The sequence below is a fragment of the Mauremys reevesii genome, linkage group 1 (genome assembly GCF_016161935.1).
Source record: "Mauremys reevesii isolate NIE-2019 linkage group 1, ASM1616193v1, whole genome shotgun sequence".
In the NCBI taxonomy this organism is placed as follows: Eukaryota; Metazoa; Chordata; order Testudines; family Geoemydidae; genus Mauremys; species Mauremys reevesii.
In genome coordinates, this window is record NC_052623.1 from 87,337,774 (window position 1) to 87,481,952 (window position 144,179).

Consider the following 144,179-nt stretch of genomic DNA (forward strand, 5'->3'; position numbering starts at 1 on the left):
ATTTCTGGAATTTTAATGGATGAGAAAATAAAGCTTTTGCTTCCTACATAAAGCCAAGGAGACATCAGCTTTGGACATTGCCCCTAAACTACCACCTTCTGCAACATGCTCCAAGATAAATAAATAACGTGTGTTACTGAGCTTGATTTGCATCGAGGTTCCGGTTGAGGTCAAAGGACATTTTGAAATCTTTGGAAATAGGATAATTGCAAATTGGTTCAGGCCCTTCAATTATTAATCCTTTACAATGGGACTTTGTTTTTGTTTGAATATGGGGGGAGAGATAGCTTGGTGGTTTGAGCATTGGCTTGCTAAACCCAGGTTTGTGAATTCAATCCTCAAGGGGGCGATTTGGGGATTGGTCCTGCTTTGAGCAGGGGGTTGGACTAAATGATCTCTTGAGGTCCCTTCCAACCCTAATAATCTATGATTCTATGAAAATCTACCCACTGTATCTGATTTACTGATTATGCATATAACAGGCCCTCAGAAAATTTAGTAATAACAATACAGTACATTTATATACCAGTTACTTTTAAGGATCCCAAACTGCTTTACAAGCTATATCCAACAAAGAATTATGTCATGACTGAAATGCAAATCTGCCAGGAGGAAAGTGCAGCCAGGTCAACAGCCAGAAAGCAGCTCAGGATGGTGCATGCTAATATGTGAAGGAGGCATTTTGGTCACAGCTAACAGAGCAAATCTCACCCCTTACTAAAAGTTTCATAGGATCTTCATTGTCCATGCAGATGTATCTGTTCTTGCTCCAACTTTTTTCACCATATTTACAAATTACTTGCCTCCAAAAATTTCAAGACCATTCAAGTATGTAGATGGCATCTACCTAGCTTCAAGATACAGACTTCAAAAAGGTTGAGGATAACCTGAACCAAAACGTGGCAGTCATCAGGGACTATTTAAAAAAGTGAAGACATATATGCCTACTGTGTCAAAGACAGTGTGTCATCATGCTTCCATCTCAATCATATAAAATGCTTAGTGAGTGATCAACATATTCTTGAATGACTGCCACATGACCCAAAACCAGTATATCTCAGAGAACTCTAGCTCGCATATTTACCTACATAGACCACTTCACCAAGGTAGCTTGGAAGATTAAATAAACCTGCAGGCTCAACTTGGGCAAACACTGCACAGCTCAGTGTTAGCTCTCTGCTACTCAGTTGAAGAATACTGTACAGCTGTGTGGTTAGACTCTTCTCACACAAAGTTAGCTGATATATAACTGACTCAAATGATGACAGTAATAACAGGGGCTATCAAACCAACAAACATCAAGTGGCTACTTCACTCTAATATCCCACCTCCTAACATCAGGCATTATATTGCAGCAAAGAACCTCCTGGACAAAATCCAGGAGATACCACAATGGCCACTTTTCAAAGATATTTGGAAAGCGCCTCACTACCGACTCATCAGCAGAAGACCAATCTGGACTATGGAACAATGATCTCTATGGTGGACATTGCCACTTTGTGGCAAGCAGAATGGGAATGAGGAATGAAGAAACTCCTTCCTCATCACGTAGTCTGATGAGAGACAGCCTGACTTTGAGCTGTCATGCTATCTCTGGTGCAAGCTCAAACATTTCAGATATGGGGTGGTGATGTGTGTGGCAAAGGGCCACACACTAGGGATTCAGGATCAGTCTAGGGTTGTGGTGCAGTTGAGAACATCACACACCTATTGAATGGCTGCTCCTCTCATGCTAGTCTATCAGGAAGACTTTCCAGACTCCACTCTGCTGACCCCGAAGCTATTGAATGGCTAAAACATGCGATGCCCCTTTGATGTTTTTCTTTTATTATCTTTTGTTTTTTACTTATATGCATTTGTTTTATCTTCCTACTTTATATTTTGTATTTTCAACTCTTTTCCATTTTTATTGTGCCATTTGTGCATTTGCTAATAAAAATTGTACATGCAAGCAGATGCAGACATCAACTGAAAGACATTTCATGGCACTCTTGTTTGTGTTCCCCAAAAGAACACAGCCAACCCTGTCAGCATTCTAATGTATGCTCCAAGAATCTAGAGGATTCCACCCCATACATTTTTACCACTAACCCACCCTTTCTGGCATAGCATAAGAATTCAAATTAGTTTATAGCAGAATCTATTCAAAGGAACACAAAAAGACTGCATCTTGGTCACTGAGAAGCTTTATCCCAAAAATTAATGGTAAAGTATTTTTATTAGATGAGAACATCCAAACAGTTAATCCAGAAGAATGCATGGCTATGTGAGGAGTCCTCCAATAGTCAGGTAAAATTGACCTCAGGTACGAGGGGTGGGTGAGTGGGAGGTTTCGGGTGTTTGCAAATGTGAATCAAGGAAAGGATGTACACATATGATTTTAGAAAGTACTGTATGTGTATCAAATTAGATAAAAGCAACACAAATTGAATACTCAAGAGTTCAATAGATCTCGTATAAATATTTTTGACAAACAAGTTGCTTTAAAGATTTGGTACAAAATGCAGGTGGACAGACAGTTCCTTGACACCAGGCAAACAATAATACTTCATCACAAAATTCAGTTATTATGGGATTTTGAAAACACTCTTTTAAAAAAAAATCCTTAATACTTGTTTACCAGAATACTCATGCCTTATTTGTTCTTCACAATAATGATGTTTCTTGAAAAACTGTTCATAGAGCTGGTCAGAATTAATAAACATTTTCCTTGAAAATTTTTGAACCAAAATGAAAAATATTAGGATTTAAAAAAAATTGCATTATTTTTACATTTTTCAGTTAAAATGTTATAACTGTTTCTGGGTTTTCATCAAACAACCAGAAAGTTAATTACCCTGACCATTAATTTTTTTTTTTTGCCATATACTGTATTTTGCAGATGTTGTATGTTTTTATGTATTCCTAGAAAATCTCAGGAATGAGCAATATCCTTGCATGTAAAATACAGAACTGGGATTAAGGAGATTAGAGTTCATTCTCAGCTCTACCACAGACTTCCTCTGTGACCTTGGGCATGTCACTTAGGTCTTCAAGGCCTCACATTCTCCTGTTGCATGGAGAAATGAAGCCCATCTTCTTCTGGGATCCATCCATAGTTGCCAAAATTAAGTATGTTTTGCAAGGGACAATTGTTAAATTAAGGTGGGGATCTGTAGACTATTAGATCCCCAGCCATTGGACAGTTTTGTGTGCATTGTAGTGCATGTTATAACTTCACAAACATTAACCATTTAGTAGAGCACTTTATAATTAATTTACTGTCAACCTTCCCCCCACTCCAGCGCACACACCTACAAATGACAGGCAGAATTATTAACTCTGTTTCACAGATGTGGACACTAAAGCAAAAAGGTTCCCAAGATCACAGGGGGAATCAATCTCAGACCCAAGATTTAAAAGCTGGGAGAACAGTAACTCCTCACTTAATACTGTAGTTATGTTCCTTAAAAATGTGACTTTAAGCGACACGATGTTAAGCTAATCCAATTTCCCCATAAGAATTTAAAAACTATATATTATACAGATATACAGATATACACACAGTATATGTTTTAAACAAACAATTTAATATTGTTCACAGCTATGATGATTGTGAAGCTTTGTTGAGGTGGTGAAGTCAGAGAGTAGAAGAGGGAGGGATATTTCCCAGAGAATGCCTTGCTGCTAAATGATGAACTAGCACTCGGCTGAACCCTCAAGAGTTAACCCATTGTTGTTAATGTAGCCTCCCACACAAGGCATCACGAACACGAGGGAGGGGAGACAGTATAGCAGACAGAGACAGACACACACCTTGTGTGTGGGAGAGAGAGAGAGATGCACACTGCCCCTTTAAGTAAACTGACCCACTCTTAAGTGCATTGGTTTTTTAAGTGGATCAGGAAGTTGAAACAGCAGCTGCTGCCTCAAGCTCTCTCTGTCTCTCTCCGTCCGTCTGCTCTATATGGAGAAGGGATAAGTGGGGTCCAGGAGCAGGGGTGTGGGGGACACGCTGGGGGAGCTGATAGGGGGGCTGCCAGTCCACCCTGGTTCCAAGCCCCCACCAGCTAGCTGCAACAGGCTGCTCTTCCTGCAGGCAGTGGACAAAGCAGGCGGCTGCCAAATGACGTTAGAAGGGAGCATTGCACAACTTTAAATGAGCATGTTCCCTAATTGATCAGCAATGTAACAACGAAACAACGTTAACAGGGACAACTTTAAGTGAGGAGTTACTGTACTTTGCTCTCGGTCCTGTAGTTAGATCACTAGCTGTTCTGCCGATAGCCCAGCTGATCAGAAGGCTGTGAGAGCACTTGTTGCAGTCCTTGTGCCATTAACAGTTTGGGGAGCATTATCCCCCCAGCTGTGAATTGATCTTGGTTCCTATGGAATAAAAAACAAAAGGACCTGTAGTGATGGGCTTCACAGATTCCCCCAAATCCAGTGTTGGATAGCCTATGACAGACTGTCAACCAAACTTGCAATCAGTTAACATTGTGTTTGAATATCAAGGATATCTTCATATGGAAAAGAGCTAGACCCTTACTTTAAAAATAGAGAAAAATAAAGATGAAATTAGCTCTGAAATGTCTATGTAACCCAAAGCAGGAACTGGGCCCTGCAGGCCCCAAAGGCTGGTTCAGGAGGGTGTCTAGTGATGAGAAGATAGTTGCTGCCAGCTTCTTTCAATCCTCCTGTCTACAAGGAATGCCAATCAGGGCACTACTTAGTGCCATTTATGTCTGTATCTTTATGATAGGGACACCAGCCCACTTAGAGGTGGACTGAGACCACCAATTCATTTCACGCAGGCCACCAAATAGTCACCTATTGTCATGATAGTTATTATCCAGTTCTGGCTGAACTTTTATCTAGCAACTGTGTGGCGAAAGGCTCTTTATCCCATTCTCAAAACTGATCCCTGGAGCCATGTAGTCCTCTGGTATGCTTGATTTAAGTGTTCATGTAGCACTCACAAGGGAAAGCCAGGGGTATAACCGTACAAATGATTTCCACTAACTAATATGAAGAAACACTTAGTATGGTGAAAGCCCAGCTGGGGAGCTATGCCTTTTATAGGAGTTGAACTCTGTGTTATTACTAGCATCCTGAAAGTAATTTGTGACAATAAGGCAAGAAATAGGGGCTATCAATCAGACTGTCAGTTCCTGTTTTAACCAGAACACGTTCAGGCAACATATTGTAAAGCCAGATCTTTCAATGTGCAAGTTCAAGAAGCCTTTTTCTGCTGATTTGCAGCCGGTGGAGGAAGAACACTTACTGGATGCTGGTAATGCTCCCTTTTTAATTCCGTGTAAGTTCATAAAATAAATTGCCCAGATAATTGGATGTGTCTTCAGTCCATGTACATGCTGGCTGTATTTTTTCCGTAGATGCAAACCAGATTTGCAGCTTAAAAGTAACTACGGCGATAAATGAATATTGCTAGTAATAGGCTTGTGCCAAGTTTGATGTCAAACTAAAATAAAGAATGAGAGTGGCCACTTTGAGTAATTGAATCTGTCAGTTCCTGCTCACTGTTCCCTAGGCCCTGACAGGAAACTCAAGAACTGCATAAACAAAATGCATTTGTTTCTTCTGCTCCAAATGGAATTTATAAAGTGGTCCTAAGAACAGTACTTTTAAAAAAAATCTTACTAAGGCTGAAATAAAAACCATTGGTCTCCAGATAGATTTATTCTTGTATTTTCTTCAGTGTTCTTCATAAATTAGTGGTCCACTTGGACCTGGGTTTTTTTTTATTTTGTAATTGCAAACTCTTCAGATGTGCCAGGGCTTAAAGCTGTACTATTAACTTAGTTTAGACCTTTTCAATCAGATATTGGGCATGCTGTAGAAATATGACTGTAATAAGAAATAGGCATTAATAAAATTTGGATCTAGTTAAAAAACAAACTTCTGTTGGATTACTATACAAAGGTATCTTGAAATGCATTGTGCATTTTTGCTACACAATTTTTACTACACACAATGAAAAAAATTGATTTTTTAAAAGTCATTGCATATTTTTAAGATACAGTGAAATCTGTACTAAGTACCCTCTGAATATATGTTGCTAAATGGAGGTAGTTTACTTGTAGCTGGCAAAGAACTGCACTCTATGAGGATAGAATGTTTCCCAGTGTCTTCAGAGCCATGCTGCTATGCACTGCTTTTTACTCTGGGCTGTGCATGCAATACACAACTGAGCCCTGGCTTTTCATACTGAACTGGGGCCTGCAACTTCAATAGGAGTCTTGAATGAATAAGATTCATTAATTACTGTGTAAGTTCATTGTGGCAGGGGACTGATGGGGAGCTGATAACAGGCTTCAAATATGTTAAGGGCTGTTATAAATAGAATGGTGATAAATTGTTTTCCACGTCCGCTGAAGGTAGGACAAGAAGTAATTGGCTTAATCTGCATCAAGAGAGATTTATGTTAGATATTAGGCAAAACTTTCTAAATATAAGAGTAGAAAAAGCTCTGGAATAGGCTTCCAAGGGAAGTTGTGGAATTCAAGTCACTGCAGGTTTTTAAGAACAGGTTAGAAGATGAGGGATGATCTAGGTTTATTTGGTCCTGCCCCAGTTCCGGGGGCTGGACATTATGCTCTCTCAAGGTGTCTTCCAGCCCTACATTTCTATTATACTGGGACTGTGTATGTTTGAACAGCATGAAACAAAATGGGTTTCAATTCTGATTGTGGTCTCTAGGCACTACTGTAATACAAATAACACTAATTAGTGCGAACTGGAGAAATAGGACCTATTTTTTATTTCAGGTTTAAATTGTGTGTATATGTATATAAATAAACTAAAATGATATTAAAGTGAAGGCAGTACCCCCCCAGGTAATATGGGATGGGAGCAGAATTTTTCTGGAGGGAATGTTTTCAAAGCTCGAGGTAAGGTGTCTGGAGTGGAGGGGGAAAAGGGACTTTTAGGTCTGTCTTTGGCATTCTGTATGTTTGTATGCAATTATTTTCTACTTTGCAGCCTGAGCAGCGAATACCATATTGAGACCCATCCTGACTGCTGTATCATATCTCAGCAATAGTCACATCAAATTACATTCCAGTTTTCTACATTTATTTTGCTAATTTGGCTGCAGTCTGACAGAAGTTATCATGTTTGGCAGGATTTGTTTTGACATTGAATGACTCTGCAAGTCTTTGCTTGCAAAATATGACAGTCCACATGCTCATTTTAACTCTCACTCCATTTATTAGTTTAGTCATAAATGGTTTCATGTGCCGCATATGAATTTTATACATTTTAATAAATTTACAGATGGCCATTTGTGTGACCTTTGACTCGTGATTTATGAATATTTCTTGTTAATGAGGTTTTGTACACAGGGATATTTGGAGAATGTTCTTTATATGAATATGTATATTCAGAGGCAAACTGACTGAAACAGGATAATCCATCATTTGCTATTCTTCCATTTGAAAAGTTTTTATCTAATCAGGAAGCAAATGCAATATCATGTTACTTAGGCACCCAGTCCATATCATGGAGAGGCAAAGTGAATGATTGGCAAACAACACCTAGAGTGAAATTTATTAACAAATTGTACATAATGTCTGTCCGTGTAACCCTGACTTATGTTGGTGAGTACTTAATGGGATTTCTCACATGAGTAAGTGCTTTCCAACATGAGCAAGGGTTGCTAAACTTGACCCAAAATAATGGGAAACTCTAACAAAAACAGTTTGAGAAAAGAAAAAGAAAAGAATTTGTTGGAAAACTTATTCATAGCAAATAATTTGACCAGCACTAGTAACTAGTCTGCATATATTCCTTTGTTTGCTTTTGTTGGTCACATTTATACTTTGCTTTTGTGTTGGACGTCGCTTTCTGAGCAGGGTATATGTGGAAAATTTGAAATGAAATTTGAAGATCTCCAAGTTTGCAAAGCTGGTTTTACTTACACACACACACACACACACACACACACACACACACACACACACACACACACACACACACGAAATTTCAGTTTCCAGCTCAAAAATGATCCTATTTTCAAGCAAAAACCTCATTTTCAAAATTAGAAATATAAAATTTCATTTTGACTAAGATCAGTTTTTAAACAGAAACATACAAACTTTGAAATCCAGCAGCACTTATAGATCAAAATAGTAACTGATAGCTCATAAGATGGTGGGGGTCCTGGTTGAGGAGGCGTGTTACGTAGACTACCAACTCAGACGAGGGAACAAAATGAATTGTTCCTTAAACATCTATCTATAATGTGTAGAAAGAATAATTGCATCATCATGAGGGATTTCAGTCTGGGCAACATATACTGGAAATTTCATGCTGCCACTAGTACAGGGGTCGGCAAGCTCTGGCATGAGGCTCGCCAGGGTAAGCACCCTGGTGGGCCGGGCCAGTTTGTTTACCTGCCATGTCAGCAGGTTCGGCCGATCGTAGCTCCCACCGTCCCAGGCCAATGGAGGCAGTGGGAAGCCACGGCCAGCACATCCCTCACCCGCGCCGCTTCCTGCCACCCCCGTTGGCCTGGGATGGCCAACTGTGGCCAGTTGGAGCCGCGATCGGCCAAATCTGTGGACGCGGCAGGTAAACAAACTGGCCCGGCCCGCCAGGATGCTTACCCTGGCGAGTCGCGTGCCAGAGCTTGACGACCCCTGCACTAGTAAAACATTACTGGAGTTCCTAAAAAATATTGATGATACTATTCTTACACAAAAAGTGTTGCAACCAGCTAAGGGTATCTTTGTATTAGACACCATTCTGATGGATAAATATGAATTGATCACGGAACTAAAAATTGATGGTTGCCTAGGTGCAAGTAATCATGATCTGATTTAATTTGTTATGTACAAAGAAATACAGTCCTCCTGACCAGTAATGTATATACATGGTGCTTTAAAAAGGTCAGTTTCTTGAAGCTGAAAGCAAGCAACACAATTGTGAAAAAATTTAACATAAAAATGTGAACAATTGGAAATTGTTTAAGAATGTTTTATGTGTACATTTTTAAAAGTAATGGTAATTTAACCATTGTGGAAAATTGCTAATGGATGTGGTAGATTTTCTTACTGTCTTAAAATCAAGTCTGGGGTATCTTTCTAAAAGATATTCTGTAGCTCAAACAGCAATAAAGGACTTGCTACAGAGATTACTGTGAGGTTTTTTGGCTTGTGTTATGCAGAAGATTAGACCAGATGATCGTAATGGTCCCTTCTGGCCTTAAAAGTCTTAATCATTTTTGGGGAAAAATGACACTCACAGGTGGCAGAATGACCCAGGAAAAACTTTCCCACAAAATACTGTGGAAAACTATTTGCTATTTTCATACAGCCCTTCTGATGGCTTTTGCAGTGTTAGGAGGCTTTTCCTGGTGCTCTGGTTCATTGGACATTATATGCAAGATTTATATCTGTAACCTAGTTGTGCTCCCACCACTTCACTGAAGGCAGAGTTGGACAAAAGTCACTGGGAAAGCCCTGCTGGAGATGCACAAAAGGAGGAGCAGTCACTAAGGTTCAGACTCCCCACTTCCTAGCAGGCACACCCTAGAGATGCAGCTCATAGGTCAGGAGGGCAGGCTGAGCTCCCTGAAGCATGGTCCCATGGTGATCTGAATCCCTGAGAAATAAGAGTCCACCCATACCTGCTAGCTCCTCATTGAGGAGTAGGCTTGGAAACTCAGGAGGAGATGGCCAGTGGCAGCATGTTGCTCCAAAGAGAGGGTCTGGCTCCTTGTATTGATGTGCCTAGATTCACAAGGATGGAGCCTAGTTTCCCTGTAGCCCCTAAAGCTTTGCTGGGTTTCTAGTCCACACCTTTCTCTCACTGATGTGACATAAGGAACCTCTCCCTCTGGAAGTGGGGAGGCACAGGAAACTTCATGAAGAAAAACATGTGGAGGTTCCACTGGACCGTCTCTCTTTTCTGTTTTGGGGTTTTGTTTGTTTGTTTGTTTGTTTCATAGAAGGGGGACAATAAATCTAACGATAAAAAAGCAAAAATGCTTTTTACAAATCTCAAATGTGGGTGATTACATAATAGAGAATCCACTGGAAACCTGAGGGAAGAGCGGTACTTAGCAGCGTCAACACCAGGGGCTGAGGGCCGCACACACCTACCCCACAGTTTGGCTGGCCTTTCTTTGCCCCTTCAATTTTTTTCCCTATGTAGCAGAGTCTGGAAAGAAAATATGAAATTGTGTAGCTGTTCCAATAGCAGCTGCATGCACTGGCTGTGGAGAGAACTCTGGGAGTTCATGGCAATTCCTGACATGTGAAAGGCTGTTTAATACTCAAGTTTTAATCTGATCCCCTGGCTTCTTCCCACTCGGACTACTCCCCCGTAATACTGTGTGCAAAACTCTGCGAACAGAATGAGAGAAGAGAGAAGGGGAAAGTGGCTCTTTGCATTAATTATTTGCATTCTACAACTCTGGACAGCTGCTGTTCTGCACATGATGGATTTTCTCCTTTGCTTCCTGTTTCATGTCTCCTTCCTCACTTTTCCTTCTCTTATTCTCTCTTTCCCTCTCCTTTCTCTTTCCTCTATGTCCCACCTTGTGCCTCTTCCCATCCCCCTTACTTCCCTTCTTTCTCACTCCATCACTCCCACCCATTCCTTTCTGTCCTCATCCTACCTCCTCAATTAAATCATTTACATTCCTACTTTCCAAACTTCTTCTCCCCTTATTCCCTTTCTTCCTCTTCCCCATCCTATTCCATTCCCTCACTTTTTGTCCCAATTTCCTCTCTAGATCAGTTGGCTTTGCTCCCAATCTGATTTCCCCCTTCCTGACCTGTTCCATTTCTCCCCCTTGCTCTCTGGCCCTCTCTCCTGTATCACAGTTTCTGCAGCTGCAGGAATCTGAGACACTCACAGCCTGGGTGGAAACTGCCCACCGCAAGTACAGGAGGGTGTTGCAGGTGCAGGCCTGGGGACAATGGTTCTTGACAACAGGATATGGGAATTTATATTTAAATGTGGGAATGTCCCATGAAAATTGGGACATCTGGCACATTCCATCCCTACCATTCCATACCTTTCCGTACAGCAGCTATTATGAGTGTCATAAATGTGGGTAATTTCACATACCATGGTAGTTAGAATGCACAATAGATTCTGTTACAGATGGAATGGCAGCCCTAAAGGGGTTGATTCTATCAAGTTATACAGACTCCCAGTTTAGCATACCTTAGAAAGAGAGAAGTAAAGCTGTGAATGCCAAATTCACCAATGCCTGCCACTTGCAAGCACAGTTAAAATTATCATAGTCACCTCAAGGGGAGCAGACAGATTTCAAATATTTTGTTTTAAATTCAACCCTGTTATTTAGATCTAATAAAAACAACACAACCCCTCCCCTAATACCCTGTGTTAATATAGGACATGTAGTACATGGCCAAATTTTTAGAAGGAGATGACTGAGGTGCACATACCATGCACTTGCATACATGCCTACACTTTCATGAATACAGTATTTAACATGTGCATATAAGTGTTTACTGTAGAGGTCTAAAGTTCTGATCCAGTACCTTCCAGGACTAGGCTCTTGTATCCAGTTGTGACAATTATGCACTCAGTCATTGTAATGATGCATGCAAATTTCAGTGTGCTAGCAAGTGTGTGTTTTTTACACATACAAGTGTGCTTCTACCTAGCTAAAATTTGGCCCTGCTGTTTTGCAATCTGCAGCCAGCAGAGGGAGCACAAGTTAACAATCTCTCCTCCTAGTGTTCCTGGTGCCTAGTCAAAGCAATGCCTGAAACAGAAATAGGAAGTCATGTTCATTTCAGCACCATTGATAACACAATAGACAAAATAATTGCCAGATGGAGGAGGATGAGAATAACTAAGGAGAGGAATGTTTACTTTAAGCTTCCGAGAAGATCATATGTACAGTGTAGGTTAAAAAATAAACTTGCAAAAATGCAATTATGGTATCTGTTTAACCCAGAAATTGTATTTTGTGGATTTAAATTAGATCCTTTAACAAAGGTTCTTTTTAACAAATAAACCCTTTGTTTCTTTGAAGGCCAATGTATTCTTTCTCTCACAGAATGATACCAGGGTAGTGGAACTGCATTCTACTTTATGCTGATCTCCCTTTTCCTATGTGGGATTGAGGCCAGCTGCCTCTGAGGAACCCATCCCTCTTATGCTTATGCCCCTGGAAATCCCTCCACAGGCCTAGGACTTGGTATGAGTGGGTGGGGGAATGGAAAGTCTAGAACCTGGGCAAGATGTATCATTTATCCTTGGTGAGAATTAGCAAATCTACTACCAAGTTTATGCAGCTTGAGGCTGAATGCATGTTTTGGTGGATCCCTAGAGTAGCAATGGTTTGGGGACGCCCTGGCAGCACAGGTCTTTTTGAGCCATGCTGGCCGTGGATCAGTGGGGCACTGGGCTCTGGGGCTGATGAGGAAGCCATCTGCAGAGATGTCCCTATGTTTTCTAGCAGATTAACATGTGTCTGTGTGGAGCTAAGAGTAACCAGGAAATTTGGGGATTTAACATTTGTTCCCCTGGAGGGGGACTCCAGAAAGATTTCCTTCCCCAAGTCCTACAGTCCCCCTTGCTTCTACAGTCCCTGCTGCTATTCTATAGGATAAGCAGGTGGCAAATGGGTTTTGGAACAATATTACTATGCATTGCTACTGCTTTAAATATGCCAGTTGAATTCAATGGTGCAGTCCCAGTCCCATCCCAGTCATTTCAATGAGATGTTTAGTAATGAAGGAGGACTGTGAAGGAGCTAATCAAACCATTCATGCAAGACAATGCTCCATCCATACCACACAGAGCACCAGTGCAAACACCTTATTCAGACTATGAAATATTATTCTAAGCTACTGTTTTTCACACTACAGTCCATGGAGAGCTGGCTCGTTACACTATGCTAACTCTCCTTGCTTTCAGCTGCTAAATCGCATTAAGGGATATTAAATACTTTCCCAATATTAATTTTCCATGTAAGTGATTGCTGTAGATGCCACATGGATTTAATGTGATTGCAAATTGGACAACAGGTGTCCACAAGCTGTAGTCTGCACTGCAAGAAAGTTTCAGAACCGTTAAGGATTCTAAAGAACACTTTTCAGAACCTGTGCAATACATTGTTCGAATTACAAAATGCAATCAAATTCTGAGCACTCTCTCTTCAATAATATTAATAACCCATTCGTTTTAACGAGACTTTGCTATCTAGCTATCTATCTGGACTAAGGTTTTGTGGAATGGAGCTAAGTGTAAGAGCAATGGAAACAGTCTGACAAAAGAGTTTGGGGTGCACAAGTTAAGCAGGACGGAGCTCTGCTACTTTAGGAGTAGATTATCTTTATAACTGTATCACTGCTTGGCTTTGGGGTCTCCCTAGGGCCAGGGTACTTTTTCAGATATGGAAAAACTGATTCTGTAGGGACGATGCCACTGAATAAAGAGTACTGAATCTGAAACATAGACCATTCACTTTTGTAGCAATGTTCAGCACTAGAGCCTGCTTCTATCCAGGGAAATAACAAACTCTTCTTTTCAAGGATCACAGATTTTATTTTATCCTAATTGCACATCACCCTGTTAAGCGAAAGAGAAAGAATCTATTCAGCAACACTTGAGGCTATGTCAGAGAGGACACTGCTAGATAGTCACATCCCGAGAAGACTCAAATGGCCTTATTAATTCCCATGCTGCATACATTGAGATGGAACTAATTGTTGTTAATTAAGGCTGTGAGTCTTTCATGGAGGTCACGGAAGTCACGGATTCTGTGACTTTCCGGGACCTCCAGGACTTCCACAACTGCAGCGGCTAGTGTGGCTGACGGCAGGCAGCTGGTCCTGGGCGATGCCCTGGAGCAGCAGTCCGGGAGCAGCAGTGGCGCCCCAGGCTGTCCCCACCCCAGCAGCAGTGGCGGAACCAGGGGGTTCCCCTCCCGGAGGAGCAGCAGCAGGCCTCAGGCCACCTCTCCATGAGCAGCAGTGACCACTGCAGCACCCCACCACCACCGCCAGAGCAGCAGCATCTGCTGGAGTGCCTCCCTCCCAGCACCTAAGATTTAGTTAGGGGTAATTTTAGTAAAAGTCATGGACAGGTCACTGGCAGTGACTATTTATTGCCCGTGACTTGTCCATAACTTTTACTAAAAATACCAGTGACTAAATCATAGCCTTATTGTTAATGCATAGCCCATCAGCTCAGAGATAGAGATAACTTTAGCTCCCCAACCAAGAATTAGAAGAGTACTTCAGTTTGTGTCATGTTGTGTATTCCATCTTCCTTATTTCATTCAAATTACCAGAAGCTGGGAGTGGGAGACAGGGGTGGCTCGCCCTATAATTTCCTTGCTCTGTACACTCCCACTGAAGCTTTGGTATGGGCTACTGTCGGAGATAAGATACGTGGCAAGATGGACTATGGTCTGACCCAGTATGGCAGCTCTTATGTTCTTATGTAAATTCCTCTTAACACTCACCATTGAGGAGTGACTGGACAGGAAAGGTTAAACCAAACAACCCAAATTAATGTCATTAGCAGAATGTGTACATACCTTAGGAAGTAAGTATGCAATCCTGTTATTGTTACTCTGTCCTTTCTCATTGTTCTCTTGCGCTCTCTCTCTCTCTCTCTCTTTTTAAAATATCTAATTGTAACGCTCAAGTATTGCCATGTTGTATCTCTTTGGGGCAGGGATGCTCTTTCCTTGTTTTTGTGAGGTACCTGCTGCATTTCTGAGTGCTTGAAAATTAATTATGAATAATATTCCATGGCTATTCTCTACCCTTTATGATATAGTATTGGTTTTACAAACATCCTACCAAGATATAGTAGAATGTGAGGTTGGCGCTATTCACCCTTGAAAGAATGAGGGGTAGTAAGGTTGACCAGTATCTCCTATGGACAAGTGGTGTGAAGGTGGACATAAAAGCATCTCTCTTTCCATAAGAAAATGTAGTGGGTACATCTGGGCCCTTGGCCTAACTTGCTGAGATTGGTGATCTCAATGAGGTTCTTGCTATCTTTGAAACACAAAACTAGTCAAATTTCTCTGAAGTTTTGTAGTTATCACTTGTGTGAAAGTACACTGGGTGAAAGCTATGAACAGGTGTGTCTATCTGGATTAACAGATTATTTTTATACAAAGAACTGTATAAAACAGGGGTCGGCAACCTCTGGCACATGGCTGGCCAGGGTAAGCACCCTGGCAGGCCGGGCCAGTTTGTTTATCTGCTGCGTCGGCAGGTTCGGCCAATTGCGGCTCCCACTGGCTGTGGTTCGCCATCCCAGGCCAATGGGGGCAGTGGGAAGTGGCGCGGGCTGAGGGATGTGCTGGCCGCGGCTTCCCGCAGCCCCCATTGGCCTGGAGCGGCAAACTGCGGCCAGTGGGAGCCGCAGTCGGCCAAACCTGCTGATGCGGCAGGTAAGCAAACTGGCCCGTCCCGTCAGGGTGCTTACCCTGGCGAGCCACGTGCAAGAGGTTGCCAACCCCTGGTATAAAATATTTATACAAACAATTGCCAAAATAGGGACAAAACAGATTAAAGAATATTTAGATACATTTGATGCATTCAAGTCGGCAGGGTCTGATGAAATTCATCCTAGGGTACTTAGGAGTCTAGCATTCTCAGAACTGTTAGCAATTACCTTCAAGAGCTCATAGAGGCTGGGTGAGGTCCCAAAGGACTGGAGAAGGGCAAACATAACACCTATCTTTAAAAAGGGGAACAAAGAGGACATGGTAAATTATAGACCAGTCTGCCTAACTTTGATACCTGCAAAGATACTGGAACAAATTATTAAATAATCAGTTTGTAAGCACCTATAGGATAATAGGGTTATAAGAAATAGCCAGCAAGGATTAGTCAAGAACAAATCATGCCAAACCAACCTAATGTTCTTCCTTGGCAGGGTTATTGGCCTAGTGAACGGGGAGAAGCAGTAGATGTGATATGCCTTGAGTTTAGTGAGGCTTATGACACAGTGCCACATGACATTCTCTAAAGTAAGCTAAGGAAATTCGATCTAGACGAAATTATTATAATGTAGGCATGCAACTGCTTGAAAGACTGCTCAAAGAGTAGTTATGGTTCACTGTAAAACTGGAAGAATGTATTTATTGGGGTCACGCTGGCATCAGTCTTGGGATTGGTACTACTCAGTACTGTCATGAATGACTTGGATAATGGAGTGGAGAGTATGCTTATAAAATTTGCAGATGACACCAAGCAGAGTGGGGTAGCAAGCTCTTTGGAGGACAGGATTAGAATTCAAAACAATTTTGAGAAGTTGGAGAGTTGTTCTGAAATAAACAAGATGAAATTCAAATAAGACAAGTGCAAAGTATTGCACTTAGGAAGGAAAAATTAAATACACAGCTACAAAATGTGGAATAATTGGCTAGATGAGGGGTGGGCAAACTACGGCCCGTGGGCCACATCTGGCCTGCGGGAGCATCCTGACTGGCCCCCGAGTTCCTGGCCCGGGAGGCTCGCCCCCGGCCCCTCTCCTGCTGTTCCCCTTTGCCTGCAGCCTCAGCTTGCTCGCTCCGCTGCCGGGGCAATGCTCTGGGAGGTGGGGCTGTGAGCTGCTGGGGCAGCACAGCTGCAGAGCCCGGCCTGACCTAGTGCTCTGTGCTGTGTGGTGGCAGTGTGGCCCAGCTCCAGCCGGGCGGCACAGCTATAGTGCTGCAAGCCACCGGTGCTTCAGGCAGCACAGTAAGGGAGCAGGGTGTTGGATAGAGGGCAGGAGAGTTTGGGGTGGTGGTCAGGGGGTGGAGGTGTGGATGGTGGTTGGGGGGAAACAGGGGGTTGAATGAGGGCAAAGGTCCTGGGGGGCAGTCCGGAAGGAGGGGGGGTTGGATGGGGTGGCAGGAGGCAGTCAGGGGCAGGAGTTCCGGGGGCAGTCAGGGGACATGGGGGGTTGGATGGGGCAGGAATCCGGAGGGGGGGCAAATAGGAGGTGGAGGCTGGGCCCCCTCCCCTAATGGGCCCTCCATACAATTTATGAAACCCGATGCGGCCCTCAGGCTAAAAAGTTTACCTGCCCCTGGGCTAGATGATAGGACTGCTGAAAAGGGTCTGGGAGTTATAGTGGATCACAAATTGAGTATGAGTCAACAATGGGATGCAGTTGCAGTTACACTCAAGAATGACTGCATTAAAGGAATATCATATGTAGGACACAAGAAGTAATTGTCCCACCCTGCCTGGCACTGATGAGACCTCAGATTGTGTACTGCATCCAATTCTAGGTGCCACACTTAAAGAAAGATGTGGGTAAATAGGAGAGAGTGCAGGGGAGAGCAATAAAAATGACAAAAGGTCTAGAAAACCTGACCTGTGCAGAAAGGTTAAAAAAACTGAGCATGTTTAGTCTTGAGAAAAGAAAATTGGGTGGGGACCTGATAAGTCTTTAAATGTATTAAGGGATGTTATAAAGAGGATGGTGGTCAACTGTTTTCCATGACCACTGGAGGTAGGACAAGAAGTAATGGACTTACTCTGCCACAGGGGAAATTTAGGTTAGATATTGGGAAAAAACTTTCTAACTCTAAGAGTAGTTAAACTGTGGAATAGGCTTCTGAAGTAGTTTGCTGAATCCCCATCTTGGAGATTTTTAAGAACAGGTTGGACTAACACCTGTCAGGGATGGTCTAGGTTTACTGGGTCCTGCCTCAATACAGGGGTGACCTCTTAAGGTCCCTTCCAGCCCTTCAGCTCTATGATTCTATGCTCATGAAAGCAGATGTTACAGTGAAAGTTATTGTACTGTACTCTTTCTATAACTCCATTCACACGTGCTCAAAATGTTCTTGTTTTTGACAGTTTTTTTCCTTGCGTGGTAACAAACAGCATTAGTAACATATGCTAACATATTAGTACATGGCTTATATTTTCTCTCCCTTGAATGCTGGATTCACTTTTCCGGGAGCAAATGACCTATCTGCACCATGACAGTGTGTGTAGTACAGCTACAGCAACTGAATTAACTCCTCTTTCCTATTTCCCATTCATGCCTGAGGCTGTTTATATTTTATTCTATCATGACAAAAGCAATAGCACAGTGGTACAGCAGGTTATCTTCAATAAGGCAATAGGAGTGCCCTCTGTGAAGGGGTACTCCAGTCCTACTATCTCTACTACGGCATTGACATCAGATGCTAAAATGTTGAGTAGGCACTGTCATTTCTGAATATCTTCTGTGTGTATTAGTTTTTGATCTGTGATCATTGCAGTTTGCAAATAGTTCAGTCTGCTAAACTAGATATTAAAAATTGACATTCAGATACATTAAAAAAATCCCTCTCCCTTTATGTTTTTGCTTGTAGCAAGCAGGAGATACATGCAGTTTTTGTATCTGCCTTTTGAAAAAAGGCCTTCAGATTTATTAGTTTTGTATTTTGTAACTCCTGTGCTATCAATTTCTGGTAGAGATCAGGTTTGCTGATGCCTTAATCTCAACAATATTCTCCTATAAAGTTTAGGTAACAGTATAGAGGTTACAGATGCAGGCATACTTCTCACTGAATCAATGATATGATTAAATGTAGCCCAAAAATGTGCTAGAAGTTTAGCAATGTGCAGCTGCAGAAGTAGTTAGTATGATTTCCTCTCTCACTTTCTCTGGTGTTATTAAAAATATTGGCCTAAACTACTGAATAAAGAGGTAGAAAGCAAACCCATTTTGATTGTGTGGAAGCCCGTCAAATCTCTTACATTTCTAGGGGATGAGACCATTTTCACTGACTAAGGATAGTATTAAATTGTTGGCAGGTTTTGTATTTTAACATTTATAAATCTGCTTCATTAAAATATATCAGGATCCATGGACTATAGGGTACTCAATGAGGAAAATGATCCCATAATTTGAGTAGGACCTATAAATGAGAACAATGAATCAAGTAGAGCCACCAGAGTGGAAAAGGAAGGCCACTACAGGGATAAAGTACGAATAGGAGAAAGCCATGAAGAGGTAGGAACAGTGGGTGCTTGAGGATAGGGGAAAAGGACTAGTGAGAGGCAGGTAGGAAATGGAAGGACTCATAAAAATAGTGCAGTAATGGCTCAAAACACTGTAGCCTTTCATTTGGTTTATTTGCGCTTTATGGTGCTTAGATATTTCATACTGTATATCTGTGCACATGGGTACCTTGCTCCTGCAACATGGAGGGCTAAAAATGAGAAGACATGAAGATGTAGTGTGGGGGGGGGGAGGGGGGCGCGGGGTGGTTAAAAAAAATTAAGACAGATCAAGAAGACTGAATGAATGAAGGTATGTGAGAAAGTTGAGCATGTGACGGTCATGGAACACTTCCACATTACTCCCCCATTATTCATGACTCGATTTTACTTCTGATTGCTGTTACAGAAGTTTCCTTATGACCAACCCAGTGGGCAAAGGTTTAGAGAAGCATTAATGCCAGTCCATGGATGGGCAGGGAGCTGATGCCGACTTTGATACTGAAAGTCCTTCACATGAACAACTCCCATTGACTTTAGCAGACTGATGTCATGCAGGTTGGGGCTCATTATGTGAGCAGAGAAGCCAGTATAGATTTACTAGAGGTAGAATATTTTACCTCCACAACAGTAAGCTAAATGTTCCCCTGTGCATGGCACCCCACAACACTTACTGTGCTGTCTCAGCCTGCCTAGCCATCTACATTTATCACTTTCACAAACCTTACTGAATAAGTATAGGTTCCCCTCACCGTTCCCCTCTCCCTCCTCCCCCCGCCACTCGCACTCGTGGCTTTTAAACAGGAAGGAAGTATCATTTTCTTCTCCTAGCACAAAGAGAGCTCTAAGCATCTAATTACAGTTGAATGGAACAAATGGAACCAGAAAAGCACTTCCCTGTAGCTAAAATGCACATGCAGGGCTCTCTCTGACTTTTCCCAGACTAAGATTGAAATATCTGCTCTCTATATTATTCCATTGCTTTAGAGAGGAAGTATTAATTACATGACTGCAAATGTAGATCAGGGTAGGATGTAATTACAGGGCAGGCTTTGTGTCTGTTGTCCAACAGCATTAGACAGGAAGTGTTCCTGATGCCAGCAGTTTCAGGTGTTTTGCAACCCATTATATTCCACAGTTCTCACCGGGTCTTAAAGGTGGATCAGGTGACTCTTTCTGATGCCCTATTGTCTGGAAAATCCACAAAGCTGCTCTTACCACAGGGACATGATTTTTACAAGTCTGGAGGTTTTAGATTTTATAGAAAAAAATGTGAACTAAAATCCACTCTGGGTTTCCTCTCCTCACCACCTCTACCCCCTTCAAATAGACCTTTCTTTCAGCTTTGCTCCCAGGTTTTCTTTATTTTAACCCTGTGTTTGCTCTGGCTGCCTCTGTGTATGTGTACTGCATTCATTTGACAAATACATTGGCATATTACACTAGTCCAAGAGTTAATGGGCCGTACAAGGTAGATCATGTTGTGTATTGACAGAGAACCGTTTGAAGATAATTTTCAGGTTTTTTTCCATATAAAACTTTACCAACTCCCTGCATCCCCTCATAAGGCACCAGTAATATGGAGAAGTAATTAGACTGACTTAGGATCTATGTAAAATGATTTTCAGGGAGCAAGACAGCACTGGGCTGGCACAGGGTGATATGACAAAGAAGTCATCTGCACACCTGCACCATGGTGAACATGAATGGAAAGGCCATAAGGAACTTTTCCCCTCATGTGTACACAGTCCAGCATGCAGGATAGGGTTGCTAACTGTCTAACTGCACAAACCCAAACACCCTTCCCCTGCCCTGCCCATTCCCCGAGGCCCCGCCCCTGCCTCATTCCTTCTTCAAGGCTCTGGCCCCCACTCACTCTGTCCCCCTCCATCTGTCGCTCGCTCTCCCCCACCCTTATTCACTTACACCGGGCTGGGGCAGGGGTTGGGGTGTGGGAGGGTGTGTGGGCTCTGGGCTGGGTGTTGGGGCTGAGGGGTTCAGAGTGTGGGAGGGGGCTCTGGGCTGAGCCTGGGGCAGGGGATTGGGGTTCAGGAGGGGGTTTGGGGTACAAGCTCTGGGAGGGAGTTTGGGTGTGGGAGGGGACTCAGGGCTGGGGCAGGGGTTGGGGTGCGTGAGGGGGTATGGGCTTCAGCTGGGCGACGTTTCCCTTGGACGGCTCCCAGAAGTGGCCGTCATGTCCGGTTCCTAGGTGCAGAGGCAGCTACGGGGTCTCTGCATGCTGCCCTTGCCACGAGTGCCGGCTCTTCAGCTCCCATTGGCCGGGAACCACAGCCAATGGGAGCTATGGAGGGTGGTGCCTGCAGGCTGGGGCAGCATGCACAGCTGCCTGGCCACCCCTGAGCCTAGGAGCCGGACATGCAGGCCGCTTCCGTGAGCCAGGGCAGATAGGTGGCCTGCCTTATCCCCACTGTGCTGCTGGAGTTAGTTGTCAAATACTGTGAATTTTCATTTCTTTCTCACTCCTTTGGTCTTTCTCAAGCTGCCCACCTAACTATTCCTTTCGGATTATTCTATCTCTTGTCCTTGTACCCAGAGGAACTGACTTTTCTTTTTCCCAGTAGGTGCTCCACCCTGCCTCCACCCAAGGCCCTGCCCCCACCCCACCCCTTCCTGCAAGGCTCTGACATCGCTCTGTCTCTTCCAGCCCCAACCTCACACCCTCCCCCATCCCTCTGCCCTTCGCTCACTTCTTTCTGCCCCATTCCCTAAGAACCCCCCCCATTCCACTGCTGGCTCCTTTCCTCCCTCCAGTCCTTACCACCAGTTGCCAAACAGCTGATCAGCGGCCAGTCCCAGCTCACCCAACAGCTGTGGCTGAGGAGTGCTGAGCACCCCCTATTTTTTTTCTATTGGTGCTTGAGTTCCGGAGCACTCATGGAATTGGCACCTATGCTTGTGCCTTCTATCTAGGCATTTCCCTACTATCTGGGTATTGCTGAGATGAATAAGCACCATCTTTCGTGCTGCGTCTCAGGTTGGAATAGACTCCCGCTTCCTTCGTGCCAACTGACCAACATTTCTAAAATACACGTTTTTAAGCCTTTCAGTGAGAATACACCAAAGCATTATAATTTTTTTTAAATCTGCACTATTTTGAGATTGGACTGCCTGGTCTTTGTTTGTATTGAATAAAATATAATTTTATTGATTGCTAAGCACCACCAATGTGTTCAGCATTGTACCGATCAAAGAAAGAGTCATTCCTGGCCCTGGAAAGCTCTAACATCGCTATGTTGCAAACAGATAAGCCAATGAAGACCCTTGCTCTGGCATGGAGTCACAGTGAAGACAATGGAACTGTGTGCAGTCATAAGAGTTTTCAACTGTGCTTTTATTAGTAGGATTGGGCTTAAACCAGCACGGAAAATAGTAATATGGCACACTATCTCTGCAGTGCATTTATTGTCCCATTTGGTAAGATCCTTGGAGCAGCGATCGTACCTCCCCATTACACTGGGTCTTCAGACAAAAGTAAGGTTGATGTGTGCTCTTGAAGTCCTGCATTCTGTGATTCCCTTTTTAGTCATCTAAACATTGAGAACTAGCCATCATCTAACTTTTGTATCAATTCCTGGTATTCATTTTATGTTTTCTACTAGAATCTAACACCTTTATATTGCATTTACAAATAAAGAGAATGAGTAGTAACTGGGTTTCTTTTATTTATTTAAAATTACATAAACAGTATTGGTGCTTAGATACCATAGTGACATGTGCCATAGAAATTCCTAAAATAGATAGGATAACTATTACGTATACACAGACTCCATGAATACAAGCATTTAATATATACACAGTGTATATAGTATAATGAGATGTGGAAAATGTTTACATTCATTCTTGAAGGAGTGACCTTAATAATTCATTCTGGGTTCTACCTCTCATGAATTATAGTTGGCTCACTTGTGGGATATTTTCCATATCTTGAAAGGCTCCTATAAATTCTGATATTTTCCCAAGTGTGGAAATAATTAGTAGGAGTAGTAATCATGATGTCACGAATTTGCAAGTTATTTTCATAGTTGTGACTGCTAGAAACATGCATTTCCTGTCTGTTCCCAGATGCATAGTCCAGTCTGAGTCTACATTTATTTCAGTAAGAACTGGAATTTGGTGGTGGTGTTTTTTTAAAAGAGAATTTTCCTTTCTCTCAAATATTCTTTTAATTACCTAGACACTGTGCATCAGTTAAGCATCATATCTCTTTCAAATATTCTTAAGAATAATAGAGACAGGCACACATTGATTTTTTAGGTGTTGTTATATTGCATTTTTAGGTATTATGGTAGCCAAAGGCTTTCATCCTTTAAGTGGGAGAGTCATTGTTTTGTATTAAGATAGCATTTAGAAGCTCCACTCATGGATCAGGGCCTCATTATGATAGGCACTACAAACAGACATACTAAAAAGATGCTCCCTGCCCAAAAGAGCTTACAATGCAATTGGAACAGGTTAAAATACATCTGTTCACACACATGTGCCCTCCCACTGTTTATTGGGTAGGTATGAAAATACAGGGACTAATACTAGAGGGAGGCTCAAATCCAAATCCCACGTCTGAAAATCCCTGAAGCTTTGATCATGATCCATATCCTACCTTTATGAGTGATTCCTGGCAGATCTGAACACTCCTGAAATAAACAGGGTGGCTACCACTCTGAAACCTATCCTATATTTGGGACCCTCTTTCCAGATGATGTCATGGCACCCTCTTGCACTGAGGATACCCCTCCAGGGGAGGGAACCTCAGTTACTAGGAAGGAGCAGGTAATAGTAATAGGGGTTTTGAATATTAGAAATATAGATGTGGGGTTGGTGATGACCTGGAGAACCTCCTGGTTAACTGTGTGCTGGGTGCGAAGGTTGCAGACCTCCCAGGCCTCTAGACCAGGGGTCAGCAACCTCTGGCAAGCGGCTCACCAGAGTAAGCACCAGGCCAGTTTGTTTACCTGCCGTGTCGGCAGGTTCGGCCAATTGTGGCTCCCACTAGCTGCGGTTTGTTGTCCCAGGCCAATGGGGGTGGGAGGAAGCCGTGGCCAGCACATCCCTCGCCCGCAGCACTCCCTGCCGACCCCTGCTCTAGACAGATGTGTGTGTGGTGCTGGGGAGGAACTAGTGATCGTGACACATATAGATACCAATGACATAGGGAAAGGCAGGAGTGAGTCGTGAAGGCCAAATTTCGGCTACTAGCTAAGAGATTGAAATCCAGGATCTCCACAGTAGCATTCTCTGAAATGCTTCCAGTTCCACATGCAGGGCAGGGAAGACAGACAGAACTGCTGTGTCTTAATGCATAGATTAGATGATGGGTATAGAGAGGAGAGTTTTAGGTTTATTAGGAACTGGGGAAACTATTGGGAAAGGAAGAGCCTATAAAGGAAGGATGGACTCCACCTAAACTAAAATGGAAATGGACTGCTGGCACATAAAATTAAAAAGGCTGTAGGGGCTGGGGGACACCCAACAGGTGTGAAGGAGCATGCAGTTCAAGCAGAGACATCCCTTAGGTATGAATTTATTAAAGGGGGAAATCTATATCCTAGTAAAGATGGTAGAAAGTAGTTGGTAAAGTACAGGTAAAAGCTAATAGGGAACAGTCAAGTGTAAAAGAGTCCTTCTTAAATATAACACATGAAGGCAAGCAACTGAATAGTGACCAAATGCTTATATACAAATGCTAGAAGGCTAAGTACTAAACTGGGTCAACTCAAGTGTCTGGCATTAAAGGATATTGATATAATAGGCATTACAGAAACTTGGTGGAATGAGAATAATCACTGGGACATGGTAATACCAGGGTACAAAATATGTAGGTGTAAGCACGATCTGAATGAATTCTCCATTAGGAGTCTTTTGTTATGTTAAGTGTTTACTAGAGCTGAATACACTTGTGGTGGGGCATCATTTCTGCCCAGCCTACATCACTAAGAGATGAAATTCACTAAGAGCTGACAATCACTAACAGTTGGGTGGACTTTAAAGAGACTGACCTGCACAGGTCACAGCAGAGAGGCAGGTGGCAGAAGGTGACCAGCAAGCAGAATGGTGGCTAACGAGGGAGCGAGCAGAGCAGAATCAGTGGCTGGTGAGGCAGTCAGCTGAGAGGAACAGCAGCTGCCAGGGCGGCCAGCAGAGAGGAACTGTGGCTAGCAGGGTGGCCAGCCAGAGCAAATGCTCAGATGGCAGAACAAGCAAGGTGCCTTCTTCCCGGGGTGGGAAGTGAACTTACACAGATGCACCCTGAACCCTGGATCCTCTCTGACCAAGGGCAAGCACTGTGAGTGGGGTATGGTGGGGGAGCAGAGAGGGGCACAGAAAAGGAACTGTTGGTTGTGGAACTCAAGAACATGGGGTGGGTGTCCTGCTCACAGTTTTACGATTATGAATCCTGCTTGTGGCATTTTCCCTAATTAGTATCGGTGACTTCCCTCCTTTCATTAAAAGTTTATTTTCTTCACTCAGACTCTGTGCTTGCGAGTGAGGAAGTATTGCCTCTCAGAGGCACCCAAGGGTCATGTTTAATTTTCCCAGGTTACTGGGTGGGGGCTCAAGCCAGTTCAGTGTTGTATTGTTGAAATGGAACCCCTAGATATTGAACCCAGTCTTGGTTGTTGCCAGCTCCACCTGGCAGGAGGGTTACATAGGAATGACAGAGTAGGTCGTGCTGGCACTATATGTGAAAAAAAGAATAGAGTCAAATATAGTAAAAAATCTTAAATAAATCAAGAACTACCTTAGAATCTCTATGGATAGAAATTCTATGCTTGAATAATAAGAGAATAGCAGTAGGAATATTCTACTTACTACCTGACCAAGATGGTGATGGTGATTGTGAAATGCTCAGGGAGATTAGAGAAAAACAGAAAACTCAATAATAATGGGGGATTTCAACTCTCCCCATATTAACTGGGAACAGGTCACCTCAGGACAGGATGCAGAGATAAAACTTCTAGACTCCATAAATGACTGCTTCTTAATCAGGTAGTCTTGGAACTCACAAGGGAAGAGACAATTCTTGATTTAGTCCTGAGTGGCACACAGGATCTGGTCCAAGAGGTGAATATAGCTGAACTGCTTGGTAATACCTACCATAATGTAATTAAATTTAACATCCTTCTGGGGGAAAATACCAAAGAAACCCATCTCATTAGCCTTTAATGTCAAAACGGGGAATGACACGAAGATGAGGAAGCTAGTTAAATGGAAATTAAAAGAAACAATCACAAGGGTGAAATACATGCAAACTGCATAGAGACTATTTAAAAACACCATAATAGAGGCTTGAACTAAATATATACCCCCAAATAAATTAAAAAGAAACCACAGTAAGAGAGCCAAAAAATGCCACCATGAGTAAATAACAGAGTAAAAGAGGTGGTTACAGGCAACTTTGAAGAGCAACTAGCTAAAGATACATTTTTAAGTATGTCAGAAGCTGGGAGTCAGCCAAACAATCAGTAGGGCCATTGGATGATTGAAGAGTTAAAGGAGCACTCAAGGAATGCAAAGACTTTCCTGAGAAGCTAAATTAATACTTTGCATCAGTCTTCACTGCAGCAGATACAGGTGAGATTCCCACACCTGAGCCATTCTATTTAGGTGACAAATCTGAAGAACTGTTCCAAACTCAGGTGTCAGTTGAGGAGGTATTGTAACAATTGATACATTAAACACTAATAAGTCACCAGGACCAGAGGGTATTCACCCAAGAGTTCTGAAGGAACTCAAATAAAAAATTGCAGAACTGCTAACTGTGGTATGTAACCTATCACTTAAATCAGCCTCTGTATCAGATGAGTGGAGGATTACTAATGTAATGCTGATTTTTAAAAAGGCTCCAGAGGTGAGATCCTGGCAATTACAATCTGGTAAACCTATCTTGAGTACCAGGCAAATTGATTGAAACTATAGTAAAAAATAAAATCAGAAATATAGATAAACATGAAACGTTGGAGAAGAGTTAACATGGCTTTTGAAGAGGGAAATCCTGCCTCACCAATTATTAGAATTCTTTGAGGGTATCAACAAGCATGTGGACAGGAGTGATTTGTTGATATAGTGTACTTGGACTTTCAGAAAGCCTTTGACAAATTCCCTCATCAAAGGTTCTTAAGCAAACTAAGTAGTTATGGGATAAGAGGGAAGGTCCTCTTATAGATCAATAACTCATTAAAAGATAGGAAACAAAGAATAGGACTAAATGGTCAATTTTCACAATGGAGAGAGATAAATAGCGGGATCTCTCAAGGATCTGTACTGGGACCAGTCCTGTTCAACATATTCATAAATGATCTGGAAAAGGGGGTGAGCAGTGAGGTGGCAAAGTTTGCATATGCTACAAAACTACTCAGGAGGAGGGATAGCTCAGTGGTTTGAGCATTGGCCTGCTAAACCCAGAGTTGTGAGTTCAAATCTTGAGGGGGGCCATTTAGGGATTGGGGCAAAAATCTGTCTGGGGATTGGTCCCGCTTTGAGCGGGGGGTTGGACTAGATGACCTCCTGAGGTCCCTTCCAACTCTGAGATTCTATGATACTCAAAATAGATAAGCCCAAAGCTGACTATGGAAGATTTACAAAGGCATCTCCCAAAACTGGGTGACTGGACAACAAAATAGCAGATGACATTCAATGTTGATAGGTCCAAAGTATTGCCCTTTAGAATAAATAATCCTAACTGTACATACAAAACGATGGGGTCTAAATTAGCTGTTAACACTCAAGAAAGAGATCTTGGAGTCATTGTGGATAGTTCTCTGAAAACATATGCTCAGTGTGCAGCAACAGTCAAAAATAACAGGATGTTAGGAACCATTAGGAAAGGGATAAAACAGAAAATATCATAATCCCACTATATAAATCCATGGCACACCCACACCTTGAATATTGCATGCAGTTCTGGTCACCCCTTCTCTGAAAAGATTCATTAGAGTTGGAAAAGGGGCAGAGAATTTTTCCACATAGTTCAAATATTGTAAATATGTTTTGTCTTACAGATGAGATATGGGTCAAAGGTCAAACCTTCATACTGTCACATTCATTAGTTCTTGTTGGGATATCACTATAAGATTTAATGATAGGCTAGGACCACAGCCTATCATGCCAACTGATATTGTCTCATTGTTTCCTTTGACTTCCCTGATGGCCTTTCTGCAGCCATCTGTTCTCTCTAGTTTTACATTTTGATTGTAAGATCTTTGGTGCAGGGACTGTGTTTGTACAGCACCTAGGACAATGGGATCCAATTCCATGACTGGGGTTCCTAGGCACTATGTTAAAAATATAAATGTGTTAAGAGGCATTTGAATTTGAAGTGAAGTCTATAAAAATACAGGACGAGACTTCCATCAGAGAGGGCAGTGTGAAGATAAGGTACAACGTCTAGAATAAGAGGAGGAGAAGACTAAAGGGTAGTCAGGCAAACAATTTTGAGTTTGAAGAGCAGAAGGGTGTGCAAGAGGAAATGAGAACAGAGGTAAGATAGGAGCAGAGTTGGGTGGAGCTTTAAAGGTGAGAACAAGGAGATACAACATGATGTGGAATATGAGGGAGGACAGTGAAAGTTGTGCTTTCAGCTCTATACATGCTAACTAATTGGTAGATGGTGCATTTTTGATACTTCACTTTTAATGATGGAAAAAAAAGAGATGCTACTGCTAAAAAAGAAGGCAATTTGCTCTGGAATACTGTTTTCCAGAAGGGCTGTTTCTGGCTAAGACATTACTGCAGTCTGTCAGGTGGGATACCAAGGACTGGCTATTTAAACTGTTTTCTACATCCTAAATTTGTGAATTACAATTGGTGCTGAGAACTACTGAGTTAGGCAAAAAAGTAAAGAACGGCCGTAAATCTGTCAGTTGGGTGACTTAAAAAACAAGCAAACCACCCTATATAAAGGCTCTTTTCAGCACATGGAGTGAGTAGCAAATCGGGCCTGAAGAAATGTGTTGCAGAGTTTGATAGTTGCCAACACACTTTCAAGGCACCCTCTTTTATGTCTTTCATCCCTCAGTACGAGCCTAAAATCACATACATTCAAAACAGCTGGTAAATGAGCCGTAAACAACTTTGGCTGATAAACATGAGCTGACTCTGAAAAAAGCAGCCACGTGAGCAGTGACTGGAGTGCACAGATGAAGAGATCATGACAATGGACATGATTATAAGGACCTGAAGAGGTTAGAACAGGGACTCAGAGCCTTCTATCTAGTATGTACTGCAGAGGTACTTCTGTGTGCCTGCTTGCTCATTGTTTCTAGCATTTATTTTCCATCAAATAGATGCATCACTCTTTCTCTCTATTGAACAGGGCATGCAGCCTTCCTTTCCTTCCCTCTCTCTGCCCCGTATTCTATGTGCTCTCTATCCACTATCTTTGAGGCCTGGCTACCATGGTTGGACTCCAGGGCTTCTGTAACCTCCCTGCCACTTTCTGCTGCTTTCTGGCCCACTTGTGCTGGGTCTGTACCCTAATGAACCTCTTTTTCTTGACTGCTTTCCTATTGTCTTTGCTATGCTACTTCACAATGGATTATGCCATGGGTTCTGTATTTGGGAATTATGGCCACCCTGTGACTATATTGCTAAATGAGATGAAGGTCTTGGATAGATCCTCGTTATGGAGTGGGGTCCTGATAAGGAAAAGGTTGAGAGCCACTGGATAATGGAATCCCAGATTACATCCTATAACACAGAAACCAGCCCAATTAATCGAGAAAGAATATTCAGTCCAACCGCAGACAGAGATGGGCCCAATAACTTCATAGAGTAAGAGGGCAGAGGGTATGCAGATTGCTGGAAGACTGAGAGTTGTGGTAAAAATGGACAAAAATCTAAGGTTCACTAGAAGTGGCAGTAACACTAAGACTGTCCCTCTATATATAAGGCACATGACTGAATCTAAATTGAGCACTAATTAGCTGGAATGCTCTCAAGAGCCTCGGAAATCTCAAAGCAACCCCTCATATTTTGTTGCCATATATTTCGAATAGTTGATCAGACATAGTTGCTATGTTGAATATAGCCAATATTCACAATAATTGGCAATGTTATTGATTGATTTGTCCATCATTAGGATCAACTTTGTTCAGTGAGCAAAATAGAGACCCGGACATGCATACACAGGTAGAATCTAAGGCTGTGTCTCCACTGCGCACCTTTTAGTGACACAGCTGTTTGTCAGCCGAAGAGAGCTCTCCTGCCAACAAAAAACTTCCATCCCCAACAAGCGGCGGCAGCTATGTCAGCAGGAGAGCTCTCCTGCCGACAAAGCGCTGTACACTCTGGCGCTTTTCATCAACAAAAGTTTTGTCATTCAGGGGGCTGTTTCTTTCACACCTCTGAATGATAAAAGTTTTGTCGTTCAGGTTCCAGTGTAGACAAAGCCTAAATCACTTCAGATGAGAAGAGCTGGAGAAAGACTGTGATAGCGGAAAAGTCTGAAATCTACCACTTGAGAGATTTATTTTTAAACAACGAAACATCTGGGGAGTTGGCATGAGTAAGGCAATTAATGCTAAGGACACAATCATAAATGAGCTATCTCTACAAGCCCATTAAAAGGTATTTTTTAAAAAAATGTGGATATTAAACTTTAGAGGTTGAAATACTTAATTGGGTATAATTAAGCCTGAAAGTGGTTTAATTAACTTTCCTACAGAATGTATTTTAAGGGATGAATCAATCATCTCCTTATTATTGTTTAAATGAATGTAATTGCCATTTGCCAAAGTGTAGGACTAGCAGCATGATAATGAAGTGAAATTACCTTCTGGAATAGAGATTCATGTTAAAAATGTATGTTTCCCAATATCACACCTACACAGAATACAGACCTTTGGTGAAACCCCTTAAAAACATTCTTATTATTTTCAAACAAGTTTTCAGAGTCCGATGTACAGGTTTCCCACAATGAGTCATCCAACTACCTTCACTTGTCTTACAGCATTAACGATGCTAAAAGATCATTTAGACAGGGTACCACAAGTCTTTGGGTGTTGGTGTATTATTTGAGAAGGACCATGGGGTAAAATCCCACATTTTAAGCACTCTGGAGATCAGTGTTCAGAACAGGTCCTTGGAGAATTTATCATGTATTGGGCTATGTTTTCTTCAAAATATCTCAAACTTCAGAAGGAGAATGGAGGGCAGGAGATTTCTGCCTCTGTCAATCGAATGGCAAACCTGCATGGAATGCCACGAGACTCAAGTCGTCCTGATTTATTTAGACTGTAAAATCGCTGAGTGCACAGACTGTCCCTTATGTGACTATATAGTGCCAAACATAATGGGTGGGATCTCTAGGTATTACTATAATACACATAACAATAGAGCAGGAGCGTAATGGATAAGAAGATAGTGAAGTTGTACTATAGCTTCCTGAAAAGACTGAGTGCAGTAAAAATGTTCCTCTATTTAAAAAAGAGCAAAAGAAGCGCAACCATTTACAATGATACTTTTCATGCCTTTGTAGTGCATTAGTTCGTGGTATTCATACTTGGAATATAATGCTCTCAGATAAGATTTAACTGTAAGTGTCAGTGGATCCATACTTGGGCAAACTCCTATTGAATTTAATAGGAGTTTGCCTGAGTGAGGACTTCAGATCCTTACTGTGAACACTAGTAAGCACTTTTTGCACAATCTTTTGTTGAAGGGCAGGATTAACTTCTGGCCTAAGTGAATGCAACTCCATTGAAGTTAATAGAGTTGTACCTATGTGTGCGAGTAGTTAATCTGGCTGTATGAGTACACTGGCCAGCATGATTCTCTACCTCCCTTACTGCAAACTTTAATGTTCTCCCTTTTAGCCTCTCTCTTTTATGATAACAGCCACTTTTAAAGGCCAAAATCTTATAAATCCTTCATTCATAGCCCAGCACGAGGCTTGATTTGTCATAAAATAAATCAGTGTGCTCCCCTCAGGAGGGTACAAACTTATGCTAAAATGATTCTTCCAGCCCCAGCTACGAAGAGCCAAATACTATATTTTTAAAAAATAAGTTACATTTAGTGCTCATTATAATGGACTTTCTCATTTCTTCAGACATTTTTTTCAGTTGTCTATGGTAATAATGAGCCACCTGATATTAAATAGTCTTAGCTTGATATTCGTTGCTTTACCAGAGTTGACTTAGGGTTGATTTTTATACCATAGAAACTAAGTTTTACAGAAAAAGAAATATCAATTCTGCTTCCTAATAAGGGAAAAACAGATTAGTGATGTGGAAACAATATCATATATGCTAAATATCGCAAATGATCATCCAGTGGGATCATGCCAGCCAGACCAGCATGTGGATGGGACCCTTTGCATGGGGGCTCACTGCTCCTACACAGAGGGGAGGCTCAGCTTCCTCAGCGGCACTGCCTTCTACCCCATTCCTCTCCTCTGACTCCTGGGGACACTTTCTCTACTGGTCCAGAGTTTGTGCGAGGGAGAGAGCAGAGTCTAGACATGCCAGGAGAGGAGTGGGGCACTTGCCTGGAGAAATATACAAGTGACTCTCTGGAACTGCAGAGATTCTCAGGAAAAGATAATACAGCATAGATGTTAGAGGTGTATTATCTTTGTCACAAGGCCCTCTTCATGGGGCTGCAGAGGGAGCTTTGCCTGTGACTCCTTTGTACTGGTGCTCCAATGGAGCTGTGTTCAGGGACAGGGGCCACAAGGGACTTCTCTGGGGATTCACAGAGTTCTACATGGTCTGTTCTGTGGAGTGGGAGCAAACCAGACTCTCTTCTCTTATCCTCCATGCATCCCCACAGGACTGATGTGGGGAAGCTGAGAGAAAGTCCTTATAAAACGAATCCCTGTTGCAGAGGGGTGGGGGTTGTTGCATGGGTTTTCCAGCATAATGTTCACTACTCTTTTTGTTTCCTATTGTTAACATATGTATAACATATACCCATAGATCTCTAAATTCTATGATTTTTTAAAAATAAAATCAAGGATTATAACTCTCAAACATCCCTTGTTTCAAAGGACATCACTGAAAATTACCTCCATTCCACAGCAATTTGCATTCTCAGTTTTATTTTGGAAAATGTTTTACATCAGAAATAAAGAACCATTACACTGAGATTATAGAAAGAGTTGTTTACCTTAAAGGTTGAATGACATCTTACATCCAACTATAAACTAAACCCTCTTGTATTCCCTTAGGTACATTCAGACCTGCTTTACCATTGTGTATGGGTTATAGGAGGGTACAACTTACAAACCAAGGAATTGGAAGTTAAAGTAGAGTGGGGGTTATGGCCACTTAAACTCCATTACACATTGTAGAGTGAGTCTAAATAAGTCAGAGTACGTAAAAGTGAATGCAACAGTGTTTCATTTTTACCAACTTATTCATCTCTTTTAAATTTGGTCTGCTGTGTAAACTACCATGAAAACATAATATGACATATGCCAAAATAATCAGTTTCCCATCAGTTCTTAACTTCAAAAAGTTACTAATTATGGCTTTCAGAAAGTGTCAGGGATATAAATGAAAATCAAAGCTACTATCTAATGTTAGAGATCATGAAATGAAATTTAAGAAGAATCCAGTCTTTACAATTCTTTTACCTGCAGCTTCAAGGATTGAGTTTAATGATCCATAGACGAGGTCAGAACTAATTTTAGATGTGTTACACAGATTTGATACAACTCTTCTGAACCCTAGAAAGAATGACCTGCTCAACTTTCCTCCAAAGAGGGCTTCAGCTGGTATTAGCAGAGTTTTCCTGCAGCTTCAGATGTAATTACAACACCACACAAGTAACATTCAGTCACTCTTTAATTTAATAAAACAAAAATACTTCAGATTGCCCTAGGACTGTGAAAAAAATTTCTCGGTAGCAAAACTGTTGGAGAAAAACAATCATTTTCCTACTTTTGAAGAAAATGTTAAATTTCATGGGTTTGCCTTAAATATTTGCTTGTTCTCTTTCTAAAAAAAAAAAAATTACACACAAAGATACCTGCTGTTTTACCAAGAGAAACTGTTTTGCCGTAAATCTGGAATATCTCTACATGCTTGTGCTCCATATGATCCACTTCCTTGCCTTCATGTCCCACCCTGACACCAACTGGCAAGACCTGCTGTCACCAGTGGATGACAAGGAGACCTGATGGGCCAGCATCCATGATTATGACTCCACAGAGGAGCCACCAATTGGAGTGTGCTTTGCATGCATCACAGGTCGCCTGACACATGCTCCTTTTGCAGTGAGAGAGACCCTCACATAGAGCTATTTAGAGTTGTCAGGATACAGCCTCTTTTCTGGCTCCTCCGAAATCTCCTGCTGAGGTTCTGGCTGCACGTTTCTCCACACCTCTTTGTATTTGCACATCCTATCTGTGGCCCCACAAAGTTGTGAGACCTCCTTGTCAGCCTGCTCCTAGCTTTGACCACCATCACCATCTGCCAAACCAGGAGGAGGAACATAAGAACATAAGAATGGTAATCTAGCCCAGTTTCCTGTCTTCTGACAGTGGCCAGTGCCAGGTGCTTTGGGGGGAATGAACAGAGCAGGTAATCATCACATGATCCATTCCCTGCTGCCCATTCCCAGATTCTGGCAGACAGAGGCTAGGGACACTGTCCCTGTCCATCCTGGCTCTCCATGCATTTATCAAGTTCTTTTTTGAACCCCGTTATAGTTTAGGCCTTCACAACATCTTCTGGCAAAGAGTTCCACACATTGACTGTGTGTTGTGTGAAGAAATACTTCCTTTTGTTTGTTTTAAACCTGCTGCTTATTAATTTCATTGGATCACCCCTAGTTCTTGTGTTATGAGGAGTAAATAACACTTCCTTATTTACTTTCTCCACACCAGTCATGATTTTATAACACTTTATCATATTCCCCCTTGGTCATCTCTTTTCCAAGCTAAAAAGTCCCAGTCTTATTAATCTCTCCTCATATGGAAGCTGTTCCACACCCCTAATCATTTTTATTGCTCTTTTCTGTACCTTTTCCAATTCCAATATATATGTTTTTTGAGATGGAGCGATCAGATCTGCACGCATTGTTCAAGATGTGGGCGTACCATGGATTTATATAGAGGCAATATGATACTTTCTGTCTTATTATTTATCCCTTTCCTAATGATTCCCAACATTCTGTTCACTTTTTTGACTGCCGCTGCACATTGAGGGGATGTTTTCAGAGAACTATCCACAATGACTCCAAGATCTCTTTCTTGAGTGGTAATAGCTAATTTATACCCCATCATTTATATGTATGGTTGAGATTATGTTTCCCAATGTGCATTACTTTGCTTTTATCAACATTGAATTTCATCTGCCATTTTGTTGCCCAGTCACCCAGTTTTGTGAGATCCCTTTGTAACTCTTCACAGTCTGTTTTGGACTTAACTATCTTGAGTAGTTTTGTATAATCTGTAAATTTTGCCACCTCACTGTTTACCCCTTTTTTTCAGATCATTTATGAATATATTGAATAGAACTGGTCCCAGTACTATTTACCTCTCTCCATTCTGAAAATGGACCATTTGTTCCTACCCTTTTTTCCCTATCTTTTAACTAGTTACTGATCCATAAGAGGACCTTCCCTCTTATCCCATCACAGTTTACTTTGTTCAGGAGCCTTTGATGAGACACCTTGTCAAAGGCTTTCTCAAAGTCTAATTACACTATATCCACTGGATCCCCCTTGTCCACATGCTTGTTGACCCCCTCAAAGCTCTCTGCTCTGTGACTGTAAGGCCTGTTTCTGCTTCCTCATTGTCTCACAGCTCTGGGTAACATTCCTCTGGGCGGTGTCCACTGGCTCCTGAGACTCCTTTGAGGAGTAGTGTGCACTGTCTGGGGTTCTCTGCTTGGTGTCTCCCTCTGAATTCTTTGTTTTGGCCCTATGTCTTTCACTTCTGCCTGTTTTCTCTTTTTTTTTGTCCCCCATAATCAGTTGCTGACTGGGCTTTGTGGCCCTCCCTGCCTGGTTTAGGAAATGGCCCTTTAGTTTCAAGCAGGCCTAGGCTCACCCATCCCAGTACCCACAATACGTACAGACAGTATCAGCTTCCACCTTAGTTGTAGTATAGGATGGTCTTGGGGCAAAAATACAGCCCAGAGAGTCAGGCAATCTGAAGTCAATTCCCATTTTTGCTGCAGTCTAGCTGTGTGACTTTGGTCAAGTCACTTAACCTGCAAGCTGGAATCCTGGGGTGGAAACTTAGACTAACATGTGGGCATCAGTCATACCAAAAGAAGCATGATGTCCTGGACAGCTGAGGGTGGATAACCTTAAATTCAGTGTTCTCTCAAACCATGTTGTGTGAAGCTTTTCCAGGAAACATGAAAACAAATCTAAAAGGGACTGTGAAGCTGGGAGGGAACCCTATGAGAGAGCCTCTCTTTCAAAGTGGTCTGAATAATGGGCAGGTTGGAGAATCACTATATATAACTAAAGCCATTGACAAAACCGAGGCCCAGTCCTCAGCACTCTGTTTGGCATTACTGAGGAAAAGCATGACAAAGTTAGCTTTAAGTCACCTTTGTGATGACCCTGGTATAATTTATGGTGTCCTCAAGGCTGTTATAAATTACACCTGTTTCTAAGGGCCATTACACCACCTGAGGATTGCAAGAGCACAGTACGCTCTGGTCACCCTTTGGTACACACCCTAAGTATGTCTGGGGATGTGTGCAGCAAGAGGATATGGTATAGAGCCACCTATTTCAGCTCTATAGCGGCCAAAGATTTCTCCTTCTGAGGGAATCCTCAGCTGCTTACGTAGGGCAGTTTTGAGGAACATTTGTGTTGCCCGAGTCTGTACTTTACAAATGCTGGAGCTGTACACAACTGAAAAAGTCAACTCTTCCTTCTTCTGTGGAATGAAAAGTTGGAAGCCTGCAGTGCCAAACAGTTCTCTGAATTTGAAGGCATCTTCCCACCTATAAGTCAACTGCACATTTAAATTGCTTCCTTTTCTAATCTATTAAAATGTTGCAGGTGAACTGTGTTCTATGCAATGTTCACTACATAACTTCATTTCAGCTTCTGGTTACGATTCATTGTAAATCTCAAATATTATCCAAATAGAGGAGGCCTCTAATTCTCTGAATTTTATAAATGGGCCAAGCAAAATAGCTAATATTTTTTTAACTTTCTAAATTGGGAGGATTATCTTGGTCATTTTCGTGCTCAAAGTCTGCCAACCATCCTGATATGTCTGGTACAGGACTGTTTTTACAATAAACTAATGAGTTTTTTGATGGCCTGTAAGCAAGAAAATGGCATGAAATTTCACTGATCATTATTCCCAACCATGTGGACCGGTTTTTCATCAGGAAATGTTGACATTTAGTACATCACAGTTGGAGCATCATTTCTGAATATGTATAAGGTGCTAGAGGCAATCAAAAATCATTAAAACTTCTGTTCCCAGTTTAAAGAGAAGCTGTACAAACAGAGGTGGAAGTTGTAAAACAGAGGAAAAAACTGTTAAATTCTGTATGTGGAAGGAAGAAAACTATTTGTAAAACCCATAATTTGGCCAAGGTATCTATTATATATTAAATGAAGCTAATGAGGTGGCCTAAAAAGCATAGACCACTAAAATATCAGTTTGCTTTTCTTTATCCTTTAGTGAGCATTATGAACAGGAGCTGTCCTTTCCCCTTACCATTAGAGAAGCTAAAGAAAGCTATTTAGAGCAAAAGCACTGCCTAAGACACAGTTTTTATATCTAGAATATTACCAAAAGAACTGGTACAGTTATTTCGGTACTCTGTAGGCCTAACTTAGTGTAACTACTAAATGCCCCAAAACTTCATTACCGCAGAGTTAAGGTTGCAGTGGTGTTTTGTGCCCTTCTAGAATTTCAAGTTCAGCTACACTGAAACTCTGAAAACCAGAAAATTAAGGTAACACAAATATAAACTTCAGAGAGACCCAGGAAATGCACAGTTAAAGTACATGCCACCCTTGCAACTCAGACTTAACTCTAGAGCTGGCAATAGCCACCGTGAATCGTTGAGTGATGGGGGTCTCGGGGGTGGGGGGGCACTAGGGGTAGAATGTGCCAGTGTGTGTGTTGTCCTGAGTTCCACAGATTAGAGTTGCAGCATTAACTGCATGCTGTCCGGCTGCGTTCGCTGTGTTAGGTTTAGTTTTATTGAATGGTGGGGGTTTAGTTGGAACAGGTTGGGAGAACTGTCACCATGGTCTGAGGAGAGGGGCATGTGTACTTTGAAGGATGAAGGATGCTTCATTTCAGCAGGTTTCAGAGTAGCAGCCATGTTAGTCTGTATCCGCAAAAAGAACAGGTACACTAATTGAATCTATTTCCCTATGTTAAGTTCTCCTCACACCTTCTATGGGTCATCTTAATTATCACTTCAAAAGTTTTTTTTCTCCTCCTGATGATATCTCATCTCAATTGATTAGACTCTTCCAGTTGGTATGCATACTTCCACCTTTTCATATTCTCTGTATGTATAAATATCTCATGTCTGTGTGTTCCATTCTATGCATCCGAAGAAGTGAGCTGTTGCTCACGAAAGCTCATGCTGAAATAAATTTGTTAGTCTCTAAGGTGCCATAAGTACTCCTGTTCATTTCAGCACTGAGTTCTGAACATTGCGTCAGTAGCAGTGCATGGGGTGGTCTTGTCATGAGGATTGTCAGCAGTGGTGTTAAACATGACAGTGGTCTCTGGGAATTAGTGAAGGGTAAGTGAAAGCAATGTCTCGGAAGGAATCCTCAGGGCAAAGGTGAAGGAGTGGTAGCATGTAGCGCAGGGGTTGGCCACGGGAAGCGGCGTGGGCTGAGGGATGTGTTGGCTGCGGATTCCTGCCATCCCCATTGGCCTGGAGCAGCAAGCTGCGGCCAGTGGGAGCCACAATTGGCTGAACCTGCAGACGCGGCAGGTAAACAAACTGACCCGGCCTGCCAAGATGCTTACCCTGGCGAGCCGTGTGCCAGAGGTTGCTGACTCCTGATCTAGCAAGTCTCGGGTGGTTTGTGTGGAGTAGGTTTGAGTGCCTGCCAGATATAGATAGCTCCTGTTTGCTATGGCTGATATAAATCTGAGTTTTGCCTTAGTAAAGAGGCGGTGTTAGATTTTGTCCTACAGTGTTCATGTGCTCTGTACCCTGAGAGTTCTGTAGCATCTTCAAGGATAGAGCAGGGGTCGGCAACCTCTGGCACGCAGCTCACCAGGGTAAGCACCCCGGCGGGCCGAGCCAATTTGTTTACCTGCTGTGTTGGCAGATTCAGCCGATTGTGGCTCCCACTGGCCGTGGTTCGCTGTCCCAGGCCAATGGGGAGGGCGAGAAGCCACGGCCAGCACATCCCTCAGCCTACGCCACTTTCCGCTGCCCTCATTGGCCTGGGACAGTAAACCGTGGCCAGTGCGAGCCACAATCAGCTGAATCTGCCAACGCGGCAGGTAGGCAAACTGGCCTGGCCCTCCAGGGTACTTACCCTGGTGAGCCGCGTGCCAGAGGTTGCCGACCCCTGGGATAGAGTGATAGTGTGTGTTATTGGTGTGTTGGGGTATCAAAAAGGGCAGAGTTGATTGAGGGGGGGATATGATAGACATCTATAAAATCCTGAATGGTGCAGAGAAAGTGACTAAGGAAGTGTTATTTACCCCTTCACATAACACAAGAATTGGGGGTCACCCAATGAAATGAGTAGACAACAGGTTTAAAACAAACATAAGAGAGTACTTTTTCACACAATGCACCATGAACCCGTGGAACTCATTGCCAGGGCATATTGTGAAGGCCAAAAGTACAACTGGATTAAAAAAAACAATTTAAAAGTTCTTGGGGGATAGGTCCATCAATGGCTATTAGCCAAGATGGTTAGAGACATAACCCCGTGCTCTAAGTGTCCATAAACCTCTGATTGCCAGAAGATCGTCCTGGGCAGAAGGGGATGGATCACTTGATAAATTGGCCTGTTCTGTTCATTCCCACTGAAGCATCTGGCACCGGTCACTGTTGGAAGACAGAAGACTAGATGGACCATTGGTCTGATCCAGTGTAGCTGTTCTTTTGAGAAACCACCACTCCAGGAATAACAATAGGAGAATATTTTGTTGTTAACAGAAGAAAGCTAGAAATAGGGAAAAAATAATTAATTTTCTTTTTTCCTCTATCTACCTAGTTAACAGAGAACTAAGGTAGCCCCAATCACTGACCTTTGGTTTTATAAAGTGAAAATATATTTGGGTTACAGGTAGATATGTGCATAACAACCAGTGAAACATGAACATGTTTTGCCAATGAGAACCTCATCTTATTGAGTTATTTGAAAGAGAATGATGAGTAGCAAATAAATGAGATGAAGCAGCTAATAAAATATGAAGCTCATAGCAAGTAACAATATTCTGCACCATCCCTAGCTGTATCACCACTACGACTGGCTGGGAAACAAATTTTCCCTCCTGTAAAAACTGTTTTATATTTGGTCAAAGAAGTGGATTTTTTCCCCTGGGGTTTTGGTTGAAAATCAAACTTCTGATTAAAACTTTTAACTAAAACTTTAAATTCAGGAACTTTAGACCAGATGTAGTTCTGACCCCAAAATGAACATCTTTTTAGATTTTCTTTATGCCAGGAAATATTCAAATACATTGTATGAGGCCTTGTTAAATTAGAGTGGAGTCTTCTTACTACTGATCTTTTGTTGTGATCAGGCATGCATCTTGCATTTAGCACCCATGTCTTGGATCATGAACACCTTTACAGACAAATCCTATAGATTGTAACAGAATGTGATAACCTTTCTATCATATATTCTTAACTAGCCTGTATAATTTAATAGAGAATGATCTCTTATGGAATTTTGTTTTCCTGTACCTTTGATTTTTTTGGGCTTTTCCATGAGGTCGTGGGCCAGGCCAATCAAGAACAAAAATGACTGTTAAAAATCTGTTACTTACTTAATTATATCACTGACTTCATTTGTACTTGCAACCTGAGGTCCCACCTGATAAGGGATACTAAAAAAAGCACATGACATGAGTTTGCATATGTTTTGAGATCTTGCACCAGTTCCTCAGCTGGTGTAAATCAACATACTTCCAAGGACTTCAGTGGAATTCATGATTTCAATGGAGTTGTACTAATGTACCCTAGCTGGTGAGATCTGCCCCCCTTATCCCACCTTAGTTGTGTAATGCAGCATAAAGCTAATGAAAGACTGAAGCATGCCAACTGTTCCAATATCTCCCAACATACCCATACCCTGAGTGTGTTTCACTTCCGAAGACCAAATGCTGCTGTACCAAGTGTATATGCAAATACCAGAAAAGAGTGCATGAAGCCATGGTGTTGCAAGAGTACACAGCAGGAGATACGTAGAAAATCTGCTTTCAGGGTTTCCATTACAGGAGACACAAGACCAGGGGCGGCTCTAGGCACCAGCGGGCCAAGCGCCCGCTTGGGGCGGCATCCTGGGGAGGGCGTCATTTGGCTCCGGTGGAGCTCCCGCCGGCATGCCTGCGGCAGGTCCACCGGAGCCCGGGACGAGCGGACCTGCCGCAGTCATGCCTGCGGCGGGTCCCGTCTTCCGCGGCTCGGTTGAGCTCCCGCAGGCATGACCGCGGCTGCGGCAGGTCCGCTCGTCCGGGCTCCGGTGGACCTGCCGCAGGCATGCCGGCGGAGCTCCACCGAGCAAATGCCGCCCTCCCCAGGATGCCGGAGCCGCGGGAAGAGGGGACCCGCCGCGGGACTGGGGAAGGGCGGCGCAGCGCTCCGCGCTGCTTGGGGCAGCCTACTTTGTAGAGCCGCCCCTGCACAAGACGCATAATGGGGCAAGAAGTCAAGGGGCATAATATGCCTGTTTGTGCATGTACTTATATCTGGCTACACTGACCAAGCCCTTGGTTATAACTCCTATGCATGACCCTCCATTCAGTTTACTATATTCCTGTTCTGAGAAGGAATGGGTTATACGGGGGAGCTTTCTTCAAGGTGTTCACTGCCAGAATATAGATGCATGTTAGCATGCTGTTGCAGTGTGTATATGTACCCATTTATGGGAGGAAAGGGAGAGAGAATTATATCTTATTTCAGTGGCTCACCAGAATTTGGCCAAATAAATGGAGATTTTTAATATAAAAAAACCCCTTAAATATCTCTAAGAGCCTAGAATCCCCAGTGGCAATTGAAAAAGCACATTTTTTATTTTAGATTCAATCCCAGTCCACAGGCCTCTGGCTTTGAAGTTCTGGTATTTGGGGACAAAGCCATTTTCTGCCAAAGAAACTGATGCAGTACAAAAATAGATGCTAATATATTTACAGTCAAGCAAGAAATATTTTAAAGGCTTATGATTTTTCAAATAGGCAATTTCCCTTGGCTGAAAGCACATCTAGTCCCAGCTGTGGGTGACTTCAAAAACAAAGATCTATGGCTGGAGCTGAACCTACAATCCAAACTGCCAGTTTTGGCTCACTCAGGGAGGTTTTAAGATCCTCAGAGCCTCATTCTAAATTAACTAACATTAATAAAAGAATAAATACAGATTATAAGGAAAAACAGTAATGACTGTTTCCTTTTGTATCTGTGGCTGTATTGCTCCCCAGAGTCTCATATGACTAACACATGCTGACTGGAAATGGGTTTGAGCTGCAAAGTTTGGATCTGAATCTTGATCTTGAACCTACTGAGTTCAGAGGTGTTCTGGTCCAGCCCATTATGGAGACAGACACAAGCAGTAAAAACTGGATCCAGAGTTGTGACTCACTTCTCTCCAACAAAGCCATGTTCAAATCAGGGGCCTTCATTTGGGCCTTTCTATATTTTTGGCTTGTGTGACTGTTGCCTCATATCATTTTATAGTGGGTGCCATCAAAAACTGGACAATTAGCAATAGTGAAATTAGCCATATGGAAAAGTATGTCCATAGGAGCTAAAAATATGCATGCTCTATCAACACAGCAGACTTTTTTTTATTTAGAGTTGGGCAAATGATCCTCATTGGAAACCTGATTAAGAGATATGCTTAGTCATGAAATGGAAACATGCTACATGCCCAAACAAAAATAGCCAGTGCAGTTCAAATTTTGAATGCTTGCAGCACAGTCTATACACCCAAGACTATTTGTAGAAACCACATGGCAAGTATTTTCAAACAAAAAATGAACTCAAGAAAATTATAAGCTGCATTCTTTATATTGATCTTCACTGCAGAGAATGTGCGGGATATTCCCACACCTGAGCCATTCTTTTTAGGTGACAAATCTGAGGAACTGTCCCAGACTGAGGTGTCAGTAGGGGAGGTTTGGGAACAAATTGATAAATTCAAAGCAATAATTCCCCAGGATGAGATGGGATTCACTCAAGAGTGCTGAAGGAGCTGATATATGAAATTGCAGAACTACTATTTGTAGTATGTAACCTGTCACTTAAATCACCTTCTGTACCAGATGAGTAGAGGACAGCTAATGTGACACCAATTTTTAAAAAAGGCTTCAGAGACAATCCAGACAATTATTGACTAGTAAATCTAACTTCAGTATCAGGGAAATTGGGTGAAACTATAGTAAAGAATGAAATGATCAGACATATAGATAATTACGATTTGTTAGGGAAGAGTCAACAAGACTTTTGAAAAGGGAAATCATGCCTCACCAATCTATTAGAATTCTTTGAGGGGGGTCAACAAACATGGACAAGTGTGATCCAGTGGATATAGTGTACTTTGGCTTTCAGAAAGCCTTTCACAAGGTCCCTCACCAAAGGCTCTTAAGCAAACTAAGCAGTCATGGGCTAGAGGGAAGGTTCTATCATGGATCAGTAACTGGTTAAAAGACAGGAAACAAAAGATAGGAATAAATGGAAGAAGGTAAATAGTGGTGTCCCCCAGGGATCTGTATTGGGCCCGGTACTGTTCAACATATTCATAAATTATCTGAAAAAGGGTAAACAGTAAGGTGGCAAAGTCTGCAGACAACAAAAAATTACTCAAGATAATTAAGCCCAAAAGAGACTGAGAAGAATTACAAAGGGATCTCTCATAATTGGGCAACAAAATGGCAGATGGAATAAATACTGGAAAGCATAATCCTAAATATACATACAAAATGATGGGGTCTAAATTAGCTGTTACCACTCAAGAAAGAGGTCTTGGATTCATTGTGGATAGTTTTCTGAAAACATATGCTCAATGTTCAGTGCCAGTCAAAAAAACGAACAGAATGTTGGGTATCATTAAAAAAGGGATAGATAACAAGACAGTAAACATCATAATGTCACTATATAAATTCATGGTACACCTACACCTTGAATAGTGCCTGCAGTTTTGGTTGCCCCTTCTCAAAAAAGATATATTAGAAATGGAAAAGGTACAGAAAAGGGCAACAAAAATTATTAGGGGTATGGAACGGCTTCCGTATGAGGAGAGATTAAAAAGACTGGGACTTTTTAGCCTGGAAAAGAGATGACTAAGGGGAGATATGATGGAGATATATAAAATCATGAATGGTGTGGAGACAGTGAATAAGGAATTGTTGTTTACCCCTTCACATAACACAAAAACCAGGGGTCACTCAATGAAATTAATAGGCAGCAGGTTTAAAACAAACAAAAGGAAGTACTACTTCATACATAGCACAGTCAAGCTGTGGAACTCATTGCCAGGGAATGTTGTGAAGGCCACAATTGTAACTGGGTTAAAAAAAGAATTAGATAAGTTCCTGGAGGATAGGTCCATGAATGGCTATTAGCCAAGATGCTCACAAATACAACCCTGTGTTCTGGGTGGCTCTAAGGGCAGGTCTTCACTACCTGTCGGATTGGCGGATAGTGATCGATCTATGGGGGATCGATTTATTGCATCTCATCTAGATGCGGATAAATCGATCACCGAACATGCTCCCCGTCGACTCTGGAACTCCAGCTCATGAGAGGCGGAAGCGGAGTCGACAGGGGAGCGGCAGCTGTTGACTTGCTACCATTCTCACGACCAGGTAAGTCGACCTAAGATACGCCAACTTCCGCTACGCTATTCTCCCCCTCCCCCCAGTGTAGACCAGGGCTAAGCCTCTGTCTGCTAGGTGCTGGGATGGGACGGCCAGAGGATGGATCACTAGATTGCCCTGGAAGCATCTGGGATTGGCCACTGTTAGAATTCAGGATACTGGGCTGGATGGACTATTGGTCTGACTCAGTATGGCCATTCTTATGTTTATGTTCTTATGCTTGTGGATAATTCAGGAACAGTATTCAGTAATATTTGCTGAATAAATTATTCATTGTGATTTATTTGTCCAGCTCTAATATTTCTAGTTGGGGTTGAGTCAAAATCCATCACAACTCATTGTGACTTTGATGATTAACACAACACTAAAAAAATACCATGAAATTAATTTCCTCGTTGTTTAGATAAAGCACCATATACCAGACTATTACAATGCTTGTTAGTTTATTGATAACTGCCATTGTGAGGTTTTCAAAAAAAATATTTGCTCTTAAGGAAGAAATTTACAGGCACTTGATAAATTAATGTTGCAGCTAAAGTGGGGCATCTGTCACACAAATTATCACTAAGTGAAGCCCGGAACGCTGAATGCATTCAGCACGACAGCAGTAATTTATATAATGATTTAACACACTTCACATCCTACCTTGATACAATTATAATAGAAAAAGCTTTCCTGCCGACAGTAACAGATGTTACTCTAGATAGTTTTGCTGCAATCAGACCGGAGGCAATCAGCAATGAATGAAGTTGTTTCCCCAGCAGGCAAAAATTTACTCTGCCAATCAAGGTCTGGAAAAAAAATGTGAAAAGGGCTTTGCTGTAAACAGCAAGATTCATTTAAAAGCCTCTATTATTCTCATTTTGCTCATTTTTTCGGGTCTGTTTCTAACCACCTCCTTTCCCCAACTAACTTCCCCCCGCTAGAAACCTTTCCCTACTTTCTTTCATTAGACAAATGTCTTTATTAAACATAGACCCAAACCTAAACCTCAGAGATCTGAACTTCTCTTAATTTCAGTGTGAGATTTTAAACCCAATTCTATAAAGAGATGAACCAAAACATCAGATGTAAACACCCTGAAACTTGTCAGCTAGAGGATTTGGAATCTAGATCTGAATTTTGTAGTTGATGCTTATATCTGCTTCTAACACTGCTTCTAGGAACTGTAAAACCAAACTAAGCTGTCAGCTTGACAGTACCAGGTAATGGGTCATGTGTACAAGCACTAGAAGATAAGAAATGTAGCTACAATAACTCATTTGATAGGGAGTGTTTGATCAATGAGTGGAACTAATGGGTTCCATGATGGAGTTTCTCAGTAAAGCTTCCTCCCTGTAAAGTTTTAAATTATATCAGAGATGTGTTGACATTGTCTTGAAATTAATTTAGACACTGGAGGAAAAAAACACCCAGAGATGAATTAGCAAAGGAATCCTTTGCACAGATGATTAAATGACTTTTGGTCTAGCATCAGAAGACACTATAAGCCAAAGGCACCTGTATATAGCCAACAGACTTTTGAATTATTACCGTGTGTGAATGTGGTGCTATTGAATGTTGCTGAATTGACAGCCTTGGGGACTGAAGATTTTTATTCACATTATGGCAGTATCCTGGGAAGTTGCTGTGCAAGCTACATAATCTTGCCTATCAATATTCTTCAGTCCTTACCAGGCTTTTGCTACTCTTGGAAAAGACTTGTTTTGGAAAACATGTTATCTAATGCATTTGACCATGACCATCCAACCCATTTTTAAACACTAAAGTTTTATAACAATCTGCTAATTAAAATGTTTTACATTTTCTAACTCATTTTCCCAGTGTAGACAAAGCTGTACAAGGACCAACTTTGCAAAGTTTAGTGGCCATTGTCAGAAGACAGGATACTGGGCTAGATAGGCCATTGGTTTGACCCAGTATAGTCATTCTGATGGTCTTGTTTCACACAGGTTGTTGAGGAGGCAACAGATGACAGCCACCTTGTCATCACTGTTTAGGGCTTGTCTGCAAGGGGAAGTAACAGCTGTTCCTGGTTAACTCAATGTGTGGGTGCTATTCCAAAGTGGATTAAGTTAATTTAAAATAAGGCATTGTTATTCCAGAAAAAGAATATCTACATAGGAATTTAATCAGGAATAACCATTCCACTTTAAATACATACTCTCTCTTAATCCAAATTAATTTCCCTGCATAGACAATGTATACGAGCTATCTACAAGTGAAAGGGACATATGTGTGTGTGTGTCATTGTCTATCACCTGAGCCAGAGTGGAAAGGTTGAGCCAATTTGTTTATTTATATTCTGCCCTTTATTGTGCCAAGCAACCTCAGTCTTCTCCATCCAGTCCTCTTTCTGCCACTGCCAATGCTATCCTGTACTCACTTCTCTTCTTAGAGGGCTTGATCCTGTGACATTGAAGTCAACAAGAACTTTGCCATGGGCCCAGATCCACAAAGGTACATAGGTGCCTAAACCCCAGACTGAGTATGGAAGTCTCAGTTTTGGCTCCACTGCAATCCACAAAACTCCTGCTGAACCCTATAGGTTCCTAAACTCACTAGGCACTTAAGTTTTCAGAGTAAATGTTCCCTAGACATGTACGTTTCTGCCTCTGAGCATGCATCCAGGCATCTGTCTCCAGCTTAGGCCCCAGAGTGATTCACAAACTTGAGGAAAATAAGCATTTGATGCTTAAATCATGGGTGGGGCCTGATCTAGTAGGCATGCTCAAAGGCCACTTAGCAGATTGTGTCTCATTCAAAATCTGGGGGTGCCCACTTTATAACTTTTAGCCTAGTGGTTAGAGTGCCTGCCTGTCTCTAAGAGGGGCAGGGAATAGCACACACCCCTGTCATCAGCATCTTCCATTGGCTGGCTTTAGTTAGCTCCCCCACTAGCATGCTAGCTTTTATGGATCATATTGGAAGGTGCCTATCTCTCCCTGTTATATAGGGAGCCTAGGCACTTAAATTAGTTTTGTGGATTGCAGTGTTGTCCCTGTGATTTTTTTAGGCTCCTAAAAGTTAGGTGCAATAACGCTCAGCGCTACAATGTCTGAGGCCAGGTCTACACTCAACAGTTAAATTAACCCAGCTGTGTCACTCAGGGGTGTGAAAAATCCACACCCCGGAGCAGTGCAGTTAAACCAATTTAACCCTCAGTGTAGACAGCACAACATCCACGGAAGAGTTCTTTCATCGACCTAGCTACTGCCTCTTGGGGAGGTGGATTACCTATGCCAATGGGAGAACCCCTCCAGTCATTGTAATTAGTGTCTACACTGAGTGTCTACTCTATGGATGCGAGACCTGGGTAACCTATCAATAGCACGTCAAGAGTTTGGAGAGGTATCACCAATGATGCCTCAGGAAGAACCTTCACGTCAAGTGGCAAGATCGCCGCACTAATGCCAGCATCCTTGCTGAAGCCAATGTCAGCAACATTGAAGCAATGATCCTCATGCACCAACTTCACTAGGCTGGACATTGTGTGCGGATGCCAGACTCTCGCTTCCCAAAACAAGTCCTCTGCTCTCAGCTCACCCATGGTCAGAGATCCCGTGGTGGTCAGAGGAAATGCTACAAAGAGACACTAAAAGCATATCTTAAGAAAACTGATGTGGACATCACAAGCTGGGAAGAGCAATCCACCAACCAACGCCAATGGCGCCATGTCCTCCATCAGGCAGTGGTCCGCTTCAAAGAGAAGTGCCTTGCCCTTGAAGCTGAAAAGAGAGAGAGGAGGAAGGAAAAAGATAACTTCCTCCTAGCAAGCTGCTGGCCTGCCACAAAATGTCTGTACCTACTGTGGGCAGATTTGTGGTTCCAGGATCGGACTCCTGAGTCGCCTCAGGACCCATATGTAAATCCATGGTAGAGATCATCCTCAAATCGAGGGATCGCCAATCAATCAATCAATCTACACTGAAGCACTGCAGCGCCACAGCTGCAGCTGTGCCACTGTAGTATTTCAAGTGTGGGCAAGCCCTAAGTCCATTTGTGGATCCCACTTATAATATCTTGCTTAGTTGACATTATATTATCCTTATTTTTTTTATCAAAACTATGGGACAGATTCTATCATCCTTACAAAGTGGTTTTTGCTTGTCTATTCTTTGTTATCATCATGTAAAATTCTGTGTCCTTTTAAAGTTAATAAAGATATAATTAAAAAATAATTACACACACTAAAATTACAGGCCCTGAAACATTCATGCATATCTGATAATAGAATTGGGCCCAGTATGAACTTATGCCCAGTGGTTGCATACGGTAATATAACTAAGCTGTTTTCTGTGGCCCAGCTTCAGATACTAAATCAATGCGGCAGGTCAAGGTCTGTGTTCCATATTTTATCAAATGTATGATTATTTTCCAGTATATACATTTCCCCTTCATCCCCCAGCCCAAGGTGTTATTTAAGAATTCCTTGTCAGATGGCATAAAGGCCTCTCTTCAACAAATTCGCTTTATGACAACCATTAGACATTTTCTCTATTTATAAGCTCTAAAATATAGCACTGGTTGAAAAGAGGGAATTTTTTTCTGAATATTTTTTTGAAATTATTTTGCATTATTTCTATCTGAAATTTGAAGAAAAAAAAGATTTTTTCTTGTTTTTTTTTATTTTACTGAAATTAAAAAAAATTATACTCACTCTATTAAAAAAAACACCACTTACTGTCATCGCTGGACTTTTGACTTGAAATACTAAAAATTAAGATAAGGTCATAACCCATTTATATAGGACATCAATTTCAGCAAAATAGAAACAGGATCTGGAACTAACACTAGCTGGTAGTCTTGTTGATGATGTATTAAGGTCAAATCGATTACAATACAGCAGGGTAAGCCTTCTGGCGGGCCGGGCTGGTTTGTTTACTTGCCACGCCCACAGGTTCGGCCGATCGCAGCTCCCACTGGCCGCGGTTCACCACTCCAGGCCAATAGGGTTGGCAGGAACCAGGAGCCAGCACATCCCTCGGCCTGCGCCGCTTCCTGCAGCCCCCATTGGCCTGGAGCAGTGAATCGCGGCAAGTGGGAGCTGCGATCAGCCGAACCTGCAGATGTGGCAGGTGCTTACCCTGGCGAGCTGCATGTCAAAGGTTGCCGATCCCTGCAATACAGCATGCACATTCAGAGTCTGATTCCGCAGTGCATAACTACCTAGACAGTCAACAAAGATAGATTTGAATCAGAATTCTCATAAAGAATGAATGAGTTTAGTAGCCAGGGATCTGGATTTCTGCTGCCTTGCACTTTGTATATCCAGTTATACCCATGCATAGTGAGTGCAAAGTGGGTTTGAAACATTAGCAAACTCAAAGTAACCGACTCACTTAAAACAGAGGCAGGTGTCAATGATCATACTGGGTGTGGTTGGTGTTTTTGTAGAGACACTTCATATAACATTCTTCACTTTAACAACTGAGCATTTTCTATTATCCTTATGTTGTGTTTGCAGGAAGTCAGTGACGCTTTAATTTACAGGGCAGGTCTACACTTACAATGTGGTTTAAGGTGCTGCTGGAGCGCTTAAGTGAAGATCGGGGCGGCTCCAGGCACCAGCACGCCAAGCACGTGCCTGGGGTGGCAAGCCACGGGGGGCGCTCTGCCGGTCGCCGTGAGGGCGGCAGGCAGGCTGCCTTTGGCGGCATGCCTGTGGAGAATCCGCTGGTCCCATGGCTTCGGCGGACCTCCCACAGGCGTGCTGCCGAATCCACGGGACCGGGGACCTCTCGCAGGCAAGCCGCCGAAGGCAGCTTGGGGCGGCAAAATACCTAGAGCCGCCCCTGGTGAAGATGTTCCTAAGGTGACAGGAAAGAGTATTTCCTGTTGGCATAGTTAATTCACCTCCTTGAGAGGTGGTAGCTATGTTGGTGGGAGAAGCTCTCCCATTGACATAGTGCTGTCTGCATGGTGGGGGGGGGTAGGTTGGTATAACTATGTCTCTTTGAGGTGTGGATTTTTGACCCCCTCCCCCCTGAACAATGTAGTTATACCAATATAGGTTTGTAGTGTAGACCTGGTCACAGGAAGATACATTATAGATGTAACAAAGCTGTTTTGTTTCAGGGAAAATTTGTTTGTTAGGAAATGAATTGATTTTGACAAAATAAAGATGTCCCTTTGGGATAATGGCCAATCAAAATACTGCCAAACCCCATCTCCCCCCCCCCCCAGCTCTTCCTGCTTTTTTAAATAAAATGTTTTCCTCTCAAGATGCACAGAAATTGGCTCACAAAGGCTTGCTGCAAAAAGGTTGAGCTCTCATTTAGATTCCAATTTCAAATCTGCTGTGGAAAAACAAGATGCTACATAATGAAGACAGTGCTTTTTTTTTTTTTCCCCTACAGACTGACTGCTTACCCATTCTGAACATCTGGTTTTTAATATAAGGCCTGGAAAAAAAATTACAATATTGATATGAGATTACACCTCTGGGGGAATTAAAGACTCACAATGAAATATAAAATATGCAATCCTACTGACTGGGCCCAATGGCTTTGAAAGGGAAAGGATTCTGCCATATTACACGGACATTGAAATTAGTCAAGGTTTCTCTATTCTAATACATAACAGGTACAAGATAGTAAGACTTAATAAGGCTTAGTATTTGCATAGCAGCATACATGTTCAAAATTACATTGAGTTAATCTATTTAAAACTTAAGCAGCCTGTATCTAATGTCACTTACACACTGGTTTTGTGTCACTGTAATTCTACTAGCTCCGCTGGAGTTATTCCTAGTTGGCATGAGATCTGAATTAGGCCAAAGGAATTCTGTGGCATCTGCCCATTATTTGCATTGACATTATACAGGCTGTTTACTTACTAAACTCCTATAATCTAAATATTTATTAAATGTCTACAAATAAAAAGAGATTCATTTTCTTTTCTAGAAGTACTCTGACTGGTTTAACCCTAGTGCTCATTACTGAAGAACTGAAGAAGAGTAAACTTGTTTCCACTCCCTGTCCTCCACTCAGCTGCCCCAACTGTAGGTGCCTGAGTCGTACTACACTCCCTGCTTTCTCTTTCAGCAACATAAGACCTCTGCTATTTGCCTAGCCTTGCCACAGCATCCTGTTCCCTCATACTGAGTGGTGGAAGTTGGCTTCCTGCTCTTTAAGGCTTGGTCTACACTTAAAAGTTGTGTCAATTTAGCTATGGTGTTCAGTGGTGTGAAAAAAACACACCCAGCTTTCTTTTGTCTTTTATTCCCATCTGTCATCTCAACAGTGATGATGAGGGCTGAATGAAATCTTTCCACCACTTTCTATCTTGTACCAGCTTCATGACTTTGTTCATCTTTAAACCTTTTTGTTCCATGTCATTCTTCATTGTATCTATTCAACTCATGGTTGCTTGCACTCTGGTATGTATCACCATGTATGGGATCATTTCTGGATCCTTTCTTTGACACATTACAGTCATCTTTCTTGTATCTTCTCTAACAGCATTTTTTTTGTCCTGGCAGTTTTCTTATCTCTTCACCTTTTTATTTTCTGCAGTCTTGAAACTCTTGCTATTCTCCTACCCAGTTCATTTCTGCAATCAAAATCTTTCATTCATCAGCTTTCTTCATGCTCCGGCATTCCAACCTGTACAGTAGCATTGCTGTGACAGTCGTCTCATATACACTGATCTTTTGTTTTTATTGAAGTATTGTTAACCGTCCAGATCTTGCAAGGTTTTCTGAATGCAGTAGTCTTCATTTTAGGTCATGTTCACGATTCCCATCCTTCAATACTAGTCCTCCAAGGTAAACAGTTTTTTTCCACTTGTTTGAGTTCTTTTCCTGAATTTGATCTTAACCTCTTTCTCTTGTCTTCTGATTGCCATAATTTCTGTCTTTTATCTATGATGATCTTCAATTCAAATTTTCTGCTTTCCCTGTCTACCTTGTCAATTATTCTCTGTAAATCCTACTTGGTCAATGATATGAGGTCAATATCATGGAAATCTAAGGTTAGGCATTGTCCTACCTCCTCCTCCCATTTCACCTCAATGCTATAGCCATTACTGCTTCCAGTACCAAGAGGAACAAATCTGGTGATAGCGTGCATCCTTGTGTCATTCCCTAAGGTTGTCCTGAACCATTCTGTCATCTTCCTGTGTGTTCTCACTGCACTCATCAACTTGCTGCAGATGTTTTCTAACAATTTGGTAAATTTTTAGAGATGTCATAGAGTTTCATAACTTTCCCTAATCCTTCCTCCCAAATGCTATCAAAAGCTGGTTTGAAGTCCATAAAGTTGTTATAACAGGCTGAGTTGTGTTCTATATACTTCTGTGTATCTCTCCAATATCTCTCTTATCACAAGTAACTGGCCTATTGTACTTTGTCCTGGTCTAAAACTGGTTTGTTCCTCTGCAAATGCTGCTTTCACTTACTTCTTCATTTTCCTATGTAACATCTTGGTGAATGCTTTTCCCAGCACACTCAATAAGCTAATAACTCTGTGGTTTTGCACTCACTCTTATCCCCCTTATTTATAGATTGTACTATTATTACTTTCCCACATTCACTCGGCACTTGCTCTAGTTTATAAATCTTGTTGAATAGCTTATGCATCACCTTTACCGTGTGTTCCCCATATCTGTTTTTTAGTAGCTCTTCAGTTATGTCATCACTTCCTGGTGCCTTTTCTTTTTCAAATTTTAAAACTTCAGAAACCAAGGTGAGGCCGAAAAGTATGCAACTGGAACAAACACAATCAAAACATGCAAAACAGAGAATTATGTGATGAACTTGAAGGATAAGATGTTTATTGGAACATGGAACCTAAGAGCATTATACCAGGCTGGAGCACTTGTAGTAATGATGCACAAATTGAAAATATATGAGTGGATGGAGTTGCATTGTGCTAAAGCTGAAGGCAAGTCAAGATTTTATAGCATTTAACCTAATATCTCCTAGTATGTTGAAGGTGAGATTCAGAATCAAATCCAGTTCAGTAAAATAGTACAAATATATGCAATGACCGCAGCACTGCCCAAGGAAGAAATTGCCAAATTTTAAAATGATCTATAGAAAACAATATGAGAAGTTTTAAGACAAAACGTGTTATTGGTAGTGGGAGATTTTAATACAAAAGTAGCATAGGACTGGAATTCCTGGGCTGAAACAATAGGCAGTTTTGGACTAGGTGAAGAAAATGAGAGGAGAAAGGCTTCTAAATTTCTGCCTAACAACCTGGTGATAATGAACAAGCTATTTCAACAAAGAAAAGCACAGAGGATGTGGATTTTGCTATCACCTGTTGGGCAAATAAAAAACATGGTAGTCTTTGAACTTCTGTATTGCAGATGGAAATCAAGTGTTGTTTTGCAGATCATTTGCAGCTGATATCAGATCAGCTCCTAAGTTAGTGCTGCCATCAATGGTAAGGCTGAGAGCAGTTGAAAAGTGCCAAGAATTAAGATCTGTGATGAGGAAAATTGAAAGTGCCAGATATTAGGAAATAAAACTAGAAGCTGTGAAGAGAAACATCAAGTCTATATAAAAGAAGAAATTAACACTGAAGAGACATGGAACATTGTAAAAAATGGGCCGCTGAACAAGTATTGGGATAGAAGGACAAAATGAAAAAACTGAAGTGAATAACGGATGAAGTGCTTCAGTTGAGTGACAAGCACAGGAAGCTGAAGGAGAATACAAAGGACAAAAGTCTAAGAGCTGAGTACAATAGGCTGATCAGAAAGATAAAAGAGAAAGCGAAGAGAGACAGACACAACTGGATAAGTGAACTATGTTCATAAGTTTAAGAATACACAAAGAGGAATGTGACACAGGGGTGTATCACAAGATAAGAGAACTGAGAGAGACATACAAGCTGAAGATGCCAGCAGTGAAAGAAAAACATTGAAAAATAGTTGAGGATGAACAAGCAAAGAATAAGCAATGAGAAGAATATTTTAAAGAGCTGTATGACGTGTATGGTGCAGTAGTTGAAACAGTCTTGGAGAAGCACAAACGAGGAAGAGCAGATGCTGGAATTCTTAGTAGTAGTAAAGATCTCGACAGAAAGTTTGAAAAAGAAAAAGGTGCTAGGAAGTGACTAGCATAGCTATGTTGACATAACCACCAGGGTAGATGCAGATATGTCAATGGAAAAATGCTTTCATCCACATAACTAAATTCATTTGGAGAGGTGGTGCTTCTACACCAACAGAAAATCCCCTTCCGTCAGTGTAGGCTGAGTCTGCTGGCAGAGCTATGCTAGTATAGCAGTGTTTCCCAAACTGGGGTTGCCGCTTGTGTAGGGAAACCTTTGGCGGGCTGGGCCGGTTTGTTTACCTGTCCTGTCTGCAGGTCTGGCCAATCGCGGCTCCCACTGGCCACGGTTTGCTACTCCAGGCCAATGGGAGCTGCTGGAAGTGGCGGCCAGTAAGTCCCTCGGCCGGCGCTGCTTCCAGTAGCTCCCATTGGCCTGGAGCAGCGAACCGTGGCCAGTGGGAGCCACGATCAGCCGGACCTGCCCGTCCCGCCAGAGACTTTCCCTACACAAGTGGCGAGCCCAGTTTGAGAAACACTGCAGTATAGCTATGTTAGTATAGTCTCCATAGTGTAGACAGAACCTAAGGGCCCTAAACAATTCCCAGAATGCCCAGCCTATACAGCTGAGCCAAGTGCTGAGGACATGTGTGGAGAAAGTGAGGGATTCCTCCCCTCTGAAAGCCATGGGATAAGCATGTAGGCACTTCACCCAGACTATCACAGCCTAATAGCTGAAGCAACCTGCCTGGTGCCCAGTGGACACTTCCCACATGGGACAGACTGAAGGACAGAGGTAAATATTCCTCCCATCCTTCCCATAGCTCCTTTTTGAAAGATGGTGAAATACTATAGATCAGTACAAGTTCACATGAAATTAGGTCAGGGTTGCTTGAAAGGTTCATAAACACTTTGACAAACCAGGTCTGAGTTTCAATTTTGTGTTTAAACAAATCAACCAAACCAAACCAAAAAAATAACACTCAAACCAGGTGGCTTTGTATTTTGTGGCAAACTGTACGCATAACTTTAAATGCTTATACTTCTAGTCCCAGATGTTTGCTCTTTGATTACATTGCCCATAACCATGAGCCTCTTCTTTCCATTTTTTTGACATAACATTTATTATTTCATGGCATTTTACTGAAATTCACAAAATGAACACTTCGTCCAATGAAGGTAAAGAAAGGGAAAGGAAACCAAGCAGCAGTTTGCATGCTGTTTTTTATACGTAGAGAGATATGGAACTTTGCAAATATCTGTGGCTTTCTCACAAACATAGAATGTTGCAAATCCTAGATGTTTTGACCGGTATTCTTACCAAATACAGATATTCTGCATCAGCAGCTCTCTCTAAGCCTTGTGCTGGCTTTGGTGGCATGGAAGCTATCTGAAAATTTATTTATTTATTTTTCTGACTCAGGCCAATCATGGGGGTGAGCAGAGGGGGAAGATGAAACAGAGAATATGGAAACCTTTTAAACAGGAAGAGGAAGTGATCAGCATACAAAACATGAAATGTGGATTAAGTGTCCCAGCATGTTTGCTCCATAATGAGGTGTGAAATAAATATATGTGCAGCAAAGCCAGGAATTATAAAAAGATCTTAGCTCTTGTACGAGGACATATCTGTTTTTCAAAACCACATTTTTATGGATCTTGCTTAAGCATGCTTGTTTATTGTTTCAATTTTTTTGCTCTGAGGCCTCTATGCAGTTGAATAAGGAAGACACACAAAAATGATAGCAAAATATAGAGCTGTATTTTTGCAGCTATTAGTTATTTAAAATCTACATTGATTCCTTGTTGCTAACAATTATAGACAATTAACATTATTGCTGCACACCCAAAGCCATTTAAGAATAGGAATATAAGTGTCTCTCTGCCTCTTTTTACAAAATGTAATGGGAAAAGTACAATTGAAAAATAGGTTGTTTAATACACATCATATGTGTTCAGGGTCAAATTTTGGCTGCTGAGTGTTGGAGTAAATTGAAGTTTGCAAATATCTAAGGGTGAAGCATTGTCCTAAAAGTTTATATTTTGAATATCTACAATTAATCTTATTGAATAAGTTCTGATTATTGTATTGTTCTTGATTGTGTTTGGAGGTTTAGAACATTGATCTTTAACCTCACACATGTTCTGTTTGTTTCATCAGCATAGTCAAGACAATGGTCTATGTTGCTGGGATGTTATTCTCTTCTGAGCCAGTGGTTTGTTCTCTTCATGTCTTTATTATAGGGAAATAGATTATACTGAATTCTCATTTGGACTAGAGAATTCTCTGTAGTGTAGCATCTCCCTTCTTTGGCTTTCCTTCCTTTCTCTCTGGAATGCTGGCAGTTGCCCAGTGGGAGCTGCAAGACATAAGACTCCTTTTTTCCTGAAGATCTGGGATACTCCATAAATACAAACTGCAACTATACAACAGAAGAGATATATGAATAATGCAGGAGTTTAACAGGGAACTTAGAAAAATGTTATTTGTGTAAGGGCTGCATTATGTTTCTCTCTTGCTCTTGTTCCCTCTGGATGGTTTCTATGGCTTCCTGGTCCCTAGGGACATTCCTTTTTCCTCTCCTTTGATGCTCAAGCTATTTTATGTAAGTTCAGAGACAATCAAGTTGGCTGTCTCCACCTTATTTTTTGGAGGCAATTTCCTCTTGATTTTAAATTTGTCACTGGGGAAAGCTTTTTCTTCCCCATAGCCAAACAGCTGTTTTTTATTTTATTTTTTATTTTTTTTTCTGCTTTTTTCACTAAAGAGGTGAAGTTTGTCTTTGGAAAAGTACAGTTCTGTGTGTTCTTTCCCTTCATATCAAAATAATAAAACACAAATTACTAGTTGAATTGCTTTGGTTAGATTCAGTTCTGTTGCTTCAGCCATCTTTTGTGCTTCTGAGATGGTGGTGGTGTTTTTCTTGTGATGCATCATTGAATCTAGTTGGTTTGTGAATGCTTTGTGGAGTCTTTACTTATCTATTTAGATGGCTCCCATTGTAGTATCACTACAGTATTCTTAGATGAATTGTCTTTTTTAATTTAAGATTTTAAAGTGAATATGTTGCTTGTGAAAGGTTCTTAATTGTCTGGATTGGTCTCTGAAGTCATCTGTGCATGGAACAGACATGATATGTCATCATGTTTCTCATGCTATGTACCTCAACCCTGACCACTTCTTGTGTCTAGCTGAAACTGGGCTAGCAATAGCTGTATAAATGTCAGTCTGTTATAAAGTGTACAGTGTGCCATGGTACCAAACTTTGTCTGACAAGCTCAATGACAGGTGAATCATTGTTGAGGCCAGTGCTCTAGGCACTTCACCTTCTAAGCTGCTCTGACACCTAGTAGATTCCACTCACCAATTACCTTCAAATGCCACACCCCTCCCAGGGCACCAGATACCCTGCCTTTGTGACCCACGCTTTCCAAATACCATGCTATCATGACCTATCTTCTCCCCAGTTGGAAGAAAAGAGCCGCAGCAGTAGCTGAACCATTACTGCTCTTCTGATTCATTGCATTACCCCCTCCTCCAAAAAGGATATATCCTCTTATCACAAGTAATCTATTATGGATTCTTGACCCAAAAGGTTCCTTTTGACCCTCAGATCAAAGCCTGGGTCTGCATATGACCTCCTACCCAATGTGGATGTAAAATGGGTATTGTTCAAACTGAGCCAACAGCTTTACAGGGGTCACTGGCAGAGCAGGACTTGGTCAAGATCTTTACAGACTTGTGACATCTTGGCCATTAGTAGCATCTCTGTACTGGCTCAGTAGCATCTCTGTACTGGCTCAGCACTTTTTCTCTGTATTCTCTAATTGTGGTACCCGACTACATCCCCATCCATCCCTAATCTCTCAGCCCAAAGTCCTTGTTCAAGGTGTAGAATAGTCTCAAACAAAGAAGTCAGAGAAAATCCATCCTTTTCCAATGTCTCAGCAGGTTTAGGAGTTCTGCTTTCCAATCCCTTATCTAGACATATTCCCAATTACTAAGGTCCTTGTGCTTGAGTCATCCCTGCTCCAGTCCCTGAAGTGCTTGTCTCCTGAGAACTCTCTAAGAGCTCCTTGGTCCTTCTCCCTGTCATTCTGGTAGTTCTGTTGATTGTTCAATGGCTGGTTTCTCTAATGTGGATTGTATGTATGGTGCTCAGGCACTGCACATATGTACTTCCATGTACCAATGTCTTAACAGGTCCTCAAAAACAATGAGGAGTCGGGGGCATCTTAATGCCCAAATAAGTCTGTTAGTCTTTAAGGTGCAACCAGACTCCTCATTGTTTTTGTGAATACAGACTAACACGGCTACCCCTTTGATACTTCGTAGATCCTGCGACAATCAAAGCTGCTGCACCCTTCTAGCACATCAAACTCCACAGTATGTCCATCTTACACATGGCACCAGCATTTTCGTGTGTTATTTTATTCCAGTGCACAAACATATCTTCTCTGGTGTAATTCCTTTTGATTAAGTAATATCCGCTTCTCAGATTGTTGTGCAGTGATTCATCTGAGACTGTTGTTGCAATGATTCTCCTCTTCTGTATGGTGGCTGCTGATCTGAGAGGTCAGGAACGGGTTTCCTTTCATAAACAATCTGGTCATCTCTCTCTGGCATTCTTAGTTCAAATGTCAAGATTTTCATTCTTGACTAGAGCTGGTTGGAAATTTTTTCAACAAAACATTTTTTGGAAAATGCCAGTTCATTGAAACTGAAAATACTAGACAATAGTCTGGTGGGTGGGGTGCTCACTGGAATGTGGGAGACCTGGTTTCAAGACTCTTCTCTGCCTGATGTGGTTTAGGAACTTGAACCTGAGATTCCTGTATCTCAGGTGAGTGCCCTAACTACTCGGCTATAGCATCAGTCTCCCTGCTTCCCCCGTGGGTATTTAATTATGTATACAAAATGGGAGACTGAGACAGAGCCCTGTCCTAGCTTAGCCAGTGGTCTGATAGTTAGAGCTCTGGCCAGGAATGTGTGAGACCCATGGACAAGTTCCAGTTCCATAGGAGGCAGTTAACCCTCGGTCTCCACATCCTAGGGGAGCACCCTAGCTATCAGGCTATTGGCAATTCTTTCACAATGTTTTGTAGTGGGGAAATTTTCAAAATCTCAAAAGTTTCATGGGACAGGAAAAGTGTTTCCTTCCCAGCTCTATTCTTGATCCCCTCTTTGGGCTTGTCTTTAAGAGAACATGTCCATGATGCAGTGGCCTGGGCTGCCACAGCTCCAACATAGTCAGTCTCTTTGACTCCTTGGCTGTTTTCTAAGTTATTTCCAATGTCTCTGTCTTCTCCTCACCTATCTTTGTTGAGCTGTGGGGCTCATGACCTTGGATCATCTCTGCTTTAAACTGGTTAATGTCACATTAATGTGCTCTCATAATCACTGTCAGTTCTTGAGTGTCTGAATCTCATGTCCTTACTTTAGGAAAAACTTGTCTCCAGGTTGATGTCACAAGCCTATGTACAGGCACCTGAGCCCCCTTCCTCTGTATCATCTCTGGCTAGCTCCAGCGTGCAGCAATTGTGATGTCTTTTTCCAGTCCCTTAGGTTTCTTTTTTTGAAGCACTATTCACATCTCCCTTTCAGATACATGGGTCACCAACTGGCCCCTGGTCAATCGATCTCACTTTTTGTCCACACAGTCTGGAAATGCTCCGATGGCAGGACACCAGAAGCCAAAGCCAAAAATTGTTATCAGAGCTCCACCACCTCTTTTTTCTTTAGTCTGTTGAAGGCTGTTCAACCTTGTGTTCTGTGGTTCAGTCACGTAGGGTATCTTTATAGATGCTTGTTCCACTGATTGTCATTAGAGTAGTGGGCCCAGTATATACAGTTTTATGACACCCCCTACCAGCCATTTATTCTTGTAGCCTGCTCAAAATACTGATCCAGTTGTCCAGGCCTCTGCCATCCCCCATATACTTTCTGGACATGAAAATGGGCTTCAACATCACCCCCATCGAACTGCTGCGTTAGCGCCCCTCCTCAGTACTCAAGAGAATACTTGGATTGTCAGGGCTACACATTTGTGTTAATTGCATAGCACTCTGTCATCTTGCTCACCAGAAGTCTACCATCTGAATTCCCCAACTGGGGTCTTCCTCACACCATTGGGGATGTTTACAGGATCCCACTCCTATCATCAGTGTAAATGTCAGTCTTTTGTGGGGTTTCCAGTATGGCGTTTTACCAGCTCTTGTCTCACACAGTCCCTGGTACTGTGACAGGAATACATTAGTTGCCTCAGCTATCAAGGGTCTATGGATCTAGCTTGTAGTGGGTTGCAATATGTTCTCCCAACTGCCCTTAAATATCTTATTCCTTCCAGAGCTCCAGGAGCTCTCTACAACACACTCTTCCCTCATTGTCCCCTGACCTGCCAGGTAATCTTCATGAACAGAGATTCACCACACTGATCTTTGCTAGCTCATTACTGCGCATCTGATTCATCACAACTCTTCTGGGTTACCACGTGGTTTTCTTGACCATTGTGACCAGGAATTTTTGTGAGAACTGTATTAACTAACCCAAGATATAGACTGCCCACTCTGGCCTTTTCTGCATTAAACTTTTTTTTCTTAAATTCCCTACTTTTGCTAACACAACAGTGAAGCGCCATCTCTAATTGCCCCTTGGTCCTGCCTCAGCACGGTTCTAGACTAGATGATCTCTCGAGGTCCTTTCCAGCCCTAGATTTCTATGATTCTATGATTCTAATATAGACATGTAATCTAAGCGGGGCTGGATGACGTGATTAGAATAATGCCAGCTGCTGTTCTACACTAGTGCCCTCACCATTGCTAGTATTGGTGGTAACAAAAGTAGACAATTTTAAGAAAAAAAATTAGCTACACATAGCCTTAGGTAATTTTATAAGATAACTAAAATGTGGTTTTCCATACTATCCATAGTGTTCAGTGAAACTATGCTAGTGTGTTTTCAGCCATACTAAGGTTAGGGCCTGGAGTAAACAGAAAGTGGTCTTCATTCTCATTTAGTCCTTTGGCTAAAAAGAAATGGACTCTGTTTCAGCAACACTTGCAAATGTGAGAACTTTAGTGGCATGCATCTATGTTTGAAGGATTTGGGCCCATATTATAGTAATAGAGTAATTGCCATATTGGATCATACCAGTGTTCAAGGTCAGTGGTTCTCAACCAACAGTATGCATACCAATGGGGGTACGCCATGGTCCTTCCGGGGGTACATAAACTCATCTAGATATTGCCTAGTTTTACAACAGGCTAGTGAAGTCAGTACAAACAAACTAAAATTTCATACAGACAACGACTTGTTTATACTGCTCTATATACTATACCGTGGATGGGCAAACTATGGCCTGGGGGCCGCATCTGGCCCTTCAGACATTTTAATCTGGCCCTTGAGGTCCCATCAGGGAGCAGGGGCCAGGGCTTGCCCTGCTCTGTGCATACCGTGGCTCCGCGTAGCTCCTGGAAGCAGTGGCATGTCCCCTCTCCGGGTTCTTCTATGCATAGTTGCAGCCAAGGGGCTCGGCACATTGCCCCCACCCCAAGTGCTGCCCCTGCAGCTTCCATTGGCTGGGAACCGTGGCCAATGGGAGCTGCAGAGGCGGCACCTGTGGATGGGGCAGCGTGCAGAGCTGCCTGGCTCTGCCTCCATGTAGGAGGTGGAGGAGGGACATGCTGCTGCTTCTGGGAGCTGCTTGAGGTAAGCACCACCTGGAGCCTGCACCCCTGCCCCTCTCCCATGCCCCAACCCTCTGCCCCAGCTCTGATTCCCCTCCTACCCTCCGAAGTCCTTGGTCCCAGCCCGGGCGAGGGACGTGCTGGCCGTGGCTTCCTGCCACCCCCATTGGCCTGGGACGGCAAACCGTGGATAGTAGGAGCCGCGATCGGCCGAACCTGCCAACACAGCAGGTAAACAAAGTGGCCCGGCCCACTAGGATGCTCACCCTGGCGAGCCGTGTGACGGAGGTTGCCAACCCCTGGCCTATTGTTTCTTGATTAAAACACATATGATGAACACCTAAGTCTATTTTATTTGTCCTTCTACATAAGCATACCATATAAAAGACAGGGACTTAAAATTAGAAAAGCATGTCAGAGTTTGAAACTGACCTTTTAAATAATAAGCTGACTTTTAGCTTTTTATTTTTATGCTTTATGTTTTAAAGGGAGTCTCTGTTTTTTTTCCTTTTGCCTCTGATTTATTGCATATCCAAGTGTTTTTTGAAACTGAGGCCTTGCAGAATTAAGTGTCCTCTTCTGGGAAAAGATTGTTGCCCTGCAGAGAAACTTAGGTTACCAGGAATTAATAAATATGGGGATCAGATATATCACTCTGCAAACTTATTTTTCTATCTAGGCAGAACTGCACTGTTCAAGTCACTTGCATGCATCTTTTGGTAGCTCAGTTTTTAGCCCTTTATCTTACAGCAGTCATGATCCGCATTTCCCTTTACTTATTATAGTCTGATCATTATACAGTGCTTGTGCCAGTGTTTTACTACTGCCATTTAAGGGATCCTAAGTTGTTGCACAAACTATAGTGTGGGTAATATAGACCAAGTGTGTGCAGTCTTCTTGAAGGGTTTCAGTTTGAATGGACACTGGGTTAGGTATGAGGTGGACTCAGCCCTAAGAGACAGCCACCTGGAGAGCCAGGTTCTGTTTTGGATCCATTATATAGACAGGCCAAAGCTGTGAAACTTGATTCTGGATGTGAAGCCAAACCTTCCCAAAAGTCAGAAGAGAATGACAGTTTGGATTCATCATAGAGTTACAGCCCTAGGCTGTGAAGTTTGAATCCAGATTCAGATATATTCTTTTCCTGTATAAAGGATGTTGTAAGATGAGTTCTCACCTGGACCTATAGGAGGTTGTCAGCTCTCATGATATAAGGAGTTTTCCTTAAAACTCATCTTGTGGAATCATTTGATTACATGAGGATCTTAGCTTTTTTTTTTTTTAAAAAGAAAATAAGTTTTGACCCCTCGTGGTTGTGGAAAAAAGCTTAAAAACATGAATGAACCCTACAGGCTCAGAAACTGGAAAGCAGGAAAAAATAGAATTTAACACTTTTTTAAATCCCAGGATTTTTAAGCCAATCTCATGATTTTTGTGGCCTGACACATGAAGTTTGAATGATTAGGGTTGGGTTTTGTTGGTAATACTATAGAAAATAGCTCAAGATGAGAAGCTGAGATCTAAATCTTCACTGCTCTGAATTGTAGGGTCTTTCAGATCTGGGCGTCCAGTTTAGGTCCATCTTAAAATTGAAGTTATAAAGTTAGTGATGGACATTTAATTCCAACAAAGCCTCATGATCAGATGTTTCAGACTGATTCTAAAATAATGGACAAGGAAAAAATGACGGAGCTCAGCATCCTTTTATGATGTGACCTGAGTCTAGGGAATGTTGTAGCATAGGATCCTTTCAGTCTCTCCAATGACTATCCAAATTACTGTACCTCCCCGAATCCCATTCTCATTGGAAATGCTTATTTTGTCATGAAAAAGATGAAAAAGAGGGGAAAACTTGAGGTTCTACAGCCAAGTTTAACAAGTTTAGGAGTAAATCTTAACACATCAGAGCTCCTGTGAGGCAGAGGCATTACTTGATGATCTGTCTAATGGACTGAAAATCCTATTAAAAGTGAGCTCAGATTACAGGTGCTGAAAGAAAATGTTTAAAATGTCAGCTTAAAAAAATGACCCTGGTTATTTCTGTGTCTTTCCTAATCAAGGGATTAGAGATGTAGATTAGGATGCTGAAGATGGATAATTTTTTTCTGTGGGTAAAGTGGCTTCATGTTCACTTATTGCATCCTTTACTAAATTAGAAGGCCTACAAGCTGAATTTACTTAAAGGGATATAGTCGATTTATAAATTAAACTTCTGTCTGAAATTTTTGTACCTGATAGCTGTAGAAGCAATGAAAGAGATGAGAGAGAAGGGTTCCTCTTTTTTTACTTGGTTTCTTTGTGGCTTTGGCAGCACATAGTCAGTTTCACTGCATTTCTCTATATATTTAGGCCCTACTCCTGCATCTGAAGCCATGCAGGCAGATTGACTTAAATGGGCTGCATACGAACACCAGTCTGTGCACACAGATGCAGTGGCAGGACGGGGTTCTGGTTTAGTCCCATTGGAGTTAATGGGACTCTGGGTGGGTGCAAGAGTCCACCTGCTGGGATCGCTGTGCAGGATTGAGGCCTTGGAGTGAAATCCTGGCCCCCATTAAGTTAATTGGAATATTATTATTGTCGTTAATTGAGCCAGGATCTCATCCCATTGTTTGTTTGGTTTGGGTCATCCATGCAGCAACAAATGAAGAGAGAACATTTTAAAAATAAGAAAACGTGATTGTAAAAACATGAAAAGGAGGAATTTGGAGGCAAGATGCATCACTGATTTAATTAAACTGATTAGATTTCAAATTGACGGTGTTCTTTAACATTCTGTTTTGAAATGGACTATCTGTAGTAAAATGGATATTAAGGGGTTAACTGATTGACTCAGAGTATTATGGGCTGGGGCCATACTTCACCCTTAGACTTTACTTAGACTACCTGTTTGTTGGTGGGGATTGTACCGTCATTTTGAGTATGTAATTCCTACAATAAAGCAGCATGTTCTTTAGTCTGCAGTAATTGTAAGTAGACAGTGAGTTACTATAGGCTCTGGGAGTCCCTATACAAAATTGGCTGTGACACAGAGGCCCACAACTCATTACTTTGTGTCAGCAACTCTTCTTTATACCTTGACTTTAGCAAAGCTTTTGATACGGTCTCCCACAGTATTCTTGCCAGCAAGTTAAAGAAGTATGGATTGGATGAATGGACTGTAAGGTGGATAGAAAGCTGGCTAGATCATCGGGCTCAATGAGTAGTGATCAATGGCTTGATTTCTAGTTAGCAGCTGGTATCAAGCGGAGTGCCCCAGGGGTCGGTCCTGGGGCTGGTTTTGTTCAACATCTTCATTAATGGTTTGGACAATAGGATGGATTGCACCATCAGCAAGTTCATGGATGACACTTAGCTGGCGGGCAGAGGTAGATTACAGTGGACGAGAATCTGGATATAAGTCAACAGAGTACTCTTGTTGCCAAGAAGGCTAATGGCATATTGGGCTGCATTAGTAGGAGCATTGCCAGCAGATCGAGGGAAGTGATTATTCCCCTCTATTCGGCACTGGTGAGGACACATCTGGATTATTGCATCTAGTTTTGGGCCCCACCTACAGAAAAGATGTGGACAAATTGGAGAGAATCCAGCAGAGGACAATGAAAATTATTAGGGGGCTGGGGCACATGACTTATGAGGAAAGACTGAGGGAGAAGAATGAGGGGGGATTTGATAGCAGCCTTTAACTACTTGAAAAGGGGTTCCAAAGAGGATGGAGCTAGGCTGTTCTCAGTGGTGGCAGATGATAGAACAAGGAACAATGGCCTCATGTAGCAGTGGTGGAGGTCTAAGTTGAATATTAGGAAACACTATTTCACTAGGAGGGTGCTGAAGCACTGGAATGAGTTACCTATGGAGGTGGTAGAATCTCCATCCTTAGAGGTTTTTAAGGCCTGGCTTGACAAAGCCTTGGCTGGGATGATTTAGTTGGGGTTGGTCCTGCTTTGAGCAGGAGGTTGGAGTAGATGACCTCTTGAGGTCTTTTCTAATCCTAATCTTCTATGATTCTCGGGCCTGCTACACTCACTACACCTAACATACTGTTGTCATGGTATATACCCAAAAGGTGGCATGTCATTGTATATATCATTGTAAAATTTATAACTCACTGATCACTAATATTATTGTGTGGTTTACATATGGGTAACATACGCAAAATTACAAACATATGCTGAAATTATATTGTTAATATGTGTGCCTGGTAGGACATAAAATACCCCACCCTAGACAAAGGAATGTGGTTCCACCTGCTTGAATGTGTCTCCAGTGTAAATTAGACACGTGACCAAAGACAAAGAAAAGCACATTTACATGTAAAGTAAACAAAGCCATCAGCAGAGCAAGTGGGGAAGGATTAATAATCTCGATGGAGACTGAACCAAGAGAGAGCCTTTCTGCCTCTTGAAGCAGGGTGAATGAACTTTAGGAAGACAACATGGTGTCTACACCCCAGAGGGAGACACAAGCTTACTTTTAAAAGAATACATTTAAAAGGCTTACTGGACTATAAAAAGAAATGGTAGAAGACCCCATAGTTATCCTGCACTTGGGGGACTAAAGGGCCAGAGCTTCTGATATCACAGAACATTGGGTCCTTTGACCAGGGCATTGAATTTTCTGTGAACTGAGGTTAGGTAAGAAATCTGCTTAGGCAAAGATTGTAACTTGCTGAAATTAAGTTTTAGTCTTAAAATGTATTTTTACTTTTGTTTGCATGTAATCCTGTCTATCTTTATTCTTTATACTTGGTAACACTTAAGTCTATGTCTCTTTGTTAAATAAACTCATTTTACTGTAAACCAGTTCAGTTCTGCAACTGAAATTAGAGTGTTTATCAAACCTCAATTAAATGAACTGAAGTAGAGTAATGAACTTAACAATTTCCATGTGTATTCCAGGAGAGGAATGGACACTCCAGGAAAATGCCTCTTTAGAACTTGCGAGTTGGAGTACATTGGTTGTGCCCTGCAAGTCAAGGATTGGACTGGCAGAGTTCTTAAGAGTTTGCTGGCAAGGCAGACAAGCTGGTGCGTCATGGAATATTAATATTATTAATATTGGCATGCAGCGGCAAACCGCGGCCAGTGGGAGCCGAGATCAGCCGGACCTGCGGACGGGGCAGGTAAACAAACCGGCCCGGCCCGCCAGGGGCTTTCCCTACACAAGCGGTGACCCCAGTTTGAGAAACACTGTATAAAAGGGAAGAAAGTAGAACCTTATTAAGTAAGAGTGGAGTTAAACAATCGGTTAGTACACATGGAAGTAGAAACAGGGGCTTCAGCTGTGGTGATTAATGAATATACTTATCAGTGGGGCTAAGCAGGACCGAATCCACCAGCAAAGGCAAGAATGACACTGTGTACCTACACTGGGATTAAACATATTCAGGCCTCTCCATACCATCCAGCTTCAAATGGTCTAGTTGAAAGTGCTGTTCAAACCTTCAAAGAGGAAATGAAGAAGAAAATGATGAATGGAAGCTTGGAAATGAAGCGGGCTTGATTTCTTTTGATATATTGAACCAATCCTCAAACTACAATGGGGTGATTTTGGTCCAGCTGTTGATGGGAGGAAGGATAAGAACTCATTTGGACTTAGCACAGAGGGGAAAGTTTTAAGGAAATAGGCTGATCAAACAAACAACCATGATTATCATGCCACAGATAGAAAGTTGGGTTTGAAGGACTGAATGTATAGCAAAGTTTTAATACACACCAGCCAACATGGATTCCGGGTGCTATCCTAGAACAAACATGATCTTTATCTTTTAAAATTGGTATAAGTGATGGTCGAGTGGCAAAATAACATCGTGATCAGATCCGCTTATGGCAGGAATTGGCAACCTTTGGCATGTGGCTCACCAGGGTAAGCACCCTGGCGGGCCGGGCCGGTTTGTTTACCAGCCGCATCCGCAGGTTCGGCCAATCACAGCTCCCACTGGCCAAGGTTCGCCGTCCCAGGCCAATGGGGGCGGCGGGAAATGGCACGGGCCGAGAGATGTGCTGGACACCGCTTCCCGCCACCCCCATTGGCCTAGAGTGGTGAACCATGGCCAGTGGGAGCTGCGATTGGCCGAACCTGTGGACGCAGGTAAACAAACCGGCGCGGCACACCAGGGGGCTTACCCTAGTGAGCCACATGCCAAAGGTTGCCAATCCCTGGCTTATGGAGTGACATACAAGTGCATGAGCTTCTGGGTGAGGTCTACTGTAAGAAGCAAAGACCTGGAGAGGATGAAGAGTTTCCTGGAATGACCAAATTGGGCATATCTACAGTTTTGCTGAACCCAGAGACTGGGGGGTGTAGTTTCCAAAACCTGAGGTTTCACTGCCAGCTGAGGAGGGCCATTATCCAGTAAGAGAAAGAGCCCTGGGTTATTTAACGGTCTATAGCTGGGCTGTAAATTAAAAAGGGAAGTGATGTAGTAACGTACTAAGGGGTTGACTGAGTGACTCAGAATTTTATGGGCTAGAGCCATGCTTTGCCCTTTGCCCTTGTTGTAGCACCATTTTAAGTATGTAGCTCCAACAATAAAGCAGTATATTCTTTAGTTGGCAGTAACTGTAAGTACACCCTTATTTCCAGTCTTAATCCAGATAATATTTACAACCTCCTTTCGTCCCAAGGCCTTTCCTCCTTATTTCTTCCCCTCCTTCCTTCTGACCAACATCTTTTTTGTTACACCTGGGTTCACATAGGAGATAACAATGTGTTGTTGTATCCTCTGGCTGTCCCTATAGAACGCTATCTTTAAGACCTGTACATGTTAGATTACAAAAAAAACCTTAATTAATAAACAACTTTGACTCCTTAGCAAGCAACAAATAGTCCTGTGGCACCTTATAGACTAACAGATGTATTGGAGCATAAGCTTTCGTGGGCAAATACCTACATCTATTAGTCTATAACAGGGGTCGACACCTCTGGCATGTGGCTCGCCAGGGTAAACACCCTGGTGGGTCGGGCCACTTTGTTTACCTGCCATGTTGGCAGGTTCGGCGGACCGCAGCTCCCACTGGCCGTGGTTCACCGTCCCAGGCCAATGGGGGCAGCGGGAAGCGGCGCGGGAGAGAGATGGGCTGGCCACAGCTTCCCACCCACCCCATTGGCCTGGGACAGCAAACCGCAGCCAGTGGGAGCCACGGTCCACCAAACCTGCTGACACAGGAGGTAAACAATCTGGCCCGGTCCACCAGGGTGCTTACCCTGGTGAGCCACGTGCCAGAGGTTGCCCCTGGTCTACAAGGTGCCATAGGACTTTTTGTTGCTTTTTACAGATCCAGACTAACACGGCTACCCCTCTGATCCTTGACTCCTTAGGTTCTCAAATCAATCTTCTGGCTGTACTGGAATAATTTATTTGTTTTATTATGCATTTAATAAATAAGATTAATAGTTAACTGTATTGATGTAAATGGCTATGTAATTCTGCTGAACTTTCGAGGAAAATATGTGTACAATCCACAAAGACTACTGAGTTAAAACATTTTATTAGCCTGATATGTCTAAGCCTTTGTTTTTCAAAAGTGGAAAAAGAGTTCCACACTTGAAACCTGTTCTACAATCCTTTACATTTAAATTGCCAAGAACCACTCAAAATGGGTTCTTTGTAAATAACTTACAGCTAACCACATAAGATTCAGCAGGATTAAGCTAAACCTTCTTTTGATACCTAACACTTCGAAAGCAATTTGGTGGCAAAGACAAATAGTTAAAGTGCAGGAAATTCATATGCATCCCCAGTGGCAAAAGATCTTCAGGGTAGTGAGCATGGGAAATAGAGAATTCCTATTTGTGTTTCTTCCAATTTCTTGCCATGTTTCCTCATCCAAGCCAGTACTGCATTGCTAAAGATTCCACAGTGGCCAATGAAAGGATGAATGGAATTTAGTTCTCTTTTGTGAGCTCTGTGAGGAAAGAGAAAGGACACAGTAAAGCTTTTATTGACCCAACTCCAAATCCAGTGTGTCTAACTAGGAAATTGTTCATTCAGATGGAAGCCAAAAAAGCATCTATGCCTCAATGTGGCTGAGACAGCAAAATCAATTCAAAAAAACAACAGCTCTGTTTAGTAAGTATTCAGGGGAAGAAAATGTAGGTCTAACTAAATCAATAAATAATATAGAGAAGAAGGTATTTATTGCACAATATCTAATGAAAACAAAAGTGCTATGTGTTGAGAAATATTAAATCCATCAGCCTTTAGTAAATACTGATTTTTCATAGGTCAGAAGTCCTAAATCATCATTTTAAAAAAAATGAAATTATCTTCAGGGACAGAAATGTATTTTATTTTTTCTGTTCTTTCCATGTGGAAATGATTTTGCCTTATATATTGTATTGTATTCATTGTAAAAGCACTTGTAAGATCATAAAAGTTAGACTTTAAGACCGTTTATGTAATCTTTTTTAGCCAATTTCCTGCCCCAGAACTTTTGTTGCCTACAGATTTATAGCAGAAGAGCACAGTGCATCAGTAACCAGTGCCTGTTGTGTAGTGTGGTTGTGCAGTCTCATACACAGCTGCATAATTGATCTTTTAAAAATAAAGATGTTACACAAACATGCCCTTAAATCTAAGTTTTCCAATAAGAAAAATAAATAAGGTCAATATTTTCAAATATAGGAGCCTTTAACTGGACCCCTAAATAGATGTTTAATCAACTAAATAAACACAGCCTACCTCCAATGGAGTCTATGATTGCTCAGTACTCTGAGAATCAGGCCACTTCTATGTAAATGGTGAATTGTGAATGTAGAGTTCTAACTGTAGGTACCCAAATTCAATTTTTTTAAAGTTTCTCTAGTCCTTTTTATTGTGGAAATATCATCATCATCATGTCTGTTGAGGACCATTGTGCCAGCTAGAGTGTCCAAGGTTTATAGCATCATATCAAGCATTGTAGAGTGAAGTTCCTAGATGTAGCTCAATCCTGCAAATCCAGGAATCTCTGTGATGGTCCAGTGGGCAATGCCAGGTAGGGTCAAGTCATGCAACCCTTCACGTCTCCATGGAGAGTTATTGCCTGGAGTGGTACATGTAACACTGTATCACAAGCCCCTGCTGAAACAATTGGCTTCCGATGGGGTAGCACGAGAAACCTTGGCTTTCTGAAGAGGTCTTTGATATATTAGCAAAAAAGGCAGAAGCACATAAGCAGGGAGATGTGGAGATAGCCTTCAAGGATTAACCAGGTGTAAAGCAGTACAAAATTGGTATTGTCTATCTGAGCCTGCAGGAAGCCTGAAATACTATATACACACCGTAAGTTATGAACTGCCCTATTCTTCACATTTGGGTTTGAATTCTGAAACCTAATGAGAAAAAGTTAGATGTAAATATCATCAACTTTTTCAGGGCTGATCAATTTTGCAGAAACATCAAGCTAGCATATTTATCTATTATCTTGATGTGTATTTGCAAATAATGGGGCTGAATTCAGTGTGAGGAAGTAAGTTGTGACTAAGGGTTGGTTAGGTGGGGAAAAAGAAATTCAGGCCCTCGCATCCAAACAGTTACATCTGTTCCTGGGGAAAGGAAAGAATAGATGACCTTAACACAGGGCTAGGGGTTGTGTGGGGAGCAGAGGTACAAGGGGAAAAATGGCAAACTACAATGGGGTCATAGGTGCAACAAGAGAGAAAATAGTGGGGGAATCTGTTCAAAATCTTAGATGTCTATACAGAAATGCAAAGGGTATGGGAAATAGGAAGAACTAGAATGTGCATAAGCTAAATCCTCTGGCATAATTTGCATCACATTAACACGTGGCGGGGGTGGCATAATTCTAATGACTGGAATATTGGTATCGAGCGCTATAACTTGTTCAGGAAGGACAGGCAGGGAAAGAAAGAGGAGGTGTTCCATTAAACATGAAGAATATATGCACTTGTTCTGAGGTTCAGAAGGAGGTGAGAGGCAGACCAGCTGAAGTCCTTAAGTGAAAATAAAAAGGGAGAAAAGAGGGATGATGTCATGGCAGGGGTCTGTTGTAGACCACAAAATAAGGAGAAGGAGGGGGATGAGGCATTTCTAGAACAAATAATAGAAATAGTCAAAACACACCAGATCTGGTTGTAGTGAGAGACTTTAACCAACCAGACATCTGTTGGAAAAGTAATATGGTAAACACAAAATGTCCAATAAATTCTTGGAATATACTGGGGGTAAATTCTTGTTTCAGAAGACGGAGGAAGTACGCAGGAGGACAGCAGTTAGACTTGATTCTGACTAACAGGTATGAATTAGTTGTGGATCTGAAGGTTGGGTGAAAGTAATAATGAAATGAGAGATTTCATTATTTTAAGGAAAGGAAGGAGTGAGAGCAACAGAATAAAGACAATTGACTTCAAAAAAGCAGACTTTAACAAACTCAGAGTCCCATGGGAAAAAAGGCAATAAGGAGTTCAGGAGAGCTGGCAGTTTCTCAAAGACATAATATTAAAGGCACAACAGCAAACTATCCCAATGTGAGGGAAGGATGGAAAGAGTAGTCAGAGGTCAACATGCCTCCATCAGGAGCTCTTAATGACAGAAAAACCAAAAAGGAATCCTACAAAAAGTGGAAACATGGACAAATTGCTAAGCATGGGTCCAAAAGTCCAGAACAAGCATGTTGGGACAATCAGAAAGGCTAAGGAACAAAATGAATTGCACATAGCAAGTGACATAAAAGGCAATAAGAAGAGGTTCTGTAAATACATTAGGAGCAAGAGAAAGACAAAGGAAAGAGTTAGGTCCTCCTCTTAGTGAAGAAAGACAGCTAACTACGGATGACATCAAGAAGGCTGAAGTGTTTAATGCCCTGTTCAGTCTTCAATAAAAAGATCAATGGTGATCAGATACTTATCACAATTAATATTAATATCAAAGGGGAAGGAATACAATCCAGAATATGAAAAGAACATGTTTAAAAGTATTTAGATGCATTCAAATTGGTAGGGCCTGATGAAATTCATTCTAGGGTAGTTAAGGCGCTGCCTGGAGCTATCTCGGAACCATTAGTGATTATCTTCAAGAACTCATGGAGGATGGGCGAGATCACAGAAGGTTGGAGAAAGGCAAACATAGTATTTATCTTGTAAAAGGGGAACAAAGGAGACCTGGGAAATTACAGACCAGTCATCTTAACTTCAATACCTGGAAAGATACTGGAACAAATGAACAATCAATTTCTAATAAATTACATGATAAGTAATTATATGACTTTTGTCATGGAGGTCCCTTGCTAAACTCATCCTCCCTCCATTTTCCCAAAAAGTCTCTTCTCGGTTATCTTCTATCCTCCACATTCTCTGATCACTCCTCAGCTTCTCTCCTGTGTCTCCCCTTAATCTGCCTGCTGTGCACTCCTCATACTCCTTCTGTACCCAACATTCCCTGGCACCCTCCTTAGTCTCCATTTGTACACCCTCAGTCAGCCTTTGGTTTTCATTCCCCTGCATCTTCAGTTTCCTGTTCCATAATCACAGAGCAGAAGTCGATGGACAGCTTCCTGCAGGTCAGCATGGCTTAATTTAAGAAACAATGGCAGATGGTGGCTGTGTTTACTAAGGGTAGCTTCCCTTCCATGTGCACATGATGTAGGGAAATGGAAGCTATCTTGACTGAGGTGAGACTGTGCCTTCAATCCTATTGAAAGTAATGGGAGATGCTGGCTATTTTGCCTAAGGGCTTTATTTTTAAGGTGCTTTGTAGTGGAGAACCACTTGAGAGACTAGGCTTGGCAGGAAGCACCAAAGAAAAGTCCTATTCCTACACCTATTAGCAGCTTCCTGTGGAAAATGTATTCACTTGAAGTAGCAGTGAAAGAGAGGTGCAGAGCCAGGGCTTCTGACCAGCCACAGTTCTACGTTTCCTCTAACTTCCTCCCACTTCCCGTCATCTAAGGTACAGGCAGGACTTAAGCTCTCTAGCGAGCCCCTGGTTTTTATGGGCCTAAAGTACAGAAAGGAAGGGGGACAGTGACCTGGGAGGTACAATGAGGGGTAGATGTCTGGTTGGCAGTGCCACATAACTCTGCATCCTGGTCACTTAGCATGTTGGCAAAAGGACCTAGGGTCTGGGAAAGATGGCTCCCAAGGGAAGGAAATATAACAGCCAAACCTGTGGAGAGGACTTAAGCTGCAGAAAAGAGCCATAGGAGCACCGAAGCCTGTGATAAAGAGCCTTAGACTGTTAACTTATTTAAATTATAAATGTAGAATAAAGCAGCAGCAAAATACATATGGTGAATATTAATTCTGATGCCCAGTACCTCTCAAGGATGTTGCTGGGCTTTAAAAATATTGGTATGGCACTTTGAGCTACCTAGATGAAAAGTGCTGCACATGTACCAGGGCATAGTAAAGAATAATTATTTATTATGAATGAAATCAGACAAGATTGTATGTTTGACAGTTATTGAAGTAGCAGAAGAGCATTCCCCATATATTCTTTGCTGCATTTTTTCATTCTTTCCTCTGTTAAAATTTTTAGTATATGTATTTTTTATTTCTCCTTTTATTCCTATGTGGTGAGTTCAGAAGAAGCAGTAGAATCTGTTTGGAGATTGGAGTAGCTCAGAACAGTCTTTGGAGCATGAGAAGAGGTGAGTAGGAACAGAAGACAGGGAAAATGGAAGAGGCACTGATCAGCAGAAGACATTTCAAGATCTTTTCTAGGTCATTTGTGTGACAAGCTGCAGAAGTAAAATCTAGTTTTTTATGTGCTGATTCATATAAAATCTAATTTGATTTAATGAAAATGGCTGATCCTAGTTAGGAAGTAATGTGTTTTGTGTTGGAAAGTCTGAATGAAGCACACTTCCCTTCCCAACCCACAGCATCCTACCCAACAAAAGAAAACAAACCAACCAACCAACCCCCACTTCGATCTGGAGTTGGATGTGGATGTTCAGTCACTGTTTACCAAATATCACTGACTGTGTGTGTCAGATCTGCAGTAAACTACTTCTACAGTCTTCTGAAACTACATCTGCTCAGCAAAACTCATTTTTCCTAGAGAACACATTTTGGTATAATTTCCCCAGTGTGACTGTGCAGAGATGTGACTCTCCCCTGTCCCCATGTACTCTTTTCAATGAGTGCAGAATTTGACCATGTTAAAACTCCTTGAAGTAAAGCTTACACTCACAAGATTGTATACTTTAAATATTAGTGACTAGGTAGTATGCACCCTCATATTGAGGGATACATACGCACCTCAATTTAAAGTAACTCAGATCTTTCTTCTCTTCCCATTCCAATTCCACTCAACTACTCCTTTTCTAAACCATTTGACTCTAGCCAAATTTTGTTTGTATGGTTGCCCTGTATTTCTCATTCAGGTCTTGTTCAATGTTCTTTCTGGGAATCTATGCTTCAGCTTAAAACTTAATTCTGTTATTCCTATGTTCAGCCTTCTGAGGTTAGATTTTTACTATCACTTTCTTTTATGGTGGTGTTCCAAGTTAGGGTTGCCTTCCTTCTAAAGATCACTTGAAGAGACAGATATACCATAATAACTTTCACTGAAATCACATGAAGGAAATCTATTGATACAGAAAGTTTAAATCAGTATCATAAAGGACAGTATCAGTATCAGTGTGAATATATTCAGGGCCTCAGATTTAACTTCACTGATTACAGTAGTTATTCCTGAATGAGATCACTTCACCAGCTTTGATATGCATCTGCCTCTGGGGAGGAACAATGTGAAAAAAAACTATATAATTGCTTTGGATGAAAAATGGAGAAGAATATGTATCCAATTTAAACTTTCTATGTGTGAGGGAGAGGGCAGGGTGTTAGTAAAGTTTGTGTGTGTGAGCCGGAGGGAGAGGTTTGATAGTCACTTTGTAATACTCAAGTTAGAATTTAGCCAGGAAAGTAAGGTTATCATGTTTCCTACAAAAACTGCCATTCAAACTTTAATGATCAAATCTTGTTAGGCCTCAATTTTAGATTAAATAAAGTAGAATTTGCATAATGCCTAGGATGCTTTGGGCATATGTTCAGATTTGAAATGCTGTTAAAGATCTCTAAAGTGTGAACAATATAAACATGCTGGACTTCAACTAAGCCGATTTAGAAGAAATGCAAAGTTGTACAGAAAATTTGTTAGAATTAAATAACTGATAAATCTACTCAGAACAGCAAGAGATATATAAGGTCTAGGTGGGATGGCTATCATAATGTGTTTTAATAAAACAAACAAACAAACAAAAACAAAGAAAAAAGACAACAGAAAGCAATTATTATAGCTGGACAGGAATTTTTCTAATAAATGTTTTTTGTTGGAAAATGCAGCTGAAACTTTTTATGGAAATGTATTGGTTTTGACAAAACTTTTGTTGGGGGGAAGGTGTTTCCCCAACTCCATGAATGAATGGAGAGGGAGAGAGACCCCAGGATAGCCTAGAGTCCAATAGTCAGGACATTCACTTGAGATGTTGGAGATGCAGATTAAAATCCCTTCCCAAATCAGGCAGAATGGAGACTTGAACCTCAGTGTCCCATATCCTAGGTGAATGACCTAACACCGAGCTATTGGCTTTTCTTGGGTAAGAGCTGTTTCTCATTTTTTGCAAAACATTTCTAAAGGTCTTGATTTTGACATGGTGTGTAACAAAACCAGATTCTGAAACCTCAAAATTTTTCACAAAACAGAATTATTGTTTTCTGGCCACCTCTATTTATCACTGCCATGAAAGTTCAAGGACATTTTGAACATATTGGGAGCATAGGAATTGCCAAACTGGATCAGATCCTTGGTCCAGGTAGTGCATGATCCTGTCTTCAACAGTGGCCAGCACCATATGCTTCAGAGAGACCTAGATTTTCAAAAAAGCAGTTGACTACATATCACACCAATTATTAATAAATATTAAATAGGCTGCTGGATGGAAAACTGGTTAAAAAGTGAGGCAACAGAGAGCAATTAATATGGAAAGGTGATGTAATGAGTAATGGACTTCAGGTATTAAGACTCTGTTATTCATAACACACATGAATTAACTGGATGAGAATATTGAAGACAATGTTGCAGATGTTATTAATGTTGGAAACAGACCAAATAATGGGGAATAGAATAACTCTTATTCTAAAAGATATAGATTATTTACTGATTGAGCTAGCAGATGGCAAATAGCAATATATTAAGTTTATAAAGTGCCTTTCTAAAAGATCTCAAGTGCAGTTCGGCAAAACACAAAATAATAGACTGAAAACAAGGAACAAATGTAGGGCAATAAAGATATGGGAACAATAATCCAATACCCTGAGTAGTTTTGGAGTACCCAGAATGGCTTTGGTGTTAAAGTGGAAACATTTTACAAAACTATAAACCCAGATCAGAGCAGGAGTAAAATGTAAAGCGGGAATGTTAATTCTTATGTACTGTACCTCATGATGATGTGGGTCTTATTTAATATGGCTCTAGTGCTTTGAGATCCTTGGTAGAAAGGTGGTATGCAAGTGCAAAAGAATATTAATTTATTATGACTGAAGCCAAAGGGCAGTACATTTGAGGCTCCATGTCTCCCAGGCTCCATGCTCCTTTTCCAAGTAACAGCAACTCCCCTGCTCAGGGTACGTCTACACTATGGGACTATTCCAAATTTGCATAAACCGGTTTTGTAAAACAGATTTTATAAAATCGAGTGCGCGCGGCCACACTAAGCACATTAATTCGGTGGTGTGCGTCCGCGGTCCGAGGCTAGCGTCGATTTCTGGAGCGTTGCACTGTGGGTAGCTATTCCCTAGCTATCCCATAGTTCCCGCAGCCTCCCCCGCCCCTTGCAATTTCCGGGTTGAGATCCCAGTGCCTGATGGGGCAAAAATCATTGTCGCGGGTGGTTCTGGGTAAATGTCGTCAGTCACTCCTTCCTCCGGGAAAGCAACGGCAGACAAGCATTTCGTGGCTTTTTTCCCTGGATTGCCCTGGCAGATGCCATAGCATGGCAATCATGGAGCCTGTTTTGCCTTTTGTGACTGTCACCGTATGTGTGCTAGATGCCGCTGACAGAGGCGATTCAGCAGCGCTACACAGCAGCATGCTTTTGCTTTTGCATGACAGCAGAGATGGTTACCAACCATACTGTACCATCTACCAATCCATAAATTGGTAAAAAGATGAGCATGGCTACCAGTCCTTTTGCACTGCGCCATCTGTTGCTGTCATAAGTGCCCCTGGCTGCTCTTAGCCAGGGGCACAAAAGCCAAAATTGGGAATGACTCCCTGAGTCAATCCCTCCTTTATGGTATCAAAAAACAGAATCAGTCCTGCCTAGAATATGGGCAAGTGTATTAGAGAACCACTGTATCATAGAACCAGAGAGCACAGCTGCTCTGTGTCAGATCCTGCAGGAATGATGAGCTGTATGCTATTCACAGGGGGTGCTCCTGCAACAACCCCACCTGTTGATTCCGTTCTTCCCACAGCCTTCCTGGGCTACCATAGCAGTGTCCCCCCACTTGTGTGATGAAGTAATAAAGAATGCAGGAATAAGACACAGTGACTTGTTAGTGATAAATGAGTGGAAGGCAGCCTCCAGCTGCTATGATAGTCCAGACAGGACATTAAGGACTGTGGAGGAGAGGAGCCCAGCATCCCTCTGCTAGTCCAGGGGCAATTGAATCTTTTCTTTACACATGAAGGGTGGGGGCTGATGAAGCTCAGCCCCCTGTTGCTGTGATGAAGACGGTTATCAACCATACTGCACTATCTACCATGAAAAATTAGGTGCACATGGCATTGGGGGACCTGACAGATGCTAGTCTGCATGGTTACCAGTCCTTTTGCACTGCACCACGTGCCAAAAAGCTCATGATGATGAGGACGGATACCAGTCATATTGCACCATCAGCCACCCATAGCGGGGGAGGTGGGAGCAAGGATGTTGGTGTTGACTGCTGCAGCATTGCGTCTATCTGCAGCATTCAGTAAAGATAGGGTGACATGTTAAATAGTCACAAGAGGATTTTTTCCCTTTTACTTCTGGGGTGGGTGGGGGGGTGTACATTGCCAAGCTATGCCCTGAACCACCATGGACAGTGTTTGTTTGACCCTAGAGGCACTTGGAGCTCAGCCAAGAATGCAAATGCTTTTCGGAGACTGCAGGAACTGTGGGATAGCTTGAGTCCTCCAGTCCATGAGCGTCCATTTGATTCTTTGGCTTTCCGTTACGCTTGTCACGCTGCAGTGCGCTGAGTCCCTGCTATGGCATCTGTCTGGAGAATTTTTAAAAATGATTCTGAATTTCGTCTTCTATAACGGAGCACTGATAGAACGGATTTGCCTGCCCTTACTGCGATCACATCCGCATGGTCCATGCTGGAGCTCTTTTTTTATTTTGATTTCGGACTGCATTGCCACCCGTGCTGATCGGAGCTCCACGCTGGGCAAACAGGAAATATTCAAAAGTTCGCGGGGCTTTTCCTGTCTACCTGACCACTGCATCCGAGTTCAGATTGCGGTCCAGAGCGGTCAGTGGTGCACTGTGGGATACCACCCGGAGGCCAATACCGTCGATCTGCGGCCACACTAACCCTAATCCGATACTAGCGCTACTCCTCTCGTTAGGGAGGAGTACAGAAACCGGTTTAAAGAGCCCTTTATATCGATATAAAGGGCCTCTTGGTGTGGACGGGTGCAGCGTTAAATCGGTTTTATGCTCCTAAAACCGGTTTAAACGCGTAGTGTAGACCAGGCCTCAGTCAGCCCCACCTCCCCATAAAGGGTGCAGACCCAGCTGCTCCTGCTAAACCAATGCTGTGATTCCTTTCCCCTCTTTCTAATCTGCTAGCACTCTTTGCATTGGATTCCTCCAACAAATGTGGCTGGAAGGAGGTGTGGGGTGGGAGGTGTCTCACAGAAGGACAGTGGAGGAGCTGAGAGCAGGGAGGGCACAGATTAGTGGCAGAAGTCTCTGCCACATGCTGAGTGGCAGAAGTCTCACCCACCCTGACAGTCTGACAGAAAAGTCAGAGCCTCAGCAGGGGAGGCCAAAGAGCAAATCTGATAGCTGGATCACCTGGCTAAAAGCCAGGGGTTAGAAAAGTCTCTGTGAACATCTTTAGTTTATGGTAACAAAAACCATGATGTTGAGAATAAAACAGCTGCAGGTTGGTTGCAGCTCACATTATGGAAATAATTGTTAGACTCCCCACACTGAAGATCAACTAGTTTTCTGAGATATGTTAAAGTCTGAGTCCTCCTTCTACTCCTAAATTCATCAGAATTAAACCAATCTGCCTGAAATTTTACAAAGGTAATCCTATTAGAGAGAAGATTTTTCTTTGGGAAGTTTGAGGCAAATCAGAGAAGATAGTTGGGAGAAATGAAGTTTAAAAAAAAAGAAGGGGTTTTACTTCTTGAAAATGTAATTGTTTTGTGTCACATCAGAACTTCATAGAAGTAAGACCCAGAAACTCTACATTTATTTTATTTGCTTGGTTTATGTGAGAACTGGTACTTTTGGATACATTTTAAGGGGGTTATGGTTCCAGGTGTAAGTATTTGGGGAGAGTGTCATACAGCACATAATTTATCCCAACCAGAGATGGTTGAGAAATGGTAAAACAATTTCATGAAAAAAATTCAGAATGTTGAAATTTGATTTCATTTTGCAGAATGATTTCATCCATGTTTTCTAAGTGTCCATGCCAGGGATCGGCAACCTTTAGCATGCGGCCTGCCAAGGTAAGCACCATGGTGGGATGGGATGGTTTGTTTACCTGCCACATCTGCATGTTTGGCTGATTGCAGCTCCCACTGGAGCAAATTGAAGTTGTTTTCAAAATCTTTCATTTACTTAACAGTAAGAAAATTTTTTTTAAATGAAAAATTGTAGTAAAAATGATTAAAAATATCAGAAAATTTCACAAAAAAGTGGAAAACGGTGGTAATGTCAACAAATGTTTTGTGAAAATATTTTTGATTTTGGAAAAAGATGATTTGCCAATGAAAAAAATGTTTCATGCCAAAAATTTCATCCAGGTTTAATCCCCACAGCAGTTCGGTTTTAGACTTCTAAAATATGTACTTTAAACTTCATGGGGATAATGCACGTATATATGGAAGTAGGAACACATTACTCATTCTCTGTCTCCATTACTCCATGTCTGCTGGTATTCTAATCTGAAATTGCTCTCTGGCTTTTCTAAGTTTTTATTATTGCGAGCAGTTCCTACCACCATAGTATCTGAGTGATTTTTACAGATATTTCAAGTAAATCTAGAATGACCCATGAAGAAAGCAGAGCTTTCCTCCACTTTCCTCCTTGACCAGAGTCTCTTATGTGAAGTTGCCCAGGGGTCCACCTCCATCACCCCTCTCAACAACTTCCATCTTCTTTTTTGTAGTCTATAGGTATTTGCTAGGTAAGGCAGAGGTATAAATTAAGGCAGTAATGTAATGAGCCTACAAGGCCTGTAAGACAATAGCTTAGCTCAGTGGGTCCCAAACTTATTCCGCCACTTGTGCAGGGAAAGCCCCTGGTGGGCCGGGCTGGTTAGTTTACCTGCCATGTTTGCAGGTTCGGCCGATCACGGCTCCCACTGGCCGCGGTTCGCTGCTCCAGGCCAATGGGAGCTGCTGGAAGTGGCACAGGCCGATGGACGTACTGGCTGAACCTGCGAAGGCAGCAGGTAAACAAACGGGCCCGGCCCACCAGGGGCTTTCCCTGCACAAGCGGCGGAACAAGTTTGGGAACCACTGGCTTAGCTAAACAAGGCATAAGGCCCCAAAAGCCTTAGCATAAGCAATTAACCAGGAGTAACCCTAGCTCATATGATATCACAAAATAGAATGCTGTAATGACTAAACTACTGACAGAAAACCACAAGATACCAGCTTGTGATATTTTAAGTAAGGACCATCAGCAGATGTCTGACCATAAGAGTTCCATGGTAACTAATTGACATATATACTAAAAAACTTGAGGTAAACAGATTAATAACCTATGGCAGAAGGGCTCCCTGAAAATTAGTATGGTGAGAAGGGGAGAAACCCCTCCTAAATATGCATTAGGCACAGTGGCATCAGCAGGGCACTGGAACAGGAGGGTCCAAGAAGCCAGGGCCCTTCCACTTTTGAAAGTGAGGCCCCACCAGCCAGTGAGGCCAGAAGCTGTAGCCTGGCCTGGGGAGCCCGGGCAGCTGTGAACTCTCCATCTGCCCGGTGGGGCGGGGTGGAGGGAGGCAAGAGCACCCAGGGCAGATGGAAGGTCCACGGCTCCCCACAGCTACCCGGGAGGCTGTTATCATGACCTGCCTGCAGCTCTTCGTCCCCAGAAGCAGAGCCAGGTTGGGGTAACAGCCATATGGACAGCTGTGGGGAGCCATGAACCCTCTATCTGCCCTAGACAGGGAACTCTGGGGGGCAGGGACACAGGCCAGGGGCTGCTCTAGGACCTCCCAACCCTGGGCAGGTGGAGGGGTCCGGGCTCCCCAGCCTGGCTCTGGCTTCCAGCTTGGCTGGTGGGCAGGCCCTCAGGGCAAGAGGAGGGACAGGCTCCCTCCCCCCTCCCCACCACCACTTTTAGGAAGAATCCAGTGCCCCGGTCAGCATAACACATTATGAAAGTTGTATCCTGGACTATGTGCCTTGGGAGATCTAATCTTTGGGAGGTGCCAGGATGATGACCACTGTGATAGTGATGAGGAAGAGGAGGTGGAGGAGGAAGATCATGACTAACACTTCAGGTTGTTCTGCAGGGGGTGGGGTGAGACTATGGATGCTCAGATGCAGATTCTGTATTATCTCTAACAACCCTACTGTACTGGAGTGTTTATAACTTTGCTAACTATGTTAATAAAACAATTTCAAATGCGGAAGGTTTTTCCTAAGGATGAGAGTTGCAACTATGCATGTCATGGGTTCCCAACTAAACTTTAATTTTAATAATACTGGGCCTGATCTTAGGACAAAAACCTACAAACTTCAGAGTGCTAATTGGGAATTCTTAAGTAATCAATATAATGAATGTACACTCGGTATATCATGCAACATCTTTCTTAGCTAGATTGTCTCTGGCATTTTGGCTCCGATTGTCATGAGCATATTGTGGGGTTTGGCATGCCACCTTCCTGCCATGACAAGACCAAATGTAACATAGACAGCTGGCATGAGTTAGAGCAGCCCCTAGGCTACTCACATACTCTAATACAAGACAATACAAATTTGGCTCTCTGATATCATCCTGCTTTGCTCAGCAGTGCATAAGCAAAGCAGAGAAAATGGACCTCCAACTTCATAAACGCCTAGTCCTATTCCTCACTCACTCCTCTGTATTTTCAGAGGCCTTTCTCTTCCTTTCTATAAACTCTTCATAACTCATTTGTGCTGTCTCCTCTCTCTGTCTACGTCACTCTGTTTCTCTCCTTCTGAGCCATATGACCGATTGTCTCTGTGTAATACATTCATGATAACATGACCAAGGGTGAGCCATAGAAACTAATTGTACTGTGTTTTTAAAAAGAGGCTAAGATGTAATCTCATTATGTAGAGAGATTCAGGCACTGCTATATTTATAATTTTGCTTTTTCCATTAATAACAGTGTGTTTCATCTTACGTAAGCATGAACAATCCTTTTTTAATCAACTTCACTGAGCTTCATCTTTGAGATGCATTAAGTGCGAGTTCATAAGGTCATGTTCATGGGATTAAAGAAAGCACTGAGGTTTTGAGCATTAAATTCCAGTTTTCTTACTATGTGTGCCATTATTTCCACTGTGGTTTTAAAGAGGGTCTTTTTTAGTTTCTGGTTAAAGAAATAAACAAAATCTTTGTCAATTCATTGTGTAATAATATGAGCTTTAGCTAAATGGAATAACTGTTTTGGAATACATGAATTCAGCTGAATGTTATCTTCAGACAGAATTTGGTGTAATTATTTAATTAATGGAAATGAAGTATTGCAGCACTGGATGATTTGAATAAGTGTTGAAGGACACTGTGGATAAGACCCATGGCTTGGCTGCAGCTCAGGGTAATTCATATATTCAAATAATGAAATGGTGAATTTTCATTGCTTGTCTCGCTTTTCCTTCTTTCAGCTTTGCATCATGATTGAATCAAAGAAATCTATCTTCTGCCTCAAAGTAGAAACCTTGGTTGCTGGAGCAACGTGTTGACTGGGGGGGGGGCACCCCAAAACGAAAGCAAAAAATCTTAAGTAAAGATGGCTCATTTCCAACTCACTATTTATGTTTTGATCTTCATAGAAAAGACACATACTGGCAAGAAAGCACTGCTGGTGGCTTTTTAATAAATAAATCTCTTGTTTGCTGAGGGATTATGACTCATAACTTGGATGTTCAGCTGGTGAGAAAAGAACACTAGTATTTCAAAATTTTAAAAATATGAAACACTGTATTAAAAATCTTTAGAGGTTTATAACCTTAGTAGGAAAAGTTCTTAAAGGCCCTAGTTGGAAAGCATCTGCTTAACCATGAACTGGTTGCTAGGTTTTAAAAGGATTTGTTGCTTGTAGCTAATACAGAGTTGTTCCAAAATGCACTCTGTTTCACTTAATGAACATGTCTTTAATGTTCAAGTAGTTGCATAAGATTTAGCCACACAGCTCCCACTGAATTGAATGGGAGCTCTGTATTTAAATCTAGTGCAACCCATTGAAAATGTGTCACAATTTAATTTGCACTCCAAACTTTTTTGTTATGAGGGGAAAAAAAACCTTGTGAGTTAACTTGTCAAAAGAAACCAGCACAGTTAAAAATGTTTGCTGAAACTTTCTTTAATTTTTTTTCCATATAGACATTGGGCTAATGTAAATCCACATAAATTAATTGAAATATATGGAGCTGTGATGAGTAATGCTAGTTGAGGCTCTGCCCATTTTGCCAAGGTATTCAACCTCTTTCAGTTTTCATATTATATGGTATGTATTGTAATATCTAGATACAAGATTAGGATTGCTTGAAAGCTTGTGTCTTACACGAATAGAGGTTGGTCCAATGAAAGATATTATATCACCTTCCTTGTCTATCTAATATCCTGGGACCAACATGGCTACAATATTAAATACAAGATGTCATCTTAAAAATTGCAACCCAGTATAATCCCATTGACTTCCACTAAGTTTTAATGGGGCTAAATCATGGTAGAAAGTAATCCTAAAGACAGAGAACATCCAATCTAAGACACTTCTGAAAAATGCCCTCCCTCTCCTGTTTTCTGGTCAAACTGAAACTGAACTTTTTGGGGAATTTTCTGCAAATCAAAAGTCAAATTTTCTGCAAATCAAAAGTCAATGAAAGTCAGTTTCAGATCAAACAAAATGGGTGGAGGAAGTGGTGCCACTGGTGTCCCCCTTATAACCTTTGCTCATCTGGGGTGACAGGGACACTCATCTGGGGTGACAGGGCTTGAGTCATTGCCCTAGAACAGGCATTGGAAACCCCTCTCAGATGTGTGCCCTCACCACCTGGTTATAGGATAGGCTGGAGTGAGGCTTTCTCAATCTCTCCTGTTGATGCTGTTCCACTTTGTATACATAATCATTGGATCAGGAACTTGAATGTAGCTCACTGCTTCTGAGGTGAGCATTTAAGCATTTTATACAAAGTGGAACCACTTTAACAGGAAAGACTAAAAGCCACCCACTTCAAAATATCCTGTGGTTAGGTTACTTGGGGATGAAAGAGGAAGGCCAAGTTCATGTCCCTGCTCCAATGACTAATTACTTAGCCAAAGTGGAACAACTTCAATAGGAGAGACTGAGAGATCCCTTACCCCCACTTCAGAGTAGTCTATAGTTTGGTGGTTAGGGACATCACCTGGGAAGATGATGCTGGGATCAAATCCCTGTTCCTGAGTGAGGGTTCCAACCTAGGTCTCCCCCACATAACAGGTGAGCTAACCACTGGGCAAAAGGTTATAAGGGGTGCACCACAACTACATCCTCCTCTGGCTGTCTTGTGAATGGCAGCCCCTTGTGAATCTAACCTGAAATTATTTGACAAATCCATGTCAAATTTACAAACAGTTTTGGGTCAGCTGAAATTGCATTTTTCAGTGAATAAACTATTAATCTGAAAAATTTTGCCCAGACCTACACTTTTTTCCAACCAGGTCTAGTTTTTAGATTTCCTATTGCATGAACCTCTTTCCTGCTCTACTTTTAGTTTATTATTTTACCCACAAATGATAATGTGTGTGTGTCAGGGGCTGAGGAGGGGGATTGCAGGTAAATATTTCAGGCTGGTGTTTTGAATGCCTTTGAAAAACAGCTGCCCTGGAGCATAACCTACAGGAGGGAGGGAGCCTCAGGACCTGGAGTGATGTTACTCCCTACAGGGTTCTGCAGAAGAGCAATGGTTCATTGAAATACCTGGAGGATAAGAAGACTCTTAGGCTTGAAGTAACTGCCTCTGTTCCCACTCATCTGTGATGAGATGAAGAAGATCAAACTAAGCAGTTGGATTCTCCCAAATGCTGCTAGGTGATTGGTGTTGCAGGTGGGTCAGTGGCCCTTCAGTCCCTGTGTTCCGTGAGTTGCTTTAGTGACTATATGAAATTGTGACATGTTTGCACTGGAGCTAGGCAGGTGGATAGTTGAAACACTTGCCTGGTCCAGTATGGCAAGTAGTGACCGGTTTGTTAAAGGAGTTTTCATTACTTGCTCATCAGGAGTTTGGGGATGAATCTTCTCTCAAAGGTAATGAACAGGAGCCATTGCACCATTCCTTGCACTTGGAGCTTTGTCTGCCTCACCTGACTGACTGTCTGTGACCTGTTCGCCCATACTATCACTTCACCTATCACTTCTAGTGAGTGAACTGAGGACCTGGATAAACAGCTGAAACTGAATTTGGGGATGGGGGAGCTGGAGGAATGGATGCAAGGAAGGCTGAGACAGGCCTGGTTTACACTACAGAGTTAGGTCGATGCAAGGCATCTTATGTTGACCTAACTCTGTAAGTGTCTACACCAAAATGTAGCTCCCACTGGTGCAGCTTGCCCACTACACTGAATTCATAACTCAACCGCCGCTAGACTAGCGCTAAATTGATATAGTTAGGTTGATGCAGTGACAGTGTACAAAATGCATTGCTTATATCGACTGTTGCTGCCTTTCAGAAACCATCCCACAATGCCTCACAGTGGCAGTTAAATCAGCACAAGTGCTCCTGGTGAGGATGAACACAGCCAACACAGGAAGCGTAGTGTGGATGTGTAAAACCAATTCAATTACTGCAATGGCTGTATGTCAACATAACTTAGGTTGACTTAATTTTGTAGTGTAGACTTGCCCACAGTGGAGAGCATAGGAAGGGATTGAACCTTGGTACTGCTAAACACAAACCTTCACAAATCATGGATCAGGCCCCACAAATCATGAAATGAGATTAAAAGCCATGAGATTTTTAATAATGGATTCTTTTCATTTGTTTTCTGGTTTTTGAGCTTTTAGTTTTCACATTTTCTGCTTTTCTTTTCAACCACAAATGTAGAAACTTATTTACAAAAATAAAAAGCTGAGATTCTGATGTAATCACATAAGCCTAAGAGCTAAGGCCTTAAGTAAATACCAAGTATTGGGAGACTAGTAATTAAAATCATGAGAGTTGGGAACAGTGAAATCTGTAGACTAAAAATGCCAGAGCACCAGGTGGAGGGAAGAGCAAGTATTTGAATTTGGGGTGGGGAGGAGGTGAGGGTTGTTGAGTGGGAGAGTGGGTATTGGGGGTCAGAGTTGGAGGGAGAGAAGGATTCTGGGATTCAGAAAACCTGTGGCACAGGTGTGGGGAGCACCACTACAATTGAAGAAATTGATTTGAGGACCAGGGGAACCAAGAGAGCAGAAGCAGGGGGAGGGGAAGGCTGATGGAATGAAAAGGGAGGAAGCATCTCCGAGGGAACCAGTTGAGGGATATTTAAGCACTGGGAATCAAAAGGCAATAGGAGGGAATCAGTCTGGGAGCTGAGATACTCAAGATGGTGGGAGCAGGGAATATTCGGCCAGGTGGAGTGAGAGGAAGTCTTTCTGGAGACCAGATGCAGAATGAACTGATGAAGAGAGGTGTGTAGAGGCTGTGGAGATCAGTCCTATCCTTATTTCAGAGCTTAGACCTCCACAGGGACTTTTGAAGAATGGAGTGTAAAGGTGACTGAGGAGTGAGCTCTGACTGTGTGAGGGTAGCAGAACTCAAAGGTGAGTAAAGTTTATGTATATTTAACAATCAATATTTTGTTTCCTTTCTTCAAATGTTCTGAAGAAACCATTTATATTGACTGACTGTCCTTAGATGGTTGACTTTGTTCAGATTAAAAACTTTGCCTTCTCTTTAGGCATCTAAATATCAATACTTGATGCGAAATTACTTGAAACATAATTTCTCTGATTATACAAATTCTATGAACATGCAAACTTCCCAGGCTGATGTTTTGAGGAGCCCTGTAGCTGACAGCATGCATGTTCATGTGGTGTGGGGAACGCCAGACCTGGATATCTCCAGGACATTATCAAGATGACAAGAGGAGTAAGAAGACCTGAATGAAGCAACTCCTGTTGGTCTCCCTGGGGATGAGGAAAAGAAGAGCTAAGCCAGCAGTCTTAGAATCTGAGGCCTGGATTGCACTGGGGGGTGGGAGTGGGGGTTATGCAACTTCAGCTATATGAATAATGTAGCTGAAGTCGACATACTTAGATCTACTTACCATGGTGTCTTCACTGTGGTAAGTCGACAGCTGATGCTCTCCCGTTGACTCCACCTGTGCCTCTCACCTTGGTGGAGTCGATGGGAGAGTGCTCGGCGGTCAATTTATCACGTCTAGACTAGAGGCGATAAATCGACCCCTGCTGGTTTGATTGTTGCCCGTTGATCCAGCGGGTAATGTAGACAAGTCCTGAGTGTGGTGAGAAGTGAAGCTTCAGAGTAAGCAGTTGGATCAATTCCCCATAAATGCTGCTGTATGTCAGGTGAGGGGTGGGGCCCAAATGTTGCTGCAAGTCAGAGATCTCAGGGGCAGGGATGTGAGCTGGGCATGGAATATCTACTGATGGATTTAGTGATGGGAGAGATCCAATGGCGTTTTGTGTAAAGGAAAGTGCTGGTTGGTTAAAGAGCAGAGTTGGCGATGTGCAGTGTATAGAATGTGGTGCAAACAGGAAAAAACAAATGTTGTGGAAAATATTTAACAGTGATATATAATCATACGGCTTCCCTGTGTCCCAGGAAATTCTTTCAGGACCTGAAATATCCTGTTTTTCCATTTCATCAATCAAAATATGTGGTGTTGTTGTTTTTTTAAATAATTACACAATGTGTGTTAAAGACTTTTTGCTCTACAAAGTAAAATTTGCCTGTATCTACCAGAAACAAAAGTTCAGTGGAACAAGTGTAATGGAGTGTTTGGAGTGAAGTGAAAAGTCAAACGAGTTTGTACACTATAAAGGTGAGTATTTTGTCCAAAATGTATATTAACAACATGATAAGTTCAGAGCACAAAGTTTAATGGATTTTTTTTGGTCCATGCTGAGACATGAGCATGTGTTGCTGTGCTGAGTCAGAAACTGACAGAAGACTTTTGTCTGACCATTTTCTAATCCTAAGTAATGATGCCACAGAAGAGTTTTGGCTTTTGATTTGAAAAACGTTATAGCCTCACTATATGTGTATATTGTCCTTTGAACCATGATTTTAAAATAATTAGCAAAAGTACTGCATCCTAGCATCTTTTACAACAGGTCTGCGAAAGTCAATGTCACAATAGGCACTTTCTGATTAACTTCAAGATGCACTTCTCTTTTAAAGCAATTCACAATATCAGCTCATTCAAAAGTTTTTGTACACCTCATCATTCTTACACTTTGAACTGGCACGAAAGGGAAGGGAAATCATTTCTATCACAAGTGATGATGAGCATGTTGATTATTAGAATAAACTGTGGGGAAAAAACTAAGTCCTAGTTGCACTTTGGACCTAGAGAGTTGATTCTGTACTGTATAGTGAGTGCTATCTCTTAGGTAAAAATCTGTGTTGCTTGGTTTCAGCACCAGAAGGGGAGTGTTGATGTACATTTTAGTTTTCCATCAATGATAATATACTTACTTGTATCTGTCCTTTAGAAGATGTTATCACAGTGCTCTTGCAGGATAGGCAATGAGTACATGTAGCAGCAGGATTTGGGTGCAATTAAAATTCCAACTTATACTGTTACATAGCACCAGGAACAAAAAGCAGTAACATAATGCACCCGCAATGTGACATTGCAATTCAAAACCAGAGAGCAGAAAAATATACCTTGTTCTTGTTGTGGTCCTAGGGCACAGTCCTTATAATATTATCTTCACAGTGATATCACTGTAGTTGTCACGCTAAATATTTGTTTCCTCTGGGATGGGTGGGAGAGTATGCATTCTGAGGCACAGAAATGGCAACAGATAATCATCAGTGAATGGTGAACTAAAAAAAGCAACATTTCCTCCAGCATTACAGGAAGAAATACAATATATGTGATGTAGTATTGTGGGAGGGTGAAGAGTTGATAGAAACATGTTACTTCACAGCAGATCAGTGTCAGTACTGCTTGGTATGATCAGAGCAGAATACAATTTAAAAGTCTGTTCAGATCTTCATGTCAAGTTTATACATTTGATGAAAGATGTACCTGATACCTTTCATGCAAGTGTATTTTGAGTTCAATTTCCATACAATTATGGGGTTTGCATTTTAACCATCTGTAATCTGTGGTGTGGTTGTAATCATTTGTGTAAAAGGTAGCTACTGAAAATATTTGTTCAGCACTCAAAATAGGAGAGAAATTTAAATGAAAGAAATCATTTATTTTTACTATTGGTACTGGACTCAAATGTGTGTTAAAAATTCCAAAAGAAATAGGTGGCATAGCTTGGCATTCTGGACACTGAAACAGGTTATATGTGACAATTTAATGCTCTCGTTCCAGACAAATGAGTAGTTAATATGAAATAGAGCGAACAACAAAATCAAATGAGGGATTCTACTAACAATTACTCTTAAGGAAAGTCTTCTCTCTAGTTCTTCCAATGCTGTTGTTTAGATTGTGTTCTCTATAGGACAGGGACTGCCTTATGTTAGTCATGTAAAGACCCCAACACATGGTTGGCATTTAATCAATAATTAATATAGCTACAGTGAAGAATATGTTACTCCATAGATACAGAGCACTAAAGAAAGAGACAGCAAAGAGTCCTGTGGCACCTTATAGACTAACAGATGTATTGGAGCATGAACTTTCGGGCATGCATCCGACGAAGTGGATATTCACCCACGAAAGCTCATGCTCCAATACGTCTGTTAGTCTATAAGGTGCGACAGGACTCTTTGCTGCTTTTACAGATCCAGACTAACACGGCTACCCCTCTGAAGAAAGAAACAGACTCGTAAATATAAACAGTCTTAGGAGCCAATTTTATTTTCCCAGTTTTCTTAACAACTTTGTCCTTAAATATTCTCATTTCCCATTCATAGTCCTCATTATAAGTAAAACAAATAAAGAAACCATTAAATAAAATACAAAAGAATCGTGTTCTGATGCCACTGTTCTTAATTTTGTTCCAAACTGATGTTTTGTTACTCTCAGGAGAATGAAGAGCAGAGATCGGGGAAGACATATTCCACTGTCAACATGCAGTCAGCCCTTTTATGGGCAAAAGTGTCATTCCCAATGTCCACAATAGAGTTTTCTCATGAAATCAGGGCAACTAAAATCCTTTCCTTATAGTATATTGGGTTGCTTAATACCTGCCTAGATGTCCTCTGTTTGTTTCCCTTATCACATGGATGGACTTAATACATCCCAGCATGGGCGTAACACCCTCACAAGTACTTTTTTATATTTTAGGAATTGGGCCCATATTCTCAATCACTACACAATAAAGGGATTATATATTAAAGAGGACTGTATGCAATCAAGAAGAAATTTTAATTAATCATAAATAGACCTGGTCCTGTGGAACTAATGTGACCTGACAGTTCAAGGTTTGATCAGCACATCACAGAGATTAAGAACACTTTTGACTTGAACAGACAGAGTCCCAGAGAGTCAGTTCAGGACAGTCTGAAATACTTTAGAAAAGCTAGTGTGTACAGATCACACAATGTCATTGTTTCTCTTAATGCTTCCATTCCATTAGGAACCAATGTGGGACTCTTTTAACTTCCGAGAAACCTTCCAACATCATGCTGTCCTGGTCAACACTGAAGCAACAGAGATTACAAGACATCAGACTACAATCTTTTATCCCATGTTCTGTGTGTATAAAACAAGGAGTCAGCTTCCCTTTGAAGTACTAATTGACTGTCTGTATCAATCAGTGCCTAATCCCTTTCCTGCATGCATTTAGGTCTCCACAGTAACTGAGCTGGCCTTCTCTCTGGTCCAATGCTGTAAAACACTTAAACTAAATGTGCACAATGTAAAAGGCATAATTGATCTGAAAACCTAGCTAAAAGCACCGGACTTCCCAATTCTTGCTTTAGTTTAAAAGCAAATGTGATACATTATGGTGGGGAGGGGGAAGCTTTTGGGGGAAAAAAGTAAATTGAACAATTAGCATTGAATACATTAGGCCAACGACCACATAATAATTATTATAAAATAGAAATCCTACAGTCTTTTTGTGCAAAGCTTAGCTTAAAGCATGGCAACGCTAGGGATTTAGTGATTTGTTTTGGCTCCTTATATTTAAGGTGGCAGACGGGATAGCAAAGAATCTTCTTGAGGTGCCAGATACAACTCCAATCACCCCTTTGCCTATATACAAAAATTGTTAGTACAAGGCCCTAAGATGCTTTTACCATTCAGTGGAATCACAAGCAAAACACAAATGATCTTTTAGTGATCAGAAGCTAACCAGGGACTGAAAGAGAGCTGTTTTGATTGGGTCCCAGTCTCTGCTCCTCCCACAAAACAGAAATCAGGAGGAAGATTGTGGGGCATACTCAGAGAGCCTCTTGTGTTTGGAAAGGGGGAACCTGTTTGGATTAGCAGGACAACAAGTACTGCCTCCATGAATGATGCTGAAAAACCCTATAGCAGCCCATGGTAGGCAATATAAGCATTTAGGTCTTCATGGCTGAGGATGTTAGGGAGATTCCCAAACCTGAGCTGGCTTTTGTAGGTGACAAATCTGAGGAATTGTCACAGTTTGAAGTGTCACTAGAGGAGATTTGGAATTAATTGATAAATTTAACAGTAACAAGTCACCAGGATCAGATGACATTCACCAAAGTGTTCTGAAAGAACTCAAACGTGAAATTGCAGAATGATAACTATGGTTCGTAACCTGTCCTTTAAATCAGATTCTGTATCCAATGACTGGAAGATAGTTAATGTAACGCCAATATTTTAAAAGGGCTCGAGAGGTGATCCCAGCAATTACAGACTGGTAAGTCTAATGTCAGTACCGGGCAAATTAGTTGAAACAATAGTAAAGAATAAAATTGTCAGACACATAACATAAATTGTTGGGCAAAAGTCAACATTGATTCTGTAAAGGGAAATCATGTCTTACTAATATATTAGAGTTCTTTGAAGGGATCAACAAACATGTAGGCAAGGGGGACCCAGTGGACATAGTGTACTTAGATTTCCAGAAAGCCTTTGACAAGTTCCCTCACCAAAGGCTCTTACGTATATTAAGTTGTCATGGGATAAAGGGAAGAGCCTTTCTTGGATTGAGAACTGCTTAAAAGACAAGGAACAAAGGGTAGGAATAAATGGCACATTCTCAGAATGGAGAGAGGTAACTAGTGGTGTTCCCCAAGGGTCAGTCCTAGGACCAATCCTATTCAACTTATTCATAAATGATCTGGAGAAAGGGATAAACAGTGAGGTGGCAAAGTTTGCAGATGATACTAAACTGCTCAAGATAGTTAAGACTAAAGCAGACTGTGAAGAATTTCAAAAAGATCTCACAAAACTAAGTGATTGGGCAACAAAATGGCAATTGAAATGTAATGTGGATAAATGTCAAGTAATGCACATTGAAAAAAAATAACCCCAACTATACATACAATATGATGGGGCTAATTTAGCTACAACTAATCAGGAAAGAGATCTTGGAGTCATCATGGATAGTTCTCTGAAGACACGCAGTCAGACCCTAATGCACAGTCAAAAAAGCAAACAGGATGTTAGGAATAATTCAAAAAACGATAAAGAATAAGACAGAGAATATCTTATTGCCCTTATATAAACCGATGGTACGCCCACATCTTGAATACTGTGTACAGATGTGGTCTCCTCATCTCAAAAAAGATATACTGGCATTAGTAAAGGTTCAGAGAAGGGCAACTAAAATGATTAGGGGCTTGGAACAGGTCCCATCTGAGGAGATATTAAAGAGGCTAGAAATTGTCAGCTTGGAAAAGAGGAGACTAAGGGGGGGATAGAGATATACAAAAGCATGAGTGGTGTGGAGAAAGTGAATAAGAAAAAGTTATTTACTTGTTCCCATAATATAAGAACTAGGGGTCACCACATGAAATTAATGGGCAGCAGGTTTAAAACAAATAAAAGGAAGTTCTTCACACAGCGCACAGTCAACCTGTGGAACTCCTTGCCTGAGGAGGTTGTGAAGGCTAGGACTATAATAGGGTTTAAAAGAGAACTAGATAAATTCATGACAGTTAAGTCCATAAATGGCTATTAGCCAGGATTAGTAAGGAATGGTGTCCATAGCCTCTGTTTGTCAGAGGTTGGAGATGGGTGTCAGGAGAGAGATCACTTGATCGTTGTCTGTTAGGTTCACTCCCTCTGGGGCACCTGGCATTGGCCACTGGCGGCAGAAAAGATGCTGGTCTGGATGGACCCTTGATCTGACCCAGTATGGCCATTCTTATGTTCCTATGTTAGGTATACAACAAGCAAAGAAATATGCAGTTGGCAGGTAGCGCCATGATTAGAAGTAACAAGAGCTGCTTCTGATAGTTCAAATCCCCACAAATCATTAACAGTGACTTCACCTATTCAAAGAAATGTGTGGTTCTTCATTGTGGGGCAGGTGGGATCATTTTCCTGTTGAACATTGCAAACAACAGAAGTATAATAAAATGAATGTTTCCTAAAAAGCATTAAATAGTAAAGCCTTAAATATTAAATCTTTAACTGTACTCTCTTTTGCCCTCTTTTTTACCTGCTAAAGTAACACAATCCTCTGCATCACTGTTATTTTTGTACTGTATTTTTAAATAATTACCTTTTCAGATCCAAGGATTCAAGACAGGGAAGCCAGATTCTCAGCTGCTGTAAATTGATAGAGCTCCATTGATTTCAGTGCAGCTATCTCAGGGGTCGGCAACCTCTGGCACACAGCTCGCCAGGGTAAGTCCCTTGTCGTGCCGGGCCAGTTTGTTTACCTGCCGTGTCGGCAGGTTCAGCTGATCGCAGCTCCCACTGGCCATGGTTCGCCGTCCCAGGCCAATGGGGGTGGTGGGAAGCCACGGCCAGCACATTCCTCGCCCGCCCCGCTTCCCGCAGCCCCCATTGGCCTGGGACGGTGAACTGCAGCCAGTTTGAGCCGCAATCGGCCAAATCTGCTGACGCGGCAGGTAAACAAACTGGCCAGGCCTGCCAGGGTGCTCACCCTGGCGAGCCGTGTGCCAGAGGTTGCCGACCCCTGATCTATACCATGGCCTTACCCACACAAAGAGCCATCTGTTGGCCTGGGGGGGAAGGGGAGGTCATAACTGATCCTTTCTGGGCAGGCTTGGGTCTGTCTAAAGGAGGAAGGACTCGGCCCACGTGACACTGACAGAGAACTCTGTGTCCAAGACCCTGCTGACACCACCCCAGTAGAGCCATGATTTATTGGAGGGTGTGAGGCAAAGTGGTGGGTTTCAGAGTTAACCCACTGAGATGAATGGGAGAGATCACACTGCTCAGAGCTATTGTTTCATGTCCAGGCAGGCTTCACTGTATTGGTTTATACTTAAATAAAGCAGTCAGGGTTACCTTTCTAACCTTAAGAGTGAGACACTTTGTTTAAAAAAAACAAGTTGAGACTCTGACAGTGACATAGGAACAGCAGAACTATATACCCATGGTTCTGACATTGTAATTTAGCCCTGCACAAAGTGACTGCAAGTGTGTGTCCTGAGTGGGAGCAGCAGCATGTCCCTGTGTGTGTGCATTGGATGAAAGGCTAGCCCCCAAAGTTAAAAAATAATGAGTCAACCTCAGAAACTGAGGTGGTTGCCCCCAAACCATGAGATTTTTAAGAAAGATCATATGTTTTCTGGTCTGGCTCTTGATTTTTTGAACTTTCCCTGACTACCCCTTCATAATGTAATGAGTATAGTGATTATTGGCCCCTGCTACAGGAGCTCTTGCTGGCTACCTGATGGGGCAGAGCCTCATGCTTCTCCACAAATTCAAGTTATTCTTTGTGTGTCCCCAGCCCCACATCACACCCTTCTGCCTCTCCCCAGGCCTGGTGTTGCAGAGATGGAGAGAAGCAGAGAGCAGACTAAGCAATTGTTCACAGGGGGGAGGAGGAAACAGAGCCACCCTGAGCTATTGAGCTTTTTCTGCTTTTTCCTCCCCTTCCCTTCTTGTTAAAATGGTGTCAGCTGCCCCCCCTATGTCCCTTCCCATGCTCAAAAACTCCTCTCAGCCCCTGGTTGTGGGGGCAGGAAAGAGCTCTGCCTACCTCTCTCTTCTCTTGCCAAAATTGCATCACTAGCTGTGAGAGTTGGCAACACTGGAACTTTGTCCTTGGCGTCTTTGTCCCTGACATTGGTGTCTTTGTCCCTGTCTTGCTGGGGAAAAGGAACGTGTTTTTCAATCATGTTACCTCAAAAGTCCTCGTAATGCTTGTAATGCAGACTGACACAGACTCATAGAAATGTATGGCTGAAAGTGACATCAAGAAGGCATCAACTCCAGCCCCCCTGTTAGGCAGATCCAAATAAATTTAGACCATCCCTGACGGGTGTTTGCCCAGTCTGTTCTTAGAAACCTCTAACGATGGGCATGTCACAGCCTTCCTTGGAAGCCTATTTCAGAGTTTAACTACCCTTATAGTTACAATGGTTTTTCTAATATCTAACCTAAATGTCCCTTGATGCCAATTAAGACCATTACTTCTTGTTCTGCCTCCAGTGCACATGGAGAGCAATTGATCACAGTCCTCTTTGTAACAGACTTTAACATATTTGAAGACTGTTATCAGGTCCCCCCTCCCCGAGTCTTCTCTTCTCAAGACTAAACAGGCCACGTTTTTTTACCCTTTCCTCATAGGTCAGGTTTTTCTAAACCTTTATAATTTTTGTTGTTCTCCTCTGGACTCTCGCCAACATGTCCATGTCTTTCCTAAAGTGTGATGCCCAGAACTGAACACAGTATTCCAGATGAGGCCTTACCAGTGTTAAGTAGAGTGGGACAATTACCTCCCATGTCTTACATACAACATTCCTGTTAATATTCCCCAAAATAATATTAGCATTTTTCACAACTGCATCACACTGTTGACTCATATTCAATTTGTTATTCACTATAACCCCCATACCCTTTTCAGCAGTACTGTCACATATCCAGTGAGTCCCCATTTTGTAGTTGTGTAGACTTTTTCCTTCCCAAGTGAAGTACTTTGCACTTGTCTCAATTGAATATTATCTTATTGATTTCAGCTTAAATCTCCAATTTGTCAAGATTGTTTTGAATTCTAATAGTATCCTCCAAAGTACTTGCAACCCTTCAATTTATCATCCACACATTTTCTAAGCATACTCTCCGCTCCATTATCCAAGTCACTGTGAAAATATTGAATAGTATCAGCCCCAGGACTGGCTCCTGTGGCCCTCCCACTTTGTCCAACCTGTTCTTAAAAACTCCCATTGATGGTGATTCCACAACTTCTTTTGGAAGCCTATTCCAGAACTTAACTACCCTTATAGTTAGAATTTTTTTTCCTAATATCTAACCTAAATCTTCCTTGCTGCAGATTAAACCCATTACTTTAATCCAGATGATTGGAAAAAGGCAAATATAGTGCCCCATTTTTAAAAAAAGGGAAGAAGGAGAACCCGGAGAATTATAGACCAGTCAGCCTCACCTCAGTCCCTGGAAAAATCTTGGAGCAGATCCTCAAGGAAACCATTTTGAAGCACTTGCAGGAGAGGATGGTGATCAGGAATAGTCAGACCAAGGGCAAGTCATGCTTGACCAACCAGATTGCCTTCTATGATGAGATAACTGGCTCTGTGGATATGGGGAAAGCAGTGGATGTGATTTATCTTGACTTTAGTAAAGCTTTTGATACGGTCTCCCACAGTATTCTTCCAGCAAGTTAAAAGGTATGGCTTGGATAAATTGACTATAACATGGATAGAAAGTTGGCTAGATTGTCGGGCTAAGTGGGTAGTGATCAATGGGTTGATGTCTAGTTGGCAGCCGGTCTCAAGCGGAGTGCCCCAGGGGTCAGTCCTGTTCAACATCTTTATTAATGATCTGGATGATGTGATGGATTGCACCCTCCACAAGTTTGCAGATGACACTAAGCTGGGAGGAGAGGTAGATATGCTGGAGGGTAGGGACAGGGTCCAGTGTGACCTAGACAAATTGGAGGATTGGGCCAAAAGAAATCTGATGAGGTTCAACAAGGACAAGTGCAGAGTCCTGCACTTAGGAAGGAAGAATCCCATGCACTGCTACAGACTAGGAACCAACTGGCTAAGCAGAAGTTCTGCAGAAAAGGACCTGGGCATTACAGTGGAAGAGAAGATGGATATGAGTCAGCAGTGTGCCCTTGTTGCCAAGAAGGCTAATGGCATATTGGGCTGCATTAGTAGGAGCATTGCCAGCAGATCAAGGGAAACGATTATTCCTCTCTATTCAGCACTGGCAAGGCCACATCTGGAGTATTGCATCCAGTTTTGGGCCCCCCATTACAGAAATTGGAGAGAGTCCAATGGAGGGCAATGGAAATGATCAGGGGGCTGGGACACATGACTTACGAGGAGAGGCTGAGGGAACTGGGCTTGTTTAGTCAGCAGAAGAGAAGAGTGTGTGTGTGTGTGTGTGGGGGAGGATTTGATAGCAGCCTTCAACTACCTGAAGGGGGGTTCCAAAGAGGATGGAGCTAGGCTGTTCTCAAGGTATGTCTACACTATGGGATTATTCTGATTTTACAGAAACCGGTTTTGTAAAACAGATTGTATAAAGTCGAGTGCATGCGGCCACACTAAGCACATTAATTCGGCGGTGTGCGTCCATGTACCGAGGCTAGCGTAGATTTCCGGAGTGTTGCACTGTGGGTAGCTATCCCGTAGCTAGCCCATAGTTCCCGCAGTCTCCCCTGCCCATTGGAATTCTGGGTTGAGATCCCAATGCAAAAACAGTGTCACGGGTGATTCTGGGTAAATGTCGTCACTCAATCCTTCCTCCGTGAAAGCAACAGCAGACAATCATTTCGCGCCCTTTTTCCCTGGATTGCCCTGGCAGACGCCATAGCATGGCAATCATGGAGCCTGTTTTGCCTTTTGTCACTGTCGCCGTATGTGTACTGGATGCTGCTGACAGACGCGGTACTGCACTGCTACACAGCAGCATTCATTTGCCTTTGCAAGATAGCAGAGATGGTTACCAGTCATATTGTACCGTCTACCATGCCATTGTAAATTGGCGATGAGATGACGGTTATCAGTTGTTCTGTACCGTCTGCTGCTATCATGGGTGCTCCTGGCTGGCCTTGCTGAGGTCGGCTGGGGGCACATAGGCAAAAATGTTTTGTCTAAAAATAGGGTCAGTCCTGCCTAGAATATGGGGCAAGTGTACTAGAGAACCAGAGAGCTCAGCCACTCCGTGTCAGAGCCCCAGAGATCCTGCAGAAATGATGAGCTGCATGCCATTCATGGGGGGTGCCCCTGCAACAACCCCACCCGTTGCTTCTCTCCTCCCCCAACCCTCCTGGTCTACCGTGGCAGTGTCCCCCCATTTGTGTGATGAAGTAATAAAGAATGCAGGAATAAGAAACACTGACTATTTAGTGAGATAAAATGAGGGGGAGGAAGCCTCTAGTTGCTATGATAGTCCAGGCAGTACAGAATCTTTTCTTTAGACATGAAAGTGGGGGGGCTGATGGAGCTCAGCCCCCAGTTGCTATGATGAGGACGGTTACCAGCCGTTCTGTACCATCTACTGGGAATGACCAGGAGTCATTCCTATTTTTACCCAGGCGCCCCCGGCCGACCTCACCGAGGCCAGCAAGGAGCACTCACGGGCTGATGACGAGAATGGATACCAGTCCTTCTGTACTGTACTATCTGCCACCGGGGAGGGGAGGGGCGAGGATGCTGCTGTTTAGCTCTCCAGCACCCCGTCTACCAGCAGCATTCAATAGACATAGGGTGACATTGAAAAAAGGCGAGAAACTATTTTTTCCCCTTTTCTTTCGGGGGTGTGTGAAGGGTGTAAATTGACGATATACACCCTGAAACACCCGGGAAAATGTTTTTGACCCTTCAGGCACTTGGAGCCCAGCCAAGAATGCAAATGCTTTTCGGAGACTATGGGGACTGTGGGATAGCTGGAGTCCTCAGTACCCCCTCCCTCCCTCCATGAGCGTCCATTTGATTCTTTGGCTTTCTGTTACACTTCTCATGCAGCACTGTGCTGAGTCCCTGCTGTGGCCTCTGTCTATCATAGCCTGGAGATTTTTTCAAATGCTTTGTTATTTCGTCTTCTGTAACGGAGCTCTGATACAACAGATTTGTCTCCCCATACAGCGATCAGATCCAGTATCTCCCGTACGGTCCATGCTGGAGCTCTTTTTGGATTTGGGACTGCATCGCCACCCAAGCTGATCAGAGCTTCACGCTGGGCAAACAGGAAATGAAATTCAAAAGTTCACAGGGCTTTTCCTGTCTACCTGGCCAGTGCATCCAAGTTCAGATGGCTTTCCAAAGCGGTCACAATGGTGCACTGTGGGATAGCTCCCGGAGGCCAATACCGTCGATTTGCGGCCACACTAACCCTAATCCAACATGGCAATACCGATTTCAGCACTACTCCCCTCGTTGGGGAGGAGTACAGAAACCGGTTTAAAGAGCCCTTTATATCGATATAAAGGGCCTCATTGTGTGGACGGGTGCAGGGTTAAATCGGTATAACGCTGCTAAATTCGGTTTAAACGCGTAGTGTAGACCAGGCCTCAGTGGTAGCAAATGAAAGACCAAGGAACAATGGTCTCAAGTTGCAGTGTGGGAGGTCTAGGTTGGATATTAGGAAACACTATTTCACTAGGAGGGTGGTGAAGCACTGGAATGGGTTGCCTAGGGCGGTGGTGGAATCTCCATCCTTAGAGGTTTTTAAGGCCCATCTTGACAAACCCCTGGCTGGGATGATTTAGTTGGTGTTGGTCCTGCTTTGAGCACGGGGTTGGCCTAGATGACCACCTGAGGTCTTTTCCAACCCTAATCTTCTATGATTCTATGATTACTTCATGTTAGCTGCTTGTGTGGTAGCACAGATTTGCCCTAGTTTGATCAGTTTATCATTCACTAAATGCAGTGTGTCTTGTCTACACTAGCATATAAAACATGTTAGGCCTGGTCTACACTAAGGGGGGGGGTCGAACTAAGGTACATGACTTCAGCTACGTGAATAGCGTAGCTGAAGTCAAAGTACCTTAGTTCGGGCTACTCACCCGTCCAGACGCCGCGGGAACGAAGTCCGCAGCTCCCCCGTCGACTCCACCACCGCCATTCGCTCCGGTGGAGTTCCGGAGTCGACGGGAGCGCGTCCGGAGTTAGAACTATCGCGTCTAGATTAGACGCGATAGTTCGAACTCTGAGAAGTCGAACGCCGCCCGTCGACCCGGCAGGTAAGTGTAGACCTACCCTTAGTAACATGTATTAGCTAATGTACTAATATCGCCCTTTAAATCCTAGCCTACTATAGGTGTGTATGTGTGTGTGCATGCTGTAGTGAGAAAAATGCATTTTAGTTATGGGTGTATGGGAACAGAGAATAACATGTAATGGATGGGAGTGAGAAAAGAAGGCTTGACCAGGAAGTTAGACAACAGAGGATGAAAGAGATGTTGGCGGTGAAGAGAGACTAAAAACACATAGCAGATAAGGAAGGAAAGGGAAGGAACAGGAGGGAGGGAGACAGAAGGAATTGTGGGAAAATTATATATTATTGAAGAAACTTGAGGGCAAACTAAAGTAAGGGATGATAAGATGCATTAAATTCTATAGTTAAATAGACAAAGACAAGGAAGAGCAACTCTAAAGGAGATATTTTTATAAAAAATATTACTTAAGAGAAATTGTAGATGCAAAATGTTAAATAAATAATTTAAAAAATAAGACCTGGGATGGGCTAGTATAGCTAGATGGGCAAAAGCGGAATTTTGAGGATAGATGTGTTGGGTAAGGAATGAAAGGGGTGCAACTCTTGGAGAAGTTAACCTAGGATAGGAAAATGCCTAGAACTGGGCTTGGCAATACATATCAACAAGAGAAGTTAAGCATTCAGTTTAAACAAATCAATTTTCAGGGTGCCAAAGATTATGAGTCCTTGGCAGAAATCTCTCCAGAAGCTCACACTACTACTTCCTCAGAATCATGGAGAAGCTTACAAAGAGGAGATACCATCAAGTGCTTGCTCTTCATCTGAACAATTCTCAACATAAAAGGACTCATGCAGCTTCCTTATCTACTGGAAAAGGTAAAGGAACCTACTCTTGATTAAATCAATGGCAAAGATCCTATTGGCTTCAATGTGAACATGATCAGACCATCAATAGAAATACAATCCTGCTCAAATTAAACTCAGTGAGAACTTTGTTACATATTTCATTGAGAGTAGGATTAGTCACTACAGGTCAAATTTTGAAAAGAGATCAGCTCCCATTTAGGATACGTCTACATTGCGACAGGAGGTGTGATTGCAGCTCATGTAGGCATACCAGTACTAGCTGTAATCTAGCTAATGTGGCTAAATATGACAGTGAAGATACAGCAGCATGGATTTCAACATGGGCTGTACAAGCCTGCAGGGAACCCTGGTTACAAACTCATGTTTCTAGTTCATGCCACCATTTCTTCACTGCTATTTTTAGTGAGCTACCTAGATTAAAGCTTGCATGGCTTTGTCTACACCAGAAGCAAATCACTTCTCCAACTGCAGTATAGACCAGGGATCAGCAACCTTTGACACGTGGCTCGCCAGGGTAAGCACCCTGGTGGGCCGGGCCAGTTTGTTTACCTGCCGCGTCCACAGATTCGGCCGATCACAGCTCCCACTGGCTGCAGTTCGCTGTCCCAGGCCAATGGGGGTTACGGGAAGTGGCATGGGCTGAGGGATGTGCTGGCCACCGCTTCCCGCTGCCCCCATTGGCCTGGAGCGGCAAACTGTGACCAGTGGGAGCTACAATCGGCCGAACCTGCGGACGCAGCAGGTAAACAAACCGGCCCGGCCTGCCAGGGTGCTTACCCTGGCTGGCCGCATGCCAAAGGTTGCTGATCCCTGGTATAGACATACCCTAAGATACCTATATAAGGGCTAGATCATCAACCATGCACTGAGCTCTTTTGCAAATTCTGACCCGCATAGCAAACCAAACACACATGTTCTATTCTATATAGGTTCTCACACTACTCATCATCATCAATGGTATCTGAGCACCTTCCAGTAGTGAATTAAGCAACGTAACTAACATCTGTCATTTGCTGTTTTTTCATTCATTGTCCCTCCAAGGGGAGAATCATGTGGAGTGGTGTGTCTTGTTTCAGTAAGGTTTTTTTGTTGGGTTTAGGGGTTTTGGGGAGAGGGGGTTGTTTGTATAAATATACCTGTTTCTATATATTTATTAGAGAAAGCAAGCTCAAAGAAATGTGCCTTGTACTTACAGCAAAAAGTGGTGAGGTTTGTGATGGTCCTTAATTCCTGGGGAGTTCATTCCACAGACTCGGACTGGCCCTCAAGAAAGTTCTCTCTCCCACGCAGACAAACTTCAGCCTTCTTGAGGAGAGTTCCATTATGCCAGAGGACCATAGCTGCTATGCATAAAGCTTACAGCTGTGACATAGACTTTGAATAAAAAACCATTCAATTATGTGCTAGGAACAATCTCTCTCTCCCTCTCCCCCCTTCTCTCAAATAGAAAGAGAGGAGTCAATTTAACAATAGCATCAAGGAAACATCAGTGTTCTATGGTTCACAAGAGAGACTTGAACAATTACAATATGGCTAAACTAGAAGGAAGATGAGAGATGGCACATTTCACATCTTGGATTAGAAGAAGTGTAAGGACGATTTGAGGAACGTTAAACTTTAGCCAGTGAATTACTTCTAATATGTAGGAGATGGACTAACAAAAATGACACTGAGTTAAATCTACTGTAGTGTAAGTAGAAAGATGTCAGGCTCTGATTTAAACACTGAGGTATTTATTCTGTAATCCTTACATTAAATAGATTTTTAAGGCCAGAAGGGATCATTATGGATTGTTTATGAGAATAGTTCCTATTGAAATCAATGGGATTACTTGTGGATTAAAATATGGCTTATCTGAGTAAGAGTAGCTGAACTGGGTCTATGGTGATAGCACACCTAATAGTGGTATACTGTCCTGTGTATTTTATATCTGCATGTGTCCATTTACTTCCCTGATCAGAGGCTACAGAAGATGTTTTCATTCTGGGTGGCCTTGATTGTTACATGAGAGAGACAAAATGGGTGAGGCAATATCTTTTACTGAATCAACTTCTGTTTGTTAAATGACCATTTAAGCCACCTCACTTCAAGTAGACCAAAGCATCTTCACTTTTGAGGGCAGTCCTCCAGAATGGTAATTCTATCTGAGCCAAGTATGACAGAAGGACAGCTACATACCTTGTATGTTAATTCTAGAAGAGTTGCTAGCATGGTGGGCTAGCCTTAAGATTTCTATTACTGTGCCAGAGAGGAAAACCTGTGTTTTATTATCTGTGCTACTGTTCTTCCCGGTAGGTTGCTACATCTTGGCTTTAATTGGAATTTAATGAGAGGCTTTTTCTAGATAAATTTCAAAAGATAGAACTCTACTCATGAATAGACTCAATAGAACAGAATAAAGGATGCAGCAGTTCCGTGGATTACAAAATAATGTTAGCAATTTAGATGCTTTCAAATGGGCAGATAATGTTTCAGAGAAATATGCTGGATATATCCAATATATATTTTCCCCCCTAAAGTGCCACTAACAAAAATAATCACCAAATTAATTCCAGCTCTCGGTGTCATGAGTAGGGTTTTATCTTTTGACTTTTATTTGCTATGGGTCTGGGAGATTTCACAGCAACAGATTAAGGCGGGATCCTTGCATCCAGGACTGGTTGTATGTGGGAGCCATGTGGATCACTGAGTCAGTGAGAAACCATGCTCTTATCTGGGATGCTACAAGAGAAAGATCAAGGAATTCATCGGGGAGATGGTGGGGAGTCCAGGAAGAAAGAGTCTATTTGAGGGGGACTTGGGAGAAACACCAAGGAACTGGAGGAGAGAGATGGTAAATTGAAGCAAATACGTTTAGGGGAGCTGGCAAAAATACTGTAGTGAATGTGGGCCCCATTTAGTCTTCATCCACCTCCACAGATTTGTGAGATGATAGTCAGCATTTTCCTTGCTAGTTTCCCCCATTACTAATGGAGAAAAATTGTTTAAAAAATCCAGCTACGCTTCTGTTAAAGGAGCAGCCATGTAAAAACCCATAGAATGTGAGTTATCAACATAAAGTATTGTCAGCTAGACAGGACACTGGATATGTTATTTTTCAGACTGCTGTCAGAGGAATCAGTGCAAAAGAGTTAGGCTTATTTTGCAGGCGGTTACATTCTTATACACACACACACACACACACACACACACACACACACACAAAATTTCTCACTAAAGGAAACATACATCCTTACATAGTATATGGAGATCAACAGGTTTTACATTCCTTGTGGTGTTATCATGCCCTTTCATCAGCTAACCAGTTAATTTACACCACCACAGTCTTCCTGTTACAGATAGAAAGAAGGATTTGTTGTAACCTGAAACCCTAACATACTCATTACCCAACAGACATCCATTTGCCACAGCAACGACTATAAAGGCAGTTTAATGGAACCCTTCCCTGCAGCTGGAGAACATCATGCTGTCTGGAGAATTCCTAGTAAACAGGCATTTTCCAAAATATAAACATTTGATTTTTAAATGAATATTTATTCTGTTTTGCCCCAAATGTATTTTTAAAGAGGAAATGTCTGTATAAATAGATGATTAAGATCCAGAGTGCATGTTACCAGTTACCAAGGAGGGATAGCGATAGCCTTATTTCTAATGGTCGAAGGAAGAAAACATTCTAAATCTGCGAGGAACCAAAAGGAAACACAATTTTGCAAACAACTTCCATTGCATTTGGGGGTGAAGCACAATCAAGGATTTAAATGGTTGTGCACAAAGTACACAATAGCATTTGGAATCCTTTCTGAAGCTGTAGATAGCAAAGCATCAGATCATAGCTGGCCCTGTGCTGGTATGCTAGAATGGCAGGGAGAAGTAAAAGAAGCCTTCGCCACCATGCACACTCATGCAGAGAGAGGCTCAGTCCCTGCTCCTGCCTCACCTGAATACAAGGACCAGAGAGTCATAATGCTGCTAGTGGTGCTAGAGGCCCTGATTTAGGAAGGTATTGAAATATATCTTTACACACATAAGTAGTCTCACATGGGACTGCTCATGTGCTTAAAATTATGCACATGCTTTATTACTTTGCTGGATACCACCAGTTTAAGACTCTGGTGCACGGAGGGGAGGGATAGAGGGAGGGAACTTCATCTATGGCAGGGATCAGCAACCTTTGGCCCGCGGCCCGCCAGGGTGAGCACCCTGGTGCGCCAGGCCGGTTTGTTTACCTGCCGCGTCCACAGGTTCAGCTGAACACGGCTCCCACTGACCGCAGTTCGCTGCTCCAGGCCAATGGGGCTGCGGGAAGCAGCATTGGCCGAGGGATGTGCTGGCTGCCGCTTCCCGCTGCCCCCATTGGCCTGGAGTGGTGAATGGTGGCCAGTGGGAGCTGCGATACGCCGAACCTGAAGACACAGCAGGTAAACAAACTGGCCTGGCCCGCCAGGGTGCTTACCCTGGCGGGCCGTGTGCCAAAAGTTGCTGATCCCTGCCCTAGGGTAAAGCCAGAATCATTGGCTCTCTGCACAAAGGGCATGCCAGGGGTGAGAACAGTAGACAACTGGCATGCACTGCACTCTAGCAATCCCTAGCTGGCTCTGACTCCAAGGGGCTATCTGCCAGCGGGGGCAGATTAGAGAAAAAACCCTGTGACTGTTGTAGTCTTTGAAATAAGTAGCATAGAACCAACTCCAGAATCAGGAAGCCACAATCAGCTTCTTTGAGACTCCCACTCTTGACTATGCCCAGCCAAGAGTCTGGCCCAGCTGTATTTAAAAAATGTTTCTGCTTTCATAGCCCATCTTCTAGCTGACCTTGCAGCGACAGCCCATCCTTTCATGGCAATAAGCTGTAATATCATAAGTAAGGCTGCAAGTCTGTCACGGAAGTTTTCCGTGACTTTCTGTGACCTCTTGTGACTTCTGCAGTGGCCAACAGCAGTTTGGGGGTGTGGGAGGGGGCTCAGCACTAGGGGCAGAGGTTTTGGGGGTGCAGGGGTGCGCTTACCTCAGGGTGGGCGGCTCCCACTGGCATGGCCCTGCAGCTTCCAGGAGGCTGAGGATCCAGGGGGGCGTGGGGGCCTCCGCTGTGTGCTGCCTGTGTCTGCAGGGCCCGCCCCTGCAGCTCCCATTGGCTGCGGTTCCCAGCCAATGGGAGATGATGCTTGTGCCCCTCCATTGCTTAGGAGATGCAGGGATGTGGAGCTGGAAGGGAGCCCCTGCCAGCCCCACCAACCCTCTCCTGCCCCAGCACAAGCAGGGGTCCTGGGCTGCGCACCACAGCCTGGCTCCCTCCAACCCAGCACCAGCAGGGTCCTGGACCCCCTCCCCCAGCATCTGCAGCACCCCCAGACCATGCCCCTCTCAGAGCACCTGCAGCCCCCCGCCCAAGTTTTAGTCATAGGTATTTTTAGTAAAAGTTATGGACAGGTCACGGGCCATGAATTTTTGTTTACTGCCCATGACATTTACTAAAATACCTATGACTAAAATGTAGCCTTAATCATAAGCACAGGACACGACCAAAAATCTGCACTTGGATAGGCACACAGTGTGCCAAATTCACTACTGGTGCAAGGCAACCGAAGTCCATTGGTAATAGTATATTTAACCCAGAGAAAGTTAGATGTGCAGTTTCAAAGGCAGAATTTGGCATATGACTATAAGATCAAGCAGAATACTGGCCAAGTACACTTTTTGCAAAGATTGCTCCTCTATGAAACTTCCCATGTGGACACACAGAATATCAAACTAACAAGACCATGGCTTTCAGAAGGGCTAGGTATCCTGTACTGAGTGTAGCTCCTTAACATGGTTATTTTTGGACTTGATTACCAGGCTGCTTTATGGGTGCTGGAACAATTCGTATAGTGGGGGTGCTGAGAGCCATTGAACTAATCTGTAAACCATGTATATGATGGAAACCACGTCAAGCCAAGGGGTGCAGCAACATCCCTAGCACCTGTAGTTCCAGCACCTATGGCCTTCTTGTTTAACTGTTCCAACTATTGGGCATTCAGTCTGTGTATCTTAGTCAAGTTTAATAGCAAGAAAAACCTGAATAACTTGTAAGTCCCTTCTCTGCTTCCTCCTTACTTGAAGGTTTCCATTACCACCTAGAAGGAGTCCAGGAATGCTGTGCATGTAGGGGCTTTCAAAAAGCTATTTTCAAATTTAAATGAAACAAATAGTTCCAATAAGATTAAAATACTTTAGAACAGTGTAGTTTTCCAGCAAGCAGAATAGCTGGCATAAATTACTGTTTTATGGAGGTCTGAAGTCTGTTCAAGGAACAGTTGAGAACATGCACTTCATGACAATGCACTTTGCTAAATAAGTGGCATTAAAGATGTGTTCAACATTGTGCATCTTTTTGCCTTGATTCATTCTCCATGTATTACATAGTTAGCATATTTCAAATGATTGTAATGTTAGTGGTTCAGAGTTACAGGTAAAATAATGCCTACACAAAGTGATAAGCACCACAAAAGCAGGTTGCCTACCTGCAACACTGATATTTTTAATACGGTTAGGGCAATATATTTAATTAGAATTAATTGCCGTTCCTCTTGAATAATACATTAATGGAATAATAGCCACACATTTTCTTTGTTCAGTACCCAAATGACACTCACTTTAACCTTTCCTACATTCTGTCTAGGAAAATACATAATTAAAAAACAATTAAAACCCCATGTTTGGCATTATAGTATCTTAAAAGGAAAAGGAACCAGTAAGTTTTAGTATCTTCTAACTGCCAAACAAAAGGCCTCCCATGATGGTATGCAGTCTTTAGACATATATGTGTTGCACTGAGCATTTTGTAATATGACTGAATGATTTCTTTCTCTGTAGGATCCTTGCAAACATGATTTCTCTCTGTTGGTCTTCCCAGGCCCCAATAAGGCTATTTCAGTGAGTACATTTTAAAATGTGCTAATAAATAGAAGTGAACATTATGGAAAAATTAAATGTTGGAAATATAAGTCAGGACAGAATATCCTAGTCACATTTTTAGAAAGACCACATGTTCCTTCATCTACTGTATGGTATGGAAAAATTATGGGAAACCAGTGGGGCAGTGGTGGGCAATCTGCGGCCCGCGGGTTGACAGTTCACAGGAACAGCTCTCCTGCAGCTCCCAGTGGTTGGGGTTTGCCATTCCTGGCCAATGGGAGCTGCAGGAAGCGGCAGCCAGCATGTCCCTGCAGCCCGCGCCGCTTCCCACAGCTCCCATTGGCCAGGAATGGCGAACTGTGGCCACTGGGAGCTGCGGCAGACATGCCTGTAGACAATCAATGTAAACACTGTCTCGCAGCCCACCAGCGGATTACCCTGATGGGCCGCATGCAGCCCACGGGCCACAGGCTGCCCTCCACGGCAATGGGGGATGTACAAATGCAAAAGGTGGCTATGTGGTAGCATACTCCACAGTATATAGCAAGCACTACTTCTTCATGGCTGCTGCACTGTAGCTCTCTTCACAACTGGAGGGCATAGCCAAAGACAGAGGAATAGATGGAAGAACAGCATTACCACATCCATTTCCCTTTGCAGAGTGGAGCAAGTCACAGTCTAGAAAGCATCTTCCTTTAGTAGTGAGGTGAGCCTATGAGTACCTCTTCCATGGCTTTTCACTCTCTGGAAACTTATGGGCCCATCCAGTATCATCATGGCAGAGCTGTGCTGCTAGGGTTGAACGAGGGAGAATCTTGGCCAGAACCAAATCCATGGAATCTGACTGTATTGTTCCTCTGTATTTTTTGCTAATGCTGGCAAACCCACTCACTAGCTATTCTTTTTGCTTCTAGCCTGCACACTAGATGGGACAACATGCAGAGCTGTGGCCCAGAAACAGCTTCACATGGTGACATGGTGGCTCCCCATTCTCCATACATTTTCACATGAAGATGAGTGCATGACCCTGTCTGTTTTTTCTTCCACATGCTAATCTATCTCTGTTTGATACTATTATTATTTATTTGTTTTACCATAGCACCTAGGAGCCCTTGGCAGGAACTACCACCCCACTCTGCTAGGTACTGTACAAACACAGAACAAAAAGCTGGTCCCTGACCCCAAAAGTTTACAATCTAAGGGTACGTCCATACTACCCGCCCGGGTCAGCGGGTAGCGATCGACTTTTCGGAGTTCGATATATCGCGTCTCATCTAGACGCGATATATTGAACTCCGAACGCGCTCCCGTCGACTCCGGAACTCCACCACCGCGAACGGCGGTGGCGGAGTCGACGGGAGAGCTGCGGACTTCGATCCCGCGCCGTGAGGACGGGTAAGTATTTCGAACTAAGGTACTTTGAGTTCAGCTACGCTATTCGCGTAGCTGAATTTGCATACCTTAGTTCGACCCCCCCCCAGTGTAGATCAGGCCTAAGATTAAAACAAGAGGCTACAGATGGAAACCAACAGTTAGATAGGGGATTACAAGGAAACAATTAAAATAATATTGGTCAGGATGACAGACAACAGCCTACACATTGCCAGGCTTTTTGTAGGCATCACAGCAAAGAAGATTTTGAAGGAGGATAATGAAGTAGCTTTATAGATGTTTAAGATGCTTGTTTGAAAATTTAACAAGTGGACAATGGAAGTAAGAGCTGACATCTTGAAAGTGAATGAGAGATGATATTTTGGGTGGGCCTTGAAAGTGAAGATAAGAAGCTTGTGTTTGATGTGATAGAGAAGTGGGAGCCAGTAGAGGGAAGCCCAGATAGGAGGGGACTTAGTCAAAGCAATAGGCTTGGAAAATGACTATTGCAGAAGCATTCTGAATGGTTATGAGCAGGGTAAGATTGCTTTTATCAAGGCCAGAGAAAAGGATGTTGTAGTATTGGACATGCAAGATGATGAGAGCCTGGGCAAGGGTTTTAGGTGTGTGGATGGCTAGGATATCCATTTTAGGGATATTGTGCAGTGAGAATTGGCAAGACTTAGACATAAGCCTGGATGTGAGGACCTAGAGAGAGGTCCAAATCAATGATGACATCCAGGTTATGGGCCTGAGTGACAGGCAGGTTGGTGATATTGCCATAGTGATCTAGAAAAGAGGGGAGTAGAGGGGAGGGCTTGATTAAGAGCTCTATTTTAGCTATGTTGACCTTGATTTGACAGCTAGACATCCATAAAGAGATGTTAGAGAGACAGATTGAAACTTAAGTTTAGACAGGAGGCAGCTCTGGAGAAGAGAAGTATATCTATGGGTCATCGACATAGAGATGGTAGTTAAATTTGTGTTTGTGGATGAGATTATCCAGAGTGAGGGTGTAAAGGGATAAGAGAAAGGACAGAATCCAATGGACCTTCCCCCAAGAAAGCTGGAGGGGGATGAGGATGATCTGCTGAAGGAATGATTAGAGAGGCAGGAGAACCAGGAAAGGACAGAGTCATGGCAGCTAAGGGAGGACAAGAAGAACATGGTCAACTGTGTCAAAGGTAGCTGACAGATCAAGGAGGTTGAGGATGGAGTACTGGTTCTGAGATGTGACTAGGAGAAGGTCATTAAAGACTTTGGTGAGAGTGATTTGAGTGGACTGCAAGGGGCAGAAGCTGGATTTGAGAGGATTTAGTCTGGAAATGAAGAGAAGGTACTGTGGACAGTTTGTTCAATGAGTTTAGAGATGAAAGAGAGAAGGGAGATGAGGCAGAGAAGGTAGAGGCTAGTGAGCTCCAGGGTGGGATGTGTTAAAATGGGAGACAGCATGCTTGTATTATGATCTGAGGAAAAAGTCAGAGGAGAGTGAGAGGTTAAGGAGAAGAGTAAGGGGGTGTGTGAGAGTAGGTGCAAGGGAGATCAGGGGATGCGACGGCATCACTGGGGCAAATGGGGTATGTTTGCAGCAGCTTCTAATGAAGCCTGTGTTGATCCATTTCTACACTAATTGCATTTGTATAAAGAAAATTTCTCACTCTTTTAAGACCCAGTCTTTTGTTAGCTTAGTTTGAATCATTTTATTTTTAGCTTGTTACCCTCTTGAACAGCTTTTTGGCATCCATCTCTTCTATTCCCCTCAGAGTTTTACATAGCATATTCACTTCCCCTCCTAATTGCCTCATGTATAAAGAATGGAGATTTTTTTTCTTACTCTAAATAGCTACAAACCTTGAGATTGACTATTAGTGAAGGGGAAAGGCTCAAAAAGTAGGGAGGAGTGGTTTGGAGAAGCATCTGACAATCATCAGAGTCTTTGGTCTAGCAACTGGGTTAGGCTTTCCCATGGGATACCAGTTCTGGAAGTGATGGATCCATTATCACTTCAAAGTCTTTTCCTCATCAGTGTCTTACAATACGTGAACAACTGGTCCCCAGTTCAGCAAGGTTCTTAAACACATGCCTAACTTTAAGCATCTGATTAGTTGTATTCACTTCAATGGATATGAGCAGAGTAAGATTGCATTTATCAAGGTCAGAGAAAAGGATGTTACAATAATTGAGATGCACATTTTCAAATACCTTGCTGAATCAGGGCCCTAGAACAGGGATCGGCAACTTTTGGCACGCGGCTCACCAGGGGAAGCATCCTGGTGGGCTGGGCCAGTTTGTTTACCTGCCATGTCTGGAGGTTCGAATGATCGTGGCTCTCACTGGCTATGGTTCACTGCTCTAGGCCAATGGGGGCTGCGGGAAGCGGCAGCCAGCACGTCCCTCGGCCCGCGCTGCTTCCCACAGCCCCCATTGTCCTGGGACAGCGAACTGTGGCCAGTGGGAGCCATGACTGGCCGAACCTGCGGATACGGCAGGTAAACAAACTGGCCCGGCCCGCCAGGGTGCTTACCCGGCGAGCCGCGTGCCAAAGGTTGCTGATCCCTGCCCTAGAATATGAATGATTGGGCATTTTTTGGTCTAGTTTTTATTACCCCAATTTTTTTCCCACACAAAAATCCAATTTTTTCAACCCTATTCTAGGCTGGTCACTTTCAAGTTGCTTTTCCTGCTAATTTTCTAAATGTTTCACGTCTCTTGCAAATTTGAACACCTTGATACACATTCCTCCTCCTCTAGGTCATTGGTTTCTCCTATGAACAGAGCAGCTCTACTAACAGATTCTTTTAACACTTCACTTGTCAGCTCCTCCCTTCTCAGTATGTATCCATTTATCATATGGCCTCAGTTACTAAGCAATTTTTTTAACCAGTTGAGAAATTCACCATCAATATTACATTAACTAAAATTTTTACACCAGCCTTTTAGGTGGCACTGTATCAAAAGCCTTTGTCAGGTTCAAATGCTGTAGATTATATCTGCTACTTCATCCTTAGCAGTTCTTATCGTCACTTCCTCAAAGAAGTTAATCAGATTTGTTAAGTGTGACCTACTGTCTATTAGCAGTCTTTAGTTATCTAAGTGATATTCTGTTTAAGTCCTGTAATCATTGTCTCTCAGATCATTCCACAAAAACGTTTTAATGTATATTACTAATGTGAATAAAATGTCTTTCTTTAACCTTTCCTTGGTTTGGGGTACATGAGTTTTTTTACTGTGTTTTTTCAGAAGTTAATTTTTTATTTAGTTTTTATACAAATGTAAGGCCTCATTTTGCCATCTTTACTCAGACTGAGTAGTCCAATTGATTTCAACTACCGTTAGCAGTAATGGCTCCTAGCATTTTTAATTGGTCTTTTTGACCTGCATGTGTCATTGACGAGATGATGCAGCCCTCTTCAGATGGTGTCTGTGGTTTTGCATGGGTTGAGTACAGGCACTTGGAACAGTCCATTACATCTAGTTTGTTTCTATTGCTTTTTTTTCTATTTCCCCCCTCAGACTGTACACCTCATGTCATCCACCAGCGAGAATAGGTAAAGATTATTCTGGCAAAAATAATTATAAAATGCAAGCAGCTCCTGTGTTAAGAACAGGAGCTCCTTTCTTAATTAATTTTTATGGGATCCTGTTTTCATTCACTGTGCTAGTTAACTTTTTCTTGGTCCTGTAGTTTTGTGCTATGCTTTAATAAAAATATTACAATCCTCCCACCCCCTTCCAAACTAAAAAAATGCGTCATACACAAATCACTGTACAAAGACACATTCAGACTTTGCTTTTGTTTTTGCAACAGAAACATTCTGTTTGAAATATAATAAATCACTTCCTTGGCCCGCATATGTCAGTGCACACCACTCGTGCTCATTTTCCTCACACTCTTTCACTTAAGAAACAGATGTTACATGCTATAACAGGAAGGGAAAGGTGCTAGCAGGCATTTTGAGACCAGCTGTGTACCTACAGTGTATTATGTTCCTGCAACAGTTTGTTCTCTTTAAGGCTGACGTATTACTTGCCACTTCTTCATACACACAACTTCCTATAGTCAGGGGAAATTAACTCCATCATAAAGTGTGAGTTTGATGGATCAGGAAACTGGATCACCCATCTCTAGCCCTCTGTTTCTCTATAAAAAAAAAACCTTCTATGCTAAGGCATGATAATCTTTTAGATTTGGGCAGATTAACATAGATTTTAATCATAATTGGGAAATTAATAGGAGGGGGACTGGCAAATTGGTATGGTTGTCTATAGACCTATAGGTCTTTTTTGAATTTAGCTCATGTTAGTAGTGATTGAAAGACATTATCATCTGACATCTATTCAAGAGCCTGTCGGAAACAAATTTAGCCTCAGTCCAGTTCCTACTTGATAGATGCCCACATTTACAAGACTTACCACCCTATCTGGCACCCCTTGATGGTGGGACTCTTCAGATGGCCAAAGACTGAATGATCATAGAAGGTGAACATCCCCTCTCCACCTTAGAGATGGTCTCTCCATGGCAGAGCTGTGGGACAAGCTTGCAACAGCCTATGCTGTGGCTAAATACAGAGCTTTGTTGTCCAGTGAGCAGTTTGGCATCTATCAGAAGCACTAAAAACATAGAATAAACATAGGATTTCCCTTCAGTTACACTAATTACATTGACTGGTTCCAAGGAGGGTCGGTTTTCATGGATGAACTTGTGCGGATAGTGTTAAAAGAGAATGAAGGACTACAGCAGTGGCTTGAGTTAGTGCAGACAGGTCCTGTGCAAGTTTCTCTGTGCAGCTCTTCTGGTGTATTCAGTTCTGACCTGAAATCTCTTTGCTATGCTGTACCAGTCCTTGGCTCCTCTTGAACAAAGACTGACAATCATGCTGAATTGTGCCAAATTATGTGTTGGTTTTGCAGTGTTGCCAGAATGAGACTTGAATGAACCTACCCCAAAAATGTCTGCTTGTAGCCTAAATCAGCATTTGAACACAAGTCTCCAGAGGTGAAATCCTAATGTACTAAACTCCAGCTGTGACTTGATCAAAACACAGCTCAATTTATATGTAGAGTATGATTATAAGAACAGTCAGGAATTTTGTGAGTAAGAGGAGAGTGTCAAAAATAAGAGAGGATAGAAAAAATTGCACAGCCTTGAGTTGGTGTTTTATTGTATACTAGTAACCCAGGACCTATCAAACCTTATATTTGTAAAAAAAATAAAGCAATAGAAAGGATTTTAGAAACAATAACACTTTTGTGAGTGGAAGGTGTATCCCCAACATTCAGACAAATGTGATAGTTTATCTTAAAAGGCAAAGAAAAAAAGAGACTGGAAAGCTATGGAGATAGCAACACACCTTGTATCACTGCTCCCTGAGCAGGACGGAGTGGCGTTGATGATCTTTGTATTAGTTATGAGCAGAATTTACCTTGCTGTGGTTGATGCTAGGCTAAGTGGTAAATGAAAATGAGGAAACAGGAAGGAACTAGGAAATAATTATGTCAGTTGTTAGTGAGAGAACAGATGGGATGCAAAGTTCACATCCAAACCAAAGCTCCGCTGAAATTCAGGTGTGTTCAGACTCCAGCTTTTGCTTTGGCCCTCTTTCTAGTTTAGCATTATAATAAATATGAGGGCCTGAATATTATCTTGTGTAGTTAAAGTGAGTGAAAAGGTCCACAAGAAGTGTGCAAGGCACCGGAGAATCAGACTTCTTATCCACAGCCTTTATATCTACAAATAACCCAGTCATGACAAACTTCAAAAGCAAATGAGCCTCTCCTAACTGCAGCACTGTAGCTGCTATAGACCGTGCTCCTTGCTGAGTTTGGAGGACCTGGAGAACAGGCTACCAAGAGATTTAGAGAGAGCAATAGTCAAGAGACAAGGTAAGGGCCACTGTTTGAGGTCTCTAGGAAACAATAGCCAGTGAAATGAAGCTGAGGGTTGTTAGTCAGTAAAGCACTGGACTAGAACTTCATAACAAGGTTTTGTCCTAAATACCAGAGAGCACAGACTGTTTAGAGGTAAACTACTTGTGGTATCTAATTAAATGAGCCTTCTGAGTGAATTATGCTGTTCTAGTATTATATATTTTTATGTAAGAAAGACATGGAGCTGAGTCACTGACTAATAGGCATTAATGCACTGATACTTATTTACAGTAATAGGCCTAGATTCACCAGTACGCTCCATGTCCTTTGTGCTGAGTTTATAGCTGCTCTGTGGCATAAAACAGCCATGACATACAGGTAGATTTGGCTCATAGGCACTCTAGACTTCACTATTACATTGACTCCCACTAAAGTTTCCTAGGCATAATGTTCCTTATAAATCTTTATTTATTCATATAGTTCACTATCACTGACATGCGTATGGGGAAATACTACACCAACACTGGTATTATTCCTCTCTGTGACTGTCATTTCATCATCCACAGTGACCACATTACGTCATGTTTCCAGAGAATTAAGCAAAACACATTCAAAATGGGTAACATTCGCTGACTGGAATCATGGTAGGAGACACAGGTGGAACAGCTGCTGAAGGGGAGGCCTCTATATGCTGGGGAAATGAGCTCCTGCTAACTATATATCTTAGTTTTTTATATGGCCTACATCTGAGCACCTCACAGTCTTTAATGTGTATATCTTCACAACACCTTGTGAGGTAGGAAAATATTATCAGCTTCTTTTTACAGATGGGGAACCGAAGCACACAGAGACTGACTTTTCAGGAAGACTGTGGTGGAGCAGGAAATTGAATTAAAGTCTCCCAAGTTCATGGGTAGTGCTCTAACCACTGGATCAGCATTCATATCTGTTGCATTTTAATATCCTGGTAGAGAGGAGAGTAACTGGGGATAGGCCTAAGGAGTGACTATTTGAACTGCACTGTAAGTGCCCAGAACCCCTCTCTTATTGGGACTGTAAAGGGACAGCCCCACAGACTGCCTGAAAGCTGCAGAAGGTTGGATTTTGTTACCCCTAACCTCTACATAGGCCAGCTCCATAAGCCCAAGTAGTCTGCATAGTTTCTCAGATTCATGCAGTACTGAATAATTTCACCCAATGTGCCTAGTTTCTTCTTCAGGGCAGGGGAAACCTAATCATTCATAAAGCAATGGTTTCATTCAGCCAAGTGAAAATGAGAAGCTGGTTTAGGCTCTTACCACCCTGTACTTAGGGTAGAATCTGAAGTTTATTGAAATGTTGAAGAGATTCATGAAGATCACATTTCCAAATTCAGTGTTCAGTCTTGGAGATATTTAGCTAGATCTGCTTATCTGTTAGGTTCTTATATTGGCTTCTGTCACTGTGGGATTGAAACACCACCACTGTATGTCTGAGTGCCTCTGAGTTGAGATATGTGGTGGTGTTGTAGCCATGTTTGTCCCAGGATATTAGAGAGTCAAGGTGAGTGAGATAATATCTTTTATTGGTCCAACTTCTGTTGGTGAGAGAGAGACAAGCTTTTGAGCTTACACATTGCTCTTTTTCAAGTCTGGGAAATATACTCAGAGTGTCTCTCAGCTTGTCTCTCTCACTAACAGAAGTTGGTCAATAAAAGTTGTTACCTCACCAACCTTATCCCTCTGACTTGAGATGAAATCCTATGCCAGTGAGGTCAGTGGGACTTTTGCCACTGATTTCAGCAGGACTAGGATTTTACCCATGGAATTCGGAGCAGTTCCTGTGCATGATTTTGGAGGCAGGACATTTCCCAATGTCCTTTGCATTGCTGACGTGATATAAAACAGAAGTCCAAGGAGTACATGAAAGATGAAAGTCAAATGGGTGACAGGTGGCAAGAGCAGGAGAAGTTCTGGGAAGGTAAATTGACCTTTCTCTTACCATCTACACTCACACTAAGAACAGATGTGCAGCACATGGACTAAGGGAACAGGGCTCTGCCAACAAAATAAAATGAAAGGAAACAAGAAAAACATATAAGTAACTATAAAATATGAATAAATGATTGTGAGTATTTTGGGGATTGTGTTGGATCAGAGACTTGTTCTACAACTGTTGCCAATGTCGAGGCTAGACCTAGCTAAGGGAGGCCTTAGTTTAGGAGGAAAAAAAGTTATAATTAAAGCAATATGTTTGTATGAGACAATGTGCTCTTCCAAAAATCAATTTAAAATCACTCTCAGATCTGCTGTTTTCTTTCTTTTGTGCTCAGTTGAAAAGAAAACCACAATAAGGTTCTTATACTGTATGACTTTCTCTGTGACTGTTTAAAAAATAATCTACCACCTTGACCAGCAGTACCTCTGATACAATGGGTGTATGCAGAACAATGGATACATTAGATATTTTATTTCCCTGTGGCACCTTTTAATAAGTAAGTGCAATCATGTGAGTTGCCATGCTTGGGAAAACCTCTGAGGGGCAGGCTTCCAGAAATAACATCACAGGTCAAAACTAATTCCTAGTGGAATCCTATTGGGGAAGACACCCGTGATGAAGTTGGCCCAAATGTCAGGCAAAACAGATTGGTTGGCATTGTGGTGTAATTCCTGGAAGTGCTTTTCCTCCTTCAGGAATAATATGAAAGAAACATTGGCAGCTACCACCAAATTGCAGTACTGCTAGGCAGTAGGTGGATGTTTGAGGCTGTCAGTCGCTAGTGAAAATTATGATAAAAATCTTTTGGTGAATGGAATTTATTTAGTAATATTTAAAAAAAACCCTCTTTGTAAAACCATGTGTAAAAGATGGGCTGCTTGAAAGCATTTAAAAGTGTTTTCTCATTTCTCCCACACTAATTCATCACCGAGATGGTATGTCAGGTTATGCTGATGACAGTATAAAGTTCTGTCTAAATAAACAAAATATTAATAATGAAGGAGCTTCCTGTTCTTCAATATCTCCATAAAAAAGGAAAAAGTAACCTCCACATAGTTACAAAGCAATTCATGAGTGTTTCTCAAACTTAGTAAAAACAATAAGGAGTACTTGTGGCACCTTAGAGACTAACACATTTATTTGGGCATAAGATTTAATGGGCTAAAACACACTTCCTACTGTATTTTCCACTTCATGCATGTGATGAAGATATATATACAGAGTACATGAAAAGATGGGGTTGTCTTACCAATTCTAACAAGACAATTCAATTAAAGTGGGCTATCATCAGCAGGAGGAAAAAAAATCACTTTTGTAGTGGTAATCAGGATGGCCCATTTCAAACAGTTGACAAGAAGGTGTGAGTAACAGGAGGGGGGGGGGGAATTAGCCTGGGGGAATAATTTTTAGTTTGTGTAATGACCCATCCACTCCCAGTCTTTATTCAGGCCTAATTTGATTGTGTCCAGTTTGCACATTAATTCCAGTTCTGCAGTTTCTTATTGGAATCTGTTCTTGAAGTTAGTTTGTTGAAGAATTGCCACTTTTAAGTCTGTAATTGAGTATCCAGGGAGGTTGAAGTGTTCTCCAACTGGTTTTTGAATGTTATAATTCTTGACGTCTGATTGTGTTCATTTATTCTTTTGCATAGAGACTGTCAGGTTTGCTAATGTACATGGCAGAGGCGCACTGCTGGCACATGATGGCATATATCACATTGGTAGATGTGCAGGTGGTGTGCAGCCCCTGAGGGTGTGGCTGATGTGATTAGGTCCTATGATGATGTCTCTTGAATAGATATGTGGACAGAGTTGGCTACGGGGTTTGTTGCAAGGATAGGTTCCTGGGTTAGTATTTTTGTTGTGTGGTGTGTAGTTGCTGGTGAATATTTGCTTCAGGTTGGGGGGCTGTCTGTAAGCGAGGACTGGCCTGTCTCCCAAGGTCTGTGAGAGTGAGGGATCATCCTTCAGGATAGGCTATAGATCCTTGATGATGTGCTGGAGAGGTTTTAGTTCAGGGCTGAAGGTGATGGCTACTGGCATTCTCTTACTTTCTTTGTTGGGCCTCTCCTGTAGTAGGTGACTTCTGGGTACTCTTCTAGCTCTGTCAATCTGTTTCTTCACTTCAGCAGGTGGGTACTGTAGTTTTACGAACACTTGATAGAGATCCTGTAGGTGTTTGTCTCTGGCTGAGGCAGGGATCGGCAACCTTTGGCACACGGACCGCCAGGGTAAGCACCCTAGAGGGCCGGGCCAGTTTGTTTACCTGCCGTGTCCGCAAGTTCAGCCAATCGCGGCTCCCACTGGCTGCGGTTCACTGCGCCAGGCCAACGGGGGCTGCAGGAAGCGACAGCCAGAACATCCCTCAATCCGCACCACTTCCCGCAGCCCCATTTGCCTGTGACGGCGAACCACGGCCAGTGGGAGCCACGATCGGCTGAACCTGCAGATGCAGCAGGTAAACAAACTGGCCTGGCCCACCAGAGTGCTTACTCTGGCGGGCCACATGCCAAAGGTTGCCGGTCACTGGTCTGAGAGATTGGAGCAAATGTGGTTGTATCTTAGAGCTTGGCTGTAGACAATGAATCATAGAATATCAGGGTTGGAAGGGACCTCAGGAGGTCATCTAGTCCAACCCGCTGCTCAAAGCAGGACCAATTCCCAACTAAATCATCCCAGCCAGGGCTTTGTCAAGCCTGACCTTAGAAATCTCTAAGGAAGGAGATTCCACCACCTCCGTAGGTAACCCATTTCAGTGCTTCACCACCCTCCTAGTGAAAAAAGTGTTTCCGAATATCCAACCTAAACGTCCTCCACTGCAACTTGAGACCATTACTCCTTGTTCTGTCACCTGCTACCACTGAGAACAGTGGTATCCTCAACCCCCCCCCAGTAGGTAGAAAAGCAACTCAAAAATCCCCTCCATTCTTCTCTTCTGCAGACTAAACAATCCCAGTTCCCTCAGCCTCTCCTCATAAGTCCTGTGCTCCAGCCCCCTAATCATTTTTGTTGCCGTCCTCTGGACTCTTTCTAATTTTTCCACAGCCTTCTTTTAGCATGATGCCCCAAACTGGACACAGTAATCCAGATGAGGCCTCACCAATGTCGAATAGATGGGAATGATCACGTCCCTCAATCTGCTGGCAATGCCCCTACTTATGCAGCCCAAAATGCCATTAGCATTCTTGGCAACAATAGTACTCTGTTGACTCATATCCAGCTTCTCGTCCACTGTAACCCCTAGGTCCTTTTCTGCAGAACTGCTGCCTAGCCATTCGGTCTCTAGTCTGTAGCAGTGCATGGGATTCTTCCATCCTAAGTGCAGGATGCTGCACTTGTCCTTGTTGAACCTCATCAAATTTCTTTTGGCACAATCCTCTAATTTGTCTAGGTCCCTCTGTATCCTATCCCTACTCTCCAGCGTATCTACCACTCCTCCCAATTTAGTGTCATCTGCAAATTTGCTGAGGGTGCAGTCCACGCCGTCCTCCAGATCATTAATGAAAATGTTGAACAAAACCTGCCCCAGCACCGACCCTTGAGGCACTGTACTTGATACCAGCTGTCAGTTAGACATGGAGCCATTGATCACTACCCATTGAGCCTGACGATCTAGCCAGCTTTCTATCCACTTTATAATCCATTCATCCAGCCCATACTACTTTAACTTGCCAACAAGAATACTGTGGGAGACCATATCAAAAGCTTTGCTAAATTCAAGGAATAACACATCCACTGCTTTCCCCTCATCCACAGACCCAGTTATCTCGTCATAGAAGTCAACTAGGTTAGTCAGGCATGACTTGCCCTTGGTGAATCCATGCTGACTGTTCCTGATCACGTTCCTCTCCTCTAAGTGTTTCAGAATTGATTCCTTGGATCATGTGATGTGGTGTGGATGAAAGCTGGAGGCATGTAGGTAAGTATAGTGGTCAGTAGGTCAGCTGAGGTTGATGGTGGGATGGAAATTGTTGAAATCCTGGTGGAATTCCACAAGGGCTTCTTTTCCATGGGTCCAGATGATGAAGATGTCATCAATGTAGCACAAGTAGATGGGAATGAGTAGGGAATGAGAGCTGAGAAAGCATTGTTCTAAGTCAGCAATAAAAATGTTGGCATACTGTGGGGCCATGTGGGTACCCATAGCAGTATCACTGACTTGAAGGTATACATTGAACCCAAATGTGAAATAGTTGTGGGCGAGGACAAAGTCACAAAGTTCAACCACCAGCTGTGCCATGACATTATTGAGGATACTGTTCTTGATGGCTTGTAGTCCATCTATGTGTGGAATGTTGGTGTAGAGGGCTTCTACATTTCTGGAAGATCACCAATGGACTGTAGTTTCCTCAGGAAGTCAGTAGTGTCTCAAAAATAGCTGGGAGTGTTGGTAGCGTAGAGTCTGAGGAGACAGCGTACATAACCAGACAATCCTGCTGTCAGGGTGCCAAAGCCTGAGATAAAGGGGCTAATTTTTCACCCTACTGTTACTTACACCTTCTTGTCAACTGTTTGAAATGGGCCACCCTGATTACCACTACAAAAGTGATTTTTCCTACTGCTGATAATAGCCCACTTTAATTGAATTGTCTCATTAGAATTGGTAAGGCAACCCCATCTTTTCATGTACTCTGTATGTATATATATATATATATATATATATATATATATATATATATATACATACAGAGTACATGAAAAGATATATATATATATATCTTCATCACATGCATGAAGTGGAAAATATAGTAGGAAGTGAGTTTTAGCCCATGAAATCTTATGCCCAAATAAATTTGTTAGTCTCTAAGGTGCCACAACTACTCCTTGTTGTTTTTGCTGATACAGACTAATACGAGCCAGCTCTAGGGACCAGCAAAGCAAGCAGATGCTTGGGGCAGCCCATTTGCAGGGGCAGCAGCCGGCAGGGATCCAGTCTGGGAGCTGAGAACCAACAGGGGGCTCTGGGAGCTGTAGTTCCTTGGTTAGCTCCCTGCCTATACAGCCAGCCCTGGAGCAGGGAAAGAACTATATTTCCCAGCATTCCCTTGGCTGCTATCAACAGGAAAGGGAGGGGGAGGGAGTATGGTAGCTGAAATATCATGCTGCAGCTTGTTGTGAATGGACAGCTCACTGTGAGAGCGGGGTGGCACTGTGAATGGGGAACAAGTATGCCCAAGGAGTAGAAGGCTTTGGCCCAGATATCCCCTTCAGAAGACATCCCCAGACTGGCTTAGGGATACTGGTGTGACCTCGCCTGGCAAGCCCCAAAGAAGGAATTGGGTGGACTAAATGGACAGTGCACCCCTCTATCTGAAGCCTAGCAAGGGAGGTGTGTGGATCACACTAGAATTTAAAATGAAAAATAAGGGAGGGGAGGCTCTACTGGACCTGGGCAACTTTAGATACAGTACCAGGCACGTAGGAGGATTTCCACTTCTGAGCCATGGAAGCAGAAACTGACGTTTCCTTTCCAGATTTAGGGAATCTAGCACCTGCCTTCCAGATCTGAACACCTCAAAATTCAGGAGTGCTCAAGCTCAATTTGGGCAGCTGTTACTTCATGTCTCCCAAATCAAATATACTGATCCACTGTAATTTGTTGTAGAAAAAGTAGGATAAAATTGAGGAAGAAATGCTTCCCAGTGGTTTTTAGGACTGGAATTGCTATTTTCAACAGCCATTGCTTTTTTTTTTTTTAGTTTTATTTGTTTAAAAGAAAGACAGTGATATTGCATTGGCAAATTCCCCGCAGAAACAAAGAGTGGAACAAAAGAATAATAAAGGCACCTCAACTTTTCCTCATTTACGGAGGACAGTCTTATAATATGCATCCAGATATCCTCCAATCACACAAGCTGAAAATTGTTCCACTTTACTGCATTTCTGTAACCATATGGGAACCAATCCTGTCTGTGTTCTGTGCACATCCAAAATTCCTGCTGAATGACCCGCTCGGGGGGCAAGTTACCAGTGACCCCGGGCTGGGGCGGAAGGAGGGTCCAGATGGGGGGCGGGGGAGAGAGCCCAGGGCTGGGGCAGCAGGGTGTGTGTGGGGGCCACTGGTGCGGGAGAAGTGGGGAGTCCAGAGCTGGGGCAGCACGGGGTGTGGGTGGCGAGCCCAGGACTGGGTCGGGGGGGGGGGAGTCCAGGGCTGGGGTGGGGGCAGCCAAAATTTTTTTTTGCTTGGGGCAGAAAAAAACCTAGAGCCGGCCCTGAACACGGCTACCACTCTGAAACCTGTCAAACTTACTAGGAACCCGTTTTCCATACTGGGACCTCTGCAAGCCTCCTCCCAGCTGTCTGGGACATCCTCCCATTTAGCAATTAGGGGGATAGGGTGGTTGTTGTAACCTTCAATACCTGTTTTTGATCCCCAGATTGAGAACCCATGAGTAAATATAATGCACTGGACAACAGAGAGGGAGGGAGAGGGAGAATCCTGTGCTCAGAACCTTTGTCTTCTAGTACTGCATGTTGTGACTGTCTGCGTGGAATTGGTGATAACTGCACTAGTAATGTGTTTATTTGAGTCATTACATATTTAAATTATAAACTATTTGGTGTGGGGACTTACAATGTCTTCCTATGTATTTGTAGAGTACCTAGCATTCTGTGGGCACCATCAGATGAGAAATAATAACTAAATAAGATTCACTGGGAACACACCGTTGTACTCTAACAAGAAGGTGGGGGGAGGCACAATTTATTCTAATAGTGAATGAACAAAGTAAATCAACTTTAACTATTAGGAATGTGCTTCTGCTGAAGTCCATGGCAAAATGTTTGTTTACTTCAGGGGGAGCAGAATTTCAGCTGTGAATATAAAACGTTAGTTACTTGCAGACATTTAGTAAATTGTAAAAAGTTGACTGTAACAATCATTCTGACTATTGTTAGCATAGCCCCAAAAGAGAACAAAGCATTGCTTCATTCCTTGGCGATCCACACCCTTCATATTCATATGAAGCAAATAAGAGCAGACAGCTGCAGATGCAGAACTGGATCTGCTTCCATCTGGATTGAGACAGCTCAGCCAAGAAATTATGGATGAACAAACCTGTTTGGGGGAAAAAGAAGAACTTGACCTAAACCCTAAAGTGAGCTACTCTAATCCCAGTTATTGTTTATTTTCCTATCACTCTGCACTTCCAGTTCCAACAAGGAACTGAAGTGGAATTCAGAAATATAAGCCTGTTTTTGCTGCATCAGTAAAATGTCTGGGCTGCCTGAACACAAAGCTCTTCGGGGCAAGGACAATTTGTCTTTTCATTATGTATGTGGAATGTAGCAGTGCTATATAAGAATTAGATATTTTGGGGGACATTAGGTGCTAATGCAATATAAATTAAACCTACTAATAACAAACCTTTCAAGAAGTTATATGCTTCAGATATTTCCAGCTCAATTCTGTGGACTTCTTGTGGTCCACGCAAGGATCAGCAAGGCAACCATATTTAATCTGCTTATCCAAACCTTTTGTAGTTCACTCATTACTACCAGAAAGTTTAGTTTCTGTCCCACTCTTAATCTTCCAGTTTAAAATCCTCTTCTCACAATAATTCTCAACATTCTAGAGTGAGGAAACAAAAGACAGTTGCTGAGATGACTAGCTATGTCTTGTACTACATGAGTGGGAAGAGTAAAGACCCAGGATGAAGGTCAAAATTACAAAGCAAATACAACAAAGTCCATTTAAAAAAAAAGTCTAATGGCTGTGAGAAGAGAAATATAAAAGAAGATGACAAAGTGTAAAATAATAAACATTAAGGAGTCAGTAGCCATAAGTAACAAAGTCAATACAATTGTCTTATATGTTGCTCTACAGCTTTCTATTCTCAGCTCAGCAGTTAAGAATTATTTTAAAAAAAGTGATTTTTTAAAAAAATCACTGACATGAAAGGTTTTACTACTAATCCAAGAATTAGCTATAGCTCAGGTGCATTTCTAAATGTTAAGGGTTCAGAGTAGCATGTGACTGTTTTTTCACCATCCTAGCTCAGATACTATTATCCACTCTTAAAGTAAGAAAATTTAAGTAAAGTTTTTATATGGTTAATGCACAATATTTTACAAGAGGCTGAGTGTAAATATATAAATGGTAAAGAGAAAAAAAATCACTCCAAGAGTATAAGACCTGTAATTTATTTATGATTCTGAATCTTTATAATTAAGTCTCTTACTTATTCCAACTAAGGCACAACTGATGCAAAAGATCTTATAAATGGTGCTAATGTTACAAACAGACACCACTGAGCCATCTATTACCAAAGTCAGTTCACAGTTAGTGTAACTCAGCATACCTCTAGTAGCTTCCAGGAAGCTATGCCAGTTTACTCCAGATAAGGAACTGGTTCCCACTCTTTAGTGAAAGAATGCAGCAAAAAGTTGTTGTACAACTTTCACCCGGACTAATAAAAATTGGCAATAAAGAAAAGCATGTAGACATACAAAAGCATGCAGCTCTGTGGAAAATATTCACAGAATCACAGGACATTATTTAAAGTAACCTCTAAGCTTGTGACCTCATGGTTGGGTGACTCACATGGATCAAAGTTAGGAAATAAGAAGTCAATTCCATTAGTTGAGAGTACTTGTCAGAAAAAAGGGGGTCAAGCCAGGCCTTGATTTTTATCAAGACAGCAGTGAAACAAGTAAAGTAATTGTTTTTATGATAAAGAACATCATTGTGGAGGCCAGATTGAAGCTGGAGTTTATTTCACTGCCCTTTGCCAATAATACATCCGTTAACGATGGGAAGCACATTTCTGTGTTTCAGAGATTAAAAACATTCTAACTAAAAGCTGCTGCCAACCAGTTGCAAATCACATCTTTCACAACCACAGCCTGGAATCCTGGTGACTTAGTGGTGGAGTATTTGTGATGAAGGTGGATGACCATTTTATTCATCAAAACAAGAACAGAAAAGGATTTTATTGTAAAACCTGTAGAAACTGATAAACATTAGTTAGATGAACAGCTTCAGTGTGTCTCCTCATTAACACGGGCTACAGCAAGCATATCAGACATATCCATCCTTTCTCTACAGTGGCTTCCCATAGAATATCAAGGTCTCAGTCCTTATTGTCAATGAGCTCCACCACCTGGGCCCAACATCATACACTGGGATGAAGACTGCAGCTGACAACTCCATACTGTTCTACCATAGGCTAAAGCGTATTATGCAGGAGATAGAGATTTCTCAGAGGCTGGTCCTAGACTGTGGAACAAACTGCCACAGGATTTAAGGAACATCAGAAACCTCATCATCTGCTCCAAGTGCAAGGTGCATTCTTGGAACTGCCTTCTCTAACATAAGCACATAACATGAACATTAAATAAAAAACATTAAAAAGAGAGAAATGCTGTTCCCCCCCAAAAAGCTCTACTGAAACAAAACACTTTTTTGCACACACAGTTCTCCTCCTAGGGTGAGGATGAGAGAGAGAGAATGAATCACATTTGATAGATGTTAGTCACATTGCTTAATGCCCTACTGGAAGGCACCTAGACACTACAGGGATGAGGGCAGTGTAAGAATCTATATAGAATAGATTCTGCTGTGCTGACTGGCTTTGAGATCCCACATGGAATCTCAGTGTGATGAAGATAAAGTAAGGAAGCTGATCTGGAAGGGATTTGGGGTGAGATTTTCAAAAGCACTTAGCATTGGCCTAACTCTGCTCCCACTGAATTTGGTGGTCAAGCCAACATTGACTTTAACAGGGCCGCCCAGAGAATTCAGGGGGCCTGGGGCAAAGAAATTTTGGGGGCCCCTTCTATAAAAAGATTGCAATGCTATATTCTCCTGGGGGCCCTTGCGGGGCCCACAGCAAATTGCCCCACGTGCTCCCCCCCCCCCGCGGGCGCCCCTGGGAAAAATAAACCTTCTGCATTTTGGCACAAACCCAGTTTTGAGAAAACTTCTTTACAAGGTATCACTGGTTCTCAGCATCAGCTAGTGCTAAAAGGCACTAAAGCTCATTAAAAGGGTTGGACAAATATTTTCCATCAAAACTTTTTCTGGATCGAAAACTAGGGGGTTTTAAAAAGCAGAAGAAAATCACGGACAATGTCTGCTTTCCTTCAAAATTTGTTGTGGTTTTTTTGATTGAAAAGCTGAAATTAGTCTGCCAAAACCTGAACATGGTTTGAGGTTTCAGAAGTGTGTGGCCAAATATCTGCTGCTTGCTGTGTTTGATTGTTTAAAGAAACAATACAAAAATTCTGCTTAAAAAAAATCTAAAACTTTTGAATCACCTCAGCTTGTAACCAAACACCTGAGCCCATCCAGGCAGAGATTTTTCCAGGTTTCTGATACTCTGCTGGCTTCCTTCACTCATATCTGTCTCCATAACTTTGGGTTCATTTAGGTTAGAACATAAGACCAGCCATACTGGGTCAAACCAAAGGCCATCCTGCCCAGTATCCTGTCTACTGACAATGGCCAATGCCAAGTGCCCCAGAGGGAGTGAACCTATCAGGTAATGATCAAGTGATCTCTCTCCTGCCATCCATCTCCACCCTCTGACAAACAGAGGCTAGGGACACCATTCCTTACCCATCCTGGCTAATAGCCATTAATGGACTTAATCTCCATGTATTTATCTGTTTCCTAGAGAATGGCTCCATGAGGTCCCTCACAACCTGGAGACGGTTACTGTGGGTTTGTCTTTAGTATAGACTATGTACACACTCCACGAACTGAGCATTTGAGCTTGTTCCAGAATCTGGGATGAGCCTATGTTGTCCAAACTGAAATGCTCAAAATAGCACATGCATGTGAATGGACACAGGGTGCTAAAACAGGGTGCTAAAATTAAATTAATCCAGGGGTTCTCAAACTGGAGGTCAGGACCCCTCAGGGGGTCACAAGGTTATTACTGGGGGTCGTGAGCTGTCAGCCTCCACCCCGCTTTGCCTCCAGCATTTATAATAGTGTTAAATATATATAAAAAGTGTTTTCAATTTATAAGTGGGGGGCGGGTCGCACTCAGAGGTTTGCTATGTGAAAGGGTCACCAGGACAAAAGTTTGAGAACCACTGAATTAACCCCTCTGAAGCCTCAGGGAATGCAGGGAGGGGGGTCTCCCTTGGTAGGGTTGGGAAGGATATTGCTCTTCTCATGTGATCCCTCCCCCCAGTGGCTAATTTTAAATGAAGCTACCCTCCCCTGACATGAATCTCCCTATGGCACTGAAATTACATATAGCTATAATTTGGCATTTGAGAAGTGAAAGGGATGGCAGCCCTAATGGAAAAGCTAACAGCTTGGCTCTTCTGCAAGCCTCAAACTGCTGAATGAGCTTTAGGGTGGGGAAGGCTGTGCCTCCCAAACAGCCTGGCCCTACCCCCTATCCAACCCCCACCCACTTCCTGCTCCTGACTGCCTCCCTCAGAATCCCGACCCATCCTGCTCCTTGTCCCCTCACCGTCCCCCAGAGACGCTGTAACCAGGTCGGACTCACCCCTGCGGCGCCTCCTGCTGGTTGTCCTTGGGAATTAGCTCAGTCCAGCATCCGGAGCGCCCTCTGCAGGCTGGTGATCCGCCTTCCAGCTACTGGCCCCCATGTCCTTCCCAGGACCTCGGTGCCCCTTCAACTGGGTCTCCCCCTCCCAGGGGAACCCCCCACCCCACTTTGCCTCAGTATTGGCTACTGCCAGTCATTGTCTAGCCCCACACCCTAGGGCAGACTGCAGTATCAGCCTACTCATCACAGGCAAAGGGGTTTGGACCTGCTGCCTTTGCCTACCCCTGGGCTGCCCCTTGCAACCCCCAGTACCTCTTGGCCTATAGCTAGGCTGCAGCCTGGGGCTTTCTAGGCTGGAGCTCCCCAGCTCCTCAGCCTTTCCCCAGCCCTGCTCCACTCAAGTGTGTGTGTGTGTGTGTACACACACACACACTTCCCCCAATCAGCCCAGCCTAAAGCCCCATCCCACTACAGACCCCCCCCCACCACCACCCTCGGACCCCACTGCTGCTCCCTGTCTGCCCCAACCCCTATCCACTCCCCCCCGGGAACACCCACAATCCAACCCCCCCCATTCCCTGCCCCTCCCGGGACTCCCTGCCCCTTACCCAACCCCCCCAGCCTCTTACCCCCGGCTCCCTCCTCACCTGGAGCATCAGCGCGTCGCGGAACAGCTGCAGCGTGTCCCCAGCGGGGCCTGAGCCCCGCCCCACTCCGAGCCGCATGGTGAGGGGGCGGGGCTGTGAGCTCCACACCGAGCGGAGGCAGCTGAGCTCAACCCGGAGCTCGCAGCCCCGCCCCATCACCACGCGGCTCTGAGCGGGGCGGGGCTTGGGGGCCCCGCCGGAGACACGCTGCGGCGCTGTCTGAGGATGCCGCTTAATGTGCTGAGGCTCCAGCAGAGAGGCAGAGGTTGTTCTCTTGGGGGGCCCCTGCGGGGCCCGGGGCAAATTGCCCCCTTTGCCCCCCCCCGGGCGGCCCTGGACTTTAACAGAAGTTGAGTTAAGCCAATGCTGGGTGCTTTTGAAAGTCTCACCCTTGATTACTTCTGCAATGTAATGAGTTTATGATTTTACTTATGTGTTGGTTGGCTCTGTGATTTAAAACAGATTCAGATTCAAGCAAATGGTATAGAAGTTTGGCAAATTCTATTTTGCACATTTTTAGCACAGGTGTGAAAATAGATCTAAAGCAAATTTGATGTATTTCTTAGCATTTCCAAATACTTAAGGATTAAGTAAGAGTTTTAGAAAGGCATTTTTTCAGGTATTTTGATTCTACCTTTCCAAGCTTGACAGTAGGTGGAGTCAGACAGATTTAATGGGACAGGTTTTCCAAAGAGCTCAGGACCAGATTTTCAGTACTCAGCAGCCAAAAGTGTGGACAGATTTTCAAAAGTGCATAAGCAACGTAGGAACACAGGTCCCATTGGCTATAAAAGGGACTTGTGCTCTTAAGTTACTTCTGTGTGTTTGAAAATCTCAGTGTCAGCTCCCATTTAGACACAAGCATAAGGGAAAGACATTTTAAAAAATGCTTAATATCCTCTAGCCTCCACTAGGACACCTGGCTTTCAAAAGAGCTCAACACCCAGTGTGCTGAGGTCTCATGAAAATTCTGTCCATAGTATTAATATATAAGAAAAACAACTGCATATGAGCCTTTAAATCCCTCAGTCTATTAACCCTGAAACTGAATGCTGAGTACTACAGCAATGGATATGGTCTTCTGGGCAAAGACCCTGCCACTGACTTTTTGCACCTTTCCAACGTTGTCTTCTCTATTCCAGGCTTAAGTTCATTAACACAAGGAATTGTCACCAAAAAAGCATCAGAACTTTTACTAAAGACAAATTATGTAGGAAGATCTGTTCGAATTTATTTGGAGTATATTTAATCAGCATGAAGAATTGAACAATATGTAACTGTAAGCAGAGATCATGGCTGCTAACATCAAAAGCATTTGATGCCAAAACTTCAAATACTTTAATAGATGTAGGGAGACAACCTAATAATTGCTTAACATACCTTTAGTGATTTACACTTGAATAATTTAATAACCGAGTGCCTTCAAGCTTGGAAATAATTTACATACAAATTGTGGCACCAACCCATAAATTCCACAAAATATCTATGAGCTCTAGCCCTGGAACAATAAATCTGTGTGTATTTTTGGCCTAGCATTTTTCAGGTTTAGGAGAGGGAAAAATATTTGTGAATTCTTTTAAGTCCTTATAAGCCTTGAAAGCAAGATCTGAATGAACAGGATGTTGGGAATCACTCTTTCATTCAGTGATTATCAGAATTTTTAAACTTAATTGGTGCTAGATGGGGAAAAAAAAACCAATAACCCCCAAAGTTCACCACAGCAATATAACAAGTCACATGGTTTCAGTCACCAGATGTTGATAATAGGGAGTGGGGCAGGCTTGCTATAGCAGTTGATGAGAAGAGAGAGGAAAAGGGGAGGCTGACACTTGGAGGGAGAGAATGAAAGGGGAAAGAGGGAGAAGGATTAAGAGGCAATGTCATCACTTGATGAAAGAGGAAGCCAGCAGTTTCAGTTCATACAGGTTGTGAACACATGGCATCAGGTTGGGAGGACCTCCCTCCCTCCTCTTCCTTCAAACCCTAGAAGAAGTCACTAGTGTTGTACTCTGCTTTGTGTAGGATTACCATACTTCAAGTTTTCAAATAGAGGACACTACCAAGGAGAGTGGTGGGAAAGCTGGAAGCGGTATTTGTTCAATTAATTGATCTTCATTAATGATCTAGATGATGGGATGGATTGCACCCTCAGCAAGTTTGTGGATGACACTAAGCTGTGGGGAGAGGTAGATATGCTGGAGGGTAGGGATAGGGTCCAGAGTGACCCAGACAAATTGGAGGATAGGGCATCTGGAGTATTGCGTCCAGTTTTGGTCCCCCCACTACAGAAGGGATGTGGACAAATTGGAGAGAGTCCAGCGGAGGGCAACGGAAATGATTAGGGGGCTGGGGCACATGAATTACAAGGAGAGGCTGAGGGAACTGGGGTTATTTAGTCTGCAGAAGAGCAGAGTGAGGGGGGATTTGATAGCAGACTTTAACTACCTGAAGGGGGTTCCAATGAGGATAGAGCTCAGCTGTTCTCAGTGGTGGCAGATGACAGAACAAGAAGCAATGGTATCAAGTTGCAGTGGGGGAGGTCTAGGTTGGATATTAGGAAACACTATTTCACTAGGAGGGTGGTGAAGCACTGGAATGGGTTACCAAAGGAGGTGGTGGAATCTCCATCCTTAGAGAGGCTCGGCTTGAGAAACAAGCTTTGAGCAGGGAATTGGACTAGATGACCTCCTGAGGTCTCTTCCAACCCTAATATTCTATGATTTTATGATTCGTGGGGCTGCTGGAGGAGTGTGTGCCCACTGGGATGGGAGGAAGTATTTGGGTGGTGCTGGGGGGTGTACCTGTGGCCTCACAGTCGAGGTGAGGGGCAGTGTCATGCTCCCTGTCATGGTGGTAGGGTGGCTGGCACAGGCCCAGGATGCAGTGCCAGCCCATCAGCCAGCATTTCCCAGCAGGCCTCTCCCCCTCCCCAGAGCAAGGAGCCAGGGGCTGGCCCTGTTACCCCTCATGGCCAGGCTCTGAGGCCCCATGGTGGGGCAGGAGGCCCAGCTGAGAGGTGCCTGAAGGCTCCACTTACATGGTGGGCTGGGGCAGGTGGATCCAGTAGTTGCAGATGCAGGGGAGGCAACACTCAGGACCTGGAGATGCAGGGATGTCACCAGGGTGGGGCGAGTGGGGCAACTGCCCAGGGCACAAAGCTGCAGGGGTGGAGAAATGACAGGGTACCAATGGCACAGGTCACAAGTATGCTTGCTTGCCCTGGGTGAAGAGCCTAGTTGCGTCTCTTTCTGAGCTGCAACTAACAAGGAAAAATCCTGGGCATTTCTTCACATTTCAAAAATCTGCCCAGATGGAGATTGGAGGACCAAAAAAAGAGGTCATATCCCAGAAAACCCAGTAATATGATAAGCCTTGCCTTGTGGAGTCTCCTGATTTCTGACTACAGCAGTCCAGCCAGTCAGAAATTTTTGAAGCTGCTCAGTGGCCCACATTTTAAATGTGCCTCATGCTCCAAGAGAAACATGATGTTTTAAAAGGGCCAGGTTCCTCTCCTCTCTTGCATTATCTTCTGCTTCTACCATTGAAACCTATTCCAGGGCTTCTCAGCTACTTTGGCCTGGGTGCTACTGCTTCCCCTGGATGGAAACTGCCCCAGGACCCCCTTTCACTACCACCTGAGACCTGTATACTACTCATTCTCCTCCCAGTCTTCCTTTACCAGAGGCTGCTACAAGATGCTTCCAGCAACTCTTTCTGGCCACTCTCCTTGGTCCTTGCTCTCTTAGGTGCTGTGAAGCTTTCTACCCTTTCAGTCTTCCTCCTCTTAAGCTTTTCTCTTAAGCCATTCAAAAATAAAACAATGTAAAATGTTAGAGCCTGCAAGTCCACTCAGTCCTACTTCTTGTTTAGCCAATCGCTCAGATAAACAAGTTGTTTTTTTTTTACATTTGCAGGAGATAATGCTGCCTACTTCTTGTTTACAATGTCAATTGAAAGTGAGAACAGGTGTTCACATGGCACTGTTGTAGCCAGCATCACAAGATATTTACGTGCCAGATGTGTTAAAGATTCATATGTCCCTTCATGCTTCAACCACTATTCCAGGGGACATGCGTCCATGCTGATGATGGGTTCTGCTTGATAACAATCCAAAGCAGTGTGGACCTACACATGTTAATTTTCATTATCTGAGTCAGATGCCACCAGCAGAAGGTTGATTTTCTTTTTTGGTGGTTCGGGTTCTGTAGTTTCTAGATCAGACTGTTGCTCTTTTAAGACTTCTGAAAGCATGCTCCACACCTTGTCTATCTCAGATTTTGGAAGGAACTTCAGATTCTTAAATCTTGGGTTGAGTGCTGTAGCACTCTTTAGAAATCTCACATTGGTACCTTCTTTGCATTTTGTGAAATCGGTAGTGAAAGTGTTCTTTAAACGAACATGTGCTGGATCATCATCTGAGACTGTTATTACATGAAATATATGGCAGAAGGTAGGTAAAACAGAGCAGGGGACATAAAATTCTGACCCCTGGAGTTCAGTCACATCTAATTAAACATATATTTTTTTAATGAGTGTCATCAGCATGGGAGCATGTCCTCTGGAATGGTGGCCGAAGCATGAAGGGGCATACAAATGTTTAGCATATCTGGCACGTAAATACCTTGCAATGCTAAAAATGGCCATGCAAGTGCCTTTTCTCACTTTCTGGTGACATTATAAATAAGAAGAGATCAGCATTATTTCCTGTAAATGTAAACAAACTTGTTCGTGTTAGTGGTTGGCTGAACAAGAAGTAGGACTGAGTGGACTTGTAGGCTCTGAAGATTTAATCATTTTGTTTTAGAGTGCAGTTATGTGACAAAAAAATCTACATTTGTAAATTGCACTTTCACCACAAAGATTGCACTATAGTACTTGTATGAGGTGAATTGAAAAATGCTATTTCATTTATCATTTTTACAGTGTAAATATTTGTAATAAAAATATACACTTTGTAGTCTGTGTTGTAATTGAAATAAATATATATGAAAATGTAGAAAAACATCTAAAATATTTAATACATTTCAATTGGTATTCTATTGGTTAACAATGCGATTAAAACCACGATGAATCGCAATGAATTTTTTTTAATAGTGATTAATTTCTTTTAGTTAACTGCATTTAATCAAGAGCCCTACTTTTTACATCTTCTCTGGAGAACTGATGTTTTCAACCTGAAATAAAGGCCCATGTGATTCTAGAAGGATAGTGCTTATTTTATTGTATGAGTCTTTATGGTGATAATTTGTGAAGTATACAGGGAAAGTCTGTCTTTATTAGTATTGTAAGCAAAATCCATTGTTACATTTTATTTATTTATTTGGATATACATTTATTTGGTTATACATTTGCCAATGTGCTACTATATGATAAATAAATAGGGCTGTCTATTGTCCCTTTCTCTTTTTAACTTTTATATTAATGATATTGTTTTAGTATTGAAGGAGATCAGTAGTTCCTCCCTAAAACAATGGATTACCTTGTGTCTGTTATTATGTACAGATGATACGGATCTATTATCACAAACATCAGTGGGACTGAAATGTTTATGAAATGTGTTTGGTTTATTCTGTCAACAGGAGGGCCTTTTGATAAATTACTCCCAAACTAAATAATTGTTTTTAGTCAAAGACAGATGGTGCATAAATGGAGGATTAATGGGCAATATACTGAACAAGTTAGTTCTTTCCTCTACCTGAATATCTGGTTCTCACAAAATGGGTTGTGGGATAAACATATTAATGTAAAAAAAAAGAGAGCCTAAAATTCAATGCAAGCTATGTTGCATTTCACCTGTATTCATGGGGGCAATTTAATTGTGCCAATCCTTAGAGCAGGGGTTCCCAAACTTGGTTCACAGCTTGTTCAGGGTAAGCCCCTGGTGGGCTGTGACACACTTTGTTTACCTGAGCGTTACTCGCAGCTACCAGTGGCTGTGGTTCGCCATACCCGGCCAATGGGAGCTGCGAGAAGCAACGTCACAGTAATGATCCCACCAGATGAGGAAGATTCTTGGTCTCCTAAACAATACCCCAGCTGGTCTCCTCAAAGCTGAGATTGGACAGAATAGAATTAATGTCTAAGTGCAATACCATAATATCAATTTTTGGCTTCACATTCATAGTATGCATTCACAATGTTTGCCAAGGCTATGCTTAGAGGAACAGCTCATTAGGACTTTTTCCATATCAATTTCCCTGGTTAGAGTATATTCAAAATTCTTTGCATTCTTTAGGCTTCTCAGCATTGGAAATGATTAAATTTAATTTTAGAATGTGAAATCCCTAATCAAGTTGAGATTAGAGGATAATAATAAGCAAATAGACATGGAAGTTATTTCCATTACAAATATGTTACCTTGGTTCCCCCTTGTTATAAAGACTCAAGGATATTTAGACAGTTTGTCCAATAACATGTAAAGGAGGACCTTTACTATCTCCATTTTCAATCAATGCAGACAGCTTACTTAGAAGGCCAGTGCACTGGCATTGAGAAATTTAACTGCCTCTGTGCATGTGGCTCTAAGCAGTGAAAGACCTACCCTATTATTAATTATGTTGTAATTTACATTGCCACTTCAGGTCAAAATGGCTTTGTTTGTTTTTGTCTCAGATGCTATTTTCTATAATCTATCAGAAAATAGAGTATTTATTAGGAATTGATCATGTATCTATGATCCAAGCACTTGACCTATATGCATGGTCAGCCACTAAACTAAGGAAAAGGCAAGTGGTGCAGTGATGATATATGGTTAAATTGGTTTATGTTCTTTTTCATTTGTATTTATATGCACTTTGATAGATATATCAAATTCTGGATTTAATTTTAAGTTTTATTGTAATTTATTTTGTTTTTGGAGCATTGGCCTAGGCCTAAATCATGGTTAATAAACTTGACTTGATGATAAATAAATAGGAAAATGATGCCAGTAAATACTTTAAACAGGATCAATAGTGTGGTAATTAGTGCCACAATATGGAGGAAAAATGCTCAGATCCTGCTCTTTTTTAAAACTGGTGTAATAGTCTGGTGAATGAAATTATACTGTTTTAAAACTGGTCTGAGATACAAATCAGCCCCTAAAAGCCTATTATGTTTGTTAAGAACTAGATTCCACCACCCATGTTCCTGTTAAGTAGGACATTATTCAGCAAATAGTCACACTGAAATCAATGGGAATATTAGCAAAGTCAGATAATTGTAGAGGTTGCTCCTTTTACTAAACCTCGGAGGCCCCAAGAAACTACAGCAAAGATGCACAAATGTATAGCTTGTTTGGTAAGTTTGGAAATCTCTTCCAGATGAAACAACTGTTGAGTTGGAAAAAACTTTCTGCATTAATATAGAAGCCTGAAACTGGACTTCAGGCTGTAATTAAGGCTAGAGAGAAGAATATGTAAAAACAGAGTTCAGATAGAGTTAGTTTTTCATATAGAATATGAAAGAATGAAACCATGATCCTGACAGTGCTCCCATAGAAGCCAATGAGGCATTTACACAAAAAGTTAAGATAGTTTGTCATTTAAAACTGCATAACACATGTCTAGCGGCGAGTTTAGCAGGAGGGAAAAATTAGATATAACTTAAGGCACCCATGGGTCTTGCAGTTCAGCTGGCTGTGCACCTGAATAAGAAAAGGAGAGCTGGTCTTAATCTCCAGACCTGTCATTTATTTCTTTAACACAAAAAAGTATGGGACACAGGTGGCTAGATGTCAAAGATCATACTCTGTCTGCATGCTTCATAAGGCTTGGGACAAATGTAGGAAGCAGGCTGGGTGATTAGAAAAATCACTAGAACTGGGTGCAATTTCAGTGACCCAGGTCAAAGGTTGCGTTGCTTTTGGTGTTTTACAAATGTTTGACAGATTAAATGCACACCTCCCATGGTGAACAAATAAGCCAGGCAAGTTAAGTATTCATAAGCATTACAGATTCATTCAGTATTCTTATTGTAAAGCAATCTGGGCCAATTAACACGAGTAACACATTCACTATGCACACCCACTTTTGGATTACACTGGCTTCTGGAAAACACACATTAAAATATGTCTAACTGCAAAATCACACCATAGTGAAGGGGAAAGGATGAGAGAGATAAGTAGGAAGGCTATTTGAATCCCATTATCAAAGTAGGTGGTAAATGTATAATTTCCAGTGTGTATACCTGGCTCATTTATATCACTACTGAGAAATTGTCTATTGCATTTTCTGCCCTATGTTTCAGTAGAGGGTTGTAGAAAAGTATGGGAGACTGAAAGTCATGTGATGACTCAGTACTTTGTATTCTAAAAGCCTGGACACCCAAGTGGTTGTGTGGGTGCTGCTCCTGCTTACAGTCTAAAATAGCATTAGTGAAGGAGAATTCCTGTACAGCTTTTACTGTTCCTCCAAATATTGTTGAGAACTGCCACAGACAGATCTAGTTCTCTGGAAATTTTAGGTTTGCCTCTTTGTAGCTGTTTGTTAGAAGGAGAAAGTGAAACTTATAGTGCATAGGAGAGACAAAGCTCCTACAAACATCGATCCCAAGGATCTATGCTGATTTATACCAGCTGAGGATCTGGCTCATTGATTTTAAAATGTTTTCTCATTGGAGAGTTTGGATTGATCAGATTGCAAAGCTCATCTGTTTTCTTGGGCATTTGGGGAGGAGGCAAGATGAGAGTTGAAGATAATTATTTATTGATATGGGAAAATTATATTATGGGACCAGTTCTGATTATGACCATGGAAGTACCTTCAGTGGATTTGATTAGTTTAATGTGATATATATTTTTTATTTAGAAATATTGTGAATTTTAAATTTTTGCAAGGGGCATGAAGGGCTTGGGATGGAACTTTTATTATTTAGTTTTAATAAATCTAACTAAAGAGACCTCAATAAATGAACAATAGTCAGTTAAACTTATTTTCCTACATGCCTATGAATGTTTACAGAATTTCAGCAGTCTCTTTCTCTTGAGAAAAGCCCAAGTTTCCTTCTTCACCCTCAAAATTCTCTATTTTCAGATTGTGAATGCAGCTGATTGCATGTAGAAACTGGACTTCAGGCAGTAAGGGAAGGGGGGTGGGAAGAGTTAAACAAAACTCACCCTTTGATTTATTCATTTCATTTTATTTCTAGATTTGTCAGACCTATTTCATATCCCATGTCTGGTTGCGTGTGCAACAATGTTACTAAAATATATAGTTTATCCAGAGGTCGGCAACCTCTGTCACGCAGCTTGCCAGGGTAAGAACCCTGGAGGGCCAGGCTAGTTCGTTTACCTTCCGTGTCCGCAGGTTCGGCCAATCATGGCTCCCACTGGCCGTGGTTCACCGCTCCAGGCCAATGGGGGTGGCGGGAAGTGGCGGCCAGTACATCCCTCGGCCCGCGCCACTTCCCACAGCCCCCATTGGCCTGGAGCAGTGAACTGTGGCAAGTGGGAGCCAAGATCGGCCGAACCTTCGGATGCGGCAGGTAAACAAACCGGCCCAGCTTGCCAGGGTGCTTACCCTGGCAAGCCGCGTGCCAGAGGTTGCCGATCCCTGCCCTAGCCCCTTCCCAGATCTTTGTATAAGGGGCCTCAGTCTGGAACTCCTTGACCCTGCCCAGCACTGCTCTATCTAAGGTACTCCTCTAAGGCAGCCAGTCCTTTTCCCTTGCACTCTAGGGAGAGACTCCCTTCTGTTCTGCTGAGCAGCCCCTTATGTATGGCCCTCGCAGGCTCTGACTGGCTGCTCCAGCAAGCCTTCCCCCTATTGGTGGGCTCAATAAGCCCTTTCCTGATTCATGGGTTCTGCACAGTCTCCCTGGTGCTACTTTTAACCCCTTCTTCTCCCTGTATGGGGCAGCCGCCCCAACCATAATCCAAAAAAATAACATAGATGTTTTCACCAGGATGATGCTGCTGTTTGCATATCTCAATATCATCTTTCCCAAGTGAGGCCTGAGGGCTTAGAATCATAGAATCATAGAACTGGAAGGGATCTTGAGAAGTCATCTAGTGCAGTCAAGTATTATCTAGACCCTGCTTGTCTACACAGACAGTACTGCAGTGGCATAGCTATACTGATGCAGCTGTCCCGCACAAGCACTTAGTGAAGATACTACATACACTGATGAGAGTGCTTCTCCTGGTGGTGTAGGTACTTCATCTCCCTGAGAGGAGGTAGCTGTGTTGACAGGAGAAGTCCTCCCGTCGATATAGCACTGTCTACATGGGGATTTAGGTCAGTATAACTATGTCGCTCAGGATTTTCCCACCCCTAAGTGACATCGTTATATCAGCATAAGTCTGTAGTGTAGACCAGGGGTCAGCAACCTTTGGCATGTGGCTTGCCAGGGTAAGAACCCCTGGAGGGCCAGGCCGATTTGTTTACCTGCCATGTCTGCAGGTTCGGCCGATCATGGCTCCCACTGGTCACGGTTCGCCGTCCCAGGCCAATGGGGACTGCGGGAAGTGGCACGGGCTGAGGGATGTGCTGGCCGCCACTTCCCACCACCCTCATTGGCCTGGGATGGTGAACTGTGGCCAGTGGGAGCTTACCCTGGTGAGCCGCGTGTCAGAGGTTGCCGACCCCTGGTGTAGACCAAGCCTGAGTAAATAGATGAGCCTTAGCAATCAGGCTACTGTTGAGGGCCTCAAGGAGAAGTGAATGGGGGAAGAAAGCGTAAGTGTTATAATAGTAGGATTGTGTTGTTCTTTCCAGTAGTTTTGTTGTGTGTCTAGCTTGCTGGTTGCACTAAATGAACAGAATTTTTTAATACGAATTGTATACCATATACAATGCCAGAAGTTTGAAAGTAGAACGGTCCCTTATGTTCCTCGTTACATGGACAACAGCTCTGGCCCCTACTACATCTAGGATCAACTGAGTATTCACACTTAACAAACGTATTAGCTAGGCAATGACTTACTGAAATATGTATTTTATGTACGTATATATATATATAAAATACGTATTTCAGTAAGTATATATATATATTTATATATATACTTACTGAAATACGTATATATATATATATAAATATATATAAAATAAAAAATGCATCATGAAATCATAGCATCATCCAGATAGAAGTGATTTGCTCTGTGTTACTGCTGCATGCAGCATCTTCTTTAGCAAACACAATTTCCCTAGTTTTTTTGTACAGGAAATGTATTCAGTTCATCCATCTGGTGCTGTCCGTGCCTGGACTAGATGAGATTTGTTTTGTAGGTTCATCAGCATGTTCACTGGGCAGATTAATGAATTCTATTCGTTCTGAATGAAAGTCACTGAGGCATTTGGCAAAAGATTGCAGAGCTGTACTGATTTTCTTTGTGGTATTGGACATATTTGCTGCTTTATTTCATGGCACAGGGATGGATGATTGCCTCATTGAGGATATGGGCCTCATTACTCAAGGTCTCAGGAGAAAAAGATTTAATGTAAGTATGAGCAGGTGCTTTTCTCAATTTGCTCTCAAATTCAGTCTACAACCGTTATGTAGTGTTCAGACTCAGCCCCTTCCTAGAGATTGGTTTTATTAAGAGTGAAATTAACCATAAGAAAAGATTAAAGTTCAACCCAAACATCCCTCCAAGCTACTCATCCCATAATCTACATCCGCTCTTTAGAGTCCACTGTCTAGATATATCTGGGTGGGCTAATGAGCCACCTGTGCCAGTCAGTCAGGAGAACCTACTTCACATTCCACAGCAGGATTGACACCTGCTACCAGGCTGGGTATTTCAGGCAGTCTCTGTTACCGTGAGACTGAACTTCCATTAAATTTTCCATGTGTGTCACCTTTATCACAGCTTGGTCTGAGCACTACAACACATCCCCTCCCAAGCAATTTAAAGAGAGCGTGTGTGTGTTTTTCATTCCAGAATGGAGAGGGCTTTTCTTATTGCCGCATGAAAATGTTATCAACAGCAGTGGGCTTGAATCCCACTCCTAGAACTTAGTTTTGGGGAGTTTGAAATGTAGACCAATGCTCTGAGATCTATGGATGAAGCTTCTCTATAACAGCTAGGGTTTATGATTACTAGATGATTTACATTTTTTTTGGCTTGTGCCTATCTTTCATTATCATGGCATGTGGATTGCAAAATGAAACGACTATCTGACTGTCATATTTCACTCCCCTCCATGCAAGATTTTGCCTCCTGTATAACATGATAGTGTGCATAATCCATGATTTAACAAACAAATTGTCTCTTATTTCACCTAGTACACACAGATACATGCTACTATGCAATTTTTAGCTTCTTTTTACAGCCCCCTAGGTGTGTGAAAATCTTGTTGGGCCTGATTCTCCACTGCATGTCATCTACACCTGGGAAAAACATGGGTGTAAAATGCTAGCACAAGTGAGGAGAAAATTCTGATCCATTAGAGTTTTAAACCCACTTTCCACAGTTGTAAAAGACCTACCCAAAGGTGCAATGAAGAATTAGGCCCATTGTGTCTGTGTTTTAAGTTTTACCAACACAACACACAAATACACACACACTTGTTGAGAAACAGAAAATGAACTCTACCCTGCAGCTGCTTCCTTCCTAGCTGGAGAAAGGGCCCAAGTATTCTACTGTAAATAAAGACCCCTCTATCCTGTGGGGGGTTCAGATCTGGATCCAGATTCTGCTCAGGTCTCTCTCTCCTAATGAATAGAACGGAAACAGCAAATCAGAATGTCCAAATCAGACAAGTCAAATTCAGAGCTACAGCT